The sequence below is a fragment of the Chiloscyllium plagiosum genome, unplaced genomic scaffold (genome assembly GCF_037043375.1).
Source record: "Chiloscyllium plagiosum isolate Xiang-an unplaced genomic scaffold, Cpla_swu_hap1 HiC_scaffold_4, whole genome shotgun sequence".
NCBI lineage: Eukaryota > Metazoa > Chordata > Chondrichthyes > Orectolobiformes > Hemiscylliidae > Chiloscyllium > Chiloscyllium plagiosum.
In genome coordinates this window covers 140,798,047-140,919,942 of record NW_028270142.1, presented here as the reverse complement: position 1 = coordinate 140,919,942, position 121,896 = coordinate 140,798,047, and the positions used below count along the sequence as shown (strand labels likewise).

Sequence of the window (121,896 nt, the reverse complement as noted above, 5' to 3'; positions counted from 1 at the left end):
TGCAAGAATACATGTGAAAATAAATTGCCATTCTGTTCTAATGCAGTGGTTTGGGATTCTAGAACTAGGGACATAATCTGAGAATTAGGGCCAGACCATTCAGGAAGCCCTTCTGCACAGGAAGAGTGGTAGAGATTTGGAACTTTCTTCTACAGATGCTGGATCAGTTGTTGATTTTAAATCTGAGATAGATAATTTTTTATTAATCAAATGTATTCAGGGATATAGGCCAATATGGAGTTAAGATTAGAGTGGTGCTCGAAAAGCATAGCAAGTCAGGCAGCATCCGAGGAGCAGGAAAATCGACGTTTCGAGCAGGAGCCATTCATCAGAATGAAGGGCTTCTGCCCGAAACGTTGATTTTCCTGTTCCTCGGATGCTGCTGACCTGCTGTGTTTTTCCAGCACCACTCTAATCTTGACTCTGATCTCCAGCATCTGCAGTCCTCACTTTCACCAATATGGAGTTAGACAACAGATAAGCTGTGCTAACTTTGAATGGGGGAACAGGCTCAAAGGGCTGAATGGCCTACTTCTCTTCCTATGTTTGGCTTTACAGCAGAAACTATTAAGGATCCTTTATCCCCCAATGTAGTGTCATTATTCCTAAAATGTTGTAGAAATAAACAAAGGGAATAAAAGACTATTTTTAAAAAAATCTACTCCACTATCTTTCAGTTCTTTTGTCAGTCATCAACCTGCTGGCAACCTCATAAAATGAAATGTAAAAACCAAAAGAGCAGCGGATGCTATAAATGGGGAACAAAAGCAGAAGTTGCTGGAAAAGATCAGCAGTTCTGGCAGGAGAGAAATCAGAGTTAATCTTTCGGGTCTGGTGACCATTCCTCAGGACTGAAATGAAAATGAAATAAAATTTCTCATGTTATAAACACAACCAGTGAGTCTCCTTTCAGCTGTTTTAAAACAAGTGCCAACCTGTGTGTACATTCAGGTTGTCAACTCTGGAAGAGGGTGTTCCTGGAGCTATGATCATATAACATTCTGACTATATAGCATCTGAATATGTGGTATCTAATATGAAAGTTAAAGGGACTGTCATGTGTCTTATTGGGTTTGCCTTCAATAGAATGCACCCATTTACTCCTTTTCATACGCATAATTTACACCTATTTATCACCCACTTATTATTATTAGCACTACCTTTGCCCTGTCAACATCTGTTTCACTTGCTCCTCCTCTACATAAAGCATAAAAACTATCATTTCAGTTCTAAAGAGGAGTCATATCGAAACATCAACTCTGTTTCCCTCTCCACGAGTGCAGACAAACCTTTCTCCAGCATCTTCTCTTTGTATTTCGGCTTTCCAGCATCTGCCATATTTTGCTTTTATTTGAGAGGAAAAAGAATGCTGCAGAGCAAGGTCAAAGAACAAGCAGGGTCAGCCTTAGTGAACCAGACCAGATTGTACAATTATTTACAACTGGTTGGCACAGTTGCTCAGTGGTTAGCACTGCTGCTTCACAGCGTCAGGGATCCAGATTCAATTCCAGCCTTGGGCAACTGCCTGTGTGGAGTTTGCGTGCTCTCCCTGTGTCTGTGTGAGTTTCCTCCGGGTGCTCCGGTTTTCTCCCAAATCCGAAGATGTGCAGGTTAGGTGAATTGGCCATGCTAAATTGCCCATAGTGTTCAGGCATGTCTAGGCTAGGTGCATTAGTCAGGGGAAATGTAGAGAGGTAGGGGAATGGCTTTGGGTGGGATACTCTGAGGGTCAGTTTGGACTTGTTGGCCTGTTTCCACACTGTAGGGAGTCTGTGATATTCCTAACAATCCCATAGTTGCTATTGGATTAAACTTTAATTGTTTCAGCTATGAATACAATTCAAATTTAAGGTGACTGGGGAGTGATACAAAAGAGTCGAGAGTGTGGTGTTGGAAAAACACAGCAGGTCAGGCAGCATCCAAGGAGCAGGAGAGTCAATGTTTTGGGCAAAAGCCTTTCATCAGGTCTTCATTCCTAGATTCTAATCTCCAGTATCTGCAGCCTTCAATGTCTCCTAAAGATATAAAAGAGTCCAGAGGGGCAATTCTTTCACACAAAGGCGGTGAGTGTCTCAAGTGGGCTGCCGGAGGTCGTGGTGGAGGCATGTAGACTTTCGCCATTTAAGAAACATTTAGACAGGGACATGGATGGGATAGATATGATGGAGTATGGACCAAATATAGGCAAATGGGACTAGTTTAATTGTGAAAACTGGGCAGCATCAACAGGTTGGGCCAAAGGACCTGTTTCCATGCTGGAGACCTCTATGACACTATGTCAAAGTTTATTTTCCAGTTTGTTACCAGACTATGAAATAAAGGAAAAAGAATTATAGTTTGAAGTTACGTTGTACACTATTAGTCGTAAGTATTATACATAAATATTTTAAGTAAAAGATTATAAAGTCATAGAGTTATATAGCACGGAAACAGACCCTTCAGTTCGACTTGTCCACGCCAACCAGATATCCTAACCTACTTTAGTCCCATTTGCCAGCATTTGGCCCATATCCCTTTAAACCCTTCCTATCCATATACACATCTAGGTGCCTTTTAAATATCATAATTGGACCAGTTTCCACCACTTCCTCTGGCAGCTTGTTCCATACACGCACCACCCTCTGTGTGAAAACGTTTTCTCTTAGGTTCTATTCAAATCTTTCCCCTCTCACCTTAAACCTATGCCCTCTAGTTCTGTACTCCCCATCCTGGGAAAAAGAACTTGTCTATTCACCATATCCATGCTCCTCATGATTTTATAAACCTCCTCATGATTTTATAAGGTCACCCCTCAGGCTCCAATTCTCCAGGGAAAGTAGCCCCAGCCTATTTAGTCTCTCCCTATAGCTCAAATCTTCCAACCCTGGCAGCATCCCTGTCAATCTTTTCTGAACCCTTTCAAGTTTCACAACATCCTTTCTATAGCAGGGAAACCAGAATTGCACGCAGTGTTCCAAAAGTGGCCTAACCAATGTTCTGCACAGCCGCAACATGCCATCCCAAGTCCCATACAGAACAACCTCGATTATCCGAATTTCGGATTTTCCGAGCAAGATTTCAAGGTCCCATAAAAATACTATCCATTATCCAAACTCTCAGTTATCCGAACAAAATACTCCCCGCCTGTCTTGTTCAGATAATCGAGGTTGTTCTGTACTCAGTGGACTGACCAGTAAAGGCAAGCATACCAAATGCCTTCTTCACAACCCTGTCTTACTGTAACTCCACTTTCAAAGCACTATGAACCTGCACTCCGAGTTCTCCTGCCCTGATTTCCTTCCATAATGTAGCACTTCACATTTATCTAAATTAAACTTCATTTGCCACTCCTCAGCCCATTGACCCATCTGATCAAGATCCCATTGTAATCTGAGGTAACCTTCTTCACTGTCCACTAACACCTCCAACTTTGGTGTCATCTGCAAACTTGCGAAGCATACCTCCAATGTTCGCATCCAAATCATTTTTATGAATAACAAAAAGCAGTGGACCAAGCACGGATCCTTGTGGCACACCTCTGGCCACAGGCCTCCAGTCTGAAAAGCAACCTTCCACCACCAGCCGCTGTCTACCTTTAAGCCAGTTCTGCATCCAAATAGCTAGTTCTTCCTCTATTCCATGTGATCTAACCTTGCTAGCCAGTCTACCATGAGGAACCTTGTCGAACGCTTTACTGGAGCCCATATAGATCACACCCATCGCTCTGCACTCACTAATCCTCTTCATTACTTCTTCAAAAAACGCAATCAGATTAGTGAGATACGATTTCCCGCACACAAAGCCATGTTGACTATCCTTAATCAGTCCTTGCCTTTCCAAATACATGCAAATCTTGTGTCTCAAAATTCCCTCCAACAACGAGCCCGCCACCAATGTCAGACTCACTGGTTTATAGCTCCTTGGCTTTTCCTTACTACCTTTCTTAAATAGTGGCACTGCATTAGCGGTAGGGGATGCCACTTCCACAAGGGGTCATTCTATGAGTTTCAGTGCCTTAAGAACAGGTTATTCCTTGAGCACAGATTCAATCCTTGATCTCTCTCACCCATACCCCTCTCCCTGTCTTTCTCTAGTACATGTCGAGGACAGTAGCTTTTATTTGTCATTTCTATCATATACAACTCATACAGTAAAAACGAGAGAGTGTTCCTCCAGTACCAAGAGTGCTACATGGACAGCATAAACTACACAATGTGCTGATCCCACCACTGCACGTCATCCCTATCTTGAATGCTATGGCCCTTTCTCATCTAATCTGCTGTCAAACACATCTGAGGAATCCCATTTTAAACTGATGTTGTCAGTTTGAAACCCTCAGTGAATGAAGAATGCTATTCCCATTCTAGAAACCCCTTTCAAACATGTACCAGGGCAGCTGCAACAATTGAGGTTTTATTCAGATAGGACAGTGTCAAGTTTAAATCTCCAACTGACCTGCTGCACAAAGTCACCTCCGATTCACTGGTCAGTTTCCCAAGTTTCATGTTGCCCCAGAAATATTTGTGATGTGGAGGTGCCGGTGTTGGACTGGGATGGACAAGGTCGGAAGTCAGACAGCATCAGGTTATAGTCTAACAGGCTTATTTGAAATCACGAGCACTACCCTTTTGTCAGGTGAAGTGAGGAGACCACCCAGGCACAGAATTTATAATCAGTGCAATCAAAAATCATACAAATGGTGTACTCAGTCTGAGTAAAGTCTGAATAGCAAGAAAAGGGATGACCTATAATCTGATTAATTGAGACACAGAGATAATTATAAAAAATTTAAAATAATGTGGTGCTGGAGACAAGCCAAATGATATCTGGATGTGTTTAGAGGGATATGGGCAAAGTGATGGCAAATGGGACCAGATTAATTTATAATATCTGGTCGGCATGGACGAGTTGGACTGAAGGGTCTGTTTCTGTGCTGTACATCTCTATGACTCTACGACTGGAATAACATGATGCGTATAAGAGTCACATGCCGAGGTTCCAACCAAAGTAGGAGAAAGTGAGGACTGCAGATGCTGGAGATCAGAGCTGAAAATGTGTTGCTGGAAAAGCGCAGCAGGTCGGGCAGCATCCAAGGAGCAGGAGAATCGACGTTTCGGGCATGAGCCCTTCTTCAGGAAATCCCGAAACGTCGATTCTCCTGCTCCTTGGATGCTACCTGACCTGCTGCGCTTTTCCAGCAACGCATTTTCAGTTCCAACAAGTAATCCAAAACTGTACAAACTAACTAAGGCAGAGAAATCATAACAACTTGTCAAGCCGATGGTGTCAAAATAGGACAGTAATGGAGATTTTACAGGTAGAAAACAAAGTGGTGGGGTCACGTAGGCGTGACATGAACCAAGATATTTGGATAGACTGTGAGCGATGTCAATCAGAGAGCCCACCCACTCTGCCAATTGTCTCCTCTTCCTCTTCCGGAGCTAGTTCACTTCCCATAGGGACTGAAAACCAAGTGAGGAGATGGCGAGTGAAGGAGCAGCTTTTATACAAATTGTACCCAAAGTATCCACACCAGTCTTCGGGCAGTCTGACTATCCCGTTGGCAATCAGGGCTAAGAGAGCGGTTTACTGGGTGTTCTGTGCTGAATTGTTTGACTGGAGCTGTGTGCTGGATAGAGAGTCTGGGAGTATTTCCCTTCTGAATTACAAGCTGAATTTTGTTGAAGGCTCATTCCTGAATATGAGAAGGTAAGGTGTAACTGTCCGGGAGGTGAAGAGTTTCTGAGGGGTTTAACTTATTTCCTATTGTTGTGTTCTGTGTGTGTGTGTGTGTGTTTGTTGGGAGCTGTGCACTGTGAATTGTCATTTCTATCTTGTGTGTTTGAATCTGGATGTTGCTTGTTTCTTCAAATCCTTCCAATCACCCTATCTCTCTAACCTCATCAACAAGTCAGTCAAAGAGTTGTATTTAGATAAAGCCTTTCACGACGACCTGCAAAAATATTTTGCAGGCAATGAAGGGCTTTTGAAATGGAGTCATTGTTTGGGCAACGTCACAGCTGGTGTGTGCACAGCATGTTCCCACAAACTGCAGTTTGATGACGATCAGATCATGTTTTTTTAATGCTGTTGATTAGAGATTAATGCAGGCCAGGACAATAGAGATACCCCTCAGCCATCACATTCTTCTCCAGAATAGTGCCATGGGATCTTTATATCCCCACTTCAGACAGAGAAGGAGGGGGTCAGATTTGAGATCACATCTGAAAGACATTGCAGCTCTGCCACACTCCTCTTATATTTGACTATTGGTTCGCTATTACCATTCCTGGCTCTTGTTGTCATTTCCTGATGTTGATCAGAGAGACCAATGGTGCCCTGCCGCAGCTCATCTGCTTGTAAAACCAACATCCATACTTTTGTAGGCTTTAGAGTCAATTATTCCAGTGCTCTCTTAGCTGCTTTCAAATAGTGCATTGTAAACCTGAGCTCATCAAACTTCTGCTCCCTTTTCTTCATTGATACTAAGACCTGTTCCCCAATCAGCCCTACGCTTAGTGACCTACCTTGGTTCCTAGTCAAGCAACACAGCAGTTTTAAATTTCTCCTCCTTGTTTTCAGATTCTTCCATGACCTTCTTCCTCCCAATCGCTTCATTTTCATTTCAATTCAGTTGCTGTACCTAGAGACACACTTATTGATATGTCTTTTCATGCCTTCTTTGAAGATTTTACCTGAGGGCATAACCCTTTCCCTAAAACCTTGGGGCTGTGGCTGATTTGGGGTGTACAGTCTGAGTGGGTGCAGTGTATCTAACTTCTCAGGATAAACTTGACGCCTTCAATCAACTACACTGAAGTAATATTTTCCTCAGCTTCTAGCAACATTGTGCTTTCTTCAAATATTTTCTAAATCAAGAAAAGAATTTTCAAAATCTCCACCGAATTAACATTTCTGCTCAGTTTTTAAAATATTAAGCATGTTTTCTTAGGATAAAACTGACCTTCACCAACTTAACACGAGCAGATAGTAAATTGTGAGTCTCTTTTGCTTGTGAGAGTTTTCTTACATAATTTTGAAAAATGAAAGGAGAAAATTCTAAACTCTGATTAAAACATTTGTATGATTTTTTTTCAGACTACCCTCTAGTGAACACAGTGTAAACATCACAGTACTTGGGAAGGTTGGGGCCTGAGTAGAGGAAAGAAAGTAGCCATGCAGTCTGCTACTGAACGTTATCTACTGCTGGGAAGGGAGGGTGTGTGAGGAAAGAGAAAGGAGTTATATGTGACACCCAATGTACCCCAAAACACGCACGAACACAAACACACACAATATTAACACGGTGGAACAGTCTCTAACTGAGGTGTCAGGCTCTTCAGGAAAGGAGGAGAGGGACTCAGAGGAAATAACGTTTTCTTTTCCTGTTTTACAGAAGGATATTACTGTACGACATCAGAGAATACAAAGAAGATAGACAGCGCAGCTGGATCCTGACCATCACCCAAGGAGCAACCGCACAACAACATGAATGAGAAACCAACTGAGTGTGAGGAACATGACCAGGTTTGCACACAGTCATCAGCAGCCATGAATCACCAACACACTCAAGGAGATGAGAAACCATTCAGGTGTGAGTTGTGCAAAAAGTCATTCTCGAAATCATGCAACCTCCACAGGCACCAACGCACACACACAGGAGAGAAACCGTTCATGTGTGAGGTGTGTGATAAAGCATTTGCAGACTTATCGACACTCCGTGCACACCAACCTATTCATACAGGGGGGAAGCCAGTCAAGTGTGAGGTGTGTGATAAATCCTTTTCACTTTTAAGGAGCCTCCTGGTTCATCAGAAGATCCATACAAGGGAGAAATCCTTCAAGTGTGAGGTTTGCGGTAAAGCTTTTGCAACATCTTCGAGCTTCCTGAAGCACCAGATGATTCACACCGGAGAGAAACCCTTCCAATGTGGTGTCTGTAAAAGGTCTTTCATCCAGTCCTCTGATCTCCTGAGGCATCAGAGGATTCACACAGGAGAGAAACCCTTTAAATGTGACCTCTGTGACCGAGTGTTCAGACAGTCATCGACCCTTGTGGATCACCGGCGTATTCACACGGGGGAGAAGCGGTTCCCATGTGAGGTGTGTGACAAGTCTTTCTCAAGGTCTTCATACCTCCTGCGACATCAGAGGATTCACACAGGGGAGTAATCCTTCAGCTCTTACAAAGAGACTCTCAACTAAATATCTGATCTTCCAAGACACCAGTGACTCCATATTGGTGAGAAACTTGGTCCATCAACACACTTGCACAAGGGAGAAACACTTCTGGTGTCGGTTCTGTAATGATTGTGTCAGACCTCCAGGAACATCAGCAAACCCGCAAGGGAGACAAAACATTCCAGTGTCCTCCTCCCCCTCCCTCACCAGACACCGATGTCTCCACATGGTCTTGGAGCACGGTCACCTGATTCTCTTACACTGCGTGCTGTCTGTGTTGTTTACCCTGCAGTGCTCAGACAGGGGAAACTGTCTGTCTCAAACCTCTCCCACCATCGGTCCAATCATTTCAAGAAGGTCAATTTAACATTTGACCAATGACCAAAGAAAGACATCAATATGTATAGAAGCTTCTGTATAAAACTCAGCATCCTTTCAGTGCTGACTCTCACTCTGACCAAAAAGACGATCAGACACTCAGCGGTTAGAATACAATCAACCAGCACACGGACCTGGGGGAGGAACCACTCCTGGGGTGGTTATGGAGGTACCTCGATTAAGCCCCCCAGTGTCCCTGGCCTATGAAGTGGCCAGGAATCCTGTTCCTCATCAGTGAGCTCAGCTGGGAAGTCAGAGGGAAGACGGGATGTGTCTCGGCTGAGACAGTCTCCATTATCTCACAACGTTCACTGTCTGGTTCTCCACCTGCTGAACGGCCACTCAGCCAGAGCACTCGAGGCCAATCAATGTCCACAGTCCGTCCTCCAGGAGGATTTAGATGGAACGTGAGAAGACAACAGCTTGCATTTACATAGCACCTTGATACAGTAAAATGTAGAGGTGTAATCAGATGAAAATTAACACAGAGACCGAGAAGGAGGGATGAACAAAAATGTGATCAAAGACGTGAGTTTAATAAGGATCCAAATGGCAAAGAAAGATAAAGATGCAGAGAGGTTTAAGAGGGAATTCTAAAGATTTCATAACACTGGAGGAGCATCTGTTCCAAGCAGTGTTAGTATGAGAGTGGTTGCCTATATGGAAAAGGGGAGGCAATGGGCTAGTGGTATTAACACTAGATTATTAATCCAGAGACTCAGGTAATTTTCTGCAGACCTGGGTTCGAATCCTGCCATGGCAGACAGTGGAACTTGAATTTGATGAATCCTGGAATGAAGAGACTAATGATATCCATGAATCCATTGCCGATTGTCGGAAAAACCCATCTGGGTCACTAATGTCCTTTAGGGAAGGAAACTGCCATCCTTACCTGGTGTGGCCTCCATGTGACTCCAGACCCACAGCAATGTGGTTGACTCTTAACTTAGGGATGGGCAATAAATGCTGGTATAGCAAGCGATGCTCTCATCCCATGAATGAATTAAAAAAAATGAACCCTTTAAGTGTAAGATTTGCATTCAGGTCTTTGTGGTTCTTAGAGCTTTCTGAGATGTCAGGAGAGTTACACAGGGTGTGTGTAGTGAGCAACTCAGTCTTCAGACCTCATACCACTTACTCTCTCGCACCGTTGCAGATTTGTCCTTTTCAATAATTCAATTCCCTCTTTGAACCTGCCTCCAACACCCTCTTGATAGTCTATTCCAGATCCCACTCCAGGTTTTCTGACTGTGGATCATGACCTCTGGTGATATTGGCTGAAAATGTGTTGCTGGAAAAGCGCAGCAGGTCAGGCAGCATCCAAGGAGCAGGAGAATCGACGTTTCGGGCATGAGCCCTTCTTCAGGACTCATGCCCGAAACGCGATTCTCCTGTTCCCTGGATGCTGCCTGACCTGCTGCGCTTTTCCAGCAACACATTTTCAGCTCTGATCTCCAGCATCTGCAGTCCTCACTTTCTCCTCTGGTGATATTGCCAGCTGAAATGTTGGCATTGTGATTCCATGCAGTGACATCTGCTATGGAGCTGGGACTGAATTCTAATAGCTGCGCGGCCCTTTAAATTATCAAAGCCTTCCACTTATTGATGTATCCTACACACTCAATAAGAACAGCCTAAATCGCATCTTCTGCTGAAAAACCTAGTAGCAAAGTCGGTGCTTTTGATTTAAAATCCCTATTGATTTATCATTTTTATCTCCCACATCTTTCCTCATGGTTTGCCAGTTACTGAAAATCTGTATTTTCTGGTTCTCAACCCTTTTACAAATGAGAACAATTTCTCCTTATATAATCTGTCCAGACCCCTCATCATTTTCAATAGGTCTATGGCATCTGAACTCCTTCTCCAACAAGAGCAGTCCAAATCTCTGCAGTAACTGAAGTATGTTCTCATGAATCTTCTCTGGCATCTTATCTAATATCCCCACAATCTTCCTAAAGAGTGGTCCCACAACTGAATGCAGTACTCCAGCTGAGACCAATTTTGTAGATATTTAGCATTACTTTTTTTCTTTTTGTTCTCTGTGTCTCACTGATAAACCTTGCAATGCCATTACCTTCTTTAACTGCCTTCCAAATCTGTGGAGATAAAGCAGAGTTAAGGTTTTGGGTCTTCAGAACTGAAGAAGGGTCATTGAACCCCTCAGTCTGTTTTCTCTCCACAGAAGGCAAACTTGCTGAGTTTACCCAGCAATTTCTTTTTGTTTATGATTTCCTGCATTAGCAGTTCTTTCATTTTGTTTTAGTTAGACACTATTTTTCCTTAACAAATCCGCGAAGCACTTCTGAATTTACCCACATTCTTCCATGTGACTAATAATTCTGTCCTGAATAACTGTTTCTGGACGCTACCCCACTACTGAGAGTAAATGGCTTGTCTGTAATTTCTGGGCCAAACTTTACAATTTAAGACATTTCAAAGGAACAATTATCAAGCAAACTTTGACATCAAGTCACTTGAGGAGATAGGATAAATAAGGAAAGGGATGATAGAATCATAAATGTTTAAAGGAATATCTTAAAAAAGGTAAGGGAGAGATGAGAAATATTGGGATTGTCACTGGGCAATGCTTACCTTCATATTGACAAATAAACTGGTTCATTCTTCCTTCAGTGTCTTGGTGAATATTGAGTTTGCGGAACAACGAAACCTGTACAGCTGGTTCTGCTATAATGTGTGTTTCTTAAACACGAATTGGATATAACCGGATTGAAGAATTTAGACCATTATTTGTAGAAGGTAAACTTCCCTTTCCTGTATTGGCTATAACATAATTCTGGCCCCATTGGTTTAAATGATGCTGCTAAGACAGGATTTTCTTACAACATGGGATTGCACAGGAACGGAACTGTCGCGTTCTGTCAGAACAGACTGTACTATAAAGAATGCAAAATGAGAACAAGCCACCAGAGGGCGATAACATACAATAGCACAGAGCTCAGGATCAAGGACCATGGCTACTTTGTAGTGGAGTAATTAAAATCAGGAACAATCAAGAAAATGTTGGAAGGACACAAGATCCCAGAGGGTTGTGATGCTGGAGGAGCTTGTGAAGATAGAGTGAGGCATTGAAAGGATGGAAAAGCATGTGTGAGAATTTTAAAAATCAATCTGGTACATAACAGACTGGAACGGCACGGTTCAAAGTTTGGGAGAACGGCATGGTGGCTCAGTGGTTAGAACTGCTGCCTCACAGCACCAGGGACCTGGGTTCGATGCCTGCCTATCTGTGTGGAGTTTGCACATTTTCCCAGTGTCTGCGTGGGTTTCCTCCGGGTTCTCCGGTTTCCTCCCACAAGCCAAAGATGAGCAGGTCAGGTGAATTGGCCATGTTAAATTACCCACGGTGTTAGGTGCGTTAGTCAGGGGTAAATATAGGGTAGGGGAATGGGTTTGGGTGGGTTAGACTTGTTAGGCCGAAGGGCCTGTTTCCACACTATAAGGAATCTAATAACAAAACCTCCAAAGTGCCAGAGGACAGGTGGTCAGTGACTCTGAAGGAAAATCCTGTACAGGTCAATGTGAAACTACAGCAAGATCTATTGACGTATTCTGGTTTTGTTGTGGTCTGATCTGGATTTGTAACGAAGGCACCACAAGAATGGTCATTCTGTTGCTCTGAAATCTACCAGATTTTTTCCACACTTAAACCAAGCCTCTGTGCATCATTCATTTGAGTGTTAGGTTCATCAGATAATTTGTCTTATTTTTGTTTTTAGACTGCCCCTGCACCACGCCAACCTCTATTCTTTCCTCATTTATGATTGCAGCAATTCAATATAAATAAAAACACATTATGTTTACTGTTGTTTTCCATGATACTACAGACGAAAGGGTTGTGGGATCTGTTATGGACCAGACCAAACCCCCTAAAAATACATTCAGAAGACACCTAGATCCTAACTTTTTTTTATTTTAAAGGCAAGTGTCAGACCTTGCAGTCCAGATGCAATTTGATTGATTAAACTGCCAGTTTGGAAGCAAGCACACTTTATTCATACCTATGCTTAAAATACAACTAAAAAAAAGGAATAATTTAACTCTATTGGAAAATGTGACCGAATAACAGATTATTTAACTGCTGAACAGTGACTGTTCCAATGTAGTAACAATCCACTCCCTTGACAAAAGCAAATTCAGAAAAATAGATTGTCTCACATGCAATTTTAACAATAGGGAGAGAACTCCAGCTTTTAGCTGTAACAGAGAGAGGAAAAACAGCTTCCACATTTAGCTTCAAGACCCCAGCATATGCTACTGAAAATTAAAACTAAAAATCCTGATTCTGTGGAAGTTTGATCCCACCCGTTCAGGCTACTTCTATTGTTCCAACTTAAAAAAAACCCAAGGCCTCACAAACTGTTCACTCTACTGTTTCTGAGTAGACTGTTTGGCATCTCTCTCTCTCAACTTTTCTTCATAAAAAAATTCAGAACGAAATACACCTCTTAAAGCCATAATATCATCACAGATCATATACAAGTGACCACTCAAATTTCTGTACATCAAAGGGGTGTAGCCAGAGACATCTTTTTGGACTCCAAAGTGAGAAAATATATCATCTTTGTAGAAATCCAGCCTTTATTGTGCCTTGGTGGACGAGGACAAATGTGGGGAAAGATTTTGTATCAGTGCTCAACGGGAATCCAGAGAAAAGGCTGCAAGAGGAGAGCCATAGGGAAGATGTACAGTTCCTAGACCCCAGACAGGATCCTACCAGGATCTTGGCCTCGGGCAAAGTAAACATTCAGGAAAAAGAGAAACACGGAAACTAAGAAAGAAAGACAGAGAAGTACACTCACAAATGGAGAAAGAGTGAGCGAAATTCCCGAGTGGTTATGAGTACAAACGTTTGAAATTAATGTGGACAGCTCAGCAGCAGGCACTGTAATTACTGTACTATGTATTCTGCAACAAGAATGTGTCAGACAGGGTACAGTCACAATAAACAAACGTGTTAATCAAAAGGCACTGGGCATTGAATGACATTAGTCAACAGCAAGGAATTCTTTCTGAATAATCATGCTTCATTTTGATTGGATCATAAAATTATACAGTACAATCTGGAGGCCGTTCGGCCCAACAAGTCCATATTCCAAAGCCACACAATCTACACAAGTCCTATCTTTCTGCACTTGGCCCATAGCCTTGAATATTATGACACTTAGAGTGCCCATTCAAACACTTTTTAAAGGTTGTAAAGTTTCCTGCTTCAAATACCCTCCCAGGCAGCGCATTCCAGACCTCTGAGTGAAGAAACCTTTCTTTAAATCCCTTCAAAACCTCCTGTCTTTCACATTAAAATCATGCCCCATTGTTATTGAATCTTCAGCTAAGGGGAACAATTGACAATCGCTTTCTATTCTCCCTGTCCATTCCCGTCAAAATCTTATACATTTTCCTCAGGTTCCCACCTCAACCTTTTCTGCTCCAAAGAAAACAACCAGAGCTCATCCAGCCTCTCTTCAGTGTTGAAGAGCACCATCCCAGATAACATCCTGCTGAGTCTCCTCTGCACCTCCTCCACTGCAATCATGTCCTTCCTTTAGTGTGGTGACCAGCACTGTACCTCTCCACTGACATTCTCATTCGTTTGGTTGAACTGGTCCTCACCCTCAATAATTTATCTTTTGAATCCTCCCACTTCCTCCAGACGAAAAGGGTAGCCATGGGCCCTAGCTATGCCTGTCTCTTTGCCGGTTATGTAGAACAGTCAGTCTTCTGCAGTTATACCGGCGCCATTCCCCAGCTCTTCCTCCACTGTATTGATGACTGCATTGGCGCCACCTCATGCTCCCGCGAGGAGGTTGAACAGTTCAACTTCACCAATACATTCCACCCCAACCTTAAGTTCACCTGGACCATCTCAGACATCTTCCTATCCTTCCTGGGCATCTCCATCTCCATCAACGGTGACCAACTCAACACAGGCACCTTCTACAAACCCACCAACTCCCACAGCCATTTGGACTACAACTCCCACCCTGCCTCCTGTAAAAACTCTATCCCTTATTCCCAATTCCTCTGCCAGTGCAGCATCTGCTCCCAGGAGGACCAGTTCCAGCACAGAACACACCAGATGGCCTCCTTCTTCAAAGACCACAATTTTCCCTCCCATGTGGTTGATGATGCCCTCCAGCACATCTCAACCACATGCTGCACCTCCGCCCTCAAACGCCACCCTTTCAAAGGTTCAAAGGCAACAAGGACAGAACCAACACTTACCCCCCTCCCCCCCCCCCCCTCCCCGGTCCTCACCTTCTAACCCACTAACCTCCAGATACATCGTATCATCCTCCGCCATTTCCACCACCACAGATGTATTGCCTTCCCTATCCCATCTGCTTTTCATAAAGACCATTCCTTCTGCAACTCTCTTGTCAGGTCCATGCCCCCCACAATCCACTCTCCCCTCCTGGTACTTTCCCCTGCCACCGCACGAATTGCAAAACCTGTGCTGACACCACCCCCCTCACCTCTGTCCAAGGCATAAAAGGAGCCTTCCACAGTAAGGCTTTCGACAAGGTTCCCCATGGGAGACTGGTTAGCAAGGTTAAACCTCATGGAATACAGGGAGAACTAGCCATTTGGATACAGAACTAGCTGAAAGATAGAAGACAGAGGGTGGTGGTGGAGGGTTGTTTTTCAGACTGGAGGCCTGTGACCAGTGGAGTGCCACAAGGATTGGTGCTGGGTCTACTACTTTTCGTCATTTATATATATGATTTGTATGTGAGCTTAAGAGGTATGGTTAGTAAGTTTGCAGATGACACCAAAATTGGAGGTGTAGTGGACAGCGAAGAAGGTTACCTCAGATTACAACAGGATCTTGATCAGATGGGCCAATGGGCTGAGGAGTGGCAGATGGAGTTTAATTTAGATAAATGCGAGGTGCTGCATTTTGGGAAAGCAAATCTTAGCAGGACTTATACACTTAATGGTAAGGTCCTAGGGAGTGTTGCTGAACAAAGAGACCTTGGAGTGCAGGTTCATAGCTCCTTGAAAGTGGAGTCGCAGATGGATAGGATAGTGAAGAAGGCGTTTGGTATGCTTTCCTTTATTGGTCAGAATATTGAACACAGGAGTTGGGAGGTCATGTTGCAGCTGTGCAGGTCATTGGTGAGGCCACTTTTGGAATATTGCGTGCAATTCTGGTTTCGTTCCTATTGGAAGGATGCTGTGAAACTTGAAAGGGTTCAGAAAAGATTTACAAGGATGTTGCCAGGGTTGGAGGATTTGAGCTATAGGGAGAGGCTGAACAGGCTGGGGGTGTTTTCCTTGAAGCGTCAGAGGCTGAGGGGTGACCTTATAGAGGTTTATAAAATCATGAGGGGCATGGATAGAGTGGATAGACAAGGTCTTTCTTCTGGGGTGAGGGAGTGCAGAACTAGAGGGCATAGGTTTAGGGTGAGAGGGGAAAGATATAACAGAGACCTAAGGGGCAACATTTTCATGCAGAAGGTGGTGTGTTTGTGCAATGGGCTGTCAGAGGAAGTGATGGAGGCTAGTACAATTGCAACATTTAATAGGCATCTGGAAGGGTTTGGAGGGATATGGGCCGGGTGCTGGCAGGTGAGACTAGATTGGGGTGGGATATCTGGTCAACATGGACGAGTTGGACTGAAGGGTCTGTTTTCGTGCTGTAGATTTCTATGACTCCATGACACATCCATCAGAGTTTTAATTGCACTTCCACACATGTAATTTACTGTATCCGTTGCTTCTGATGCGGCCTCCTCTCTATTGGGGAGACAGGATGCCTACTTGCAGAGCGTTTCAGTGAGCATCTCTGGGACACCTGCACCAACCAACCCCACTGCCCCATGGCCGAACACTTAGAGTCATAGAGTCATAGAGATGTACAGCATGGAAACAGACCCTTCAGTCCAACCTGTCCATGCCGACCAGATATCCCAACCCAATCTAGTCCCACCTGCCAGCACCCGGCCCATATCTCTCCAAACCCTTCCTATTCATATACCCAACCAAATGCATCTTAAATGTTGCAATTGTACCAGCCTCCACCACTTCCTCTGGCAACTCATTCCATACATGTACCACCCTCTGCGTGAAAAAGTTGTCCCTTAGGTCTCTTTTATATCTTTCCCCTCTCACCCTAAACTATACCCCTAGTTCTGGACTCTCCAACCCCAGGGAAAAGACTTTGTCTATTTATCCTATCCATGCCCCTCATAATTTTGTAAACCTCTATAAGGTCACCCCTCAGCCTCCGACGCTCCAGGGAAAACAGCCCCAGCCTGTTCAGCCTCTCCCTAAAGCTCAGATCTTCCAACCCTGGCACCATCCTCGTAAATCTTTTCTGAACCCTTTCACGTTTCACAACACCTTTCCGATAGGAAGGAGACCAGAATTGCATGCAATATTCCAACAGTGGCCTAACCAATGTCCTGTACAGCCACAACATGACCTCCCAACTCCTGTACTCAATACTCTGACCAATAAAGGAAAGCATACCAAACGCCTTCTTCACTATCCTATTTACCTGCAATTCCACTTTCAAGGAGCTATGAACCTGCACTCCAAGGTCTCTTTGTTCAGCAACACTCCCGAGGACCTTACCATTAAGTGTATATGTCCCCTCCCTCTCCGCCAAGGACATGCAGGTCCTGGGCCTCCTCCACACTAACCACCCCACACTTGGAGGATGAACGCCTCATCTTCTGCCGTGGGACCCTCCAACCACAAAGCATCAATGTGGATTTCACCAGTTTCCTTATTCCCCTTCCCCCACCTTATCCCAGTCCCAACCTTCCAACTCAGCACCGCCCTCATGAGCTGTTCTACCTGTCCGCTCCACCCTCCTCTTCATTACGCTACCTTCCCCCCCCCTCAGCCCACCCCATCCCATTTATCTCTCCATCCCCTCGGCTCACAAGCCTCATTCCTAATGAAGGGCTTTTACCCAAGATGTCGATTCTCCTGCTCCTTGAATGCTGCCTGACCTGTTGTGCTTTTCCAGCAACACACCCTTGACCCTGACCAGTACTGTAGCTGAGGCCTAACCAAAGGCTTATACAGCTCCAATGTAACTTATTGCTCTTATAATCTATGCCTTGACTGATAAAGACAAGTGTCCCATTTGCCTTCTTAACTACCCTACTAATCTGCCATGCCATATTTTGGGATTTGTGGACAATTACCCAAAGATCCTTCTGAGCTTCCAAATGCCAGTCATTGTCTACTTCCTTATCTCGTTACTTTTTGCAAAGTGCATGGCCTCACATTTATTAGGGTTCAATTCTATCTGCCACTGATCTGCCCATCTGACAAATCTCCTGATACCTAAGACCTTCTTCCTCACTATCAACACCTGGCCAATCATTCATGTCATCTGCAAACTTACTTATCATCATCCCCCATCCCACCAACTGTCATCTACGTTATATATACGACAAATAATAAGGCATCCAGCACTGATCTCTGTGGTACACCTCTGGACACTGGCCTCCAGTCACACAAACAGCCTGCGACCATCACCTTCTGTCTTCTGTGACTAAGTCAGTGTTGAATCCACTTGCCATGTTACCCTGGATCCAGTGTGCTTTTACCTTCTTTATCAGGTCTCCCCTATGGGATGTTGTGAAAGGCTTTGCTGAAATCCAATCAAAACTACATCAACTGCACTCTCCTCATCTACAGACTTGGTCATTTTTTGAAAATTCAGCCAGATTTGTGAGGCATGGTGTCCCTCAGACAAAACCATGCTGACTATCTTTGGCAAAAGTGAGGACTGCAGATGCTGGAAACCAGAGTCTAGATGAGAGTGGTGCTGGAAAAGCTCAGCAGGTCTGGCAGACTATCTATTTGTCAGCTTTAAAAATCACACAACACCAGGTTTTACTCCAGGTTATAGGTTTATTTGGAAGCACTAGCTTTCGGAGTGCGGCTCCTTCATCTGGTGGTTGTGGAGTATAAGATCTTAAGACATAGAATTTATAGCAAACGTTTACAGTGTGATATAACTGAAATTATACATTGAAATAGACCTGGATTGTTTGTTAAGTCTCACACCTTTTAGAATGGGCATGTTGGTTTCAGTTCTTTCATATGTAAATTCCAGAACTTTCTTAAAAGTATATTCTCAAGTGAACTTTAACAATAGGTGCCATGTTGGCCCAGATAATGTATTGATGGTGTGAAGTGCCCTGTGTGAGGCTGTCTGTGCCCCAATGTTCACACTGCTTCTATTTCTAAAGAGGGGATTTACAGAATCTTACATGGATTCATGCAGTTTTTGAGCAAAATAAAATGTAATTCTGCAAGTACCAATTCACCCCACAAACTTAAATGTGTGTGTGTGCATGTGGGTGTGTTGGGGTGTGTGTGGGGAGGGGTTATGAATGTCTATGAGAGAGTACACATATGTGTATGTGTGTGAGTGTGAAGTGATATAAGTCTGTGAGAGGGTGCATGGGTGTGAGTGTGGGAGTGTTTGTGTGAGCGTATGAGAGAGAGCTTGCGCATGTGAGAGGGTCTGCGTGAGTATATGGGTCTGTAGGAGTGTGTGTGTATCTGTGTGTGTGTGTATACGTGTGTGGTACAGTGAGGTCACCTGTAGTGTTGCATGAACCCAAGGTCCTGGTTGAGGCCATCCCCATGGGTACCAAATTTGGTTATCAGCCTCTGCTCGGCCACTCTGCGTTGTTGCCTGTCCCAAAGTCCATCTTGGAGGATGGTCACCTAAAGGTCCGAGGTCGAATGTCCTGGACCACTGAAATGTTCTCTGACTGGGAGGGAACACTCCTGTCTGTGGATTGTTGTGCAGTGTCCATTCATCCGTTGCCGTAACCTCTGCTCAGTCTCACCAATGTACCATGCCTCAGGGCATCCTTGCCTGCAGCATATGAGATAGACAACATTGGCAAGTCACATGAGTATCTGCCGCGTACATGGAGCAAGGTGTCCCCACGTGTAATGGTGGCATTCATGTCCACACTCTGACACGTCTTGTAGCGTCTACCATGATAAGCTTGTATGGAGTTGTCCTGAAAGCCAGGCAGTTTGCTGCAAACATTGACCTGTTTGAGAGTTCGGTACCCGTGGGGATGGCCTCAACCGGGACCTTGGGTTCATGTCACACTCCAGGTGACCCCACTGTACTAAAGACACACACGCACTCACGCAGACCCTCTCTCATACATAAGGTCTCTCTCATACACTCACACATACACTCCCACACTCACACCCAAGCATCCTCTCACAGACTTATACCCCTTTACACTGACACTCACACAGATACACACACTCTCTCACAGACACTCACAACTCCACCCCAACACACACCCACATGCATACACACATATATAAGTTTGTGGGGTGAATTTGTACTTGCAGAATTACATTTTATTTTGCTCAAAAACCACATGAAACCTTTAAGAAAGTTCTGGAATTTATATATAAAAAAACTGAAACCAACATACCCATTCTAGAGATGAGAGACTTAACAAACAATTAATGCCTTTTTTATTGTATAATTTCAGTAACATCACTCTGTAAACTTTTGCTGTAAATTCTGTGTCGGACGATCTTATACTCCAGAACCATCTGAAGGAGCAGCGTTTCGAAAGTTAGTGCTTCCAAATAAACCTGTTGGACTATAACCTGGTGTTGTGTGATTTTTAACCTTGTACAACCCAGTCCAACACCGGCATCTCCAAATCATATTTTTCAGGGGGATTCATGCCAAACAAATCTCTTTTGCATTTTAAAGGAGGTGACCAAGTGTGTTTAAATGCAGTTTAACAAATTAACGTAAGTCAATCAATGTTGGATTATATTAACACCCAAGCCAGAAACAGCCTATTCTCTATTGGTTTATGGGATGTGAGTGTTCTGGCCAGTTTATTGCCTATCCCTAATTGTCCTTGAACTGAATGGTTTTCCGAGGGCAGTTTAGAGTCAACCACATTGCTGTGGGTCTGGAGTCATGTGTAGGCCTGACCAGGTAAGTGCGGCAGATCTTCCTTCTCCAAAGGGCATTAGTGAATCAGATGTGTATTTACATTTACATGGTTACCATGAGAATAGTTTTTATTGGTATTCCAGGTTTATGAATTGAATTCAAATTTTGCTGTGTTGCTATTCAAACCCATGTCTGAGAACATTATAACTCTCGTGACAATAAGCTACATCACCACTTCCCCATCTGTCAAGTGCAGGTAAATCAACAAGTGAATGATTAATGCCTGCTTAATAATCATCAAAAAATTCAGACTGTAAGGACACCAACAAGCTTTTCAACTTATGATTACATCCAACAGCACAATGAGATCACCTGTCATCCTTCTAAATTCCTACAAATAGAGTCCCAACTTGCCTTAAATGTGAAATGTTTACGTATTATTAACTGACAAAATTTAAAGAGGCAATGCCTATTAATTTCCTCAGATTAGTTCGTGTTCCACCATCATAACTCCAATACAGAGCATATCAGTTTTCAGTATGAAATATGAACAGGAATAGGCTATTCAGCCCAGCAAGGCTGCTCCACCAACACAATAGGTTCATGGCTGATGTAACATTCTTCATGTCCACTTTCTCGCCCTTTCCCTGTAAACCTTAATTCCCCGACTGATCAAGAATCTACCCATCTCAGCCTTAAATATACACAAGGACTCTGCTCACACAGCTCTCTGGAGCAAGGAGTTCCAAAGACTCTCAACTCTCTGAGAGAAGAAATTCCGCTCCCCCACCCCCCCCTCATCTCAGTCGAAATTGGTTCCTCTCTAATCTGAGGTTATGCCCTCTGGTCCGAGACTGAGGGGAAACATCTCACCATTTATCCAAACAACCTCTTAAAAATCAATGTTTCGATGAGATCACCTTTCATCCTTCTAAATTCCTACAAATAGAGACCCAACCTGTTAGTCTTTGAAAGACAATTCTTTCATACTGGTGGGTGGGGGGAGGGGGGGGGGAGATCTTCCAGAAGTCTGGTCAAAATTTCATAAGCCAATTACTGATATATGAAGAATTTTGATGTTAAGTTTGGTCAAAGAGGAGGTTTTACAGAACGACATAGAAGTGAGGAGAAACAGAGAGATGGAGATTTGGAAATGTTTAAGGAATCCCAGAGTTTCAAACTCAGGCAGTTAAAGGTTCAGCTACTAAAAGAAGCAATGAAATTTGGAAATGCTCAATAGGCCAAAATTAGAGGAGTACAGAGATCTGTCAGGGCTGTCAGTGCTTTTGGGAGATTGCAGAGGTAAAAAGGGCTGAGGTCATAGACGAATTTGTGAATGAGGATGAGATTTTGTTTGATGCCTTGCTGGACTAGGAGCCAATGTACACCAGTGAGTGTTGGGGTGACGGATAAGCTGTTTACCCCTTTGATTCTCTCTGTTGTTATCATTTGTGCCAAAATTATCACATTTTCCATGTTTATTTGACTTGATGTAATCTTTTGTCAATCAGTGAGATTAATGCAAAGGTTTCTTTTTTGACGTAAGTACATTAGAGAAATTGTTGTGAATATATATTAATAATTAAGGACCATGAGAAACTGGAATATGGAACTACTGGACACTCTGGAATAAACTAGGAGGGTTTGAAGGAATGTGTTATTTCTTGGAACTGTTCAGCAGTAAAATGAGCTGTGACTCACCTGTTAGTTACTGAACCATCTAGTTATTTTGGAAAGTAAACAAGCTACGCTTTTAAAAGAGGTAAGAGCTGAAGTTTATGATTTTAATCGCTGAACAAGTTTGATTGGAAGAGATGGGGGCCTATGTATTGAAGGTTGCTTAGCAACAGTCTTCTAGTTTGTTCCTGGTTTTTTAGGACCTGGATGTTTCATGAGAAGAATAAAAGACCTCCAAAGTATACACTGGGCAAGGGCTCTCTTCTGAAAATATAAGAAGAAACCCTATCTAAGATTACAAAGAGATCTTGATCAATTAATTAAATGGGCTGAGGAGTAGCAGTTGGAGTTTAATTTAGATAAATGAGAGGTATTACATTTTGGTAAAACAACAACATACAATTAAAAGTAGATCTTGGGTAGGACTGTATAATTCTTTGAAGATTGCTCACATGTGGACAGGGTGGTTAAGGAGGTGTTTAGCACATTTGCTTTTATTGCTCTGACATTTGAGTTGGGACATCATGTGAGATTGTACAGGCTGTTGGCGAGGCCACTGCTAGAGTACTGTGTCCAGTTTTGGTCACCCTGTTAGAGGAAGGATATTATTAAGATAGAGAGGGTTCAAAAGAGATTTACCATGATGTTGCCAGGAATGGAGGGTTTGAGTTGTAAGGAGAGACTGGATAGGCTGGGGCTGTTTTTTTTTGTGGAGTGCAGGAGTTAAGGGGTGACCTTATCAAGGTTTATCAAGAGGGTAAAAATAAAGTGAAGGGCAGATGTCCTTTCCCGAGGATGGGAGATTTCAAGGTTAGGGTACATAGTTTCAAGGTGAGAGGAGAGAGATTTTAAAAGACTTAAAAGATATATAATATCTGCAGAACTATATCGTCTTGTTTCTTATGTGTAAGTGTTTGACTGTGATTAAAGGGATATTGTTCAATTCCATAACTTTGTGTATTTGGTAACCACTTTTGCCACTTTGTTAAGCACAAATTTTGTTAATAATACGAGTTATTTTGGAATTTCTTAAACAAACCTATTCAAAGTGTCTTTTATTCTGGATAACACCAACAATTTGGCCATTCCAGTGCTGGAATTGAAAGAGTTGCACAAATGGCATGGCTCATGGGATCTTGTTAATTTTGGGGAGCTTCCTGATCACAGTTACCTAGAGAGGGCAGTTGACCATTTGTAAGCAATTTTATAAAAGTTTACTGAGTTTGTTGAGTAGCTGCAGTTTATTTATGATGCACTTTTCAGATGGACAAAGAAAGAGGTAACCCATGACAGATGAGATTTTTTTACCATTCCTGAAGCCATTGTGTAAAATGGTAGAGACCAGTGGGTGGTTTTGGACTACTGAGTTTTTGTCTCTAATGTTGTGCTATCTTTGCCAAGACATAGTCTTTGTTCTTCCCTCGGACTGATGGAGAGGAATTCCTTGTCTTTCTCCCAAGAAGATGATTGTTCATCCCTCGTATCCTCTTGCTCATAACCACATCTCCCCAGCTGTCCATTTGATATACTTTATTTTGTGGCCTGTCAATAAATGCAGTCAAGCACTTGTCTAAACCTCTCTTAGCCAATAACCCCATGGATGATCGTTGCCCCTTTGCCCATCTCCTTTGAAAGTTGGCTTTCATTCCTTCCAAGAATAAAACCTTCTCATTTTCTCAACACTGCATCCATAATAAGGTTGTGTGGCACTCTATAAATCTTTCGTTGATGCTTGTGGGAGGCCAGTTACACAGGAATACTTTAAAGAACTCAGTTTTAAATGAATACCCAATTTCCAATAGGTTCAATTACCAGTATCTACCTCCCATCAAGCATGAATTAGAATTAGAATTCGAAGCCCTACAGTGTGGAAACAGGCCCTTCAGCCCAAAAAGTCCATACCGCCCCTCTGAAGAGTATACCAGCCAGACCCATTACCCTACATTTCCCCTGACTAATGCACCTAACCTACATGTCCCTGAACACAATAGGCAACTTGGCATGGCCAATTCACCCTAACCTGCATGTCTTTGGATTGTGGGAGGAAATCGGAGCACCTGGAGGAAACCCATGCAGAAACGGGGAGAATGTGCAAACTCCACACAGACAGTTGTCCAAGGCGGAATCAAACCCGGGTTTCTGGTGCTGTGAGGCAACAGTGCTAACCACTGAGCCACTGTGTTGCCCCAGACATATCAGTATATGTCTGAAAAAAAAGGAAGGTTGAATTTCTGTAATACTTTTCACAACTGTTGGATATCTCAGTGGTCTGCATAACTAATTGAGTTCTTCTGTGGTATTGTAATGTAGAAGACACACCAACCAATTTACACACAGCATCTTCCACGACTAACAGTGTGATGATCACAAGATCATTTGATTGGCGTGTGTCCTGCTGTTTGAGGTGCTAAATATTTGCTCAGAAGCAAGAGCAAATTCTCCTGCTTTCCTTCTAAATGGTCAGGCTTTTAAACCCCTGAGCAGGCAATTTACTGTGTCATCTAAAATTCAAATCACCTACAATGCCGTGCTCCCACAATAACGCACTGGTACAGTGACCTCAATATTTCTGCTCACTTCCTGGAGGTGGGGCTTGACCCAGGGACCAGAGTCAGCCACAGCTGACACAAGAACTCACAATGAACTTCTGTATACTGTAAACTGTATTTTCTTTTAATTCATTCATGTCACTGGCCGGGCCAGCATCTATTGCCTGTCCCTAATTGTGAGTCAAGCACTTTGCTGTGGGTGTGGAACAGATAAGGATGGCGGTTATCTTTCCCCAAAGGACATTAAAGAATATTAGTTTTCCAAGAATTGACAATGGATTCATGGTCATCATCCAGATTTTTAAAAATTGAATTCAAATTCCATCATCTGTGGCAGTATGGTTTGATTCTGGGGTCTCTGGATTAACAGACTAGTGAGAATACCATGAGGTCATTGCTTTCCCTGTGTGTACACACCTCAATAAAAAAGCATCTCATTCTACCCTGACAAGCCTACCTTGACTACCCAGTTCTAGTCACTGATTGGATAGTAGCATTTCCTGTCTCAGAGTGCAAAATGTAATTTTTTACCCTTTGTGAATGATCCTTTGACCTTGTGCAATCCAGCAGTGATCATTGTTTTCAGAATGTACACTTCCTGTGTGAAGTCGACAGGAAGTTGTCAACAACATTTGCAGAAGCTTTTGCAATAACAGAACCACCGTCAGTATGTTTTGGAAATGATGGATCAGTTTCTGGCAAGAAATACCTCTGAAGGTCAATTCCTGATCAGGCATATCACACAATAACAGATGGTGACATGAATATTAACAAATCAGTTCTTTATTCACTTATTTATATCAATACAACACTTGATAAACATTTACAAACCGATATGTAAAGGACAAGAGATAAGCAGATAAAATCTGCAGTGCAAAAGGTCTTTACAATGATGATAGCTTTAAAGACAGTATAAAATGATACTTGTTCACTTCAGCATGATACAAAGTTATGGTTGCTGATTGAGAATTTATTGTTGTTCAGTGCTGGGGTAACGCTGAGTAGTCAGGGATTTTCCGAGCAAGGGCGGGTTTCTTGGATGACAGCTGCGAAAGCAAGAATGTGCAAAGTTTGAGATTCTCACAAGGATATAGCTTATCTGTACGAGGAAATGCAGCTCATCATAACGTGCAGTCCGACGGAATCCTTGAACCTGTTCTGCTGGAATGTAACAGTATCTTTTAAAATTCTTTCACAGGATGAGGGTGTTGTTGCTGGCTATGCCAGCATTTATTGGCCTTTGCTAATTGGCCTTGAGAAGATGGTGTGAGTTGCCTACAGGTCGTCCTGGGTTACAACAGGCTCAGTTCTTGAGTATATTCCTCAGTTGATTTGCACACAAGTTAAAACGCATGACATACCAGTATAAAATATCCATTCATAAGTATGAGCGAGCGCTTGAATATCAGGTCCTCAAAACTAATCATAATAAGAAGAGAAAGATTATCCGGGGAGGGATTAGACAGACATGGCTGACAAAGGAAGTCAGGGAATCTATGAAAGAAAAAGAGAGAGCCTATAAAGTGGCCAAGAGCACTGGGAAATCAGAAGATTGGGAAGGCTACAAAAACAAACAGAGCATAACAAAGAGAGAAATAAGGAAGGGGAGGATCAAATATGAAGGTAGGCTAGCCAGTAATATTAGAAATGATAGTAAAAGTTTCTTTCAATACATAAGAAACAAACGACAGGCAAGCGTAGACATTGGGCCACTTCAAACTGATGCTGGAAGCCTAGTGATGGGAGATAAGGAAATAGCTGGAGAACTTAATAAGTACTTTGCGTCAGTCTTCACAGTGGAAGACATGAGTAATATCCCAACAATTAAAGGGAGTCAGGGGGCTAAGTTGAGTATGGTTGCCATTACAAAAGAGAAAGTGCTAGAAAAGCTAAAAGGTCTTAAAATTGATAAATCTCCTGGCCCTGATGGGCTACATCCTAGAGTTCTGAGGGAGGTGGCTGAGGAAATAGCGGAGGCATTGGTTGAGATCTTTCAAAAGTCACTGGAGTCAGGGAAAGTCCCAGATGATTGGAAGATGGCTGTTGTAACCCCCTTGTTCAAGAAAGGATCAAGACAAAAGATGGAAAATTATAGGCCAATTAGCCTAACCTCGGTTGTTGGTAAAATTCTAGAATCCATCATTAAGGATGAGGTTTCTAAATTCTTGGAAGAGCAGGGTCGGATTAGAACAAGTCAACATGGATTTAGTAAGGGGAGGTCGTGCCTGACAAACCTGTTGGAGTTCTTTGAAGAGGTGACAAGTAGGTTAGACCGGGGAAACCCAATGGATGTTATCTACCTAGACTTCCAAAAGGCCTTTGATAAGGTGCCACACGGGAGGCTGCTGAGCAAGGTGAGGGCCCATGGTGTTCGAGGTGAGCTACTAGTATAGATTGAGGATTGGCTGTCTGACAGAAGGCAGAGAGTTGGGATAAAAGGTTCTTTTTCGGAATGGCAGCCGGTGACAAGCGGTGTCCCGCAGGGTTCAGTGTTGGGGCCACAGCTGTTCACATTATATATTAATCATCTGGATGAAGGGACTGGGGGCATTCTAGCGAAGTTTGCTGATGATACAAAGTTAGGTGGACAGGCAGGTAGTACTGAGGAAGTGGGGAGGCTGCAGAAGGATCTAGACAGTTTGGAGGAGTGGTCCAGAAAATGGTTGATGGAATTCAATGTGAGCAAATGCGAGGTCTTGCACTTTGGAAAAAAGAATAAAAGCATGGACTACTTTCTAAATGGTGAGAAAATTTGTAAAGCCAAAGTACTGAGGGATCTGGGAGTGCTAGTTGAGGATTCTCTAGAGGTAAACATGCAGGTTGAGTCCATGATTAAGAAAGCGAATGCAATGTTGTCAATTATCTCAAGAGGGTTGGAATATAAAAGCACTGTTGTGCTACTGAGACTTTATAAAGCTCTGGTTAGGCCCCATTTGGAGTACTGTGTCCAGTTTTGGTCCCCACACCTCAGGAAGGATATACTGGCACTGGAGCGTGTCCAGCGGAGATTCACTCGGATGATCCCTGGAATGGTAGGTCTAACATATGAGGAACGGTTGAGGATCCTGGGATTGTATTCATTGGAGTTTAGAAGATTAAGGGGAGATCTAATAGAAACTTACAAGATAATACATGGCTTGGAGAGGGTGGACGCTAGGAAATTGTTTCCGTTAGGCGAGGAGACTAGGACCCGTGGACACAGCCTTAGAATTAGAGGGTGTAAATTCAGAACAGAAATGCGGAGACATTTCTTCAGCCAGAGAGTGGTGGGCCTGTGGAATTCATTGCAACAGAGTGCAGTGGAGGCTGGGACGCTAAATGTCTTCAAGGCAGAAATTGATAAATCCTTGATGTCACAAGGAATTAAGGGCTACGGGGAGAATGCGAGTAAGTGGAGTTGAAATGCTCATCAGCCATGATTGAATGGCGAAGTGGACTCGATGGGCCGAATGGCCTTACTTCCGCTCCTATGTCTTATGGTCTTATAGGATCTTGTTCATAAGTACAAGTATTTGTAAGTGGGATATTCAGATGTCAGGCACCTCCTGTAATGTATTTATGTCCACAGGGCTCCTGGAGAGGATGTTACAGGATTTTGACCCAGCCACACTGATGGAACAGTGATATATTTCCAAGTCAGAATATCTTTTTTTTAATTCATTCACAGGATGTGTGTGTTGCTAGCCAGGCCAGCATTCATTGTCCATGCCTAATTGACCAAACGGTATTTGAGAGTCAACCTTATTGTTGTGGGTCTGGAGTCACATGTGGGCCAGACCAGGTAAGAATGGTAGATTTAGAGTCATAGAGACGTACAGCATGGAAACAGACCTTTTGGTCCAACTCGTCCATGCCAACCAGCTATCCCAATCCAATCTAGTCCCGCCTGTCAGCACCCGGCCCATATCCCTCCAAACTCTTCCTATTCATATATCTATCCAGATGCCACTTCCTCTGGCAGCTCATTTCATACACGTACCACCCTCTGCCTGAAAAAGAGGCACCTTAAGTCTCTTTTATATCTTTGCCCTCTCACTCTAAACCTATGCCCTCTAGTTCTGGACTCCCCCAGGGAAAAGATTTTGTCTACTTACCCCATCCATGCCCCTCATCATTTTATAAACCTCTATAAGGTCACCCCTCCAATGCTCCAGGGAAAACAGCCCCAGCCTATTCAACCTATCCCTATAGCTCAAATTCCCCAACCCTGGCAACATCCTTGTAAATCTTTTCTGAACCATTTCAAGTCCAATAGGAAGGAGACCAGAATTGCACGCAATATTCCAAAGGTGGCCTAACCAATGTCCTGTATAGCCGCAACATGACCTCCCAACTCCTGTACTCAATACTCTGACCGGTAAAGGAAAGCATACCAAACACTTTCTTCACTATCCTATCTCCCTGCGACTCCACTTTCAAGGAGCTATGAACCTGCACTCCAAGGTCTCTTTGTTCAGCAACACTCCCTAGAATCTGACCATTAAGTGTATAAGTCCTGCCCTGATTTGCCTTTCCAAAATGCAGCACCTCGCATTTATCTAAATTAAACTCCATCTGGCATTTCTCAGCCCATTGGCCCATCTGGTCCAGATCCCGTTGTAATCTGAGGTAACCCTCTTCGCTGTCCACTACACCTCCAATTTTGGTGTCATCTGCAAACTTACTAACTATATCTCCTATGTTCATATCCAAATCACTTATGTAAATGATTTCTTCCCCGAAGGACATTATTGAGCCAGATGAATTTCCCAAAATCAACAAAGGTTTCATGGTCATCAGCAGATTCCTAATTCCAGATATTTTTTTTGAATACAAATTTCTGCCACAGTGAGATTCTAACCCATAAAATTAGGTGAATTTCTGAATTAAAATTCTAATGAAAATACCACAAACCATCGCTTGCCTTTTTCCTGTCTTGCCTTTCTAAATGGAAATGGTCATGGGTTTGGAAGGTGCTGTCTAAGGATATTTGGTGAATTTGTGCAAAGTATCTTGTTGCTACTGCTGCTGCTACTGGGAGGAGTGGATATTTGTCAATGTAGTGTCAATCAAGTGGGTTGTTTTGTCCTGGATGGTGTTGAGCTTCTTGAATGTTGCTGGAGCTGCTCCCATCCATGCAAGTGGGGAGTATTCCATCACACTCCTGACTTGTGTGTTGTAGATGATGCACAGGCTTTGGGGAGTCAGGAGGTGCTTGTGGATCCCTAGTCTTTGAATAGTGCTGAACATCCTCACATCTGAGCTTATGATGGAGGGAAGATCATTGATGAAGCAGCTAAAGATGGTTAGTCCTGGGACAGTACTTGAGGTACAGCAGCAATGTCCTGGAGTGAGATGACTGACCTCCAATGAACACAACCATCTTCCTACTTACCAGGAATAAATCCAACCAACAGAGTTTTCCTGATTCCATTTAATTCCAGTTTTACTGGAGCTTCTTGATGCCACAGTCGGTTGAATGCCCAAGCAAAATAAGAGTCAATGGGAATTGAGGGCACACTCTCTGATGGTTGGAGTCATACCTGGCGCACAGGAAGATGGTCGTGGTTGTTGGAGATCAGTCATCTCAGCTCCAGGACATCTCTGCAGGAGTTCCTCAGGATAGTTTCCTTGATTCAACCATCTTCAGCTGCTTCATTAATGATCTTCCCTCCAGCGTAAAGTCAGAAGTGGAATGTTTCCATATGGTTGCCCAATGTTCAAATAATTTGTCATTCATCAGACACGGAGGCAGTACATGTTTAAATGCAGCAAGATCTGAACAATATCCAGGCTTGGGCTGACAAGTAGCAAGTAACATTCGCACCACACAAACGCCAGACAATGGCATCGCCAATAAGAGACAATTCAACCAACACCCCTTGATATTCAATAATGTTACCATTATCGAATCTCCCACTATCAACTTCCTGGGGGTGATCATTGACCAGAAACTCAACTGGACTCACCATATAAACACAGTGTCTACAAGATTGGAGGTTAAGAATACTGTGGCGAGAAACTCACCTCCTGACTCCCCAAAGCCCATCCACTATCTGCAAGGCACAAAACAGGAGTGTGATGGAATACTCTCCACTTGCCCTTGATGGGTGCAGCTCCAACAACAGTCAAAAAGCTTGACAACATTCAGGGAAAAACAGACCGTTTGGTTGGCACCACATCCATAAACATCCATTCTGGCAACCACCAATAGCAGTAGTGTGCACGATCTACAAGATGCAATATGGAAATTCACCAAAGATCCTCAGACAGCACCTTCCAAATTCACAACCACTTCCATCTACAAGGTCGAGGGCAGCAGATACATGGGAACACCACCCCCTGCAAGTTCCCCTCCAATTCACTCACCAGTGTGCCTTGGACATATATCACTGTTTACTTCAGTGTCACTGGGTCAAAATCCTGGAATTCCTTCCCCGAGGTAATGTGGGTCTACCTATAGCACATGGAATGTGGTGATTTAAGAAGACAGCTCACCACCACCTTCTCAAAGGGATGGGCAATAAATGCTGGCCTAGCCAGCAAAGCACACATTCCACAAGTGAACAAAAAAAGCTATAATATCTTTAGGGATCAATTCTAACACCTTCTCCAGGACAGATGTCAAATTAGCTGGTCTATAGTTTCCTATACACAATTGTGTGTTGGTGTTTGAATACACATAGTTACCATCATATTCCAGTGCTTGGTGTAGCAGAATGTTTACAGCCACAACTATGAACCTAGGGCCCTTTACATTCTAAAAGAGCTAGAGTCATGCTGAAGAAAACCTTTTGTCCCCTTACACATACCTGTCCTGATAATCCCCTGCCCCTTTAATGATTGTGGCTACTTGCTGAGTTTCCAAAGGCAATAGATAAACTTCTAAAAAGAGAGAGACCCTCATCAAACATGGAGCTCACCCACAATGTCCACATGAGGTTTCATTAGCACAATTCACAATCACTGGATTTAACTTTTCTCTTTACAATCTGCCTTGGGGTGTGGTGAGAGGTGCCTGGGCCAGCAATCATTACTCATCCCTCATCACTCCTTGAGGAGGTGATGGTGAGCTGCCTCCTTGAACCCCTGCCGTCACTGTGCTGTAGTGGCAGTGGATACAGAATCTTTAAATATTTTAAAGGAGGAGATGGACAGATTCCCATTTGGCCAATGCGATGAAGGATTATTGGGGGATATGCAGTAACGTAGAGTTGAGGTTAAAAGCAGATCAGCCATGTTCCTATTGAATGGTGGAGCAGGCCCAAAGGGCTGAATGGCCTGCACTTGTCCCTTGTTCTTATGTTTGTATATTTCCAAGTCAGGACAGTGAGTGAGGCTCAGACAGGAACTTGCTCCCACGTGAGATCAGTCCACTTTCCATACTGTTACAGCCATGTGTGTCTCCCTGGAATTCACTTTGGGCAGTATGAGAATCTAAGCCTGTTAGCGTTGATACAAAAACAACAACCTACATTCATCTAGTGCCTTTCATTATAATGAACCATCCCAAGGTGCCTGACAGGAGTGTTATTAAACAAAGTATGTCACTCAGTCAGATGAGGAGATTATTAAGGGAGAAAGTGAGGACTGCAGATGCTGGAGATCAGAGCTGAAAAATGTGTTGCTGGAAAAGCGCAGCAGGTTAGGCAGCATCAAAGGAGCAGGAGAATCGACGTTTCGAGCATAAGCCCTTCTTCAGAATTCCTGAAGAAGGGCTTATGCCCGAAACGTCGATTCTCCTGCTCCTTTGATGCTGCCTAACCTGCTGCGCTTTTCCAGCAACACATTTTTCAGCTGAGGAGATTATTAAGTCAGGTGAAAAGAAACATGGCCAGAGAAATTTTAAGAAATGTCTTAAAAGGAAACGGGAAGGTTGGGAGTAAGATCCAGAGATTGGGCCTGAAGGGATAGCTGCCAATGGCCAAAAGGTTGAAAAACAATGTGGTCACCGTGCCATGGGAAGCATGGCTGATTCTGTGAACATTGAAAGCACTCCAGGTGACATTTAGATTCAAATCTGAAAGCTATATGTTTCAGGAATTTCCCCATCGGCCTGACTGACATCTGTGCTTTGGCATTGGCACTGTCTCGTGAATGCATGGATGGATTTGGCAAGTTACCTTCCCTTCCAACAATGTTATCTCCCTGTGTTTGTTTCAGGCTGGTGTAATTAGGGACTTGGAATGCTGACTTATATCTGCTGACAGGTCCCACAGGTAACACAGGCCTGCAGTTTGCCAGCACCACACTTTGTACTTTCGTTATATGACACTTGCTTTTGATGTTGGCCCTCTCAGGCATTCAGGGACGGACAGCATCACAGGCCTATACCTGTACACTACCAATATCCACAAAATTAATTAGAGAAGAAAAAAGCGCAGATGCTGGAATCTGATGTAAACAAGCAGGAGGCTGGAAGAACACAGCAAGCCAGGCAGCATCAGGAGGTGGAGAAGTAGACGCTTTGGGTATAATCTAAAATAGGAGGGGTGTGGAGTTGCAATCTTGAATCTCTACAGTCCACATGCTGTAGGTACACCTTTTAGAGAGGGGCGTTCAGGATTTGAACCTAGCAACACTGAAGGAAGTTGGGCAGAATTTGCTCTCAAACATAACAGTGAGGTGAATGATTGCTATTTAAGCACCAGCTTTACAACAGGTTTAGGCCAGAGTCAGATGTGTGACATAACACAGAAATCCTAATGTTGTCATGTGAGGAAAATGGCATCTCTGTAACTGCCTCACCTTTGTCCCATGATCCTACTCCACTAGCTACCTGACAAAGGAGCGGTGCTCGAAATGCTAGTGCTTCCAATTAAACCTGGGGTTGTGTGATTTTTAACTTTGTCCACCCCAGTTCAACATTGGCACCTCCACATCATGGTCACATTTGGAATGCACTGAACAGTGTGAAGGTCTTGTATTTGTGTTAGGGTCCAACTAAATTCATCACTGAAAGTTTAATCATGTCATTGTGGGGCCAAGTTTGGCCACTCAAATGGGGGTGGGTTCTTAATATTTGAAAATTGGAATCACAGAGTCATACAGCACGCAAGCAGGCCCTTCAGCCCAACCAGTGGCCCATGCCAACCAGGCTTCCTAAGCTGAACTCGCTCTATTTGCCAGCACTTGGCCCATGTCCCTCTCAACCTTTCCTATTCATGCACCTGCCCCAGATGCGTTTTAAATGCTGTAATTGTATCCATTTCTATCACTTCCTCTGGCAGCTCATTCCATACAAGCACCACCCTCTGCATGAAAAGGTTGCCCCTTCGGTCCCTTTTAAATCTTTTCCCTCTCACCTTAAACCAATGCCCTCCAGTTCTGGACTCCCCTACCATGGGGAAAAGACCTTGGCTATTCACCCTATCAACCCCCCCCCCCCCCCCACAAATGATTTCAGAAATCCCGGTAAGGACACCCTTCAGTATTTGATGATGCTCCAGTTCCAAAAAAACACTCAACCCCAATGATACTGCAGACCCATCCTCCAATTCCACTTTGGGTAGAGGTGGAGCGGGGAAACACTCGAGGTTGGGTAGACATTCTCTGCTCATTCCTGAAGAAGGGCCTGTGCCCGAAACGTCGAATCTCCTGTTCCCTGGATGCTGCCTGACCTGCTGTGCTGTTCCAGCAATAAAGTTTCAACTTTGATCTCCAGCATCTGCAGACCTCACTTTCTCCGAGAGGTGGAGCGGGGAAAGGTCAAGCAATAAGCTCCCATTTGACAGATTGGTTATTGAATTATTATAATTAAGCTGTGTGACTCGATAAACCCGTTTTTCAGGTTTAACCTTGGTGGCTGCAGATGGCAGGGAAGGCCGTGTGGAATTGTTAATTGTTTTTCCAGCACTGCTTATGCTGAGCCAGAAAGGAGCAGGGGTGCTTTCCTTCCCAGTCCACCTCCTTGTCACCCCTGAGATCGAAAGCCCCCTCCCCAATCACAACTGTGAACAAACTACCCCTCCCCCTTCCAGAATTAGCACTCCCTTCGACCTCTGATCAAGAACTGGGCCAACCCCCAGGAATACTCCCACTATCCCAACATTAAGCTTTTCGCAGTGGTTTGTCCCTCCCCCGAGGAAGCCAAACTTTTTCTGATGTGGATATACCACTGTTGGACTGGGCAAAGTTCAAAATCACACGACGCCAGGTTATAGTCCAACAGGTTTATTTGGAAGCACTCGCTCCTTCGCTAGGTATATAATGGGGCAGGATCTGTGCAGGGAGGATCTGTGTCCTATTATCCTGCCCCACTATGATCCTTCCAAATAAACCTGTTGGACTATAACCTGGTGTTGTGTGATTTTTAACTTTTTCTGGGCAGAGGACGTGCAGTTTAACAAAACAAAAACAGCAGTCTGAGGAGAGGACAGAAAATCCCCAGGTCATCAGGAAACTCCTGAATTTTCTGGGACAAGACTCATTTCACAAAACCTGCCTCAGTGATGGTCAAAGTCTACTTGCCTGTGTCTCTCTATAAGTGTGTCATGGATTTATCCTGAGCCCCAGTGATGAAGGTTTGCTGTTCAGTAGCCCTAGCTTGTCCTGAAGCTTAGCACTCCTACTATGGATCATATGGGCTTTGTCATCAAGAATTAGTTGGTGACTCCCCATTCCTTGATCCTGAATCCAGGATGTCTGCTGGATCTAACACAGGAAGGTTGCTTTGAGTGGACCACAGATATTGAAGGTGAACAGTAGGATGCCTGAACACTCATACAAAAGCAAAACACTGTAGATGTTGGAGATTGGAAATATAGATCAGAAAGTGCTGGAGAAACTCAGCAGGTCTGTGGAGGGAAAAACAAAGTGAAACTTTTCAGTCCAGTATGACTTTTTCAGAACTGGCCAACATACCATTAGCCTTGCTGATAGATTGCTACACTTGTTTATTAGCCTTAAGGGACTAATTGACAAGGACACCCAGGTCACTTTGGACATCAATACCTTTCTATTTAATTTCAAAAATATGTGTAATTCATAAAAATATCTTTATATACATAGTCACAATGCAGCTCGGTCTATACAGTAGCATATCAAGGAAACAAATAAACATTGGAGTTTGACTCTATCCAAACAAAAGACATGTCTTACTTGAATAGGACTATAATTACATACATTTGAGGTAGTGGGATGGTCCAGTAGTTAAGCAGACCCCCATTAAACTTTGGCAGAAGGACCTCAGACAGTGGTCTTTCCCCACTGTGCCGTGGTGGCAGCTGCCCCAGGCTTTAGCGCATCCCTCAGCATGTAGTCCTGGACCTTGGAATGTGCCAATCTGCAACACTTGGTCAGGGTCAACTCCGTGTCCTGGGAAGACCAACAAATTTTGAGCAGACCAAAGAGCATCTTTCATGAGTTGATGGTTCTCCAAGTGCAGTTGATGTTTGTCTTGGTGTGTGTCCTGGGGAATAGAGTGTAGAGCACACAGTCCTGCCTCACAGAGCTGCTTGGATGAACCGCAACATAAACCACTGCATGTTTATAAAATCATGAGGGGCATGGATAGGGCAAATAGACAAGGTCTTTTCCCTGGGTTGGGAGAGTCCAGAACTAGAGGGCATAAGTTTAGGGTGAGGGGGAAAAGATTTAAAAGGGATCTAAGGTGCAACTTTTTCATGCAGAGGGTGGTGTGTGGATGGAGTGAGCTGCCAGAGGAAGTGGTGGAGGCTGGTTCAATTACAGCATTTAAAGGGCATCTGGATGGGTATATGAATAGGAAGGGTTTAGAGGAATATGGGTCAAATGCTGGCAAATGGGACTAGATTAATTTAGGATATCTGGTTGGCATGGACAAGATGGACTGAAAGGTCTGTTTCGGTGTTATATAGCTCTATGACTCTATCCCTCTGCAGACTTCCTTTGCAAAGGTACATTCAAGCAGGAGATGTGTGATAGTCCCTACACCCTCCCCCGCCCACCCCGCAACCACTTCAAGAGCAGCGTGCAGTGTCACAGATGGGGGACAAGGTGTGCATGAAGGATCTCACAGCCAGTGCCCTTCGCACCACCAACCAAGTGATGTCTTAGTGCTTGTTGGAAAGTTATGGTGGTGAGGCATTCTGCCAAACAACTTTGACAGTCTGCCCAGGTGACATGATCCACTCTCTCCTTTACCCACAGAGTCCCAAGTGCTGACCACTTGCTTTGGTCATCAACGCTTTCCAATCTCCCATGGCTCAGAAAGTTCTCTATGCCTGCTTGTCTCACCAAAGTGCTTAACCTCACACTTACCCACCTTATATTTCATCCGCCATGTTCCTGCAAACTCTCTCGGCCTGTCTGAATTCCCTTGAAATCCTGTTGCATCCTCCTCTCAACTCAGTTCCCTACCTCGCTTGGCGTCATCTGCAAATTTGGAAACATTGCATCAGGTCTCCATGACCAAATCATTAATGTAGATTGGAAACAACCAGGGCCACAAACACGGACCCTTAAAGACTCATTTCTCCTTTCCTTCCTCTCTGCATTCTCACCATGAACCAACCCTAACAAACCTGAGGAGATTTAACAATCTCCAAACCTTAACTCTGGTTCTCTCTCTCTTCACAAATGTTGCCAGTTTCTCCAGCAATCTGTTTTTGTTTCAGATTTCCAGCACCCCAATAATTTACCTTTTTACATATTCATCTCTCTGGCACAGAACTGTGGAGTCTAATTCTTTCGCGTTGTCATTATTTTTTAATCGTCTAATTACCGAACAAAGCAAAAACTTTTAAAATTAATGCTGTTTAAATTCACTTTCACATTTTCTATTCAATCTGCCCTTTTGTATCTGATTAGGGCCACAGTTTGCTGTTTATTTTTTCGCTCTCTCTTAAAAAGGCATCAATTTGAAGTGAAGATTTTTCACCATGAGATTCATCATCACGACCCCTTTGGAAAGGTTCTGGTAGAAAACAGCGTAAGAGACTGAGTGTGAGAGGGAGCAGCCAGTCCCACCCTGCAGTGTACACAGCTGTTCGCATGACCGAAAGTGAAAGTGTTTCTTTTAGCTCCGACTTTCCGGAAAAGGGCAGCAGTTACGAGGGGAATTAAGCGGTGTTGGGAATTCCCAGCTGATTCGGTGAAGTGGACACCGCACTGAGCTCCTGCAGTTTCACTCTGTCAGTTTCCACGCTCCCTCTGGGACTCCAGCGTCTCCTGATGGCGCTCGGTTGGTAACCATCTGATTCTGATGGGGAGAGCCCACAGCGCACCTCAGAAACCCTTGGACAGATGGATTCGAAAGAAGCTGCGGATTTTGACTGCCCCATCTGCATGCAAACACTGCACAGACCAATCAGGACTCAGTGCCAACATGTGTAAGTAACGTTGGAACATTAAGGAAGCTTCTGAGAATGCTATTCTTTCCATTTCTGTAAAACTAGGTGTTCTCTACAACATTTATGAACAGGAAGGGTTTAGAGGGATATAGGCCAAGTGCTGGCAAATGGGACTAGATTGGGTTGGGATATCCAGTCGGACAAGTTGGACCGAAGGGTCTGTTTCTGTGCTGCAAGTCCCTATGAAAGGTTTAAGTTGATGTTGGTCAAGCAGTAAAAGAGGAAAGGTTATAAGGTGCTCAAATAGCAGCTGCTCCAGTAAGAGCTGAAAATCTGAAATAGAAACAGAAAGCAACTCAACAAACCTACCAGTGTCTGTGGAACAAGGAACAGATAATGTTTTGAGTTCCATGACCCTTCTTCATTTATTATTAACTCTGTTTCTCTCTCCATCAATGTTGCCAAATCTGCTGAGTTTCTCCAGCATTCTCTGTTGTGTGGTATAGGAGACTAGGTCTCAGCTACAGTTCTGAATGCCATATTGGAGGAGGCACAGGAATGTATTGGAGAGAGAGTGCGAGAGAGGTATACAGCAGTGGTTCCAGGAATGAGAAACTTCAGCTCTGAGGGTAGACTGGAGAAGTTTTGTTTGAGAGGAGAAGGCAGAGGGGAGATCGTGTCTGGACAAAGTGGATGAGGAGCAACTGTTCCTGCTTGTAAAATGATCAAGGAACAAAGTGCACAAGTTTAAAAAGAAGCAAATGTGATGTGGGAGAAAATCTTTTCTGCCCAGTGGGTAGTCAGGGTTCAGAATGCACTGCCTGAAAATCTGGGTGGAGGCAGGTTCAATCGAGGCATTCAAGATGGGCATTGGATGGTTATTTAAGTAGGAGCAAAGTGCAGGGTTACGGGGACAAGGCAGGAGAATAGAATTGAATTGAATTAATTGTCTTGTGTACCAAGGCACAGTGAAAAGCTTTGTCTTGCGAGCAATACAGCCAGATCACAGAGTTAAGTAGCATGGCTACGTAAATAAACAGCATAGATAAGTAAATATCACTATTTTAATGCCACCATTTTGAAAGAATCAGTGCCTGCACAGTGGGCTGAATGGCCTCCTTTAGCACTGTAATAATTCTGTTAACAATAAAAGCAGAGAGGGAGGTAAAAAGGCTGTTCATTGGTGTTTGTAACAACGAGAGGCGATCTGATTTAACCAGAGGAGGTCGAGCCCCTGGAGGGAGTGTGACTGAGCACCTTAATGATTGACTTTTAGCTTTATTTCTTTATTTTCCTACTTAATACGCAGAACGCTGTAATGTTTAACTTTTAACTTTGTTCTTTCTTTCTACCTTGTTCTTATGATTCTGTGATGTGGAGGTGCCGGTGTTGGACTGGGGTAGGCAAGGTCAGAAGTCAGATGACACCAGGTTATAGTCTAACAGATGTATTTGAGATCACAAGCGTCTGGGGCACTGCTGCTTTGCCTTCACTCTATCTGATGAAAGAGAGCAGCTCTCCGAAAGCTTGTGATTTCAAATAAACCCATTGGACTATAATCTGGTATAGTGTGACTTCTGATTTATGATTCTGTACCTAGGAACCCGTACCTAAGATGGTCCCTTGTGTGGCGACATTATACACTTTCCACTGTTCTCCCGTACTTGACAATAAAATCCAAATCTTAAAATATCTGAACAAAGATCTTGAAGGGACTTGGCAAGGTGGGTGTGAAAGGACATCTCCCCCTTGTGGCAGAGACTAGAACTAAAGGGGGACGAAGCTCTAATGCCTTTCCAGAGAGTGTGATGGAGGTAGGCACATTGAATATTTTTAAGGCTGAGGTAAACAGTTTCTTGATTGACAAAGGAGTCAAAGGCCCTTGGGAGTTGGGCAGGAAGGAACATGGAATCAAAGCCGCAATTAGACCAGACATAATCTTATAAAACGTAGGGAAGAGGCCATTCCTTCCAGTTCATTGTTGGAATGTTCCTCAACCAGATGTCTATGAACCAAATGTAAGGTGGTCCAACAAAGGAGCACCCGTAACATGAGGGAGAACTCTCTTTAGCAGTGAGTGGTGAAGGTTTGGAATGCAATGCCTGAGAGTGTGGGGGAGGCAGACTCAATCATAACTTTAGAAAGAGGACAGTATTCTGACATGAGACAACTTGCTGAACAACAGGTAAAAACAATGACTGCAGATGCTGGAAACCAGATTCTGGATTAGTGGTGCTGGAAAAGCACAGCAGTTCAGACAACATCCGAGGAGTAGTAAAATCGACGTTTCAAGCAAAAGCCCTTCATTAGGAATACCGATGAAGGGCTTTTGCCTGAAACGTTGATTTTACTGCTCCTCGGATGCTGTCTGAACTGCCGTGCTTTTCCAGCACCACTAATCCAGATTGCTGAACAACAGGGAGAGTGCAGTTAGAGCATGTTGAGTTACAGTTGTCGATGACCCAGCATGGATAGGATGGACAGAATAGCCGTACGGCATGTTGTAATCATTCTATGATTCTTTGATTTTGTTCTGTGGTTGTGAATAGAGTTGGAGCTGTACTATCGGATCACAATCAGCTTCCCAAAAAAACCTCACAATTTGCTTTAAGACTTGATAAAGTTGTTTCTGAAGTTTGATAAATGAGTTGTACCTATGTGAACTTGGCTAATAGCATGTAACTTAAAGGGGGGGGGGAACGCTTATAGGTGCCTAAAAATCCATCTTTAGAATTAACTAGGAGCAAAGCAGGGGATAAAGTAATCCACATTGAGGTTAATCTGTATAAATTCACAGCTGTTATAGAACACTTCAGCATAGAAGGAGACCATTCAATCTGTCAATCTTGGCTCTGAACTCGTTCCCTACTCCCCACTCTTTTCCCCATAGCACTTTCTAAGTTTGAGGTTTTGTTTATACTTAGATGAATACAGTGTTTAAACATCTTCATGGTCTATACTGATAGGGACAGATGGTGACACAGTGGTGAAATCTCTGGACTGATAAGCTGCAGAGCGGTGTTCCAATCTCAACAAGCATCTAACAAGAAAATCTGGAACATAGATTCAATACTATTTCTAATCTATCCTCAATTGTTGTTAAAAAAAAACCCTCTAGTTCCTTTCAGGGAAGGAAGTCCTTACATGGTCTGGCCCACATGTGACTCCAAACCCACAGCAATGTGGTGGCTCTTAACTGGAAATGGTGTTAGCAAGCCAGTCAGTTCAAGGGCAAATGGGAGTGGGTATCAAATGCTGGCCTTAACATAAAATATCACAAAGCTGCTGGGCTGGGTACTTTACCTCATGTTCACTAGTTTGCCTGCAGCAGGTAGGGGTGACCAACACATGGTCCTTGTAGAGACAAAGTTCCGTCATCAGATTGAGAATACTTTGCATGTACTGTGTGACACTATCACCATGCTAAATGTCTTTGACTGCGAACAGACTGGGCATTCTTGAGTTTTTTGTGGGATCAGGAGAAACAGCAGAATTGCCCTCAAACACAAACTATTACCTCATGGTCCAGCAAAGGTTAAAGAAGATAGCTTACCACCACCTTCCCAAGGGCAACTAGGGTTGGTCAAAGCACCCCAGTTTAGCAGCAGGACCACTCTCTTGTGTAAGGGGCAACAGCAGGTTTCCACCAATTGACCTGGGGAGTTTAGCAGTTCTAATAAATACACATACTGCATTCTGTACCAGCTCTTCCTTGCTCAGAGTCTTTCATACCAAGCCATATAAGGGGATGTCCAACAAGAACAACTGGGCTGAATGGCCTCTTTCTGTGCCAGAATTTGTATCTCCATGTTTCGATGATTCTATGGGGACAGTGGTGACCAAATGACTCTTCAAACAGATCTGAATGGAAGGGAGGAGGGAGCATTGGAGAGGCTTAGGGAAGTATTTCCAGAGCTTAGAGCGTTGGTAGCTGAAGGTAGGACACCCTGGTGAATGTCTGGCAATGTGCAGGAGGCTAAAAATGGAGAAATACAGAGATCTCCGAGTTATTACGATTCCAAAGGTTACAGAGATAGATGGGTGAGTGCATTGCAGAATTTAAAATGAACATGAGAGCTTTGGAATTAAGGAATTGCCAGACTGGGTGCTGGTGTAGGTCAGACAGCACAGGGTAATGTATAAAACAAAATATAATGCTTATTGTTTGCCATTAGATTACTTGAAGAAAATACCGAGAGGCTATTTCATTCTGGGAGTTGCCTTGAAACATACATAGAAGCTAGGAACAGGAGGAGGCCATTCGGCCCTTCAAGCCTGCTCTGCCATTCAATATGATGATGGCTGGTCATCCAACTCAGTAGCCTAAATTCTTTGTCATATGAAGTCTCCACCTGGTGAACGGGCAAATAAATCTGTTGGACTATAACCTGGTCTTGTGGGACTTTTTGATTTTGTCCACCCCAGTCCAACGCTAGCACCTCCATATCTCTGGGCAAAGGCATTTCTCCTCACTTCAGTCCGAAAAGATTTATCCCTTATCCTTAAACTCTGACCCCTAGTTCGAGGGTGTCATTAATGCTGAAATCTCCCTTTGCAATCAATAGACTTTGGTTTGGACTCTGCATAATGTACTCACACTTGGCTTTACTCCTATCTATATATATGACATGACAAATACATGAACATACAAACAAGGAGTAGGGGTAGGTCAATCAGCCCTCGTTTCTGCTCTAGCAATCATGAATAGCAAAGCTGATCTGATTGTTCCACATTCCCGTTCATTTATGGTAACCTCTCACCTCTTCCTTCTCAATAGTCTATCCACCCCTGTCTTAAAACAAAAATCAAATGAACTTGCTTCCACCAACTTTAAAGGAAATATTTCACCAACCCTTGTGAGGGAAATATTTTGGCTTGTTTCTGTTTTCAATGGGTAACCCGTTATTTTGGAACAGTGACCTCCTGGTTTTAGATTCTCCCACAAGAGGAAACATTCTCTCCATTATCTACCATGATCTTATCTATTTCAATTAAGTCACCTCTTACACTTCAAAACTCCAGCAAATATTATCTCACAGTGCCATGTATAACTGCAGCATTATCTCCTTACTTTTGCCTCCTCGAAGTCTACAGACAGTATAGGCATCAGTCCCCCTTTATCCATAACACGTCACTTTTTTTGAAGAACTTCAGTAGGATGGTTAAAAACAAACTTGCAGGCATTAGTTCCCTAATATCTATGCCCTAAATATTCATAAAGTTTTTGTCCAGTTCTGGGTGTCACTGTCACCCAGTGAATCATAGAATTCCCTCCAGTGTAGAAGAGGCCATGTGGCCCATTGAGTCTGCACCAACCGTCCAAAAAGCATCCTGTCCAGAGTCTCACTAGTATGACTCTTCTTCAGCACAGACAAGAGTTTATATCTTCGTGACTGTCTTTTACTTATCGTACTCAATTTTGGTCTCTCCGAAAGTGGAAACATTCCAAAGCGTCATACTGGACTTAAAAAGTTAACTCTGATTCTCTTTGCACAGATGCTGCCAGACCTGCTGAGTGTCTCTAGCATTTTCTGTTTGTCTTTGGCATTTTCTCTCTGTCTACTCTTTGCACCTTCCTAAGTGCAAAGGCTGTTCCCCCCACCCCACCAAGTCATCCTTTTCTTTGTATTGGATAGGAGCCCCAGCTTCACTGTTTTCGTTTCCTTTCAGCTTTTGCCAGGAATGCCACATCCAAAACTTTGCCATGAACAATGGAAAATGTCCTTTGTGCCGGAATCCCACTTCTTACATGGAGCAGCCAGCAACGGACATTGAGACCTGGATGAGAACGATGAAAGCAAATTGCAGAGGTTGTGATGTTGAGGTTAGTTCACGAAAAGCAGCCTCTTGATACTTTGGCTCCATGTGATCCAGAGTCTGCACAATCTCATCTCAACATATGGAGTCTGAACAGACTCAACAGGATTTCTCCTGTTTCATCTGAGACACTGTAATACAGGCAAAGTCTAACCAAACCTTGTCTCAGTTGTACACTCTCATGGCATCTCACATTTGGTAACACACCTTGAGAAGGCACAGGTTCAGGAGTCAGACATCTGGAACAATATCAGGGTTGTAATAGCAGGGGATTTTAACTTTCCAAACATAGACAGGGATTGCCATTGTGTTAGGGGCTTGGATGAGGAGTAATTTGTTAAATGTGTTCAAGAAAATCTTACTGACTGATATGTAGATGCACTTACCAGAGAAGGAGCAAAACCTGACCTTGTCTTTGGAAATAAGGCAGAGAAAATGACTGCAGTGTTACTGGGGGAGCACTTTGGGACCAGTGATAATTTTAAAATAGTTATGGAAAAGAATAGGCCTTGTATAAAAGTTAAAGATCTTAATTGGAGTAAGGTAAACTTTGATGGCATGAGGCAGGAACTTCAAGAGTTGATTAGAGTACACTGCTCGCAGGTAAAGGGACAACTGGCAAGTAGGAGACTTTCAAAAGTGAGATAACATGAATCCAGAGGTGCTATATTCCTGTTAGACTGAAGGGTAAGGCTGGTAGGAGTAAAGAACAAAGGTTAAATAACGATATTGAGGCTCTGGTCAAGAATAAGAATGAGTCGTATATCAGGTATGTACAACTGTGATAAAGTGAATCTCTTGAAAGGTATAATGGGTGTGGGGGCATTCTTAAGAGGGAAATTAGGAAGACAAGAAGGGAAAAGGGGAGATCCTTAACAGATAAGGTTAAAAATAATCCAAAGAGATTCTATAAATACACAAGGGGCAAAAGAGCAACAGGGGAGACAATTACGATCAATGTGGTCATCAATGTGTGGAACTACAGGATATGGGAGAGATACTAAACAAATATTTTACATCAGTTTTTCCTGTGGAGAAATCTGTGAAAGCTAGCAAACTCGGGGGAAATAAGTATTGATGCCTTGGAAACAGTCCACAGGGGACTAATATACTGGCAGGGAAATTTGCTAGAGCTGCTCGGGAAGATTTAAACTAGTAAGGTGGGACCCAGAGAAATAGTGAGGAAAGAGATCAATCTGAGACTGATACAGTTGAGAACAGAAGCGAGTCAAACATGGCAAGCAGGGACAAGGTAGGACTAATAAATTAAACTGCATTTATTTCAATGCAAGGGGCCTAACAGGGAAGGCAGATGAACTCAGGGCATGGTTAGGAACATGGGACTGGGATATCATAGCAATTACAGAAACATGGCTCAGGGATGGGCAGGACTGGCAGCTTAATGTTCCAGGATACAAATGCTACAGGAAGGATAGAAAGGGAGGCAAGAGAGGAGGGGGAGTTGCATTTTTGATAAGGGATAGCATTACAGCTGTGCTGAGGGAGGATATTCCCAGAAATACATCCAGGGAAGTTATTTGGGTGGAACTGAGAAATAAGAAAGAGATGATCACCTTATTGGGATTGTATTATTGACCCCCCAGAGGGGGGTCAGAGGGAATTTGAGAAACAAACTTGTTAGGATATCTCAGCTATCTGTAAGAATAATAGGGTGGTTATGGTAGGGGATTTTAACTTTTCAAACATAGACTGGGACTGCCATAGTGTTAAAGGTTTAGATGGAGAGGAATTTCTTAAGTGCGTACAAGACAATTTTCTGATTCAGTATGTGGATGTACCTACTAGAGAAGGTGCAAAACTTGACCTACTCTTGGGAAATAAGGCAGGGCAGGTGACTGAGGTGTCAGTGGGGGAGCACTTTGGGGCCAGCGACCATAATTCTATTAGATTTAAAATAATGATGGAAAAGGATAGACCAGATCTAAAAGCCAATTTTGACGGTATTAGGCAAAAACTTTCGAAAGCTGACTGGGGGCAGATGTTCGCAGGTAAAGGGATGGCTGGAAAATGGGAAGCCTTCAGAAATGAGATAACGAGAATCCAGAGAAAGTATATCCCTGTCAGGGTGAAAGGGAAGGCTGGTAGGTATGGGGAATGCTGGATGACTAAAGAAATTGAAGGTTTGGTTAAGAAAAAGAAGGAAGCGTATGTAAGTATAGACAGGATAGATCGAGTGAATCCTTAGAAGAGTATAAAGGAAGTAGGAGTATACTTAGGGAAATCAGGAGGGCAAAAAGGGGACATAAGATAGCTTTGGCAAATAGAATTAAGGAGAATCCAAGAGTTTTTACAAATACACTAAGGACAAACGGGTAACGAGGGAGAAAATAGGGCCTTTGTGTGGAGCCGCAGAAAATGGGGGAGATACTAAACGAGTATTTTGCAACAAGTTAAAAATCACACAACACCAGGTTATAGTCCCACAGGTTTAATTGGAAGCACACGAGCTTTCGGAGCGACGCTCCTTCATCAGGTGATTGTGGAGGGCTCGATCGTAACACAGAATTTATAGCAAACATTTACAGTGTGATGTAACTGAAATTATACATTGAAAAATTGATTGTCTGTTAAACCTTTCATCTGTTAGAATACAGTGATAGTTTCACTTCTTTCATGTGTAAATCACAAAACCTTTTTTTAAAAGTTGCATTCTCTGGTTAGCTGTTAACAATGGTGATAGCTAGACAATATGTTGAAGGTAGGTAAAAACAATGGCTGCAGATGCTGGAAACCAGATTCTGGATTCGTGGTGCAGGAAGAGCACAGCAGTTCAGGCACCATCCGAGGAGCAGTAAAATCGACGTTTTGGGCAAAAGCCCTTCATCAGGAATACAGGCTTTCTGCCTGTATTCCTGATGAAAGACTTTTGCCCGAAACGTCGATTTTACTGCTCCTCGGATGCTGCCTGAACTGCTGTGCTCTTCCAGCACCACTAATCCAGAATATGTTAAAGGTGTTGACCCACTGTGTTCTCTGTCTATGCCATGATGTTTAGATTGATTCTAATCTAAAAAGTGAGATAACAGAGTTTTACATAAATTCATGCAGTTTTTGAGCTCAGAGTATTTTGAGTATTTTGCATCAGTATTTACTGTGGAAAAGGATATGAAAGATATAGACTAAGGAAATAGATAGTGACATCTTGCAAAATGTCCAGATTACAGAGGAGGAAGTGCTGGATGTCTTGAAAAGGATAAAGGTGGATAAATCCCCAGGACCTGATCAGGTGTACCCGAGAACTCTGTGGGAAGCTAGAGAAGTGATTGTTGGGTCTCTTGCTGAGATATTTGTATCATTGATAGTCACAGGTGAGGTGCTGGAAGAGTGGAGGTTGGCAAACGTAATGCCACTGTTTAAGAAGGGTGGTAAGGACAAGCCAGGGAAATATAGACCAGTGAGCCTGACCTTGGTGGTGGGCAAGTTGTTGGAGGGAATCCTGAGGGACAGGATGTACATGTATTTGGAAAGGCGAGGACTGACTAGGGATAGTCAACATGGCTTTGTGCGTGGGAAATCATGTCTCACAAACTTGATTGAGCTTTTTGAAGAGTAACAAAGAGGATTGATGAGGGCAGAATGGTGGACATGATCTATATGGATTTCAGTAAGGCATTCAACAAGGTTTCCTAGGGGAGACTGATTAGCAAGGTTAGATCTCATGGAATACAGGGAGAACTAGCCATTTGGATACAGAATTGGCTCAAAGGTAGAAGACAGAGGGTGGTGGTGGAGGGTTGTTTTTCAGATTGGAGGCCTGTGACCAGTGGAGTGCCACAAGGATCGGTGCTGGGACCTCTACTTTTTGTCATTTACATAAATGATTTGGATGCGAGCATAAGAGGTACAGTTAGTAAGTTTGCAGATGACACCAAAATTGGAGGTGTAGTGGACAGCGAAGAGGGTTACCTCAAATTATAACAGGATCTTGACCAGATGGGCCAATGGGCTGAGAAGTGGCAGATGGAGTTTAATTCAGATAAATGCGAGGTGCTGCATTCTGGGAAAGCAAATCTTAGCAAGACTTATACACTTAATGGTAAGGTCCTAGGGAGTGTTGCTGAACAAAGAGACCTTGGAGTGCAGGCTCGTAGCTCCTTGAAAGTGGAATCACAGATAGGTAGGATAGTGAAGTCGGCGTTTGGTATGCTTTCTTTATTGGTCAGAGTATTGAGTACAGGAGTTGGGTGGTCATGTTGTGGCTATACAGGACATTGGTTAGGCCACTGTTGGAATATTGCATGCAATTCTGGTCTCCTTCCTATTGGAAAGATGTTGTGAAACTTGAAAGGGTTCAGGAAAGATTTACAGGGATGTTGCCAGGGTTGGACGATCTGAGCTTTAGGGAGAGGCTGAACAGGCTGGGGCTGTTTTCCCTGGAGCGTCGGAGGCTGAAGGGTGACCTTATAGAGGTTTACAAAATTATGAGGGGTATGGATAGGATAAGTAGACAAAGTCTTTTCCCTGAGGTCGGGAAGTCCAGAACTAGATGGTATAGGTTTAGGGTGAGAGGGGAAAGATATAATAGAGACCTATGGGGCAACATTTTCACACAGAGGATGGTACGGGTATGGGATGAGCTGCCAGAGGATGTGGTGGAGGCTGGTACAATTGCAACATTTAAGAGACATTTGGATGGATATATGAATAGGAAGGGTTTGGAGGATAGGGGCCGGGTGCTGGCAGGTGGGACTAGATTGGGTTGGGATATCTGGTCGGCATGGACAGGTTGGACCGATGGGTCTTTTTCCATGCTGCACATCTCTATGACTCTATTACAGAAGAAGAGATGCTTTAGGAACAAATAAAGGTGGATAAGTCTCTAGGACCAGCGTGTGCTGCAGGGATCAGCAGGGGGTCCACTTTTGTTTCTTATTTCTACGTTTGGATGAAAATCTAGTAAGTAAGTAATAGTTAGTAAGTTTGTGAATGACACAAAATTAGTATTGGTAGAAGATTTATCCGAAATGCTTGGGACCAGCTGTTTTTTGGAATTCTGAATTTTTCAGTTTTCAGAATAGTGACAGTTTCATGGTGAAATGTTTAAAAATCTTACCAGAGGAGCAGACTTCTAAGTAAGAACGTGCTTGGACATGCCCCCCCCCCCCCCAACGTTGCATCTGAGTGACACACTTTGAGTGGGTGTTGACTTGGGGGCATTCACAGAGAAACCCCAGGGTTGTCAGTGCTTGGCCACGCCTCCTCATGTCGCATCTGAGTGACACACATGGAGTGGGTGTCAACTTGGGTTAACTGTTTGCTCGCCAAACAACCTTAATGAGAAAAAGAATTCACAAAAAATTTTGGATTTCGGAGCTCTTCGGTTTTTGGATGTTCGGATAAATACCTGTAGTATATTTGACAGTGAAGAAGGTTATCTAAGATTATACATGGGTCTTGATCAATTTGGGCAATGAGCTAAGGAGTGGCAGATGGAGTTGAATTTGGATAAATGCGAGGTATTGTAATTTGGTAAAATAAACAAGGACAGGACTTACAGAGTTAATGGGAAGGCCCTGTTGAACAGAGAGACCTGGGGTTCCGGTACATAGTTCTTTGAAAGTTGCCTCACAGATTAAGAAGGCGTTTAGCATGCTTGCCTACTTTGTTCAGAGCATTGAGGATAGGATTTGGGATGTCATGCTGTGGTGGTACAGGACGTTGGTGAGGCCACTATTGGAGTATTGTGTATAGTTCTGATCACCCTGCTATAGGCAGGTGATTATTAAATTGGAGAAGGGAGTCTAGGGTCAGAGGGCATAATCTCAGAATAAGAGGTCATCCACTTAAAACAGAGATGAGGAGGAATTTCTTCTGAGGGGAGTGACTCTGTGGAATTCTTGACCACAAATGGCTATCAAGGCTGGGTCATTAAGTATATTCAGGGATGAGATAGAAGATTTTTAATCAGTTAGGGAATCAAGGGCTATGCAGGAAAGTGGAGTTGAGGATTATCAGATCGACCATGATCTCATAGAATGACAGAGCAGACTTGATGAGCTGAATGGCCTATGTCTCTCCTGCTATGTTTATGTGTATAACAAGAGTGTGGGCTTGTTTTCAGGTGTACCTGATTGATATGAGGGCACACACTACCACCTGCGCACAGTACCTGAGGGAATATGGTCCAGACTGCAATACAAGTGCAATACCTCTCCCAACACCTGCCTCAGTCAGGTAAGCTTCAGATCTGCCAGGGAAGTAAAAATAATTCCACATCAAAACGTCTACTATTAGATACGATTCCAGAACTTGCTGAACAATCCTAAATGTGACACCAATGACCAATTTACGATAAATGGTTGCACCTATTATGTTGTTCAGTTATGCTCATTAAGAATAGATACCCTACAGTGTGGAAACAGGCCATTTGGCCCAACAAGTCCACACTGACCCTCTGAATTCCCCCTGACCAATTCCCCCAACACGTTTTGGGCAATTTAGCACAGCCAATTCACCTAACCTGCACATCTTTGGACTGTGGGAGGAAACCCATGCAGACACAGGGGGAAATGTGCAAACTCCACACAGAGTCACCTGAGGCTGGAATTGAAGCTGGGACCCTGGCCCTGTGAGGTAGCAGTGCTAACCACTGAGCCACCATGCCACCCATCCAGGTCAGAAACGTTCATGCACAAAGAAAGGGAATATATCCAAGTCTTGCACTTTCTTACTCCTGAATTACTCCTGTGTTTGGGGATCCTACATTCGCTATTGCTTTGGCCATGACAATGCTACGTTGTTTTCATAGATTATTTTATCTGACTGGTGCCTGAAGGTTTAGACTCTGGGTCTGTCCAATTTGAATTTAGTACAAATGAAATCCAAGTCATTGATAAGATGCAATTTAATACTTGTTAACCCTTGTATCTCAACATTTCATTAGGTATTCAGTAACTGGGCTAAATATCTTTCATGTAACGTGTCATAGTTTCTCTTGTAGTTTATTGGATTATGTGCATCACTGAGTGCAAATCTCCAACACAGAGAAACTAGTGATGTTTCACTCATTCTGCTTATCTATTTGGTTTGTAGAGACAATTTAAAAGTTGTTTGATGGAATTGTCTTGTAAGTGGTTTCAGAGCTGTTCATCCATCAGCAAACAATATAACACAGTTTGTTTTTCCCTATTTTCAAGTGCCACAGAACCAAACAGATCTACATTTACCTGCCCGTATTGCCATCAAAGTGGCTATGACATAGGTGACCTTGTGCTGCATTGTTGTACGTATCATTGTGGTGATTATCGGCATGTGGTAAGTGCTTTCATGTTGTTTCTTCTTAATCGCCAAATTGTTTGTGCAATGAAAACATTTACACTGAGTGAGTGCCATTTTTTAGAAAATATGCCTCATCAGGCAGAAGACGCGATGAGTTTATCTGACATTTAAACAAAGAGGACTTTCTGTCCTTCACTCCACACCAACAAGAAAGACTTAAAAGCTTCATCTCGGCCTCTTCCTGTTGGTGAAACAGGGATGGACAGCCAGAACTTGTAGTTGTACAGCACCTTTTGTGACCTCCGAATATCCTAATACTCTTTACAGAAATGGAAACTCTTCCAAAGGGGTCATAGAAGGCCTTTGTTCTTTGCATCTAACTGGGACAAACTCCTGTCCACATCAACTGACAAGCTCTATTAAAACATTGAGAATGGAGCCCAGTTTCTGGGAAGATTCACAGTTAACTCTCATATCACTCTTCTTATAAAAGCAATATGTTGGATGCACCATAACCATTACCTTCTGCACTGGACATCAGTTACATTTAATGTTTATTCTTTGTTCCAGAATTCCTCAAATATTGCTTGAGAAATTCTTGGAATCAAATGAAACAAAGACTTGCACGTTTCCTGATTACTCCCAATTCCTCCACCTCTGCTGTTTGTGCTCCCAGGACGACCAATTCCACTCCAGAACATCCCAGATGGCCTCCTACTTCAAAGACTGCAATTTCCCTTCCCACTTGGTTAACAGTGCCCTCCAGTGCATCTCCTCCACTTCCCGCACCTCGCCCCTTGAACTTCATCCGTCCAATTGCAATAAGGTTAGAACTTCCCGGTCCTCACCTTTCAGCTCACCAATCACCGGATACAATGCATCATCCTCCACCATTTCCTCCATGTACAGTCAGACCTCACCACCAGAGATATATTTCCCTCCCCACCCCTTTCAGCATTCCGCAGAGACCATTCCTTCCCCGACTCACTCGTTAGATCCCCCAACCAACCCACCTCCACTCCCAGCACCTTCATTTGTCACCACAATAAGTCCAAAACCTGAGCCCACAACTCTCCCCTCACCTCCGTCCAAGACCCCAAAGGATCCTTCCACATCTGGCAGAGATTTCTCTGCACCTCCAAACACCTCATCTACTGTGTCCATTGCTCTCGATGTGGTCGCCTCCACATTGGAGAGACAGGATGCCAGCTTGTGGAACATTTCAGAGAATATCTCAGAGACACGCACACCAATCAACCCCACCACCCCGTGGCTGAACACTTCAACACCCCATCCCACTCTGCCAAGTACTGGGTTGCCTCCACTGCCAAATCCTAGCCACACGACGCCTGGAGGAAGAACGCTTCATCTTCCACCTTCAGACACTCCAACCACACGAGATCAATGTGAATTTCACCAGTTTCCTCATCTCCCCTCCCCCACCTCATCCCAGATCCAACCCTCCAACTCGGCACTGCCCTCTTGACCTGTCCTACTTGTTCATCTTCCTTCTCAATTATCTGCTCCAACGTCCACTCCAACCTATCACCACCCCCCCCCCCCCCCCCCCCCACCCCCCACCTTCATCCACCTAAGGCATTCCTATCTACCTTCCTCCAGTCCCACCCCCTCCCATTTGTCTCTCAGTTCTCTTGGGCACCCCCTCATTCCTGATGAAAACTTATGCTCGAAACGTCAACTCTCCTGCTCCTCGGATGGTGCCTGACCGGCTGTGATTTTCCAGCGCCACACATTTTGACCTAGATAACCAAGGAGGACATCCCTACTGTTTTGTTTGTGTTTATGGGTTGAAGGTATCCCTGGTGAGGCCAGTGTTTATTGCCCATCACTGATTGTACTGGAGAAGGGAGTGGTGAGCCACTTTCTTGAATCATTTTGTGTCCTGCTCTCCACCTGAGAGGCCAGAGATCATCAAACCTCCCACCCTGATAATGATCTCCTACAACCTCTTCCATCAGGCAGAAGACGCAGAAACCTGAACACACACACGAACAGGTTTAAGAACAGCTTCATCCCTGTTGTTATTAGACTGAAGAATGGACTCTCTAATTTCATATAATGTTGGTCTTGTTAATGTTGATCTTGCGTAGTGCACTTTCTGTGCGGTGTAGCCTGAATGCCTTACTCTGTCCAAGTTCTTTTTTCACCCTATGATCTGTATATCCTTGCTTACTATGATCTGCCTGTACTGCTCACAAACAAAGCTTTTCACTGTACTTCGGTACACGTGACAATAAATGAAATTAAATCAGAGGAGATGATAGTTGAACATCACATACAGTGCAAAGTGCAGTACTCCTTCAGTACCGCACTGGGGAGTCTGCTTAGATTATTGTACTCAAGTGGGACACGAACCCACAATATTTCTTACTCAAAAGGTGTGAATGCTATCAGTGACTCGTTTTAGCTGAAACTGTGGATTCTTGTCCTGTAGGTCTGTCCAATTTGTGCATCAATGCCGTGGGGGGATCCAAATTATTACAGCAGGAATTTTATTCAGCACCTGAGAGTCCGACACCGATTCCAATACCAATTCTTTGTGGTGAGTGTATTTGACATTGTGTGTGTATATCATTCTGATTGCAAGTAATTGGGAAGGTTAATATTATCATGTATTATGAATGGAGCATTAAAGTAAAATTATGCTTTAATTATAGAGGGTATTGGTGAGACCACGTCTCAAATACTGTGTGCAGTTTCAGTCTCTTTTATTTAAAGATTGAGAGGGGGTTTACTCGATTGATACCAGCAATCACTAGGTTTTCTTAGAGCCAGCACAGCACAGTTGGCCCATCAGATCCACACTGACAAAAAAATGAATGATGTGGAGGTGCCGATGTTGGAATGAGGTGGTGAGACAGATTAGGAACAAAACAGAAGTTGTTGGAAAATCTCAGCAGGTCTGACGGCACCTGTGGGAGAAAATAAATCAGAGTTCATGTTTCGAGTCTGAGGGAGAGTCACTGGATCCAAAATGTTAACTCTGATTTTTCTTTACAGATGCTGCCAGACCTGCTGAGCTTTTCCGGCAATTTCTACTTGTGCTCCTGATTTACAGTTCTTTTGGTTTTTAGTTAGACGGTTTGGGCTAGTTTACACTGGAGTTTAGAGTGAGGGTAATTGCAATGAATAACATGTTGACAATGTGGATGTGCAAATGATATATCCTTCTGTGGGTGAGTCCAGAACTAGGGGGCATTGTTAAAAATTAGGTGTCGCCTACTGATATGAGGAGAAGTACTTTCTCTCATAGAGTCCTTACAGTGTGGAAGCAGGCCATTTGGCCCCTCAAGTCCACACCAACCCTCTGATGAGCATCCAAGTGCAGGAAAGTGAGACCATTGTAGGTTTAGTGTAGCTTTGGCAGTACAGACTCGATAGGCCAAAAGGCCTCTTCTGTCCTGTATGATTCTATGATCCTTTGCAGAAGTGATGACGTGGGAAATTCAGGCTGGTGGAGAAACAGGTCAGTCTTACTGTCTGAATGTTAACCTCGAATACTGCTTTCTTCCCTGATTTCAGAATTTTGATCAAGACGAAGAATTGATGCTGCAAGACACCATCTGGAATTCGTATAAGTAATTTGATTATATCCCTTTTGAAGAAACATCTCCTGCAGAAAATCACACACTTTTTTTAAAGGATAGGCATGCTTTTCAAATCCGCTTTTATAAAAGGGACTTTGCAAGCAAGCTTTGAGGAACCTCTTCCCAGACCCTGATGAAGATTGGTTTGGATTTTTGTTTGGAGCATTTCTGAAAGAACCTTTCTGCTCGATGTTGAGACATTGTCAATCTTGCAGCAATAATTCCTTGTGATGTACTGTATTAGCTGAGGCTTCCTTTTGATGAATGTTTGTTTTCAGTAATGAATCTTCAATGTATCATGACAATAATCCGAGCATTATAACACTGTCCTTATTCTTTTGTCGAATGGAGGCCCCCATCACCAAAGCCAGTGTGTGCTTCCCATCCCTAATTGCCCCTTGGATTGATGATTGAATGGGTCAATTCAGAGGGCAGTTAAGAGTGAAACACATCATTCTGGGTCTGGAGTCACGTGTAGACCAGACTGGGTAAGAACTGCAGATGCCCCCTCTCTCAAGGGCATTAGTGAACCAGGGTTTTTCTACTACAATTGATCTTCATTTCATGGTCACCATTACTGACACTAGGATTTGCATTAAATCATTAGGATTGACTATTGATTTAAGTTCCAGTGGGTGGATTTTGAGTATGTGTCCCCAGAACAATATTCTGGATCAGTGGTGCTGGAAGAGCACAGCAATTCAGGCAGCATCCGACGAGCAGCAAAATCGACGTTTCGGGCAAAAGCCCTTCATCAGGAATAAAGGCAGAGAGCCTGAAGCGTGGAGAGATAAGCTAGAGGGGGTGGGGGTGGGGGGGGGGGGGGGGAGAAAGTAGCATAGAGTACAATGGGTGAGTGGAGGAGGAGATGAAGGTGATAGGTCAGGGAGGAGAGGGTGGAGTGGATAGGTGGAAAAGGAGCTAGGCAGGTCGGACAAGTCCGGACAAGTCATGGGGACAGTGCGGAGCTGGAAGTTTGAAACTAGGATGAGGTGGGGGAAGGGGAAATGAGGAAGCTGTTGAAGTCCACGTTGATGCCCTGGGGTTGAAGTGTTCTGAGGCGGAAAATGAGGCGTTCTTCCTCCAGGCGTCTGGTGGTGAGGGAGCGGCGGTGAAGGAGGCCCAGGACCTCCATGTCCTCGGCAGAGTGGGAGGGGGAGTTGAAATGTTGGGCCACGGTGCGGTTTGGTTGATTGGTGCGGGTGTCTCGGAGATGTGATTGGTGCGGGTGTCCCCAGAACAATAGCCTGGGATTCTGGATTAGTACATACTGATATAAAAACAGGGACTTTCGATTCTACTATACGATTCAATAACATCATAGCCTATCTGATTTTAACTTTGACTCTATAGTCCTGGTATCATAATGCCACTATCACAATGTGAATCTTTGTAACTCTCTTCCCTTCTCCATCGCTTTCTAATCTGAATGACCATCTTGCCATACTGTTCTCCTTTCTCTGTCACTGATGTTGTATTGTTCATGTGTTGCCATTCCATCTGTTCCAACACATTCGCCATATCTTGCAACTTCTGATACTTCCTCTTGTAGGAATGGCCATCTTTGCTCCTGTCCTATGAATGAACAGCAGTGTAGATGAGATGAACCTTTTCCCTTGAGGTACCAAATATACCTGTGTCCTGAACAATATCTATTCCTCAACTGACATCATTAAAATCTAATCGTCTGGTCACTATACATTGATGTCAGTGGGATTTTCCTGGCTGCTGTGTTCCAATATTGCAACACACCAAAAAGTACCTCCTACTGTGAAGCCCTTTCTAGTAAATGGGACTGAAAGGTGCAGAAGACAATGTCATGTGCATTTGGGGGTGGAAACTATAGCTCGGAATCCAAGATCCAACATCAAGTCGTCCACAAAGTCTCATGAACATGTCAGTTCTGTCAGTGTAACCTGGAACTAGTTACTAACATGCAATAATTGCTTCTAGTTAGATTGCTGAGTGGTTTTCCTTTGGGCCAAGCAGGCCCCATTGTTTCCTTCCTTTAAAGAGGACGCTACTGTCAAACCTCCCCAGTGTTGAGGTACACACTCCGTTTACATGCATGTCGAGCACTTTTGAGGATGTGAAAATTGTCGTATAAATGCAAGTCCTTCTTTTCTCTCCATTTAATTCTCTTCCTTTGTATTTTTCTCTCTCTATCCCTTTGTCCCCCTCTTTCTCTCTTTCCCCCCTTCATTTCTGCCTCTTTTTCTCTTCCCTTCTTTCTCTCTCCCTTATTCTGTCCTTTCTCTTTCCACTGTCTTTTACTTTTTCTCTGCCTTATCTCTCTTCCTGGCTTTCTTTATCTCTTTTCCCTCTCTCTCTCTCTTCCCCCCCCCCTCACCTTTATCTATCTTACTTTCAGTCTCTCTTTTGTCCTTTCTCTCTCTCTCTCATTCCTCTCTGTGACTGACAGAAGTGCAGGTGAAACTTCTTTTATAACCATTGTTGGCATTCTCCAACTTTTGGCTGATCAAATAAGATTAGTCTTGAAGAAGGTGAAACAACAATGAGGAAATTCCAAGTAGAAATCCCTCCAACCTTTGCCCTTAACTTGGTACTTTGACACTGGGGATTAATCCCGTGTTTTTTTTTCCCTGCCTCGTTCTGTTACTTGCCTTTCCACTCAGAGCAAGACTGCGTATAGAGCTTAGTGCAAGTAAAACAACTTCCTGCAATATGTCCATCAATATATTCTGTTGTCTTTTAAGTGATATATTTTAAATAGAATTTTTAAGGTATCTGCTGCATTTTATTACTTATTTTATTTGCATTGAAGAGTAAAGCTTGCACAATAAATATATATGAACTTTAATCTGAAATGTGTTTCCCAATCTTGCCTCCCTTAATGATGATTTTATGGTGGTTAATTTTTGACTGACCTAACGAATGATTAGCACTTTCCTGGATAATGGCACAGGCATAATAATTGAGACTCCTCGTTCAAGAGTCAAATGATAGGAACAGGAATAGGCCACTCAGCCCCTTGAGGCTGCTGTACCATTCAAGAGGATGGAGGTTTGATTAAGGAGGTAGACTCTTAACGAGTGTCTGAAAAGAAGATTTTTGTGTCAGAGAAAGCAGTAAGTGAAGGGAGGTGATTCAAGAACTGCAGGTGTTTTTAAAATTATGTATCTGTGAGACATAAGATCAGCATTTATTGCCCATTTCTAATTGCCCTTGAGACGGTGGGGGTGAGCTGGCTTCTTGAACCACTGCAGCCCATGTAGACCTACAATGCCGTTAGGCAGGGACTTCCAGGATTCTGACCCAGTGACACTGAAGAAAAGATGATACATTTCCGAGCCAGGATAGTGAGCGGCTTGGAGGGGAACTTGCAGGTGATAGAGAAGGTTGGGGGGGAACCTGATAGAGGGACATAAGATTATAAGGAGCATGGACAAGGTGGATAGGAAGCAGCTGTTCCCCTTAGTTGAAGAGTCAAGAACAAGGGGACATCATTTCAAGGTGAAAGGCAGGAGGTTTAGAGGGAATTCTGGGAAAGACAAGAGGAATCTGGAATGCACTGCCACCTTTAAATGTCTCAATGACTCTATGCGTGCTTGACATTTGATAACATTCAAGGCCAAGAGTTGGAAAGTGGAATTAGCCTGCTTGACTAGATGAGTACAGCTCCGACAACACTGAAGAAGCTTGAAATCATCCAGGACAAAGCAGCCCATTTGACTGGCACCAATCCACCATCTTCAATGTTTATAGCCACTGCAGCAATATTTCCACAGCTACTCACCTCCAGCAACACCTTCCAAACCTGCAACCTTAATCACTTAGAAGGACAAGGGCAGCAGATACATGGAAACACCATCACCTGCAAGATCAGAAGCTGAATGTCCTTTGCCGGCGAGGTGTTCCCCAGCTGGAAGGGAACATTCCTGTATGGCAGTTGTTGTGTGGTGTCCATTGGTGGACATTGCTGGCTGGTCTGGATTGTCTCGCCCCTCCCTAATTGCCCCTTGAGAAGGTGAGGGTGAGCTGCCGTCTTGAATTGCTGCGGTCCATGTGCTGTCGGATGACCCACAATGCCCTTAGGGTGGGAATTCCAGGATTCTGACCCAGCAACAGTGAAGGAACAGCAACATATTTACAAGTCACGATGGTGAGTGGTTTGGAGGGGAACTTGTAGGGTGTGGTGTTCCCATGTATTTGCTGTTCTTGTCCTTCTAGATGGAAGTGATTGTGGGTTTGGAAGATTCTGTCTAAAGAGCTTTGGTGGGAGATCCATTATGTCTGCCTTGCTGGGCTCTGCCCAGACATCCAAAGTGGTGCATTCACCTTCCCTTATTACCCATTGTGGTGAAAATCACTGCTTTTAGACCCCTAGGACTGTTATTTATTAGTTTTGGTGGATGTGAGCATAGGAGGTATAGTTAGATGACATCAAAATTGGAGGTGTAGTGGACAGCGAAGAAGATTTCCTCAGATTACAATGGGATCTTGATTGGGTGGGCCAATGGGCTGAGGAATTGCAGATGGAGTTTAATTTAGATAAATGCGATGTGCTGCATTTTGGAAAGGCAAATCTGGGCAGGACTTATACACTTAATGGTAAGGTCCTGGAGAGTGTTGCTGAACAAAGATACCTTGGAGTGTAGGTTCATAGCTCCTTGAAAGTAGAGTTGATGGTAGATAGGATAGTGAAGAAGATGTTTAGTATGCCTTCCTTGGTGCATGTGTGGAATGAGCTGCCAGAGGATGTGGTGGAGGCTAGTACAATTGCAACATTTAAGAGGCATTTGGATGAGTATATGAATAGGAAGGGGGTTTCAAGACTTTCTGTGGCCATGATCTGTAAAAGGAAGGCCTTTGATGAGGTAAAACAGAGGCTAAGGGACTTGAATATTCAGTACTCTGTAAGATATCTGGCATGTGAGGGTCCGTGTTTAATTTTGACTCCTCGGAAAAGACAGAGGACCTCCTGGACACCTTAAGATAGACTGGCTGGCTCAAATAATATGGACAATCGATGTTCACGTTGTTTTATCTGTAGTTTGCCTGGTTTACCTGGTTTTGTCTTTTTAATGTGGGGGGATCTTCCCTTTTCTTCTTTGTCTCTCATTCTCTCTCCTCTCCCTTCTTTCTCCTGTTCCATTATCCTTTGTTTGTCTATCATTTTCTATCACCGATTAAGAGAAAAAAGATACTTTCAAGCCTTAGAAAGGAAAGGGTTGATGTAGCCTTGCTGCAAGAAACACATCTAACCGATCAGGAGCACTTAAAGTTACAGCAGAGAGGGTTCGGCCAGGTGTTTTTTCATCCTTTAATTCAAAAAGTAGAGGAGTAGCTATACTCATTCAGAAGAATCTATCATTTCAGTTGTTAGACCAAATTAAGGATGAATGTGGATGGTTTCTGATCCTTAAAGCTTTAGTACATGGAGAGAAATATGGAATCTGAATGTATATTGCCCCCTGGCACACCCCCTCAAATTTTTAACGGATGGGCTCTTGAGGTTGATGGCCCTTGGGGTGCGTCATACAATTATAGCGGGGCGATTTTAACCGACTTATGGATCCTGAAATGCCTAGGGTCTTGCAGGTAAATCTCTGCAATCCAGGCAGCTGGTGGACCTGAACAGGGAACTGGGGTTGGTGGATGTATGGAGATGTCTTCACCCTGAGGGTAGGGATTTCACCTTCTTCTCTAACCACACAAGTGCTACATTAGGATTGACATGTTTTTGCCCCATCGGCCTTTTTGAATTCGGTGCTGTCCGGTAGAATTGGGAACATAGCCATTTCTGACCATGTGGCAGTGTACATGGAGGTCAGGGCCGGTGGTGATGGGACAGGCTCGCAGCACTGCTCATTGGATCCTTTCCTCCTGAAAGATAGCAAGTTCATTGAGTATTTTTCACGGGATTTTAACATTTTCTGGGTCATTAATTCGGGTACGGCCAGTAATCCGTCGGTGCTCTGGGAGACTGCCAAAGCCTATGCAAGGGGTTTAATTATTTCTTACTCAGCAACTCGGAAGTGGCAGACAGGAGAGCTGCAGCGGCTGCTCGAGATTCGGCTGAAGGCACCAGAGACAGCATATTTTGACAGACTGTCTGTAACTAAGCCTCCAGGCTGCTCTGAATGCTACGCTCACCCAGACAGCAAATAGGGAAGTTTCCTTTGCGAAACTGAGGTTATTTGAATATGGTGATAAATCGGTGCTTGGCCAGAAAGAAGAGTGCCCCCCCCCCCAATCTATCACATCCATTAGAGAGGGTGCTGGTACTATCACCTGTGATCCCCAAAAAGATTAACGCAGCATTCAGGAAGTTCTACTCTGGGTTGTACCGGTTGGAGGGCTGTGAGGACAGATTGGAGAAGATGTAGTCCTTTTTTAAGACCTTGCCCTTGCAAGCAGGCATCTCTTTTGAATGCCCCTCTGACCATCCAAGAGATACGGGAGGTGGTGAGGCAGCTCCAGAGTGTTAAAGTGCCTGGCCCAGATGGATTTCAGACCGAGTTTTATGAGGACTGGGCCAATGTTGGATATCTACAATTACTCATACACTTAGGATTGCCTCCCATCCTCTCTGACAGAGGCAAATATTTCTCTTATTCTCAAGAGAGGGAAAGCCCCAGAGGATTGTACTTCGTATAGGCCCACATCATTATTAAACGTGGACTTTAAAATTTTCTCAAAAATGCTGGCGTTAGGCGAGAGAAGGTCTTACCCTCCATTGTAAAGGAGGACCAGACAGATTTTATTAGGGTTCGCAGATCCTCTAATAATATTCGGTGAGTGCTAAATATGGTCCAGATGTGCCAGCAAGGGTTGACTCTCGGCATGGTAGTCTCCCTGGATGCAGAGAATGTGTTTGACCGGGTGGAGTGGCCATACCTCTTATGTCCTGGAACGGTTTGGCTTTGGAGGAGTTTTTGACAGATGGGCGGCAGTGTTATATAGTAACCCTAAAGCAGCAGTTCTCACTAATGGTATACCATCTGACACTTTTAGTATTGGCAGAGACAGCCGACAAGGGTGCCCCCCTCTCACTGTTGCTATTTACATTGGTGATTGAGCCATTGGCGGAGGCCATTCAGAGGGACCCCGATATAACTGCCCCAGAGGTGGGGTCAGGCAGGCATAAGATCATTGTTTACGCAGATGATGTTGTTCTGTTTCTAACTAACCCGACGGTATCTGTGCCCTGCTTAATACAGTTGATTAATTTATTTGGCTCTTTCTGGAGTACCCGATCCAGGGGGTGGAATCTGATTCCCTTTCAGGTGGTCACAGGGAAGCATTTTTATCACCCCCACTTTTGATCAATTATATAAGGCTAACTTTGTGCAGTTGCTATAGAAGATAAGACAGGATCTTCGGTGCTGGGACGATCTTCCGATACCCTGCTTGGGTAGAAAAGCTCTGGTTAAAATGAATGTTCTTCCACGGTTATTACATCCCATGTAAATGCTATCTTTGATGTTGCCCAGGCAGGCGCTACAGAGGCTTAACAGCTGGCTCGGCTCTTTAATCTGGCGTTACAGGCGGCCTCTTATGAAGCTGGTCAAATTGCATGACCACCTGAAAGGGAATCAGATTCCACCCCCTGGATTGGGTACTCCAGAGAGCTAAATAAATTAATCAACTGTATTAAGCAGGGCACAGATACCGCTGGAGATGAGGGGTGTGGATTTTCCAGACTTTAAGAAATACCACTTAAGTTCCCAATTATCCTATGTGGCTGATTGGGCTTGCCAGGACCCGCAGTCAATTTGGCTGGACGTCGAGGACTCCCAGGCAAAAGGTCCCCTCATTACTCTATTGTTCATGGACAAGTTGAGGACTGCTATGGACCATTGCAGAAATCCAATTGTCCTTAACATGGAAAATAATGTGACAAAGTGAGGCTCATTTGACAGGGAGGTCATGATGTCTTGCAAACAGCTGAGTCAGAAATATGAGCTATCTAGGAGGGATTTCTTTCATTATTTTCAGACTAGGGACTTCATACTGAAAAAGACTACATTAATGGCTAGTCCCTATAAGTCCGATATGGAGAGGAGAGTGCTTCGACCCACAGGCACTCTCTCTGTCAGCACCCTCTATCACTTATAGGAGGTAATGTCTCGAAGGACATTGAGCGACTGTATGGAATCTAAGCTCAGGAATTGGGGGTAGAGATCTCACCAAAGGAGTGGAAGGATATTTGGGAGAATGTAAGGAAAATTTCAATCTGCAAAAGGATGCAGGCTGTGCAATTGAAGGGACTCCCCAGGACTTAGTTGGCGCCAGAGCCAAAATAAAGACGGGAGCATTACCACTGTGCCCCAAATGTAAAATAGATGTTGGTACTCTTACTCACTGCTTGTGGTCATGCCACAAGCTTCGTAGGTATTGGGGCGCCATAGCAAGTGTTTTGGAAGGGGTCATGGGAATCGAAGTCAAGGTAGATCCAGTGTCCCTCCTCCTGGGTTGGCCGAATCTCCCCTCTTTGGATGAAATTGTTTAACATCCTTTCATTTTGTGCGAGGAAGAACATTCTGATGAGCTGGGAAATTCCCCAGGACTCTTGGGGTAGTGCTGGTTAGTTATGGAGCTCATCCCCCTGGACTTGCTTCCAAGTATGGTGCACCAGAAAACAGGACTTTGTAATAGGATGTGGCAGCCCTTTTTGAACCATATAGACACGGACTTATCAGCTATATTGGCTAGGGCCTTTGTGCAGCCATGAGAGCTGTGTCTAGCGGCCCAGGAGCCCCTGGGGTTAGGGATTCTGAACAAGAATGGGTATGCTAACAGTTGCTCCCAGAAATGGGGAGCTTTAGTGGGATTGCACTGAGTGTTGTAATTTAACGTAATTTGGATTAGATTAGATTAGATTCCCTACAGTGTGGAAACAGGCCCTTCGGCCCAACCAGTCCACACCGACCCTCCAAAGAGTAACCAGCCCAGACCCACTTCCCTCTGACTAATGCACCTAACACTATTGGCAATTTAGCGTGGCCATTTCACCTGACCTGCACATCTTTGGGTTGTGGGAGGAAACCAGAGCACCCAGAGGAAACCCACACAGACACAGGGAGAGCATGCAAACTCCACACAGACGGTTGCCCAAGATGGGAATTGAACCTCGGTCCCTGGCACTGAGAGGCAGCAATGCTAACCACTGGGCCATGATGCCGCCCCAAATTTAATGGAATTTGCCTTAGTTCAACTTGGTTTAATTTAGTTTCTTTTTGTTTTGATTTAGTTATTTATTGACTAGTAGTTTGTGTAGAGTTTTCTTTTCTCCTAGATTGTTTGTGGTGTAGAGTAATAGTTTGTTTACTGTTATTGTTGTTAAATTGCAAGATTATTCTATTATTTTGTAGTAATTTTATATTTTTGTAAAAAATTCAAAATCCTTTCCTCAATAAAAATATTTATATAACAAAAAGATCTTTGGCAAATTTCTGCAGTGCATTCTGTAGATGGTACATACTGCTGCTACTGAGCGTCGGTGGTGGAGGGAGTGGATGTTTGTGGATGTGGTACCAATCAAGCAGGGGCTGCTTTGCCCTGGATGGTGTTGAGCTTCTTGAGTGTTGTTGGAGCTGCACCCATCCAGGCAAGGGGAAAGTATTCCATCACATTCCTGACTTGTGCCTTGTAGATGGTGGACAGCTTTTTGGGAGTCAGGAGGTGAGTTACTCAATTAAGACTTGTTTTATAATATATCTCAAAGGTCTTTTACAGCACACTTATTCCATTATGTTTTTAGTGCCCAAGCTAATAATGCCAGTACTGACATTTGTGGAAGAGATTGTAAATTAAATGAAATGCATTTAGAACAGACACCCTAATGGATAATAATGTTATCAGAGGTTGTCATGAACATAGTGTTTTAAGATAGTTGTCCCAAATATTTGGTTCTCAGGATTCAGATTGCTTGCGGCATGTGTGAATATTTCCCTGATATAATGAGACAAGTGCCCAAGTTCACCAACATTCCATTTTCTTACAGAAGACTGGCAATCTTCCTCTATCACTGGGTTTTCTGCTGTCAAAGCATGTGCGTGTCAAAGTCCTGTGCAAACTAGCAAGTTATGTACTAAAGTCCCAAGTCACACAGAGATAGATGCACCTCAGACAGCATGGCTTTCAGCTTTTTCTACTTGTCTTTGTGCTTCTCCATAGTCTTAACTGTTACATTGGCTTTGGTAAGTGGACTTGCAATAATTAATCAAATGCGCCTAATGTTCATATCTTTCTAAAAGTCAAAAGTACTTTGACTCAGTAACATGATGATTATTGACTTTTTATGTTAGGTTGCATAGACTGAACTTGTAACCAATCTTTGTACGGTCACTCGACCTGAAATGTTAACTCTGATTTCTCTGCACAGATGCTGCCAGACCTGCTGAGCTTTTCCAGTAACTTCTGTTTTGTTTCTGGAAGATTAAGGGTTGATCTGTTTGAGGTGTTTACAGGGTTTGTACGAATGGATAGGGGCGATAGTCAGAAACCGTTTTCTTTAACAGGCGATGGTCCAGAAAACAGGAGCAAAAGCTTTGAGGGAGTACATCAAGAAGCAATTCTCCATAAAAAAAGTGAGTGGAAATTTGGATTCCCCGTCCACCCAACAAGGTCTTTGAGGCTGGGGCAACTGAAAAAAAAATTCTGCATGGTTCTGGTCTCTGTATTGTGAAAAGGATTGGCAGCTAATGGTCTTGGATGGAGTGAAAGCTTAGGGAGACCCTGACTCTCCTGATACCACTGCTGAGTTCTGAATCCAAGGGAACTTCCCCTTTCCAGCAATGCCCATACCCTATGAGTAAAGGGAGTTTAGGCAGCACAGTGGCTCAGTGGTTAGCACTGCTGCCTCCCAGTGCTAGGAACCCAGGTTCAATTCCAGCCTTGGGCAACTGTCTGTGTGGAGTTTGCACGTTCTCCCCGTGTCTGCGTGGGTTTCCTCTGGATGCTCCGGTTTCCTCCCACAGTCCAAAGATGTGCAGGTCAGGTGAATTGGCCGTGCTAAATTGCCCATAGTGTTAGGTGAAGGGGTAAATGTAGGGGTATGGGTGGGTTGCGCTTCGGCGGGTCGGTGTGGACTTGTTGGGCCGAAGGGCCTGTTTCCACACTGTAATGTAACCTAATGTAACCTAACCTAAACCAAACTGTCCTCGTGTCGATGTGGGTTTCCTCCCACAGTCCAAAGATGTGCAGGTTAGGTGAATTGGCTGTGCTTTTAAAAAATAAATCACCTGTAGTGTCCAGGAATGTGTAGGCTAGGTAGATTAGCCATGGTCGAAAGCCCATTGAGGTTATGGGGATGGTCTTTGTGGGATGCTTGTCAGAGGGCCAGTGCAGACTCATTGGGGCTGAATGGCCTCTTCCTGCACTGAGGAGATTCTGATTGTGAAACCAAAAGATAACACCACCACCATTTCAAAATCATATTTGTCCTTATTTCTGCAAAAAAAGTTTTAAATTTCTATTGCTAAGTGTTAAGAAATTTGGTAAATCCAAGTTGATTTCAGAATATTTTGGGGAATAAAAAGTATTTGGAATAATATCCTAACCAATAGGGCTTGGCCACACGATGAAGTGATGAAGAAGGTCGGTTGAATCTGCCATTGGGGAAATAATATCCATCGATGACAAAAACAACATGGATCTGTCTCCAATAAACATGAAAAACAGTGGACACTGGAAATCTGAAACAAAAAGCAGGGTCCTTAAGAAACATAGCAGGTCTCGCAGTATCTGGAGTTTATGATGAAGGGTCACGGGATGTGAAACGTTAACTCTGTTTTTCTCTCTCCTTTGATGCTGCCAGAACTGCTCAGTTTCTCCAGCGTTCCTTGTTTTTGAATCTTTCTCCCTAAAATAAATGAAAAGATGCTTAGAGTATGTACAGTCAATATATTTCACTTAATTGTATAAAGCTCGTGGTCAAATCAGCAATTTCATTAACTAGGTTTGCGTTGTGGACTCAATGGAACAAATGGCCTCTTTCTGTTTTGTTTTAATTCTATATCTCTAGGATGACAAGACCATAAGATGTCATAACAGAAACAGGCCATTCAGCCCATTGAGTCTGCTTTCCCATTCAATGAGATCATGGCTGATCTAATCATCCTCAATTCCTCTTTCCTGCCTTTGCCCCATTACACTTGATTCCCCTTCCTGATTAAAAACCTGTCTGTCTCAGCCTTGAATATACTTAATGCCCCAGCCTCAACAGCCCTCTGTGGTAAATAATTCCACAGATTCACTCCCCCCTGAGAGAAGAAATTCCTCCCGTTCTCTGTTTAAATGTGTGACCCCTTATTCTGAGAGTATTCCCCCAGCTCCTAGGCTCTCCCACAAGGGGAAACAACCTGTCCACATCTACCCTGTCAAGTCCATAAAGAACCTTGTATATTTCAATAAGGTTGCCTCTCATCCTTTGGAGCTCCAATAAGTGCAGGCCCCAACCTACTCAATCTATTCTCAAAAGGGAATCCCTTGATACCCACAATCAACTTTCTCCAGACTGCCTCCAATGCCAGTCTCACTTACCTTAGATAAGGGGCCCAATACTTTTGACAGTGTTCCAGCTGTGGTCTGACTGCTGCCTTTAGGAGGACCTTCCTTGTTTTCATACTTTATTCCCTTTGAAATAAGGGCCAGCATTTCATTTGCCTTCTCTACTTTCCACTGAACCTGGGTGCTAGCTTTTTGTGATTAATGCATGAAGACTCTCAAATCACCTTTTTCTGTACTCATTTGTAGGACATGGGCATTGTTGTCTGGGCCAGCATTTATTGTCCGTCCCTAGTTGCCCCTTTGAGAAGCTGGGGGGAGGCAAGAGTTGAGTTACCCGCTGCAGTATTCCTAGCCTCTGACTTGCTGATTTTGCCACTGTGTTAATGTGGTGAGTCCTGCTGAGTTTCTGGTCAATTATAATCTCCAGGATGTTGATACCGGGGGATAGTGATAACGTTGAAAAGTGTGCTGCTAGAAAAGCATAGCAGGTCAGGCAGCGTCCAAGGAACAGGAGAATCGATGTTTTGAGCATAAGCTCTTCATCAGGAATGTCCAAAACGCTGACTCTCTTGCTCCCCGGATGCTGCCTGACCGGCTGTGCTTTTCCAGCACCACACGTTTTGACTCTGTTCTCCAGAGTCTGCAGTCCTGATTTTCTCCCACTGTACTGGAAGAGCTTGACTAGGGGAGTGGCAAGTTCTTGAGCACACATCTTCAGTACTATTGCTGGCATGTTGTCAGGGCTCGTAGCTTTTGCAGTATCTAGTGTCTCCAACTGTTTCTTAATATCACGTGGAGTTAATTAATTTGGCTGAAGCCTGGTATCTGTGATGCTGGGGACCACAGGAGGAGGCTGAGATGGATCATCCACTCAGTACTTCTGGCTGAAGATTTTTGCAAAAGCTTCAGTCATATCTTTTGACCTACTGGGCCGGGATCCTCCACCATTGAGGATGGGAATATTTGTGGAGCTGCCTCCTTCAGTGAGTTGTTTAATTATCTACCATCATTCACCACTGGATGTGGCAGGACTGTAGAGCTTAGAGCTGATCCATCGGCTGTGGAATCACTTAGTTCTGTCTATCACTTGCTGCTTATGCTGTTTGCCAAGTAGTCCTGTTTGGTAGCTTCACCAGGTTCTCACCTCATCTTCAGGTACGTCTGGTACTGCCCCTGGCATGCCCTCCTGCACTATCCATTGAACCAGAATTGATCTCCAGGCTTGATGGTAATGGTTGAATGGGGGATATGCTGGGCCATGAGATTGCAGATTGTGCTGGAGTGCAGTTCTGCTGCTGTTGATGGCCCACAGCGCCTAATGGATGCCCAGTCTTGAGTTGCTAGATCTGTCCAAAGTCTGTCCCATTTAGAATGGTGATAGTGTCACTCTTACGGATCCTGTCATGGACAAATGCATCCGTGGTTGGTAGATTGGTAAGGATGAGGTCAAGTATGTTTTTCCCTCTTGTTGGTTCCCTCACCCCACCTGCCGCAGATCCAGTCTAGCAGTTATGTCCTTTAGGACCCAGCCAGCTCAATCAGTAATGCTGCTGCTGAGCCACTCTCAGTAGTGGACATTGAAATTACATTCTGTGTCCTTGCCATCCTCAGTGTTGTTCAACATGGAGGAGTATCCATTCGTCAGCCGAGGGAGGATGGTACATGGTGATCAGCAGGACTGTTCTTCAAGATTTTATGAGGTCTGGAGTCAATGTTGAGGATTCTAGGTCAACTCTCTCCCGACTGTATCCCACTGTGTCGCCAACTCTGTTGGGTCTGTTGTGCCGGTGGGACAGGACATACCCGGGGATGGTGATGGTGGTGTCTGGGACATTGTCTGTGAGGTATGATTATGTGAATATGACTATGTCAGGCTGTTGCTTGGCTAGTCTGAGAGACAGCTCTCCCAGTGTTGGCACTAGCCCCCAAATGTTAGTGAGGAGGACTCTGCAGGGTCGATGGGGCTGTTTCTGCCGTTGTCTTTTCCGGTGCCCAGGTTGATGCTAGGTGATCCGTCTGGTTTCATTTCTTTGAAACTTTGTAGTGATTGGTACAACTGACTGGCTTGTTAGCCCATTTCAGAGGGCAGTTGAGAATCAACCACATTGCTGTGAGTCTGGAGTCACATGTAGGCCAAACCAGATGGGGATGGCAGAGTTCCTCTCCTGAAGGACATCAGTGAATCAGACGTTTTGTTTTGACAATGGTTTCATGGTCATTAGTAGATTCTTAATTCCAGATATTTTAACAGAATTCTAGCTCCACCATCTGCCATGGTGGGATTCGAACCTGGATCCCCCAGGATATTGATTTGATTTATTACTGTCACGTGTACCGAGGTACAGTGTGAAATGTTGTCTCAGGTGCTTTACAGGGAGATTGTTTCATACAAGTGAATCAGGGTAACAGAACAGAGTGCAAGATACAATGTTACAGATACCGAGAAGGTGCAGAAAGAGATCAACATCAACATTAGATTAGATTCCCTACAGAAAGGAAACAGGCCATTTGGCCCAAAAAGTCCACATGGACCCTCCGAAGAGGAACCCACCCAAATCCATTCCTCTACACTATATTTACCTCTGATTAATGCACCCGACACTAAGGGCAATTTAGCATAGCCAATTCACCTGACCTGCACATCTTTAGACTGTGGGAAAAAACCTGAGTACATCCACACAGACACGGGGAGAATGTGCAAACTCCACACAGACAGTCACCCAAGGTGGGAATCAAATCTGGGTCCCTGGCACGGTGAGACAGCAGTGCTAACCACTGAGCCACCATGCCACCCTTAAACAGGGCCCATTCTGAAGTCTGATAACAGCAGGGAAGAAGCTAATCTTGAATCTGTTCATAAATGCATGCAAAGTTTTATATCTTCTGCCCAAAGGAAGAGGGTGGAAGACAGTATAACCGGGGTGGGAGGGGTGTATGATGATGTTGGCTGCTTTTCTGAGGCAGTGGGAAGTGTAGATAGAGTCAATGGATAGACGGTTGGTTTGTGTCTGGGCTGCATTCACAGCTCTCTATAGTTTCTTGCAGTCATGAACAGAGCAGTGACCATACCATATTATGACGCATCCAGATATGGTGCTTTCTTTATAAGTATTGACTTTCTTGATTAAAGTATGGTGATAATACTACTAGGCCATCAACTCCCCTTTCAGTTCTCCACAATCTGAGTAACATTCAAATCCTCTATTCTTCCTGCCAAAGTGCGTAACCGCGCATTTTCCCATGTTATATTCAATCTACCGTGTTTTTACCCATTTATTTAACCCATCTATATCCATTTTCAACCATCTTCACCACTTGCATTCCCACCAATTTCTTTTTTTGTCATCCATAAGCATGTCTATGGTGTATTCGCTTCCTTCATCAAAGTCACTAATGTATATTGGTGAACCAAGCTCTGAGCTGAAAATGTGTTGCTGGAAAAGCGCAGCAGGTCAGGCAGCATCCAAGGAGCAGGAGAATCGACGTTTCGGGCATGAGCCCTTCTTCAGGAACCTTCTCCTGTTCCTTGGATGCTGCCTGACCTGCTGCGCTTTTCCAGCAACACATTTTCAGCTCTGATCTCCAGCATCTGCAGTCCTCACTTTCTCCTCGAACCAAGCTCTGAGTCCTGTGGCACACCACCATATATTGCCATCCTGAATGTTTCTTGTTTATCCCAACTCTCGGCCTTCTATTAGTCATTCCTTTAGCCATGCTAATATACTACCTCCAACATCATGGCCTCTTATCGTCTTGAGCAGTATAACGTGCAGCAGCTTATCCAAACGCCTTCTGAAAAGTGAAATATATTACATCCGTTGTCATCTCTTTATCTAAGCTGCTTGTTATCTCCTAAAAGAATTTGAGTAAATATCTCTGGCATGATTTCTCCTTTGTGAAGCAAGCCTGACTCTGCTTGATTTTATTATGCATTTTCTTGTTACATGTTTCATTGTATCTAGTTAAAAATCACACAACACCAGGTTATAGTCCAACAGGTTTAATTGGAAGCTCTAGCTTTCAGAGCAATTTGGAATACACAATTGTAAGACACAGAATTTATAACAAAAATGTACAGTGTGATGTAACTGAAATTATACATTGAAACATAACCTGGATTGTTTGTTAAGTCTCTCATCTGTTAGAATGACCATCTTAGTTTCACTTCTTTCATATGTAAATCACAAAACTCTTTAAAAAGTTACATTCTCAGGTTAACTTTAACAATCGGTGTCAGCCCAGATAATGTGTTGGAGGTGTTAGCCCCCTGTGTGCTATTGTCTGTGCCATAATGTTTAGACTGATTCTAATCTAAAAACTGAGTTAATAGAGTCTTACATGGATTCATGCAGTTTATTGTATCTGACATTGACAGGACTGAACATTTTCTAATTTGCAATTTCCTTTATGTTTTCTCCAGCCAACGCCACAAGTAATCGGTAAGTTTGAGTTCATATGTTAATAAAAATCAACAGATCTTTTAGTACAACAACATTATTTCTGGAACTCTGAGGTTCTCAAAATCCTTGATCAAGTTACATCTTGTCCATTCCATTAATCTTTGTTCAAACAATTTCATCCAACTGTTCTGCTGAATCTTAATTTCTGAATTTTTAGTCACTCTTGAATTTAGCCTTAAATTTAAAATTCATATTCTTCTTTCCAAATGCCTCCTCTCTATCTCTGTAACATTCTCCAGCTCCACAACCCTCCAAAATATCTGTGCTTATCTAATTCCAGCCTTTTGCACATCTGCAATTTTAACCACTCCAATATCAGACCTATGTCCCAACGTCTGCAATCTCTAATCCCCTAACCTCTCTAAATCTCTCTTTCTCTCTCTCTCTCTCTTTCTCTCTCTTCCATTAAGATACTCCTCAATATCTGCCTCTCTGACTGAGTTTAGGTCACCTTACAATGCCTCCTTTCATGGCTGGTTATCCAACTCTGTCAGGCGACACTCTTGTGGAAGGCCATTGATTGGTTTACTACATGAATGGCAATATACAAATGCACATTGTTGTTGTAATCAGGTATTGTTGTTGCCTGGCGTTTGTACATTGAAAGTGAATGATTTCTCAATTACCTTTATGATCTTACATAATTTCCATTGAACTTTGATACTAACTAAATTTTCAGTCTAGCACATTGAATTACTTCAGAGCCTCTTAATGTAGTTTACTGGCAATTAAGTACTTTTGAAGTGCAGCATATCAGAAAGGATTTGGGGCTGTTTTGAGATATTAATATCAATATTCTATTTATTTACTATTGATGCCTTCAGTCAAGTCACATTGAATTTCATCAAACTGAAGTGCTAAGCTACAGACGGAAAGTGCTGAGGAATGGTCACGCGACACAAAACGTTAACCCTGATTTCTCTCCACAGATGCTGCCAGACCTGCTTTTCCAGCAATTTCTGTTTTTAGTGTTTGAGAAGAGCTAAGTTGTTCGTTTGAACTTTCTTAAGAACCCAAAATATCTTCAGCGTCACCAAGCAATGCCGCTGAGTGAGAACACCTTGGCAAATTGTCTTTTTAGCCTCTCAGAAACAATTATGTCAACAGTTCTTTGAGGATCAGACCAGGAGTTTACTATTTTCAATGTAGATTTTCTTGGCACTTTTCTTGGAATATGCAGCTTCAAGTCATGCTCAGAATTAGGCCAACTCAAGACGAGTGTACAACAGGGCAGGCAAATGGGTTAAATCAACCCTGCACTGTGATACAGAATCATCATCCATCATCCCTGATGTAATACCATTCTTATGCTCAGCAACTGAGTAGCTTGGAGGGGAACTTAAGGGTCGTGGCATCACTGCACCTCGGTACACGTCACAATAAATTCAATTCAATTCAATCCCATGTACCTGCTCCCTTGACCCTGTAGGTCGAAGTGGTCATGGGTTTGGAAGGTCCAATCTGTGGATCTTTGATGAATTTCTGCAATATAGCTTGTAGACAGTACACACTGCTGCAACTGAGTGCCATCGGTGGAAGGATTGGGTGTTTATGGGTGTGGGGGAGAGAGGCAGTGGGTGTTTATGGGTGTGGGGGAGGGAGTGGGTGTTTATGGGTGTAGTGGATGGAGTGGGTGTTTATGGGTGTGGAGGAGGGTGTGGGTGTTTATGGGGTGTAGTGGATGGAGTGGGTGTTTATGGGTGTTGGGGAGGGAGGCAATGGGTGTTTATGGGTGTGGGGGAGGGAGTGGGTGTTTATGTGTGTGAGGGAGGGAGTTGGTGTTTATGGGTGTAGTGGATGGAGTGGGTGTTTATGGGTGTGGAGGAGGGTGTGGGTGTTTATGGGTGTGGGGTAGGGAGTGGGTGTTTATGGGTGTGGGGGAGGGAGTGGGTGTTTATGGGTGTAGTGGATGGAGTGGGTGTTTATGGGTGTGGGGGAGGGAGTGGGTGTTTATGGGTGTGGGGGTGGGAGTGGGGTTTATGGGTTTGGGGAAGGGAGTGGGTGTTTATGGATGTGGGTGGGAATGGGGTTGATGGGTGTGGGGTTGGGAGTGGGGTTTATGGGTGTGGGGGTGGAAGAGGGTGTTTATGGGTGTGGGGGAGGGCATGGGTGTTTATGGGTGTGGGGGAGGGAGGGAGTGTTCATGTCTGTGAGGGAGGGAATCAGTGTTTATGGGTGTAGTGGATGGAGTGGGTGCTTATGGGTGTGGGGGAGGGAGTGGGTGTTTATGGGTGTGGGGAGGGAGTGGGTGTTTATGTGTGTGAGGGAGGGAGTCGGTGTTTATGGGTGTAGTGGATGGAGTGCGTGTTTATGGGTGTGGGGGAGGGTGTGGGTGTTTATGGGTGTGGGGGAGGGAGTGGGTGTTTATGGGTGTGGGAGAGGGAGTTTGTGTTTATGGGTGTAGTGGATGGAGTGTGTGTTTATGGGTGTGGGGGAGGGTGTGGGTGTTTATGGGTGTGGGGTAGGGAGTGGGTGTTTATGGGTGTGGGGGAGGGAGTGGGTGTTTATGGGTGTGGGGGTGGGAGTGGGTGTTTATGGGTGTGGGGGAGTGAGTGGGTGTTTATGTGTGTGAGGGAGGGAGTTGGTGTTTATGGGTGTAGTGGATGGAGTGCGTGTTTATGGATGTGGGGGAGGGTGTGGGTGTTTATGGGTGTGGGGGAGGGAATGGGTGTTTATGGGTGTGGGGGAGGGGCTGGGTGTTTATGGGTGTGGAGGTGGGAGTGGGGTTTATGGGTGTGGGGAAGGGAGTGGTGTTTATGGATGTGGGTGGGAGTGGGTGTTTACAGGGGGAGGGAGTGGGGGAGGGAATGGGCGTTTATGGGTGTGTGGGAGGGAGTGGGTGTTTATGGGTAGGATGGAGGGAATGGGTGTTTTAGGTGTAGAGGAGGGAGTGGGGTTTATGGGTGTGGGGGAGGGAGGGAGTGTTTATGGGTGTGGGGAAGGGAGTGGTTGTTTATGGGTGTGGTGAAGGGAGGGAGTGTTTATGGGTGTGGATGTTTATGGGTGTGGTGCGGGGAGTGGGTGTTTATGGGTGGGGTGGAGGCAGTGGGTGTTTATGGGTGTAGGGGAGGGAGTGGGTGTTTAAGGGTGTGGGGGAGGGAATGGGTGTTTATGAGTGTGGAGGAGGGAGTGGGTGTTTATGGGTGTGGAGGAGGGAGTGGGTGTTTATGAGTGTGGAGGAGGGAGTGGGTGTTTATGGGTGTGGGGAGGGAGTGGATGTTTGTGGGTGGGGTGGAGGGAGTGGGTGTTTATAGGTGGAGTGGAGGGAGTGGGTGTTTATGGGTGTGGGAGAGGGAGTGGGTGTGTATGGGTGTGGGGGAGGGAGTGGGTGTTTATGGGTGTGGGGAGGGAGTGGGTGTTTGTGGGTGGGGTGGAGGGAGTGGGTGTTTATGGGTGTGGGAGAGGGAGTGGGTGTTTATGGGTGTGGGGGAGGGAGTGGGTGTTTATGGGTGTGGGGAGGGAGTGGGTGTTTATGGGTGTGGGGGAGGGAGTGGGTGTTTATGGGTGTGGGGAGGGAGTGGGTGTTTGTGGGTGGGGTGGAGGGAGTGGGTGTTTATGGGTGTGGGAGAGGGAGTGGGTGTTTATGGGTGTGGGGGAGGGAGTGGGTGTTATGGGTGTGGGTCTTTATAGGTATGGGGGAGAGAGTGAGTGTTTTGGGTTTGGGGCAGGGAGTGAGTGTTATGGGTGTGGGGCAGGTAGTGGGTGTTTACAGGTGTGGGGGAGGGAGTGGGTGTTTACGGGTGTGGGGGAGGGAGTTGATGTTAATGGATGTGGTACCAACAAAGCCGGCTGCCTTGTTGTAATTGCTGTTGAGCTTCTTGAGAGTTGTTGGAGGCGCAATAGCAAGTCAGGAGCATTCCTTCACCCTCCTGACTTGTGCCTTGTATAAAGTGGACCAACTCTGGGGTGTCAGGGGGTGACTTACGTGCTGCAGGGATCTAATCCTCTTGTAACCGCAGTATTTATGTGGTGTATCATTGAATCCCTGATCAGTGGTATTGCCCCATGATGTTGATATTGGGGGATTCAGTGATGGCAATGCCTTGGAATGCCTTTGGGCAGTGGTTGGATTGTCGCTTATTGGAGATGGCCATTTCCTGGCAGTATTGTGGCACGATTCTTACTTGTCCATATAATCAGTCTTGCATATGATCAACTTTAATTATTCTCCCATTGGTGGCTGTTCCTGCTCTATTCCCTTCTCCCTATTCCTGCCTCTCTCTTTCTCCTCCTTTACAACTTACCTTCAAAATCAACCTCTTTGATCAAGCTTTTCATCATCTATACATGGGTATACCAGCACCAAAACATATTGCAACAGATGGCACATTTGACTGAATGGTCTTGTACTGGCCTGTCAGCAAAATGAATTTATTAATAGTGAGGAAATTTCTGAATCATCAGGACATACTCAATAAAGCTGTCTGTTCACCAGCTGAAAACAGATTGTTCACTCATTTCCCCCCCTTGCTCTCCAACATGAAGGGCACACTTCACAATATAACTGCAACAATAGAGAGCAGGCCATTTGCCTTATCCTCTTACTGTAAACCGTTCCACTGTCATATGGCACTACCTCGATTCTGATACACATCGTGCAATCCTGACGACCCACAGTTACAGCTTACAAGAGATAGGAAGATTTTCCAGTATCTAGTTTGCTTACACATTGGTCCTTGGTTCAGTAACAGTGCACTGCCTGAATGTCACTGCGCTAGTAACCCAGGGTTCTGGGGACATGGCTTCCAATCTCACGGCTTGAATCTGAATTCAGTTCTTCAGTCTGGAATAAATCACTGATTGTTGTGAATGTCCAGCTGGTTCACTGATGTCCTTTAGGGAAGGAATTCTGCCGTCCTTACCCATGTGACTCCCGCCCCACTGCAGTATAGCTGATGCTTCACTGCCTGCTGAAATGGCCGAGTAAACCACTCAGTTCAAGGGCAGTTAGAGATGAAGCAACAAAAGTTTATTTTGCCTGCCTCGCTTTCCCTCTGATGACTGGTAAACAGTCTCTGAATTACAGTTGTAATGTCACATTGTACCTATGTAGACATTTTTAAGCACTGATTTGCAAAGAAATTCACGGTCAGATTATAATTGTTGCTGTGTTTTCCTGGATCTTACATCTAGCTTAAAATATATTGTTATGCCGACCTGACTTTTAGATGGATCATGGTGGCCTTATTAGTGGTGGGAAAAAATATTCCATTAGAGCAACAAAACCCATGACTGCCCATCACACATTACCTTTGAGTTAAGTGCCTTTTTCAGCTATTGCAGAGAGCAGTTAAGAGTTAAGCACGGGAGAGGTAAGGTTGATGGAATTTGTACTGAATTGTATTCGCATTATTGTCACATACTCAAATGAGTACAGTGAGAAGTTTACAAGCCAACACTTACAATAGACACAGTTCCTTCTGTACAAGTTCTTAAGAAAAATAAAGTTGACAAATAAAGAAATAAAATGCTCAGAATGGCAGTTTTTCCAACCCCATAGATAGATCCAAGATGGCGGCAGGGTTGGTCGCTTCAGCAGGAGCTTCTCCACTCCGTTCGTTTCTTTTTCTTTTTTCTTCTTTTTTTCTGTTTTTATTTCTCTCTTCTTTATTCTTGGTGACATCCCGAACTCCTGGCCTCAGCGCAGTCTCGGACTGTTGCAGACCCAGCGAGATGTCCTTTTGGCCCAGTGTGCCAGAATTTCCTTCTCTAAAGGACATTAGTGAACCCGATGTCACCACAATCGCTATTTTAATTCCAGACTTTCTTTTATTGAATCCAAATTTCACCACCTACCATGGTGACTACTGAAACTATGTCCCCAGATCATCAGCCTGGAGTACATCTGCATTATTCATCCAGTAACATTAGAAGCATGCTACCCCTTCCCCATCACAGAGTTTGCCGTTGAAGTCATAGGAGACAGATAAACAAGTCAAAAACAATTCCTGTTGTTGGAAAGGAAAAAAGGAACAGTAACTTTCCAAACAAAAATGGATAAATACCTGATGAGAGAAAAATAAATTACAGGGTCACAGGGGAAAGAGCAAGGTCAGTGGGTCAAATTGAAAGAGCTCTTTCAAAGAGCTGATTGGCTGAATGAGCCACTCCTGCACTGCATCCAACTTTATATTCTTAAGCTTTATGAAAAAGACCACTGATTAAAATTCATTTTTATTTTATGTTTTTAGAAGTGGATGTTGATGCTGGATTAGATCGGGACATATTTGAAATAAATGAAGGTAACTTGGAATTTTTTTCTATCCTATTGAAACCAGTCTCTCGCTTGCTTTGCAGAGTGGTACAATAATGGCAATGTGACGTTATGAGTTGGGCAATTTTTTTCCAATGGGAGATGTTTGGACATCTTGCTTTCTTATCCCTGGCAAAATTGCAACCATTTCTTTTTTGTGGATGAGGTACGTGCTGATGCTCAGTCGGGTCTGTATTGTACATTGACTGCAGCAGCATTGTGCTTCTCACTACACTTGAGTGACACCCAGACCAAGTGCAATGTTCCTGCGGACTTGCTAATACTTTTCTATTTTTTGTAATTGTACCTCACCTTTCATTTTCAATAAGTGTAACCTGATGTCTGACCTAATTTTATGTTGGATTATATTGATTCTACACAAACATTTCATCCATCTGGTCTATACCAATGCAATCAGTTCCGTTCTCACGCGATCTTGCGTTATAAGAAAATCATGCAAACTAATGGGGCCGGAATCATGTTATAGCCAATACAGGTAAGGAAAGTTTGCATTCTACAAATAACGGGCTAAATTCTTCAATCACGTGAAAGCCAATTTATATTGAAGAAACATGCGTTATAGTAGAACTGACGATGTATTCCATGATCTCATCTTCTCAACATGTCATCTACTCATTTCTCATTTCTGTGTTAATCTGGCTTCTTCCTAAAACCACATTCACTGAACTCAATTACTCCATGTAGCAGCAAGTTCCACATTCTCCTCACTCTCTGGATAAAGATATTTCCTATCGGCTTAGGAAGAAATCTTCTTTCATTTCAGATCATTGATTTTGAACTGACCCAAAATTCTCAATGTCTAACCTCATAAACTCTGTCATCCTCTTTATAGCTTTCTCTTTCCAATCTTTCCTGATAACTATAGCCTACCAGAGTTCATCATTTGTTCTGCCACATCATTTGTGCCTTCTCCAGTCCCTCAAACTTTATGTTTTGCTTCTGCAGACCTAGGCTTGAACCTTGAAGAAGGGGACATCAAAATTGACAAGGTAAGCTGTCTAGGTAAACAGCGTATCCATGCTGTCAGATGCATGTTTCGTGTTACACGTATGTTCACAGTCCCATGTCACTGATTTGGTTTCGGTCTCTTTTGATACCAGATAATTGACAGAAGCTCTATTATGGGTGACAAATACAGATGGCCAAAAACAATTCCATATTATCTGGAAGATAATTTAAGTAGGTATCTCTTACCATTTTAATTTGTGTTTCTATGAATGTCAATGTTGGGACAACAATGAATTTGAGAAGTGTTTGGAGAGGGAATGGAGGTGGACAAAAGCTAAAAGTAGCACCTAGCAGATAGTTGATGCTTATTGGTGATATCATGAGGTTACTAATCTCTTTCCCTTTGGGCATGAGCTCAAATCCCACTACATCGATTGATGCAATCTAAATTCAGTTAACAGGAGAGGTGATGGCCTAGTGGTACTATCACCAGACTATACTCCCTCACCACCCGACGCCTGAAGGAAGAACGCCTCATCTTTTTCCTCGGGACCCTTCAACCCCAGGGCATCAATGTGGACTTCATCAGTTTCCTCATTTCCCCTCCCCCCACCTTACCCAGTTCCAACCTTCCAGCTCAGCACCATCCCCATGATCTGTCCTAACTGCCAATCTTCCTTCCCCTCCACCCTCTTCTCTGACCTACCACCTCCATCCACCTATTGCACTCACCTTCTGCCCAGCCCCATCCCCCTCCCATTTATCTCTCCACACCGGAGGTTCCCAGCCTCATTCCCAATGAAGGGCTTTTGCCCGAAATGTCGATTTTTCCTGCTCTTCGGATGCTGCCTGACCTGCTGTGCTTTTCCAGCACCACTCTAATAGAGATAATTGAGGTACCAGCAAGGCAATTGGGTTTAGATGAAAGACAAAAAAAAAGTACTTTGGTGAGTAAAACATTGGAATCAAGTGATATCCAGTTACAATTAAAGCAGCTAGAACATAAGGAGAGAAGGAGGAAACTAGTACATACTGCTGCTACTGAGCATCAATGGTGGAGGGAGTAGATGTTTGTGGGTGTGGTGCCAATCAAGTGGGCTGCTTTGTTCTGAATGGTGTCGAGCTTCTTGAATGTTGTTGGAGCTGCCCCCATCCAGGCAAGTGGGGAGTATTCCATCACACTCCTGCCTTGTGCCTTGTAGATGGTGGACAGGAGGTGAGTTACTCACCGCGGGATTCTGAGCTTCTATCTTGCTCTTGCAGCCACAGTATGAAATGGCTAGTTCAGTTCAGTTTCTGCATTGTTAAGGAACATATAGTGGTATAATTATGTGACAGTAACTCAGCTGGTAAAAATCTCTTTTGATTATAGATGTAAATGCTAAAGGTATGATCCTAAAAGCATTTGAACAGTACCGTCTCAAATCCTGCATTGACTTTAAGCCTTGGACGGGTGAAGAAAACTACATCTCTGTATTGAAAGGCAGTGGGTAAGGGCATCATCGATTTTCCTCAAGGCTTGCCTCCTGATCCTGCTGCACTGAATACTTACAGTCCCGTCTTTCCTCTTCGTCCTGTAGAGTGCTAGACTGAATGGATTCTCTCAGCTTTGTAACACTTGATTCCTCAAATATACTCTTGAATTAAAAAACTGGGATTGAAAGTCAAATGACTCCAACTTTGCAAATCACACAAAGAGAGACAGTTTATCACCACTCTTGTATGTTTTGGACCGGACCAGACCCCTCAAAATATTTTATGAAGGGAGCCCAGACCCTAACATTTTCTTATTGTAAAGATAAATGCAAAGTGCTTTGTTCCAGATACAGTTTGGTCAAACTACTCGCTATTAAGCAAAACGCAATTTATTCAAACAACCAAAAAAAAAGTTAGAATAACTTAACTCTGTTGAAAAACTTAACCAAATAACAGATACAGTAACTGTTACTAATTAACTCTTCCAATATAGTAACATCCCATAAATGCTCCCCTTGACAAAAAGGCAAATTCAGAAATCAGATTTTCTCATATGCAACACCCGGGTAGGAGGAGAAAGCTCAGCTTCTAGCTGTAACCGAGAGAGGGCAAGAAATAGCTTCTTCTTCTTCAAGCAGCTTCTGCTGAATCTAAAAACTAAAAAAAAACTAGGCCACACCCATCCAGGCTGCTTCTATTGTTCCAACTTTTAAAAAAAACCCAAGACATCAAAAGCTGTTTACGTTACCACAGACCACTCGACACCTCTTGTTCAATCTTTCGCTGAAAAGAAACCAGGACAAAATACACCTCTTAAAGCTACAGCATTGCCACACTCTTCATGTGCAAGCTGATTTAATTGTAAATTCCATAAAATTTAAGGAAATCTTGCTGCATTACATGAATGGTCAAAACTGTGGCTAACGGATTTCAGTGGAGGCAAAATGTGAGATCATCCGCTTTTGACATGAAAAGGATAAAACTGGGGACTTTTTAAACAGTGACATGAGAGGAACAATGGAGGTCCAAGAAAGATACATGGCTTTATCTGTTTTGTTCATCAGTGAATGGGTACCGGACATTATCAAAAAGGCGAGAGAAATGCTGGCCTTTGTATTCAGAGGATAAGAGAAGACAAGTGAGTTCAAGTCAAGCATCACAGAGTAGTTATACTGCAGAAGAAGGCCATTCAGCCCATCATGCCTGCACCAGGTCTCTAGTATGTTACCTTTCTGCTGATCTCTTGCATTTCCCTATAACCATATACATGGGATCATTATTTAAGTGGAAACACTGCTCTCTTGAATGTCTCAGTTGAATCCACCACATTTCCAGGCAGAGCCTTCCAGACCTTAACTACTGTCTAAGTGGAAAAAGTTTTGGTCACCTTCCATTTGCTTCTTTTCTCTGTAAAACTGTGCCCTCTGGTTCTTGATCCATTTCTGAGTGGGAACATTTTCTCCCTCTGTCCAGAGCCCTTTTTGATTTTGAAAACTTCCATCAAATCTTCCCTTCATCTTTGCACCTCCAACTGTGCAGAATCACAGAACCATTACAGCACAGAATGAGCATCATGGCAGCACTGGCTCTCCAAATGAGCATCATTACCTGGAGTAAAGCTGCTGCCCTTTCTCCCATATACTTACACACTACTTCAATCCAACTAACCATCCAATGCCCTCTTGAATGCTTCAATGTTGCGACTGTAAGGACATTGGTTAGGCCACATTAGGAATATTGTGTGCAATCCTGGTCTCCTTCCTACAGGAGGGATGTTGTGAAAGGGTTCAGAAAAGGATGTTGCCATGGTTGGTGAGTTGGAGCTTTAGGGAGAGGCTGAATAGGCTGGGGCTGTGTTCCATGAAGCATAGGAGGCTGAGGGGTGACGTTATAGTGGTTTATAAAATCATGAGGGGCATGGATAGGATAAATAGACAAGGTCTTTAACCTGGGGTGAGGGAGTCCAGAACTAGAGGGCATAGGTTTAGGGTGAGGGGGGAAAGATATAAAAGAGACCTAAGGGGCAACCTGTTCACACAGAGGGTGGAACGTGTATGGAATGAGCTGCCAGAGGAAGTGGTGAAGGATGGTACAATTACAGCATTTAAAAGGCATCTGGATGGGTATATGAATAGGAAGGGTTTAGAGGGATATGGACCAAGTGCTGGCAAATGGGACTAGATTAATTTAGGTTATTTGGTCGGCATAGACGTGTTGGACCAAAGGGTCTGTTTCCATGCTGTACAACTCTATAATTGAAGCTGCCTCCACCCAAACTGTTGCTGACCTGGTAACAGCTGCGTTGGAGCAGTCTTTGATTTTCTGAAGAAAGGGAAAGAAACTGTACAATGCCTAGGTGAAACCACACCTGCAGGTAATGTCAGCATTTCAGTTTAGGGAGGATATTTGGTGTTGGAAAGAGTACGCATTGAGAGAGCATTTCATGAATGATACTTGAACTCCGGCGGTGAAATCATGAGGCACAATTACTCAAACCAGTCTTGAGCAGAACAGACTGAATGCACCTCAGTGCAGAAATGAGAGAGGTTTTCACTTATGTTGCTACAGCCCCTACGGCTATGGGCCAAGAGCTAGAAAATGGGATTAGTGTAGTCAGAACTTTGTTGGCCGGTGCAGACATAATGGCCGAATGGCCTCTTTCTGTGTTGTAAACATCTGTGGGTCTGAGATGTCAAATCCACATCCTCACCAGTAGATTTAAAGGATCCTGTGGCATTATTTTGCAGAAGAGATCTCCCTGATTCCCTTCTCAATAATCACCTCCTCCCCATTAATACCTGCAAAATTGAAACAATGTATTTATTAAAAGAGTGTTGTTTGGGGGAGATTGCTGTGTGCAACTTGGTCACTGCATTTCCTGCTTTAGAAGAGCAATTGAGGATCAAAACGTACTTCATTGGCTGTTAGGCACTTTGGGTCATGAGATGGGCGAGAGAAATAATTTCTCTTTACGAGACACAATCTGCAATAGATACTGCCCCCCATGTCTATCCATGTAAGGAGGAATAACTTCCCTCAAAGCGTCTGAATCTGGAATTTTCAACAGCTCTGTGGATGTTGAATAAATTTAAGGAGGAGACAGACAGATCTTTAATCAGTAACTGGGTATAAAAGGTTAGGGAGAGCAGGCAGGAAAGTGGAGTTGAGGCCAAGATGAAATCAGCCATGATCGTACTAAACAGCACAGCAGGCTCGAGGGGCTGAATGGCCTACTCCTGCTCATAGTTGTTGTGTTCTTATGATCTTCAAGTAAAAAGAAAGACTTTCATTGAGGTAGCACCTTCCACAAAGGTGACATCCCAAAGTCCTTTACATTCAGGATAGTTTGAACAGATTGGGCTTGTTTTCACTCGAGTTTAGAGAATGAGGGGGTGACTTGATTAAAGAATGTAAGATACTAAATGGTGACAAGGTGGATGTGGGGCTCAATCCAGAAATAGGGGGCACTGTTTATAAATTAGATGTCTATGTTTTTATATCAGAGATGGGGAGAGAAGATTTCTCCTAGAGGATTGCGTGAATTTGGATTCTACCTCAGAAGGTGATGGAAGCGTTGAATATTTTTGAAACAGAGGTGGATGGATTCTTAAATAAAAACAGAGAGTATTGGAGAATCTCAGCAGGTCTGGAAGCATCTGTGGAGAGAGAAAAACAGTTAATATTTTGAGTCTAGTAGGACTCCTGTTCAGAATTTCAGAAAGAGAATATTCAGCCAACTCCCAGCTCCCTGCTCAAAGTCTCATCCAGTGCCTTCATTGTAAACATTATTGGTCAGCACATTAATGCCTCGCCACAAATTATACCAACCCGAGTGATATGGTACCGACCACAGCAACATTGAAATAAAATGTTCCAAATACTGCTCAGGAACAACAATTGGCACTGAGCTGCGTGAGGATATGTCAGGATATCTGGTCAAAAGCTTGGCTGAAGAGGTAGAGAAGAAGAGGCTTAAAGGAGAGATGGTTGAAGAGGTTGGTGGAGTGAATTCCTGAGCTTAGGACAGAGGTGGCTGAAGGCACAGCCACAAATGGTGGAGTGATTAAAATCGGGAATGTTTAGAAGTTCTGAAAGTATGGAGAACCGCGGGGGGCTTGGGGGAGGGAGGGGTTGGGCTGGATAAGATTACAGAAACTACAAAGTGGAAATGCCACAAGCAGTTTTATACCACAAAATTCAGAAGTAAAAGCTGTGGAACCAAAGTATTCTGTTCCTTGGGGTCTATCAAATGCCCAGTTGAGCTGGCCATTCATTTTTGGCACTCTAAGCTTCTTTTGTTACATGTTAAGGGATAGAAGCATAGACACTGTGAACAGGAGTAGGCCATTCAGCCCTTTGAAGCCTGCTCCACCATTCAATATGATCATGGCCCAGTCAATCCCCTGTTCCCGTTTTCTCCACATACACTTTGATCCTTTTAGCCCTAGAATTATATCTAACTCCTTCTTACAGGCTCTCCAGTCTCTGGGTGAAGACATTTCTTCTCATCTCGATCCTAAATGTCCTACGCCATATCCATAGACAGTGATCCCCTGGGTCTGGACCCCCCCAGTCATCAGGAACACTCTTCCTGTGTTTACCCTGTCTAGTCTGGTTAGGATTTTATAGGTTTTCATGAGATTACCCCCAACTTATTCTTCTAAACTCCAGTCAATATAGCCCTAACCAATCCAGTCTCTCTTCATACCTCACCCTGCCAACCCAGGAATCAGTCAGGTAAACCTTGCTCCATTCCCTCTGGAGCAAGAGCATCCTTCTTCAGATAAGGAGACCACATCTGTACACAATACTCCAGGTATGGTCTCACCAAGGCCCTGTACAATTGCACAAGACATCCCTGCTCTTGTAGTTGAATCCTCTCATTATGAAGGCCCACATGCCATTCGCCTTCATGCTTACCTTCAGCGACTGGTGAATGATTAGATTAGATTCCCTACAGTGTGGAAACAGGCCCTTCAGCCCAACAAGTCCACACCAACCCTCCAAAGAGTAACCCATCCAGACCCTTTCCCCTACATTTATCCCTAACTAATGCACCTAACAATATGGGCAATTTAGCATGGCCAATTCACCTGACCTGCACATCTTTGGACTGTGGGAGGAAACCGGAGCACCCGGAGGCAACCCGCACAGACACAGGGAGAATGTGCAAACTCCACACAGTCAGTCATCCAAGGCTGGAATTGAACCTGGGACCCTGGTGCTATGAGGCAGCAGTGCTAACCACTGAGCTACCGTGCCACCCCAGATGAGGGCACTCAGATCCCATTACCCTCCCCCTTTCCATTCAGACCTTCTGCATTCTGATTTTGCTGCCAATAGCCTCAATATTTATCTACAGTACACTTCATCCTCCATTCACTCAACTTGTCCAAATTGCACTGAAGCATCTCTGCATTTGCCTCGCAACGAACTCTCCCAGCCAGTTTTGGTCTTCTGCAAGAGGAGCACATTTAACACAAAGAATTCATTAATCTTTCAGGTGCTGGTCCTCTGTGGGGAACCAACAGGAGGGACGGCAGGAACTGTCCATTGGTGAGGGATGTGAAAGAATGGGGACGATCGAACATGAATTCCTCCATGCCCTGGGATTCTGGCATGAGCAGTCAAGAGCTGATCGCGATGACTATGTCACAATAGTCTGGGACAGGATTGAAAGTGGTAAAGAGTGATGATTGCATCCTGAGAGCGACAGAGTGAGTGAGGTTGTCTTTGCCAACACAAGACTGTTTCTTGATGAAACCTCTTGTTACTGTTGATTCAGGTAAAGAGCACAATTTCAATAAATACAATGACAAAGAAAGCAGTGACCTCAACGTACCCTATGACTACACCTCAGTGATGCACTACAGTTCCACCGCTTTTAATAACGGCACCGAACCAACAATCGTCACCAAGATTCCAGAATTCAGTAACGTGATTGGACAGCGGTTAGACTTCAGCGATTATGACATTCAGAAACTCAGCCGACTCTACAACTGCAGTAAGTTCCAGCGGTTTGGATAGAATTTGCGGTCGATTAACAAAGTCGAAAGAAAATGATAAGAAGCACAAAGGCTAATATTTTAAAGGTCTGGTGATAAGCAATTGCCAACTACCCTCAACCCAGTGGATAAAATGTCATGGTGGCATGATTGTTGTGTTACTAGACTAGGAATTCAAATGTCAATTGAGGATTCACGACATGGGTAAACTTTAAATTTGGTGAATAACTTTCAAATTAGAAAGCTAGTATTGGTAATGGCGACCATGAAAACACTGGGCTGTCATTAAAACCCAACTTAGTCAATAATAGCCTGGAATGAAGGAAATCTGCCATCCTCATCTGGACCAGCCAATATGTGACTAGAGACACACAGTAATGAGCTTGAGTCTTAATGGTGCAGCAAGATTTTCATTAGTTCATGTGAGGTACCTCTTGCTGGCTAAGCCAGTGTTTATTGCACATCCCTAGTTACCTTCAAGAGGTTCAATGAGTTACCTTCTTGAATCACTGGGCTGCATCACACTGGCATTAGGAAGGGACGCTAAAGCAATGTCAACATATTTCTGTGCAAAGATGGTGAGTGGCTTGGGAGGGAACTTGCAGGGGGTGGTGTTCCCATGTATCTGCTGCCCTTGTCCTTCTAGATGGTAGAAGTCATGGATTTGGAAGGTCTTGTTGAAGGAGAATTTCTACAACATACTGTGTATATGGTACATACTGCTGCTACTGAGCATTGGTGGTCAAGGGAATGACAGAAGGTGGTGGGTGTGATGCCAATCATGTGACCCGGTTTGTCCTCGATAATATTGAGCTTCTTGAATGTCGTTGTTGCTGCATCCAAGCAGGCAAATGGACAGATAACACCAGACTACTAACCATAAGTTCATAAGACACAGGAGAGGAAATAGCCATTCAGCCCATCGAGTCTGCTCCATCACTTACTGAGATCATGACTGATCTGATAATCACAATTCTACTTTGCTGCCTTTTCCCCATATACAGTCATAGACTCATGCAGCACAGAAATGGACCATTCAGTCCAACTTGTTCATGCTAACAAGGTTTCCCAAAAAAACTAGTCCAATTTGCCTGCATTTGAGCAATAGCCATCTAAACATTTCCTATTTATGTACCTGTCCAAATTACTTTTAAATTTTGTAACTGTACCTGCATCTGTCACACTTCAAACCAACTAGGCGAAAGTGAGGACTGCAAATGCTGGCGATTATCTGTCCATCTTCCTTCCCACCTATCCACCCCACCCTCCTCTCCAACTTATCACCTTCACCCCCACCTACTTTTATCTATTGCACTCTCAGCTACCTTGGGCAGCACGGTGGCATAGTGGTTAGCACTGCTACGTTAGAGACCTGGGTTCAATTCCCGCCTCAGGCAACTGTCTGTGTGGAGTTTGCACATCCTCCCCATGACTGCGTGGGTGTGCTCCGGTTTCCTCCCACAGTCCAAAAATGTGCAGGTTAGGTGAATGGGCCAGGATAATTGCCCGTAGTGTTAGGTGAAGGGGTAAATGTAGGAGAATGGGTCTGGGTGAGTTGCTCTTTGGAGGGTCAGTGTGGACTTGTTGGGCCGAAGGGCCTGCTTCCACACTGTAAATAATCTCCCATCCCCAACACCCTCCATTTATCTCACCATCCCCTTGGTTCACAGTCTCATTCCTGATGAAGGGCATTTGCTTGAAATGCGATTCTCCGGGTCCTGACCTGCTGTGCTTTTCAAGCATCACACTCTCTACAATTCAGACCAACTTCTGGCTTGCTAGACCTTCTCGCGATCTTAAAATCTTAGTTCTGATTTCACTACTGTCAACCTCCCGTATACTCGAACTGCAATTTCGGTTCCCATCGCCCTGCTGAACTAGTTTAAACCCACCCAGAGAGCATTAACAAATGTCCCCCCAGGATATTGGTACCTCTCTGGTTCGGGTGAAATCATCCCACCCCAGAAAGAGCCCCAATTGTCCAGGAATCCAAAACCCTCCCTCCTGCACCATCCCTGTAGCCACATGTTCAACTCCTCTCTCTTCCTATTCCTCGCCTCACTAACGCATGTCATGGACAACAAACCAGAGATAACAACTCTGTTTGTTCGAGCTCTAAGCTTCCACCCTAGCTCTCTGAATTTCTGCCTTAAATCCCCATCCCTTTTCCTACCTATGTTAGTGCCTATGTGGACGATGACTTGGAGCTGCTCCCCTTCCCCCTCAAGGATCCCGAAAACACGATCGGAGACATCACGAACCCTGACACCTGGGAGGCAACACACCAACCGTGAATCTCTCTCATTCCCACAGAACCTCCTATCTATGGAGTCCCCAATGACTACTGCTCTGCTCCTCTTCCCCTTTCCCTTCCGAGCAGCAGGGACAGACTCTGTGCCAGAGCCCTGTACCCCACTGCTTAGGAGAAAGTGAGGACTGCAGATGCTGGAGATCAGAACTGAAAATGTGTTGCTGGAAAAGCGCAGCAGGTCAGGCAGCATCCAAGGAGCAGGAGAATCGACGTTTCGGGCATGAGCCCTTCTTCATTCCTGAAGAAGGGCTCATGCCCGAAACGTCGATTCTCCTGCTCCTTGGATGCTGCCTGACCTGCTGCGCTTTTCCAGCAACACATTTTAACCCCATTGCTTACCCCTGGTAAGTCGTCCTCCCCAACTGTATCCAAAACAGTATACTTATTGTTGAGGGGAATGGCCAGAGGGGATCCCTGCACTGCCTGCCAGTTCCCTTACTGTCTCCTGACAGTAACCCATCTACCTTCTTCTTTTACCTGAGGTGTGACTACCTCCCTGTAACTCCTCTCAATAACCCCTTCCGCCTCCCGAATGATCTGCAGTTCATCCAGCTCCAGCTCCAGTTCCCTAATTCGGTTTTTGAGAAGCTGGGGTACGGTGCACTTCCCGCAGATGCAATAAGCAGGGACACCAGTAGTGACCCTTACCTCCCACATTCTGCAGGAGGAACATTGAACTGCCCTAACCTCTATTCCCACTATTCTAAAATCCCAATGAGACTACTGAAAAACTAAAAAAAACTAGTCACCTGAACTGGAGAGGTACCTATATCCTGGGGGGGAGTTTTTGCTAATGCTCTTTTAAACTAATTCAGCAAGGGGATGGGAACCAAACTTGTAGTTCAAGTATATGGGAGGTTGAGAGTTGTGAACACAGAACTAAGGTTTCAAGAAATAATGGCTCATCCTGGATTTGAACCCAGGACCTCTTGCTTAGAGTCATAGAGTCATAGAGATGTACAGCATGGAAACAAACCCTTCAGTCCAACCCGATCATGCCGACCAGATATCCCAAACCAATCTAGTCCCACTTGCCAGCACCTGGCCAATATCCCTCCAAACCCTTCCTATTCATATACCCATTCAAATGCCTCTTAAATGTTGCAATTGTACCAGCCTCCACCACTTCCTCTGGCAGCTCATACCATACACGTACCACCCTCTGTGTGAAAAAAGTTGCCCCTTGGATCTCTTTTATATCTTTCGCCTCTCACCCTAAACCTATGCCCTCTAGTTCTGGACTCCCCGACCCCAGGGAAAAGACTTTGTCTATTTATTCTATCCATGCCCCTCATAATTTTGTAAACCTCTATAAGGTCACCCCTCAGCCTCCACGCTCCAGGGAAAACAGCCCCATCCTGTTCAGCCTCTCCCTGTAGCTCAGATTCTCCAACCCTGGCAACATCCTTGTAAATCTTTTCTGAACCCTTTCAAGTTTCACAACATCTTTCCGATAGGAAGAAGACCAGATGTGCATGCAATATTCCAACAGTGGCCTAACCAATGTCCTGTACAGCTGCAACATGACCTCCCAACTCCTGTACTCAATACTCTGACCAATAAAGGAAAGCATACCAAACGCCTTCTTCACTATCCTATCTACCTGCGACTCCACTTTCAGGGAGCTATGAACCTGCGCTCCAAGGTCTCTTTGTTCAGCAACACTCTTGACACAATGGAAGGTTCTAAGCAAGAAACATGCCCCTAGGCCAAGGCTGTGGGCCAAGTGCTGAGGAATGAAATTAGAATAGTTAGGTGATTATGTTTGACCAGCACAGACATGATGGGCTGAAGGACCTTTTTGTGTGCTGTAGCACTCTGTGACTCATTGAGACTAAGTGATTGAATTACTTGGTGCAATGAAGATCAACTCTTCTGACTCAATCTTCTGACTCAGTTGGGCACTTCAAAGTGTGGTTCTCCAGCCCCAGTAAAGGCAAAATACTGCAGGTGCTGGAAATCTGAAACAAAGACAGAGAACATTGGAGGTGTGGCAGTGTCTATGGAAGGAGAAACAGAGTTAACCATTCAGGTCAGCTATGTTCTGAATAAGAGTCACACCAGACCCGAAACATTACTCTGCTTTATCCATCTGAGCTTCTCCCTGAATTCTCTCAGTGTTTCTCCAGCTTGAGTTAATCTTCATTGCAGCAAGTAATTCAATGTAGTCTTAAAGTGTAATAGAGGCCTACAGCACATTACTCCACCGTTGTTTGTGGGATCTTGCTGTGCAGACCATGACTACAACAGTGACCACTCTTCAAAAATACACCATTGATGGTAAATTGCTTTGGGATGGTCTGTTGTTGATGTGAAAGGTACAAACCCAACGAAAGCAGCTGTTCTAGAAAAGCATGAACTCTCACCTTTCTGTTTTTATTTTCTCTTAGCTTCCTCGCTTAGTTTTTTGGATCGGTGCAGTTTTGAACTGGAAAGTATCTGTGGCATGATTCAAGGCCTAGACAACAAGGTGGCTTGGCAACGTGTTACCCAAGCCCTGCCCGGGCCTGGCCAAGACTACACCAACATGGGCGACTGTGCAGGTAGAGTAACGTTCCTTTGCAAAACGCTAGGTCAGGAATCATGTTTCATGACCTAACTTTTGGCAAGTGAGCGCCCATAGTGGAAATCAGCACCATTACCCCTTTACAACAGTTGGCATTAGATGGGCATTCACTCAGAGGACCCCTGAGGTCCATCTGAGAAGTGGAAATCTGAATGCTATATTCCTGAAGGGCATGGAAAGTCCATTCAGCCCATTGAAGTAGATCCTGGCTCTTTGACTGAGCTAACTAATTAGCCCCACCCTCTTTAATGCACCAGGGTTGTACCACTCAGGATGATATAGAATGACGCAGAACTTTCTGCATAGAAGCAGGCCATTCAGCCCAGCTGCCATTGCTGTTCACGGAGATTAGAGGGCTGACTAAACTCCTGATTGGGGTGGACAGCACTCCCAGCTGGGAGTGTAAAGTTTGATGATCCAAAGCACAAAAATAGGGTTGAGAAACCTATCAGCCATGATTGAATGGCAGAGCAAACTGGATGGGCTGAATGGCCTAATTTCTGCTCCAATGTTTTACAGTCATTGGATCTGGGATTTTGCTGTGTTACACTGCATTTGTAAATAATTCCATCTGCAGCATCTCAGCCCCAACCAAATAAAGGAGGAGAGTTAAAGTCTCCAATCAGTGGAGGAAATTGGGCCATTCCATTCCCGATTCCCACTTCCCATTTCCGCCCATTTGAGGGGTCCTGTTACATGTCCTCGTGCTGCCATGATGAAGTTCAGGGTCGAGTTTAGACATTCCCTGAACACAAAGGCTATGACAGAAAAAGTGGGGTCTTGACTTTCCTCTCGGATTGGGGTCCACACAAAAATAGTGGCCCTCCCACTGCCCCTCTGGATTCCAACCGAAGAAAGACAGGCTGATTGACAGACCAGTTCCACAGCCCTAACCTCCTTTACAGGTCTTTGATAAACACAATTCAATAAATATTTGAAGCTTGGAAGATATGGTGTTGACAAATATCACCTTAAATTAATATTGTCATACAAAATAGAGTCACAATAGAACAGGAGGCCATTCAGCCTCATTACTCCCTGCTAGATCTCTATAGAGCAATTCAGTCAGTCCTATTTCCCCCATTCTATCTCTGTAATACTGCAATTTATTTCCCTCAAGTGCCCATCTGATTTTCTTTTAGAATTATTTATTGTGTTACGACACAGGGTAAACCCTCTTGTTTAATTTAACCAGAAACACTTTTAATTTAATCAACCATTAGTCACCGAAATTAAACAAATTGCCTCACCTACATTTATTTAAAGATTGAGGACACTAACCTGCAAGTGTTTAAATCTGCTGGGATTTTTCGTACCCAAATCTATTCAAGTCTGTCTAAACCAGCTCAAATCACGGACCCGAGCCCCCAAACTGTTTCGACATGGTTAAGTTAACCAGCAACACAGAAAAGATTGATCCCAAGCAGTAATCTATAAAATCGAGTGGCCAAGAACTATTTAAAGTAAAAAATATCAACTATTTCTTAAAGTATAACAGGGAATAATTAACAACCACTATTTACAATTGCTTTCTCTAACCTATCTTTTAGCTTCCCTTCTATACTAGTTCGATAAAACTCCCAATTAAAACTTACAAAACAACACTTGTTATCTCAAAACCAGACAGCTGTAGGTTCTTATCTTTGGATCTTTCTGTGTCTTCTTTTCTCCTTGTTAGGAATTTCGGCATTACAGGTTACTGATTGAAAAGGGACTTTTAAGAGAAATTTTTTTTCAAGCAGTGTCTTACATGCTCGGATGTAACAGATCTCCTCTCAACAGTTCAATTTTCCCCAGTCTTATACTCCAGAGCACTTGACTGTGTCATTGACTTCTGAGATTGTCAATATATTCAATTCAAACTTGATTGGAGTTTATATGTTTCAGGTATAATTTAAACTGATTGGCTGAATTCGAATTTGTTTTTGTCTCCAAGCAACAAACTAATCGAGTGCTTCGACCCAGTGTTACATTGTTACCATTTTTGAGTACACTTGGTGCTGAGTCTGGTAGTTCTGCTGCTTTTAACTCTCTTAAAAGTGCACCCACATCTTCATAACAATTTTCTCCACTTGACCACCTCACTCTCTTCAAACCTCCCATCCACCCTTCCCTCTTTGGCGCACATTTAATTCCAGGTCTTTACCATTTGCTATGAAAAACAAAGCTTTCCCTCTTGCTCTCATCAATCTGTCCATGTCTGTCAAATCTCCCCTCAATCTCTCGACTCCATGGTGAACAATCCTATTCGATCATTAAAATTCCTCATAGAATTGCTTATAAAAATGGTTCCAGCTCACTCTCTCAAGAACTCTCCAAGGGAGATGGTGGTGAAATTGTTCGGTTACTGGACTCGTATAGATTTAGATCCCACCACGCTGGTTCAATCAATTCATGAAACTGCAAATTATTCTTTTTTTAGAAATAACCTCAGTGGTGACCAGGGTAACTATCAACCCTTGCAAAAACAAATTATCTTGCTCATTGATGCCCTGTCAGAGAGGGAAATCTGCCATCCTTACTCTGTCTGGCCTACATGTGACTCCAGACCCACAGCGATGTTTCTGAAACCTATTAGTGAAGAAGGCTAATAGCATGCTAGCCTTCATAAAAAGAGGAATTGAGTATAGAAGCAAAGAGGTGCTTCTGCAGCTGTACAGGGCCCTGGTGAGACCACACCTGGAGTACTGTGTGCAGTTCTGGTCTCCATATTTGAGGAAAGACATTCTGGCTATTGAGGGAGTGCAGCGTAGGTTCACGAGGTCAATTCCTGGAATGGCGGGATTACCTTACACTGAAAGACTGAAGCGACTGGGCTTGTATACCCTTTAGTTTAGAATACTGAGAGGGGATCTGATTGAGACGTATAAGATTATGAAAGGATTGGATACTCTGGCAGCAGGAAACATCCGCTGATGGGTGAGTGCCGAACCAGAGGACACAGCTTAAAAATAAGGGGTAGGCCATTTAGGACAGAGATGAGGAGAAACTTCTTCACCCAGAGAGTGGTGGCTGTGTGGAATGCTCTGCCCCAGAGGGCAGTGGAGGCCCAGTCTCTGGATTCATTTAAGAAAGAGTTGGATAGAGCTTTCAAAGATAGTGGAATCAAGGGTTATGGAGATAAGGCAGGAACAGGACACTGGATCAGTGGTGCTGGAAGAGCACAGCAATTCAGGCAGCATCCGAGGACAGGCAAAATCGACGTTTCGGGCAAAAGCCCTTCATCAGGAATAAAGGCAGAGAGCCTGAAGCGTGGAGAGATAAGCTAGAGGAGGGTGGGGGTGGGGAGAAAGTGGCATAGAGTACAATAGGTCAGTGGGGAAGGAGATGAAGGTGATAGGTCAGGGAGGAGAGGGTGGAGTGGATAGGTGGAAAAGGAGCTGGGCAGGTCGGACAAGTCCGGACAGGTCAGGGGATCGAGTTGCTGGAGGTTAGAAGCTAGGATGAGGTGGGGGAAGGGGAAATGAGGAAACTGTTGAAATCCACATTGATGCCCTGGGGTTGAAGTGTTCCGAGGCGGAAGATGAGGCGTTCTTCCTCCAGGCGTCTGGTGGTGAGGGAGCGGCGGTGGAGGAGGCCCAGCACCTCCATATCCTCGGCAGAGTGGGAGGGGGAGTTGAAATGTTGAGCCACTGGGCGATTTGGTTGATTGGTGCGGGTGTCTCGGAGATGTTCCCTAAAGCGCTCTGCTAGGAGGCGCCCAGTCTCCCCAATGTAGAGGAGACCGCATCGGGAGCAACGGATACAATAGATGATATTAGTGGATGTGCAGGTAAAACTTTGATGGATGTGGAAAGCTCCTTTGGGGCCTTGGATAGAGGTGAGGTAGGAGGTGTGGGCGCAGGTTTTACAGTTCCTGCGGTGGCAGGGGAAAGTGCCAGGATGGGAGGGTGGGTCGTAGGGGAGCGTGGACCTGACCAGGTAGTCACGGAGGGAACGGTCTTTGCGGAAGGCGGAGAGGGGTGGGGAGGGAAATATATCCCTGGTGGTGGGGTCTGTTTGGAGGTGGCGGAAATGTCGGCGGATGATTTGGTTTATGCGAAGGTTGGTAGGGTGGAAGGTGAGCACCAGGGGCGTTCTGTCCTTGTTGCGGTTGGAGGGGTTGGGTCTGAGGGCGGAGATGCGGGATGTGGATGAGATGCGTTGGAGGGCATCTTTAACCACGTGGGAAAGGAAATTGCGGTCTCTAAAGAAGGAGGCCATCTGGTGTGTTCTATGGTGGAACCGCTCCTCCTGGGAGCAGATACGGCGGAGGCGGAGGAATTGGGAATACGGGATGGCATTTTTGCAAGAGGTAGGGTGGGAAGAGGTGTAATCCAGGTAGCTGTGGGAGTCGGTGGGTTTGTAGAAAATGTCAGTGTCAAGTCGGTCGTCACTGATGGAGATGGAGAGGTCCAGGAAGGGGAGGGAGGTGTCAGAGATGGTCCAGGTAAATTTAAGGTCAGGGTGGAATGTGTTGGTGAAGTTGATGAATTGCTCAACCTCCTCGCGGGAGCACGAGGTGGCGCCAATGCAGTCATCAATGTAGCGGAGGAAGAGGTGGGGAGTGGTGCCGGTGTAATTACGGAAGATCAACTGCTCTACGTAGCCAACAAAGAGACAGGCATAGCTGGGGCCCATACGTGTACCCATGGCTACCCCTTTGGTCTGGAGGAAGTGGGAGGATTCAAAGGAGAAATTGTTAAGGGTGAGGACCAGTTCGGCCAAACGAATGAGAGTGTCGGTGGAGAGGTACTGTTGGGAACGTCTGGAGAGGAAAAAACGGAGGGCTTGGAGGTCCTGGTCATGGCGGATGGAGGTGTAGAGGGATTGGATATCCTTGGTGAAGATGAGGCGTTGGGGGCCGGGGAAACGGAAGTCTTGGTGGAGGTGGAGGGCGTGGGTGGTGTCTCGAATGTATGTGGGGAGTTCCTGGACTAGGGGGGATAGGACAGTGTCGAGGTAGGTAGAGATGAGTTCAGTGGGGCAGGAGCATGCTGAGACAATGGGTCGGCCAGTGTGGTCAGGCTTGTGGATCCTGGGAAGGAGGTAGAACCGGGCAGTGCGGGGTTCCCGGACTATGAGGTTGGAAGCTGTGGGTGGGAGATCTCCTGAGGTGATGAGGTTCTGTATGGTCTGGGAGATGATGGTTTGGTGATGGGGGGTGGGGTCATGGTCAAGGGGGCGGTAGGAAGAGGTGTCCTCGAGTTGGCGTTTGGCTTCAGCGATGTAGAGGTCAGTGCGCCAGACTACCACTGCGCCCCCTTTGTCCGCTGGCTTGATGGTGAGGTCAGGATTGGAGCAGAGGGATTGGAGGGCTGCGCATTGTGAGGGTGAGAGGTTGGAGTGGGGGAGGGGGGTCGACAGGTTGAGGCGGTTAATGTCCCGGTGGCAGTTGGAAATGAAGAGGTCGAGGGCAGGTAATAGGCCAGCGCGGGGTGTCCAGGTGGATGCAGTATGTTGGAGGTGGGCGAAGGGGTCCTCGGAAGGTGGGCGGGAGTCCTGATTGTGAAAGTAAGCTCGGAGGCGGAGGCGACGGAAGAATTGTTCAATGTCATGGCGTGTATTAAATTCATTGATGCGTGGACGGAGGGGGACGAAGGTGAGTCCTTTGCTGAGCACTGATCGTTTGTCCTCAGTGAGGGGGAGGTCTGGGGGGATGGTGAAAACTCGGCAGGGCTGGGAGCTGGGAGCTGGTGGGGTCGGAGCCAGTACCAGGAGTGGGAGTGATGGTGGGGGGAATGGGGGTAGAGTCATGAGCAGGGGTAGTGTTCCCCTCGGGGTTCTGGGGGGTGGGGATAGTGACAGTGGGGTCTGTGGGGGGCGTGTCAGCAGAATGCAGGTGAGTGGCGCTGGTGGGGTCGGAAGTGGTGGCAGACACGGCAGTAGGGGTGGCGGAAGTCACTGAGCGTGTGGCATCGGCGATGATGTGAGGGCCGGAAGTGGCTGTGGGAGTGGCCATGATGGGGGCAGAAGTGACATCATCAATCAGCATGGGGGTGGTAGCTGCATCAGCCGCATGGCTAATGGTGTTTCCGAGGCCAGGGGAATCTTCTGGAATGTTCGAGGAGCGCTGGTTATGGAGGTGGGTAGATAAACGTTTGTTGTACTTACAGTTTTTGATGTTCCACCCTGACCTTAAATTTACCTGGACCATCTCTGACACCTCCCTCCCCTTCCTGGACCTCTCCATCTCCATCAGTGACGACCGACTTGACACTGACATTTTCTACAAACCTACCGACTCCCACAGCTACCTGGATTACACCTCTTCCCACCCTACCTCTTGCAAAAATGCCATCCCGTATTCCCAATTCCTCCGCCTCCGACGTATCTGCTCCCAGGTGGAGTGGTTCCACCATAGAACACACCAGATGGCCTCCTTCTTTAGAGACCGCAATTTCCCTTCCCACGTGGTTAAAGATGCCCTCCAACGCATCTCATCCACATCCCGCATCTCCGCCCTCAGACCCCACCCCTCCAACCGCAACAAGGACAGAACGCCCCTGGTGCTCACCTTCCACCCTACCAACCTTCGCATAAACCAAATCATCCGCCGACATTTCCGCTACCTCCAAACAGACCCCACCACCAGGGATATATTTCCCTCCCCACCCCTCTCCGCCTTCCGCAAAGACCGTTCCCTCCGTGACTACCTGGTCAGGTCCACGCCCCCCTACGACCCACCCTCCCATCCTGGCACTTTCCCCTGCCACCGCAGGAACTGTAAAACCTGCGCCCACACCTCCTCCCTCACTTCTATCCAAGGCCCCAAAGGAGCTTTCCACATCCATCAAAGTTTTACCTGCACATCCACTAATATCATCTATTGTATCCGTTGCTCCCGATGCGGTCTCCTCTACATTGGGGAGACTGGGCGCCTCCTAGCAGAGCGCTTTAGGGAACATCTCCGAGACACCCGCACCAATCAACCAAATCGCCCAGTGGCTCAACATTTCAACTCCCCCTCCCACTCTGCCGAGGATATGGAGGTGCTGGGCCTCCTCCACCGCCGCTCCCTCACCACCAGACGCCTGGAGGAAGAACGCCTCATCTTCCGCCTCGGAACACTTCAACCCCAGGGCATCAATGTGGATTTCAACAGTTTCCTCATTTCCCCTTCCCCCACCTCATCCTAGCTTCTAACCTCCAGCAACTCGATCCCCTGACCTGTCCGGACTTGTCCGACCTGCCCAGCTCCTTTTCCACCTATCCACTCCACCCTCTCCTCCCTGACCTATCACCTTCATCTCCTTCCCCACTGACCTATTGTACTCTATGCCACTCTCTCCCCACCCCCACCCTCCTCTAGCTTATCTCTCCACGCTTCAGGCTCTCTGCCTTTATTCCTGATGAAGGGCTTTTGCCCGAAACGTCGATTTTGCCTGTCCTTGGATGCTGCCTGAATTGCTGTGCTCTTCCAGCACCACTGATCCAGAATCTGGTTTCCAGCACCTGCAGTCATTGTTTTTACCTCGGAACAGGACACTGATTAGGAATGATCAGCCATGATCGTATTGAATGGTGGTGCAGGCTCAAAGGGCTGAATGGCCTACTCCTGCACCTATTGTCTATTGCCTATTGTCTATTCTGAAATGGTCTTAGCAAGTCACTCAATTCAAGGAGTAAGTAGGAATGGATAATAAATACTGGTCTCAACAACACCGACATCTATGAAAAAATAAAAGAATAACAAATCTCTATCCCAAAGTATGGTTCTAGTATTGAATACAATGTTTTTTACTTCTCTTTTAATATGATGTGTAGTTGTAACATTACTGGTCGTGTAATCCAGATCCCTCCAGGTTAATGTTCTGAGGACAAGGGTTCAAATCTCAATGGCAGATGGTGAAATTTGAATTCAATAAATAAAATCTAGCTTAATGATGTCCATATAATCCCTGTCAATTGTTGCTAAAAACCCATCTGGTTCACGAATGCCTTTTAGGGAAAGAAATCTGCCATCCTTACCCGGTCTGGCCTACTGTGAGCCAGAGCAGTGTGATTGACTGCCCTCTGGGTAACAAATGATGGCCCAGTGGCTCAGTGGTTAGCACTGCTGCCTCACAGTGGCAGGGACCTGGGTTCAATTCCAGTCTTGGGTGACTGTCTGTGTGGAGTTTGTATATTCTCCCCGTGTCTGTGTGGGTTTCCTCCCACAATCCAAAGATATGCAGGTCAGGTGAAATGGCTATGCTAAATTGGCTGTAGTGTTCAGGGATGTGTAGGTTAGATGCATTAGTCAGGGGGAATGGGTCTGTGTGGGTTATTCTTTGGAGGGTTGGTGTGGAGTTAGTGGGCCAAATGGTCTGTTTCCACACTGCTGGGATGAATCTATGAATAACATCACCCACATCCCAGGAACAAGTTTTAAAAAACACTAGCATAACTGTCCAGCTTTCTTACATAATACTCTGTTAACAAAAATAGTGGCAGCTTTGTTCATTAAACATTTCAATCCTCTTTTTTGACAGGTATCGGGTACTTCATGCATTTTAGCACCAATCAGGTTGGTGAGAGGGCACTACTGGAATCTCGAATCTATTACCCAAAACGGGGCTTTCAGTGTTTGCAGTTTTACTCATACAACAGTGGAAGTGAGATGGATGAGCTGAACATCTGGGTTCGGGTTTACGATGAAGCAAACCCCAATGGGACTTTAACAAAAGTCACTGCAGTAAAAGGTGGGTCACTGAAAGACAAAGAATGAGCTTCTCTTCATTTATGAAGGTGCAGTCTGGCAGGGTGATATAACTCTGGCAGGGTGATATAACTCTGACAGGATTACAAGTTAAAAAACACAGATAATACTGAAAACAACAAATTCTGGAGATCACCAGCGGGTCATGCAGCATCCACATAGAGACAGCAAACGAGCATTTCGAGTCTAGATGACTCTTCATCAGAGTAAGAGATAATACCACCTCAATCTCAAATAAAATTCAGAGCTCTGGACAACAGAAGTTCTTTATGCCACAGAGGACAGCACCCTTTCTGGTAAATCATCAGATTATGGGTCTAAAACCCACTCCAATACTTGACTGTGTTATGGACCAGAGAAGACCCTTCAAAATATTTTAAGAAGGTAGACGAGACCCTAAATCTTTCTTAGCGTAAAGGCAAGTGTGCAACGTCTGTTCCAGCTGCAACTACTCGACGATAAGCCAAACACAATTTATTTAATCACTGTAGTTAAAATGCAACCAAACAAAAGGTGTTTCGAATAACTTAGCGCTATTGGAAAACTTAACAGAATAATAGGTATTACTGATTAAATGTTCCAATATAGTAACATCCCATAAACACACTCCTTCGCATAAAAGGCAAATTCCGACACAGATTCTCACATGCTGTTCTCCAACCCAGGAGGAAAAAGCAACAAGAGAAATTTCAGAGAGAGTAGCAGTCAGGAGACATTCACTCAAGCTTCCAACTCTGTTGAGACCCCAACAGCTTCTGCTTAAACATAAAAAACCCAGAAATCCTGATCTCTGAGAGCTATTCAGGCTGTTTAACAAAAAAAAAAGCCCAAGGCCTCCCAATCTATTTACTCTAGTGGTTCTGGTAGACTGCTCGTGCCCTCTGCCTTACACCCTCTCATCAAAAAGAAACAGGTCAAAATAGCTTCTTAAAGTCACAGCTCATCATAACTGTAATAATCAAATGATACCCTGGTGTGATATTTAGAAAGGAAGGTCCCGTCTGTCAGCTGAGATATTTAACTGAAGCCCTTACTTGTGATTTGTGGGATTATTTTGAGAAAGAACAGAGGAGATTTCCCTGGTGTTGTGCCTAATATTTATTCTTCAACCATCATCGCAAAAACAGGTTATCCGATCACTAATCTATTTCAGTTTGTTGGATCTTGCGATGCACAAATTGGCTGCCGCATTCCCTATAATACAGCGATAACAACACTTGAAAAGTAATTCATTGGATGTATGAGACTTTGGGGGCATGCTATAGTATTGAAAAGTATAACAGAAATGCAAGTCTTTCTTTTCCTCAAATTCCAGTCTCTAATCAATGAAACAAAATCTTGAGTCTTGCTGAGAAAGGATACATTTGATTGAAGCTTTTTGTGTCAATTCAAGGGAAAAGTGGTGGGCATTGACCACCTAGAAACAGACACCGGAATTATGGCCAAGAGTATAGTGCTGGAAAAGCGCAACAGGTCAGGCAGCATCCGAGGTGCAGGAGAATCAACGTTTCGGGAATTCCTGATGAAGGGTTTATGCCCGAAACGTTGATTCTCCTGCTCCTCCGATGCTGCCTGAACTGCTGTGCTTTTCCAGCACCACACTCTCCACTCTGATCTCCAGCATCTGCAGTCCTCACTTTCTCCCACTGGAATTATGGTTATTGAATTATGAAGTGTTTGCTTGAATGTATACCTCTGTAAACACATGTTGATAAAAGGGGTTAAAGATTGACTTTCTTTCACTATTTAATTTAACATATGACCTTGGAAGGAGAGCAGTATCAATTTATTAGAATGATACTTGTACTCCAAAGGTTAAGCTACGAAGAGACGGGAAACAAATTGTGTTCCTTACTTAGATGGTTCAGAGGCAATTAAATCAAGGCCTTCAGGATATTGAGTGGAATTGAAAGGGTAATTGGGGAGAAACTATTCCTTGTTGGTGGCTATAGGGCTGAGAATGAAACTAAAAATTAGAGACTGACCTTTTCGAACAGAAAATAGAAAACATTTCTTTATGATGGGGGTGATAGAAATTTGGAACCCTCTTCCACAAATAGCAAATTATGACAAGTCAGCTGTTAATTTTATCAATGGATATTTTCCTGAGCCAAAATATTTAGGCATGTGGACAAAAGCAGGTACAGACCTTGGGTATGGGTCAGTCTTGAATTCATTAAATTGTGGAACAAGTTTGAGGCAGGAAGTATAATTAATAAGTTCCAAATAAAATTAGGAGGCACTAATGACAGATTCAAATATCGTGCTTTACAGTTCTCCAGGTGGCTATGGGGAAGGAGCAAGGGAAAATTTGGAGGCATTCCAGAAATAAACAAATAGGGATCAATTCAGGAGTGTGATGGAACACTCCCCACTTGCCTGGATGGGGGCAGCTCCAAAACACTCAAGAAGCTCAATACCATCCAGGACAAAGCAGATGCTTGATTGGCACCGCATCCACAAACTTTCACTCCCTCCACCAATGACACTCAGAGTGTACCATCTACAAGATGCACTGCAGCAACTCACCAAGGCTCCCTAAACAGTACCTTCCAAACCCACAACCACTTCCATCGAGAAGGACAAGGGCAGCAGATACATGGGAGGACCACCCCCTACAAACTCCCCTCCAAGCCCCTCACCATCCTGACTTGGAAATATATCCCCATTCCTTCACTGACATTGTTTGGAATTCCCTCCCTAACAGCACTCCGTCCCAATGAATTCTGTACTTTAGGCAGGTGACACATGACTAAATTCGCGAGGGTAATTAGGGATGGGCAATAAACATTGGCCTAATCAGCAATGCCCCCATCCTATGGAGGAATTAAAACAAGATTTTATGTGGCACAGGGATTGACAATAACACACTGTTTAACATGCACAATCCTAATAGAACAGCAACACATTGACAATGGAAGACAAATAGAAATGCAGGAAAAACTCAGCGGTCTGTAGAGAGAAAGCAGAATTAATGCTTTGCGTTCATCGACCTTACTTCAGAGTCAATGATAATGGGTCTGTTGGCTAATCACAGCAATCATTCTCTATCCATTAGTTTGCATCAAGTCCAGGAATAATGAATTGTTTTGTCATCAGCAGAGATCTTACCAGTGTGCATTCCAATAATGTTCTCTGTTGTCAGCCCGGACATCCTAGAATCAAAGCACCCAGAAATTCAAAGTGGCCCCGCGATTACAGGAAAATATCTCTGAAATGTGCTTTGGTTCCTCTAACAGGCACAGATCTGAATTATTGGCAGCTTCACCACATTAGCCTCACCATGTCCAAGAAATTCCATGTTGTGTTTGAAGGAGTGAAAGGAGCAGGCAGTTCCACTGCAGGAATCTCCATCGATGATGTTAACCTCTCGGAAATGCATTGCCCCACCCACGTGTGGCATATCAAAAACTTTACCCACCTTTTAGACACGAGTCCCCCGGGGATGGGTGGCAAGATTTACAGTCCGAGATTCTACTCGAGAGAGGGATATGGATTTCAGATCGGCCTGTATGTGAATGGAACAAGCAGTCGCCCCTCCTACCTTGCTATTTATTTCTACTTGGTCAGCGGACCTGATGATGACAAATTGCAGTGGCCATGTCCATGGAAGCAGTGCACCATGTTGTTAATGGATCAACATCCAGATATCAGACGGCGCATGAACCATCAAAGAAGTGTCACCACGGACCCTGAGAAAGGTCAGGTAACATCCTCATTAGTCTTTCTGCATTCATTTCAGATTTTGGCTGTTCATGTTAATTGTGGTCTGACTTTGCTTTGTAGTTGACCAATCATCCTACTTTTGGGACAGACCTGACAAAGTAGGAGTCTTAGTAACAGATACTGATGGCACCAAATACTATCGGGGACATGGAAGTGGAACCAGTGCATTCTTATCCCATGAGAGATTGAAAAGCAGAGAGTTCATCAAGGGAGATGATGCCTATTTCCTGTTGACCATGGAAGGTATGATTGTATTTTCTCGCCCTTTTTTCATCTTATGGTTCAAGAACAGCCATATGGTCGAAGGGGGTTTAAAATTTTGCTGGAAAGACAGTCATGCTGCCTAAGCCTCTCATCTTGTGCTCTTCAAAAATTCAAAAGTTCAAACCATTGCAACCACTTACACAGTACAGAAAGGTTCTGATTGGCTGGCAAGTCACCTCGGTTTTGACTGAGGCGTTGCCAGAGAGGAAGCAGAATGGAACAAGACACTCCCCATCTTCCAGGGTAATTCAGCGTCAAACCTTTTCCTTTTCTTTGCGGAGAATAGGTCACTCTGTGTGAGTGTATGTTACATTTACAAAGGGTAAATGAGCCATTTTATGGGATCAGCTGCTTTTCTTAAGTGGTTTCTTAGTGTTATTGTTAGCGCACTTGGGATTGTTCAGCAACTGTTGCCCATTTTCTAATAGTAGATGTTTTGCTATGGGTTTTGGAAACATGAACCTCATATGTGTAAAACCCAAAATAAAACAGCCCCAATCAGATTTGGTTCTGTGTTTAGATAGCACTTGTTGAACAATGCTAAGCGCATTAATACTGACACTAAGAGCAAATTTAAGATCCTCAGCCAAACTCATAACATTGCTCTTTTATGTTCACTGGAAACATCATATTTCCATATGTGCACTCTGCAAACAAAAGGAAACTTTATGAAGTTTCCCGGGAGATTGGTCATCTATACTTCCATACCCATTCACCAGCCACAGGCAATCAGAGTTCATTTGACAACCAGTCTGCAACCTTTTCCCATGTGAGTCAAGAACATCAAAGTAAGTAAAGACTTGATTAGATTACTTACAGTGCAGAAACAGGCCCTTCGGCCAAGCAAGTCCACACCGACCTGCAACCCACCTAGATCCATTCCCCTAATACTACAGGCAATTTTAGCATGGCCAATTCACCTAACCTGCACATTTTTGGATGGTGGGAGGAAACTGGAGCACCCAGAGGAAACCCACGCAGACATGGGGAGAATGTGCAAACTCCGCACAGAGTCGCCTGAGGCAGGAATTGAACCTGGGTCTCTAGCACTGTGAGGCAGCAGTGCTAACCACTGTACCACCTGTACCAACTAAGAAATGTTTCTAGTGTCAGACTATCAAATCATTTAAATCAGACAGAACAGCATCTATCTAATTTAATCCAAGTATAACTAATATCACCAGGGTCTAACTAATATGACTAGGTCTAACTCATATCACCAGGGTCTTAAGAACTTTGCTCTACAAAGAATTACATCCAATCAAACGCAGCACAGATGTAGGCCATTTGGCCCAACTGATTGACACCGTGTTTATGCTCCACATGAGCCTCGAACCACTCTCCTTCATCCCACCCGATCAGCATAACCCTTGATTTCCCCATTCCCTTCCGTCTTTAACCAGTTTTCTGGCCAATGCATTTTTTTACCTCGTCTACTCCTCTGCTGATAGGTTCCATATTTTCACCACTCTCAGGTGGAAGTTTCTCCAGAATTCCTACCTATTCGGTGAGGTCTGTCACAATGGAAATATCTTCTTTATGTCAACCCTATTAAATCGCTATTGAAGGCTTCTGTTAAGTCAGCTGTCAGCCTTCCCTTTTCAAGAGAAAACAGTTCTGGCTTCATCAATGTTTCCTGATTGTTGTAACCATCGGGGCAAAAGTGAGGACTGCAGGTGCTGGAGATCAGAGACAAGATTAGAGTGGTGCTGGAAAAGCACAGCAGGTCAGGCAGCATCCGAGGAGCAGGAAAATCGATGTTTCGGGTAAGAGCCCTTCCTCAGGAATGAATGAAGGGCTGATGAAGCGCTCCTGCCCGAAACGTCGATTTTCCTGCTCCTTGGATGCTGCCTGACCTGCTGTGTTTTTCCAGCACCACTCTAATCTTGTCTCTGTTCTAACCATCAGTTCGAGTGTATTCCTTGCACTTTCTTGTGTGCATCTGTTGGAGTACCATTATATCTTTTTCTTCACTCATGGAATATGGGCATCACAGGGCAGCATTTACTCCCCGTCCCTCGTTACCCCTTGAGAAGGTGGTGGTGAGCTGCCTTCTTGAACCGCTGTAAGTCCATGTATTGTAGGTCCAATGCTGTTAGGGAGGGAGTTACAGGATTTTGACCCAGTGCATTGAGGGAACGATTATATATTTCCAAGTCAGGATGGTGAGGGGAACTTGCAGGAGGTGGTCATCCCATGCATCTGATGCTCCCCCTGCTTTCAGATGGGAAGATACTGTGGGTTTGGAAGGTGTTATTGGAGGAGCCTTGGTGAATTTCAGTAGTGCATCTCGCAGATGGCATTATAATAATTGGTGAGGTGCAGACCAAAACAGTACCTGATAGAGGTGTATAAGGTTATAAGGAGCATTGACAGTGTAAATAGAAAGTGGCTAATTCTATTTCTTAAGAAAATAAGGACATGTAAACATCCCTGTAATGTCTGTAATTCCCAGTTTAGTAAATGACGATACGCAACCCTACCTTTGAATAAATTCACATAATTAATTAAACCTGTAAACCATTTTTGACTAAGTCAACACTTTGGTTAATGACTATCATCTTGTAGACATGGTAATAAAGTCATTCTTGGCAAAGCAAGAGGATGAGCAGTACCACAGACTGAGGTTTAATGGTTGAAATAATCTGCACATGTTGTTATGATCCCATTTGATGGTACAGTTGGCCAAGTCTGATCCCAATATGAAAGCTGACTTGATAGATCATGTGTACTTTTTGGTGCAGTGGTCAAGTGTTTTTTTTGACTGAAACATATTCTCATGAGAATGCTCTTAAACAGATATACGTTCATGACACAAAAGGCAAAAGAAACGATGTAGTTCTCGGAGATAGCTCAGAAAGTTCTTAACACAAGCATCACAACCCCATCCAATCCCAGAGAGATTATCTTCCAACTTCAACTCTTTAGTTTTCTAATTCCTTCTCAAGAGACTGTGGAGATGCTTTTTCCACAATTCTCAGCTCTAACCTTTCTCAGTTAGCACTGTTGCCTCACATAGCAAGGGCATGTGCCCGAAACGTCGAATCTTCTGTTCCCTAGATGCTGCCTGACCTGCTGTGCTGTTCCAGCAATAAAGTTTCAGCTTTGATCTCCAGCATCTGCAGACCTCACTTTCTCCTCACATCGCAAGGGACCAGGGTTCAATTCCAGCCTCGAGCAACTGTCTGTGCACATTCTCTCCGTGTCTGCGTGGGTTTGCTCCGGGTGCTCCCACAGTCCAAAGATGTGTAGGTCAGGTGAATTGGCCATGCTAAATTGCCCATAGTGTTAGATGTATTAGTCAGAGGTAAAATGGGTCTGGGTGGGTTACTGTTCGGAGGGTCGGTGTGGACTTGCTGAGCCGAAGGGCCTGTTTCAATACTGTGGGAATCTAATCTATTCTAATCTAACTTGAAGACTTAATAAGCTCTCCCAGATCTGAAACCCCATATGTTAGAAAACATTGCTGCTGAGTTGATTAGTTCCTCCGACTCTGATCTTTTCAGGAGAAAATACTGTTCTTTCCTGAACTGATCCCTCCTGAGCTCTTTTCAACTGAATTCAGAAAATCGACTTTTCTGCTTTGAAGTCAAAACCAAATTGCCTTAATGTGTTTACTCTGTCTGTCATAAACCCAACAATATAAAACTTTATCCATTAACACTACCAGAGCCTGCCACACAGTTTGCTCAGCTAATTTGTTTTTTTTTGAGCAAAAATGTATCTGTTTCAAAATGACTTTCTGACCCTTTCAAAAAGAAATCACAGAACTGGCCAAAGTGCCTCTGCTTCTATCTTAAAACTCCAATGTGGTCTTCTCTACATCAGGGAGACCAAACTTAAACTCAGGGAAAGCTTCACTGAGCATCTCAGATGGGCCTGCAGGGGCCGACTGGACTTCACAGTCACCACCCATTTTAATTCCCTTTCCAACATGACCATCCTCAGCCTCTCCATTGCCACAGTGAATCAGACCATACATTGGAGGAACAACACCTCATCTTCTGCCTGGGTATCCTACAGCCTGGAGAACTCAACATTGAGATCTCCAATTTCAAATAACCTCCCTTCCCATCCTCTGACTCTCTTAGCGGTCCATCCCCCTCCTTTCCATTCCTCTGATTGGCTCCTCCTTCCAGCTACCAACCGGATTCATTCCTCCCATCAACCAACGAGGCCATACCCTCTACCCGACTTCACTTATCCCCACTTCACCACCCTGCGCCCCCCAACCCCCTTTACCTGCAGCTCCCCCACACCCACCCCCAGTCCTGAAGGGTTACATTTGAAATGTTGACTTCTCTGCCTCCTGATGCTGCCTAGCCTGCTGTGTTCTCCCAGCCTCTTGCTTGTTAACCTTGGATTCTAGCAGGTGCAGTTTGTTTGTCTCTATCTTAAAACACAACTTCCAAAACAAAACGACAATTTCTTAGGCAAAGGCACCATAGTCTCGCCCACTAGTTTGGTGGTGGTTTAAGCTGAGGGTCATCACACCTCAGGTGAGGTGAGAGATTAAGAAGGAGAGTCCTTCATGGTCATCTCAGCTGGTATGGGAATAGAACCCACACTGTGGTATCATTCTGCTTAATGGAACCCATGCTGCTTTGCAAACCAGCCATCCAGCCAATTGAGCTAGTGTGTTGGATCAGATATGAGGGCTGCACACAATTCACCTCCTGAAACTTTGTGTTGGATTTTGTGATCCCCTGGTGGTGGATTTGCAGCTGGTGAGCTCATAAAATGTCCACGGATGCTCAGTCCACTTTCCAATGTAATTTTACCAGTGGGGATGGGGATGATCCCAATGGCCTGCCAACTTGTGGACTAATGGACACTTCTAGGTCAAGAGCACGACCTAGTCTTGCTGATACTGGGAGCTTACTGTTGTATAAGACAGTTACTACCTGAAAGGCCTGCCCATCAGAACATAAAGCAATGTTCTAGGGAAGTGCTAACCATTGCTATACCCATCCTGAGTTTGTTACAAAGCTGTGTGAGAGTATTTTGTCTGCAATAATCATGCGGTTCAGAGATGTGATTGCACACCTCTAGAGCTGAGGGGGCGGTGGGGTAAACTTGAGTCTGAGAGACAGGACATTACCACAAGACTGGGACGGCACGGTGGCTCAGTAGTTAGCACTGCTGCCTCACAGCACCAGGGTCCCAGGTTCGATTCCAGCCTCAGTTGACTGTCTGTGTGGAGTTTGCACATTCTCCCCGTGTCTGCGTGGGTTTCCTCTGGGTGCTCCGGTTTCCTCCCACAGTCCAAAGATGTGTAGGCCAGGTGAATTGGCCATGCTAACAAATTGCCCATAACGTTAGGTACATTAGTCAGAGGGAAATGGGACTGGGTGGGTTACTCTTCAGAGGGTCGGTGTGGACTGGTTGGGCCGAAGGGCCTGTTTCCACACTGTGGGGAATCTAATCGAACACCATCTTTTCCGCAGTTACAATGTGAACACACTCATAGGTACACAAGGGACCATCATGAGATCTCAGATGGAATGTAACTGCTTGGAAGGCCTAGGGCATAAACCTAGTCACTGTTGTCAGGATTGAGCCTTTCTACGACAGGGAATCCTTCCCTACACAATATCAGTTGTTGGAATCAATGCCAACGAGAAGGAAGGATTTTAATGGCGAATCTATGCTTCCTCCTACGGTGTTACAGTTGGATGCTGAGGACAATATTCAGGAGCAATGGGAGACAGACCCATGCCAAGGTCATTGCAATTACAATTAGAATCCCTATAGTGTGGAAACAGGCCCTTTGTTTCCACACCAACCCTCCGAGCAGTAACCTACCCAGACCCATTTACTTACCCTAAATTTACCCCTGACTAATGCGCCTAACCTACACATCCCTGAACACTATGAGCAATTTAGCACAGCCAATTCACCTAACCTGCACATCTTTGTGGTTGTGGGAGGAAACCAGAGCACCTAAAGGAAACCCACGCAGACACGGGAAGAATTTGCAAACTCCACACAGACAGTCACCTGAGGCTGGAATCAAAGCCGGTCCCTGGTGCTGTGAGGCAGTAGTGCTAACCACTGAGCCACCATGCCACCAGCTTTAGCTGTTATGGAACTGGGGTGCTCCTCCTTCATGGGCTCCCTGGTACCAATCTCTAAAATATTACTGCCATCCTGGGTTACCCCCATCCTTCTACCCTTCTGGCTTGTCATAGAGCCATACAGCAGTGGAATAGGCCCTTCGGCCCATCATGTCTATACCAACCCCAAACCACACTAACCCCATTTACCTGCACTGGGTCTGTAGCCTACTGTGCTCTGGCATCCTAGACGCTCATCTTGATGCTTCTCAAATGTTGCGAGAGTAACTGCCTCCACCCCATCGAACAGCACACTCCATATTCCTACTACCGTCTGGGTGAAACCATTCACTCTCAGATCCCCTCCAACCCACTTACACCTCGCCATAATACTATGCCCTTTGGTCTGCAAAACGTCAGCTCATGGGGGAGAGATTCTCATGATCTATACGTCTCATAACTCTGTACACCTTCAATCAGATCCCTCCCTCATCCCCAGCACACCCTCCCACTCCACTTGCTCCCCATGCCCTCCAAGCTGTGAAAAAAGGGGTGTTGCTAGTCAGTGGTCCACCCCTGCCCCATTCCCGCAAAGCCACACCAAACTTTATGTATTGGAAACAGGCTTCAGTCCCAGCAAAGACCACCCCCTCTGGGTGGACGTGCTGGGGTAGGAAGGCTGCTGGTCACTCAGTTGGCGGGCAGCTTTTGGAATTAATGCCCGGACAGTGGGAAGTGTCCTGTGGGTCAGGCTGGCTCCTGATGGCCAGGTACTGAGAGGGTGCAGTCCCCAGGGTTGCCATTTTTCTCTCATTCCCCCTCCCCTTCACTCTCCCTCTGTCACCCACTGGGACTTTCCCTGTTTATTGTTCCTCTATTTCCAGTCCCCGGAAACCGTGGGTGTTTTGCTTCTTATTTGTGTTTTCGACACGGATCGTTTGTGTTGAGTGTTGACGTATCTTGTTTTCTGATCTATTAGATGTATCCCATCTTGTTGGCCCCCAGCCAACACCATCAGTACCCACAACCACAGTGACAACTGTTCCCGCGGGCACGACCACTCAGCCAGAGACCAGCGCTCCAGATTTGTGCTCTGATTTTAAATGTGAAAACGATGGCATCTGCACCGTGTCTGATGGAAAACCCATTTGCAGGTAACACCTTCTCTGTTATTGTTTCAACATGAGATGGATTACAGTAACCTCCTCATTTGTAATGAACAAAGGAGAGTATTTATCCTGATAGCATCCTGCGTCTACGCGTGACAGCCAATGAGGCGCTTCTGAAGCGCAGTCGCTATGGCAATGTAGGAATCGAAGCAGCCAATCAGTGCACAGCAAGTGTCCACAGGCAGCAATGCGAATATGACTGGATCATGTACCTCTATCTTCGGTGGCCAGGAGACTGGGGAAACAACTTGAGGTGGCACAGTAGTTCAGAGGTTAGCACTGCTGCCTCACAGCGCCAAGTCACATGTTCGATTCCAGCCTTGGGCGACTATCTGTGTGGAGTTTGCACATTCCTCTTGTGTCTCTGCAGGTTTCCTCTCACAATCCAAAGATGTGCAGGTTAGGGTGAATTGGCCATGCTAAATTGCTCATGGTGTTTAGGGATGTGTAGGTTAGGTGCATTAGTCAGGAGTAAATGTAGAGTATTAGGGTAGGGGAATGGGTCTGGGTGGGCTACTCTTCGGAGGGTTGGTGTGGACCTGTTGGGCCAAAGGGCCCGTTTCTACACTGTAGGAATTCTATGAACTTATCCTGAAAGAGTGGCCCCTGATAGAGAGGCCTTGGTTTAATGCCTTAGGCAAAGGGCAATGTCTGTCTTGGGAACTGGATTTTCCCAAAACCCCATGGGGGGAGGGATAGAAGGTGTTCTGGGCTGGCAGGGGAAGGGGTGAGTGTGGATGTGTTATATTTTCTCAACATACCCCTTCCACTGAAGATGATACCCCTCTCTGCCCAAGAGGCAGGATAGAAAGAGGATTAGCCAATCACTGCAAAGGTTTTTGCACCACCACTGTCTTACCAGGCCATAGGGCTGCTCTCTCTTTAGGAAGAGAGTGAGAGAGAGACTATTAATGGTTTAACCTGAGGTTCACCATGCCCCAGGCGAGGGGAGAGGTTGTGAAGGACAAGCTTTCATGATAACCTCAGCTGGTAATGGGAATTGAATCCCTACTATTGGCATCACGCTGCCTCACAAACCAACCACCCAGCCAACTGAGCTAAGACCCAACTGTGGAAATTTGCCACAGCAACAAAAAACTGCCACCCAGAGACTGCCATTTTCTTGGATACTGACTGGGTCGGGGCGGGGGGGGGGCGGTGGTATAAAAGTCAGGGCTTCCACATTGCAAAAAAGGGCCGTGCTTGAGAAAGGCACAGCAGGATCCAACAGAGGGCTTTCTCCTCCAACTCCCATTTGCTGACTGGCCCATTTGCCTCATGGTGGTTTTATGGGTCAGTGAGGCTGCTTCTTGTGAGGGTGGGGGGCCTTGGAGTTTCCCAGCATGCCTCAGCAGTGTGACTGGGCCTGAGAGGGGATCCAGAGACTGGGATTTCACTGACCAAGACCCCGGGTCTCAACTACACCCCCACCCTCCCCTTTCTCCACACACGACTGAACGTTACTGTCTAGGAAAAACCCAGATGGGTTAAGTTGATGAGTACACTGCACTAGGCATCATCCAAAACAAAAGAAGCTCTTTTCTATCCCCCTCATGATCTGTTACGGAGCCACTGGTTTTTCCAGGTGCCTTACGGGTGAGGATTGGTGGTATTCTGGTAAATACTGTCAGACCCACAGCAAACAGGAAGACACCGTGATGATAGCAGCGATCTCGTCTGTTGTTGTGTTCCTGGTTATGCTGATAATAACTGTGGTCAGTGTGTACTGCCTCAGACAGAAATACCACAAGAAGATGGACAAGAATGATGGACAGCACGGAACAAATCTAACTAATGTGAGTGTTTGAAATAGTTTTGATGACAACTTAACATTTAAATGCATACTTTGCTGGTGAATTCTAACCTCAATTATTTTGCTTCAGTTGGCAAATATACACTGGCAAATAAAAAGAGAGGAGCAGGCCATTCAACCCATCGAGTCCTTTCTGTATTTCCATACATCCTTCTGATCTTCAACTCCACTTTGCCAGCTGCTCCCCATATCCTTGGATTCCATTAAAACCATTGAACCCCCCGTGGAAATGATACAACTCAGAAGGGGAACCCTTCAGCCCATTGTGTCCGTGCTGACCCAGTGACACCCAGATTCCCTTTCTAATCCCATCTCCCTGCCAATGGCCCATAGCCCTGCAGCTTACAGCACTGAAGGTGCAGATCCAGGAACGTTTTGAAAGAGTTTAGGGTCTCTGCCCCCAACACCGACTCAGGCAGCAAATTCCAGACTGCCCTCTGTGTAAAAACGGCCCCCTCCAATCCTTGTGTCACTGAGCTTGTATTTGTGACCTTCGGTTTTTGAACTCTGTGCCAAGGGAAACGGGTTCCTCCTGTCTGCTCCATCCCTACCCCTCACAATTCTGTACACCTCATTCATGTCACTCTTCAGCTTTTTCTGCTCCAACCTCTCCTCATTGCTACAATCCTCCAGCCCTGGCAACATGCTCATAAATCCTCCCTGCTCTCTCTCCACAGGAATTACATCCTTCCTGTAATGTGGTGACCAGAACCACACACAACACTCCAGCCATGGTCTCACCCGTGACTTGTACAGTTTCATCATTTTATCCTACTTTTGTATTCTATACCTCTGCCAATAAAGGCCTTCTTTACAGACTTATCTCCATGCACTGCGACCTTCAGGAACCTGCGCACTTGTATAAACAAGATCTTTCATTTCATCAAACCCAATCAATGTGTTAGGTTAGATTAGACAGTGTGGAAACAGGCCCTTGGACCCAACAAGTCCACACCGACCCTCTGAAGAATAACCCACCCAGACCCATTCACCTACTCTATATTTACCCCTGACTAATGCACCTAACACTATGGGCAATTTAGCATGGCCAATTCACCTGACCTGCACATCTTTGGATTGTGAGAGGAAACCGGAGCACCCGGAGGAAACCCACGCAGTCACGGGTAGAATATGCAAACTCCACACAGACAGTCGCCTGAGGTGGGAATTGAACTCAGGTCCCTGCCGCTGTGAGGCAGCAGTGCTAACCACTGAGCCACCGTGCCACCCACATGTTCTTGCTTACTGTGTATTCTCTTGCGTAGTTGCTGAGAGAACAAATATGTGTCAATCCCAGCTTTAAGTTTATTCCACAATGCAGCACCTCTGGGGTTGAGAATTCCAAAGATTCTTAACCTTGTGAGTGAAGCCATCTCCCCTCATCCTAGCCTCTTACCCTGACAGTGCGCCCCTGCATTCTGGAGTCACCAGGGGAAAGTGCCTGCCGCTGTCAACCCCCCACAGAATCTTCAAGATCACGTCTCACTTTTCTAAACTCCAAAGAATATAGGGTCACTTTACCCAGCCTGGCAACATCAGACAGGCCGTTCACCCCAGGGACCAGTCTGTGTGGAGTTTGCACATTCTCCCCGTGTCTGTGTGGGTTTGTTCCTGATGTGCAGGATTGATGATGCTAAATTACCCATAGTGCTCTGGGATGTGCAGGCTAGGTGGCTTAGCCGTAGGTCATAAAAGTTTGGTGCTGGAAAAGCACAGCTGGTTGTGATGCTTTGTGTATACACTAATCACTGTAAAGGTGACTTTATACACTTTTCCCCATGTAATCCTGTACTTGAGTATACGTGACAGTAAAATCTAAATCAAAATCTAAATGTCTTTCTCTCGCCCTGGGCTCTGTCTCCACTCATCTGCTTATTCCTTTCCATCTCACCCACCCCCAACCCCTTGTCATCACCACATAACCATACTTTTCCAGCGACCATCAGTTCAGAAGAAGGGTCACTGGACCTGAAATGTTAACTCTGCTTTCTCTCCACAAGTGCTGCCAGACCTGCTAGGTTTCTCTAGTAATTTATGCATTAGTTACATTTACTTATAACCAGCCAGCCCTATAATCAAACTGGTGAAGCTCCTGTTATTCTTCTCAACACCTTCCCCACTCCCCAATACCACAGAAACCTTGGCATAAGGATTCAATTTTACTAGATCCTGCCCCAAATTCAACCCTTGAACTATGCACTGATATTCCATTGTCGCCCCACAACAGCAGGAAGGCCCCCTGACAGACTCAGTTCCATAGCCTCCAGCAGAACCCCCCTTGTCCTGGACGGGTGGATTTGGGGCCGTAAATTGCTGGCAAGGCATTCCGCTCCGACAGTATCACAACCACACTCGATTATCTCTGAGTTCAGCACTCAGCACTGCCGTCACACATTAGTCACTGGTTGGGCAAGAGGAGTGGGCAATGCCAGCTTTCGTTTTCTTTAACAAGTTGCTGGAAAGGCTCAACAGGTCTGGCAGCATCTGTGGAGAGAAATCGGAGTCAATGGAGTTTTCTTTCACTGCCTCGGTCCACAGTGCACGTTTCAACTTTTAGAATACTGCGTACATTTCTGGTCACCCTGCGATAGGAAACATGTTGTCACTTGAGAAGGAGCAGAAAAGATTTACAAGGACGTTACCTGGGTTGGAGGAATAGGGAGAGGCTGAACAGGCTGGGACTGTCTTCCCTGGAGCATCAGAGGCTGAGGGGTGACCTTATCGAGGTTTACAGAATCATGAGGGGCGTGGATAGGATAAATAGATAAGGTCTTTTCCCTGGGGTGGGGAGTCTAGAAGTGGAGGGTATAAGTTTAGGGTGAGAGGGGAAATATGTAAGAAGGTCCTAAGGGGTAACTTTTTCATGCAGAGGGTAGTGTGTGTATGGAATAAGCTGCCAAAGGAAGTGGTGGAGGCTGGTACAATTACAACATTTAAAAGGCATCTGGATGGGTATGAACAGGAAGGATTTAGAGGGATATGGGATAGTGGTGCTGGAAGAGCACAGCAGAACAGGCAACATCCAAGGAGCAGTAAAATCGATGTTTCGGGCAAAAGCCCTTCATCAGGAATACAAGCAGAGAGCCTGAAGTGTGGAGAGATAAGCTAGAGGAGGGTGGGGGTGGGGAGAAAGTAGCATAGAGTACAATATGTGTGTGGGGGAGGGGATGAAGGTGATATGTTGGGGGCGGGGGAGGGTGGAGTGGATAGGTGGAAAAGATGGATAGGCAGGTAGGACAAGTCATGGGGACAGTGCTGAGCTGGAAGTTTGGAACTGGGGTGAGGTGGGGGAAGGGGAAATGAGGAAACTGGTGAAGTCCACATTGATGCCCTGGGGTTGAAGTGTTCCGAAGTGGAATATGAGGCGTTCTTCCTCCACGCGTCTGGTGGTGAGGGAGCGGTGATGAAGGAGGCCCAGGACCTCCATGTCCTCGGCAGAGTGGGAGGGAGAGTTGAAATGTTGGGCCACAGGGCGGTGTGGTTGATTGGTGCGAGTGTCCCAGAGATGTTCCCTAAAGCGCTCTGCTAGGAGGCGTCCAGTCTCCCCAGTGTAGAGGAGACCGCATCGGGAGCAATGGATACAATAAATGATATAAGTGGATGTGCAGGTAAAACTTTGATGGATGTGGAAGGCTCCTTTAGGGCCTTGGATGGAGGTGAGGGAGGAGGTGTGGGCGCAGGTTTTGCAATTCCTGAGGTGGCAGGGGAAGGTGCCAGGATGGGAGAGTGGGTTGTAGGGGGGGCGTGGACCTGACCAGGTAGTCGCGGAGGGAACGGTCTTTGCAGAAGGCGGAGAGGGGTGGGGAGGGAAATATATCCCTGGTGGTTGGGGTCTGTTTGGAGGTGGCGGAAATGTCGGCGGATGATTTGGTTTATGCGATGGTTGGTAGGGTGGAAGGTGAGCACCAGGGGCGTTCTGTCCTTGTTACGGTTGGAGGGGTGGGGTCTGAGGGCGGAGGTGCGGGATGTAGACGAGATGCGTTGGAGGGCATCTTTAACCACGTGGGAAGGGAAATTGCGGTCTCTAAAGAAGGAGGCCATCTGGTGTGTTCTGTGGTGGAACTGGTCCTCCTGGGAGCAGATATGGCGGAGGTGGAGGAATTGGGAATACGGGATGTCATTTATGCAGGAGGTAGGGTGGGAAGAGGTGTAATCGGTGGGTTTGTAAAAAATGTCGGTATCAAGTCGGTCGTCATTAATGGAGATGGAGAGGTCCAGGAAGGGGAGGGAGGTGTCAGAGATGGTCCAGGTAAATTTAAGGTCAGGGTGGAATGTGTTGGTGAAGTTGATGAATTGCTCAACCTCCTCGCGGGAGCACGAGGTGGCGCCAATGCAGTCATCAATGTAGCGGAGGAAGAGGTGGGGAGTGGTGCCGGTGTAATTACAGAAGATCGACTGTTCTACGTAGCCAACAAAGAGACAGGTTTTACCTTTAGAGAGATATGGTCAAGTGCTGGCAAATGGGACTAGATTGAGTTAGGATATCTGGTCAGCACGGATGAGTTGGACCGAAGGGTCTGTTTTCATGTTGTATGACTGTTTAATTACATCCTGCTCTCCTTCGACATTGAGGATAACCCATTTAAAGGAGACCACACCTTCTGTTCCTCCTGACTGATCTGTAACTCAGGTAGTGCACACATTTTGAAATAACACCATAGAGGCTGATATCCTATCACCCGGTCCCCCTTTATTTACATGTGGAGAGACCTTGACACTGGATCCAGCTCCCTCAGAGCCAGCTCTCAGAGTGAGCAGAACCCCTGACACCCCTGTTTATATGTGTCAGCCAGGGCTCCCTGATTGGATCAGGTTAACAGCCCCAATCAGGGAACTCATAGTCTATGACCTCATTCCAATCAGTACATAGCTCAAGCAGTCTGTTGAACAGATTGATTTGGTTGTACAAATTGTTGCTGGTTTTCCAACCGTTCTGCTCAGTCTAACCCATTATTGCCTTTACAGCAAACCCCGATGTGAGAATGCATGAACGGGATTCCTCAGGCATTGCGAAGCCACTGAAAGAGTCGAGCAACGGCGATGGAAGACAAAAACGAATCAAATAGCAAATAGTGCTTTTGCTTCAAGAATATTTCCCATTCTGTTTGAAAATTGGAAAAAGGGAACATGGGGGCTGGCTTTATGACGCAACCAAACAAAATTCCAAATAATGTAACAATGATATAAGCTGAGGTTGCAGCTAGAGGAACTAAGATACCAAAATATTCAACACTCCATTTCAGGAGGGATTACTAAATTACGCGATTGTGCCTTCTGAAATGAATACAAGATTTACAAATGTATATAAAGTCAACGTGATTTTACTCGGATTCTCAACTCATTATGAATCTTATAGAGAATACACTCAGTGTCAGTGTCTCTGAGCTACTTTCGTGAAGGCCACTAACTGCGCAATTAATTGTGCCAACCAATTTCATAGATACTTATGAAATGGCCCATGTTTCCATCTTGTACGCACTAAGGTTTGTTTGAGCTCATGAGACCAGCCCATTACATGGCTGCAATGATGAGAGTTTGCTGCTGCTGTCTTCCTGCAGTGTCAGAAATCACAGGGTCCCACTCAGTCAGGTTTGAGGCAGCCACCCCTTGGTCGAACCAGAAGAGTCCATTGAAGTTAACAAGATGTAGTTTAGTGATCAGGTACACAATAGCAACCAGCTACATTTATAGAATCCCTGTAATGTGGAAACAGGCCCTTCGGCCCACCAAGTCCACACCGACTGTCCGAAGAGTAACCCACTAAGCCCATTTCCCATTACTCTAATGCACCTAACCTACACATGCCTGAACCCTATGGGCAATTTAGCTAACCTGCACATCTTTGGACTGTGGGAGGAAATCGGAGCACCCAGAGGAAACCCACGCAGAAACGGGGAGAATGTGCAAACTCCACACAGTCACCCAAAGCTGGAATCAAACCTAGGTCCCTGGTGCTGTGAGACAGCAGTGCTAACCACTGAGCCACTACTGATTGACAGGATAGTCATTGTCGGTGCACTGGTCCCTAGCCTGCCGCTGCTGTATTCTGCCCCCTTGTGCCTCTGCGATAAACTCTGAACAGGTTTTCGTGCTGGTGACCCACAGCTTTGTGAACATATGAAATGGGAGCAGGCGTAGACCATTCAGCCCATCTGCCTGCTCTGCTATTCAATAAGGTTGTGGAAAATTTGCTATGTATTCTACTTCCCACCCACTCCTGCCTCTGCCTTCGGAATATTCAATAACCCCATCTCCACTGCCGCCTGAGACAGAGAGTTCCAAAGTCACACAACCCTCTGAGAGAAAGAAGTTCCCCTCAGCTCTGTCCTGAAAGAGTGACCCCAAATGTTAAATCAGTGCCCCCTCGTTCAGAACTCACCCGTCTGAGGCACCATCCTCTCCATATCCACCCTGTAGAGACCATTCTGGATCTTATACATTTCAATTAAATCACCCCTCACTCTCTGTACTCCAACGGAAACACGCACAATCTGTCCAACCTGTCCTCATGAAACAATTCACACCTTCCAGGACGGTGTCAACCTTACAAACCTCCCTGAACCAACCCGATACATTTACATCCTTATTTAAATAAGGAGACCAAAACTGCACACAGTGTTAGAGATGTTATCTCACCAATGCCCTGTGTAACTGAAACATAACAGGAAGGATGTTACATTGGGTTGGAGGATTTGAGCTATAGGGTGAGGCTGAGTAGACTAGGGCTGTTTTCCCTGGAGCATTGGAGATTGCGGGGTGACCTTGTATTGATTTATAAAATCATGAGGGGCATGGATAGGATAAACAGACAAGGTCTTTTCCCTGGGCTGGGGGAGTCCAGAACTAGAGGATGTAGGTTTGGGGGAGAGGGGAAAGGTAAAAAAGGGACCTGAGGGGTAACCTTTTCACATAGAAGGCAGTGCACGTATGGAATGAGTTGCCAGAGGAAGTGGTGGAGGCTGGTACAATTACAGCATTTAAAAGGCATCTGGATGGGTATATGAATAGGAAAGGTTTAGAGGGATATGGGCCGGGTGCTGGCAAATGGGACTAGAATAATTTATGACATCTGGTTGGCATGGACCGAAGGGTCTGTTTCCGTGCTGTACATCTCTATGACTCAGTGATCAATTTCTCTCATGTTAATGTCAGCATCCCAGTAGCCTCTGGTTCACTTGCTGCACCTGCACACTAACATTTGTGACTCATGCACTCGAGCTCCTAAATCCCTCTCCACCTTGGAATTCTGCAGTCATTCTCCATTTATGTAACATCTGGCTTTTTATTCTTCACATTTTCTCACGTTGTGTACCACCTGCCAGATTAATGCTCACTCATTCCATCTACCATTGCCCACTTGCATTTCCTGAAGGCTTCTTCACAGCATCCCCTTTTCTACTTGTTTTGGCATCATCTGTGAATCATGCTTTTGCTCCCCTCATCGAAAGACGTCTGTGTAAATGATCAATTGTTGAGGGTCCAGGACAGATCCGTGAGGGACTTTACTCAATGCCCTGCCAATCAGACACAGTCCCATTTAATGCTCACTCTTTGTTTTCTGTCAGCCAACCAATCTTCTACCCATGTTACCCCCCTGAGTTGACACAGCACTTTGCGTGGCATCTCGTGAAATGCTTTCTGGAAATTTAAATATATCAACAGGGTTTCTTTTATCTCCTTCAAATAATTTGGCCAAAAATGATTTCCCTTTGGCTAAACCATCTTCATTCCTCCCAGCTCCCTTTGATTTTTCTTTGCGTCCAGCTATAAGATCCTCAGATCAATTCTAACACCCTCACCATGACAGACGTTATTCTGACAGGTAGCCATGTTTCCTCCTCCAGCGTCCATGATGTCCGTAGACTAGTATTCCAGTGAGCTGAGCTAAAGTCTTGGGTGAATTGCTTCAAATCCCCAACACGGCAGCCGGAGGCGTTTAACTCGTAAATATAAAGCTCTTCTTAATAACAGCGACTATGACAACCATCGTCAAGTGTTGAAAACAGTTGTTATGTCTTTAGGGAAGGAAATCTGCCTATGCTACCTGGTCTGGCCTATGTGTGACTCCAGACCCATAGCAATGTGGTTGACTCTTACCTTTGAAATGACATTCGCAAGGCACTCAGATCACCAAAGGAACACCTTTGAACAAATGTTGGGGGGGGGGGGGGGCGGGACACAGGACACAGGGAGGAAATGTAGGAAGCAGTGCAGGGTTCCAATGTGCGGAATTCCAAGGCACATTCTTCAGTGCCTCTGCTCAGGCCCATCAAGTGCTAAAATGATCCATTTAATATTGTTCTGGCTGGAAGAGGACTGTCCTCAGGCATCTGTTCAAACAATGAGTGAGAAATATTCTCGCAAGTTGCAGTCAGTTAGGTAAACCACCAGCTATGCTTTGATTGATCGTGTCTAGAGGAACCTTGATTATGTGAAGGACACAAGGGTGGAGTATTTTGTTCGGCTAATCGAATTCCAGATAATCAATGCCATATAACAGTTAGCCAAGCATCAGGACCTTGCGATCTTCTTCAGGTAATCCGAAATCTGGTTAATCGAATGCTGGATAATCGAGGTTCCTTTGCAATTTGCTTTAATTTTTCAATAGGGATTCGACTGAAGTGGGATGAGAACTGTTTACTGCTGCACTGAGTTACTTATTACATAATGAAGTGAGGCCTTGTGTCAGCTGCACTGAGCCTGCCATCAATGACTAGGTAAAATGAGTGAGAGAGTACAAAGCAAATGTCCAATCCTCAGGATGACTGGGGGGAGCTACTGAGAGTGAGGAGGATTGCCAAAGTATACAGCAGAATATAGATTGGCTGGAGACTTGAGCAGAGAAATGGCAGATGGAATTTAGTTTAATTAATAATGTGCGGTGACGTATTTTGGAAGGTCTATTACAACGATTTGGAAAAGCATAGCATGATTAAAGGCAGTCAGCATGGCTTTGTGAGAGGCAGGTCATCCCTCACAAATCTTACTGAGTTCTTTGAGGAGGTGACGAGACAGGTTGACGAAGATCAAGCAGTGGATGTGGTGTTTA

The 121,896-nt window shown here is 44.8% G+C and overlaps 2 protein-coding genes and 2 long non-coding RNA genes across 4 annotated transcripts; 3 read left to right on the top strand and 1 right to left on the bottom strand.

Annotated features, from left to right (window-relative positions):
• The first annotated feature begins 5,429 nt into the window (after positions 1–5,429).
• On the top strand, positions 5,430–9,517 carry LOC122549525 (uncharacterized). The gene is made up of 2 exons (XR_015757056.1): positions 5,430–5,688; positions 7,376–9,517. It is a non-coding gene; the product is annotated as an uncharacterized LOC122549525 (long non-coding RNA).
• A 15,968-nt stretch (positions 9,518–25,485) lies between these two features.
• Positions 25,486–37,696, bottom strand: LOC148150494 (uncharacterized). The gene is made up of 3 exons (XR_015757057.1): positions 37,308–37,696; positions 36,932–37,041; positions 25,486–25,754 (listed from the first exon to the last, which is right to left on the bottom strand). It is a non-coding gene; the product is annotated as an uncharacterized LOC148150494 (long non-coding RNA).
• A 57-nt stretch (positions 37,697–37,753) lies between these two features.
• On the top strand, positions 37,754–55,434 carry LOC122548826 (E3 ubiquitin-protein ligase RNF166). Its single transcript, XM_043687641.2, has 6 exons — positions 37,754–37,997; positions 43,629–43,782; positions 49,858–49,970; positions 50,933–51,050; positions 53,470–53,577; positions 54,558–55,434. Exons 1-6 carry the CDS (start codon positions 37,912–37,914, stop codon positions 54,615–54,617), a joined length of 639 nt encoding a protein of 212 aa, XP_043543576.2. The 5' UTR covers positions 37,754–37,911; the 3' UTR covers positions 54,618–55,434.
• A 9,263-nt stretch (positions 55,435–64,697) lies between these two features.
• Positions 64,698–118,997, top strand: mep1ba (meprin A subunit beta a). Its single transcript, XM_043687642.2, has 15 exons — positions 64,698–64,788; positions 71,520–71,538; positions 77,751–77,801; positions 78,779–78,822; positions 78,934–79,012; positions 80,154–80,271; positions 85,761–85,939; positions 86,043–86,261; positions 90,964–91,116; positions 99,593–99,802; positions 103,059–103,520; positions 103,606–103,788; positions 110,845–111,019; positions 112,620–112,830; positions 117,813–118,997. Exons 1-15 carry the CDS (start codon positions 64,723–64,725, stop codon positions 117,825–117,827), a joined length of 2,184 nt encoding a protein of 727 aa, XP_043543577.1. The 5' UTR covers positions 64,698–64,722; the 3' UTR covers positions 117,828–118,997.
• Positions 118,998–121,896: the final 2,899 nt, after the last annotated feature.

Coding starts and splice junctions, on each gene's coding strand:
- mep1ba (XM_043687642.2), top strand. CDS start 64,723: ATGGCTTTCAGCTTTTTCTACTTGTCTTTGTGCTTCTCCATAGTCTTA. Junction 78,823..78,933: donor GGGACATCAAAATTGACAAG/GTAAGCTGTCTA, acceptor TTTTGATACCAG/ATAATTGACAGAAGCTCTAT. Junction 99,803..103,058: donor AAAAGTCACTGCAGTAAAAG/GTGGGTCACTGA, acceptor TTCCTCTAACAG/GCACAGATCTGAATTATTGG.
- LOC122548826 (XM_043687641.2), top strand. CDS start 37,912: ATGGATTCGAAAGAAGCTGCGGATTTTGACTGCCCCATCTGCATGCAA. Junction 51,051..53,469: donor GTGGTGATTATCGGCATGTG/GTAAGTGCTTTC, acceptor CTTGTCCTGTAG/GTCTGTCCAATTTGTGCATC. Junction 53,578..54,557: donor TCCAATACCAATTCTTTGTG/GTGAGTGTATTT, acceptor CCCTGATTTCAG/AATTTTGATCAAGACGAAGA.